Source organism: Durio zibethinus, chromosome 6, assembly GCF_047325235.1.
Source record: "Durio zibethinus cultivar Kanyao isolate XHJ-2024 chromosome 6, ASM4732523v1, whole genome shotgun sequence".
Classification (NCBI taxonomy): Eukaryota; Viridiplantae; Streptophyta; class Magnoliopsida; order Malvales; family Malvaceae; genus Durio; species Durio zibethinus.
This window is the reverse complement of record NC_143167.1, coordinates 19546035-19690213: the sequence shown is the minus strand read 5'-3', so window position 1 is coordinate 19690213 and position 144179 is coordinate 19546035. Positions and strand designations below refer to the sequence as shown.

Below are 144179 nucleotides of genomic sequence, written 5' to 3'. Positions count from 1 at the left end.
TTAAACAATTAAGGAATTATAATTTTACTTGAATTTTAATGTAACAAGGTCGACATCACTTTAAACCATTTAGGAATGCCAATTAATTAAAATTAAGCCAAATTACATGAATTGGGATTTTGCTAGTCCAACTAGGTGTTATAATGAAATAGTTTCTTGTTAATTAAAAGTTTTAAACAATTTAGAAAGTTCAATTCAATTTAGATTTTATATGAAATCTTATTTCTCAAACCCAAACTATATAGGAATCCAAATTCAACAAGAAATAACACCAATCTAGGGCTTGGTCAAAAACCTATCCAAAAAGGAAAGTAAGTTACAGTTAATGTAGTTTTTATGGAAACTAGATAGTTTTAAGGGTGAGTAAATGGTCAGTTTTGTTAATTCGATTGTAAAAACTAAATAATGGACTTAGTCTATTATAAAAACTGAACCGATTGACATATATATAAAGAAATTAAAAAAATCGAACCGAATTAAAGTGATCAGTTTTGGTCGATTTTAGTTTTTGTTTTCTGCATTAAGTATACCTATATCATATTATTGGGTATATCTATATCATATATTTTTTAAAATTATTTTTTGTATTAAGTCAGGTATTTTGGTTTATTTGATTTAGGCATTTTAAAATCGAAAATCAACTGTTTTAACCATTTAAACTAAAATAATAACAAAAATACCCATATAACCCAAATTATCCAACCTAATTTTCCCTGAAAATTTGGTTTTTTTTTTGTTTTTTCTGTTTTAACCAAATTTTGCTTAGCCCTAGATAGTTTCAGCCTTTTTTTGCTATGCCGCCCTTATAGCTACCATCAAAGAGTTCTAAACTCTTTTTCTTGCTTTCTTATGCCTTTGGTCATGATTCTTAAATCACAAGTAACAATTATTTTGACTTTTATAAAAATAATCCACTAAACTTGATGATCAAGAAAGCAAATCTTGAAATCTTAGTGAACAAGTTTCCTAAGTTACCAAAAAATGCAAATAAAAAATTCATTGAGCATGCAAATGATATTCATAAATCATAAAATTTAATCCAAATCATCATAAGACATCATGCTTTGATATTCTAAAAAATCTAATCAAATTAATGCAGAAAAAATTAATTTTCCAACATCTACATCACAATAACAAATTGCAATCAAAATAGTTTTGATATCATGAACAACCAAAGAAATTTCTAATTTGTATAATCTATATTGACAATGCTTTAATACCATTTGAAGTGAATTATGTATTATTATAAGAGTTAAAGCAGTGAAATTTTTAAAAATTTTAATTCCCTAAAGCTAAGATCAATCAATAATATTATATAAATAAATAACTTAACAAGTATGCATAGGTTTTGTCTTAAGTGCTTACCTTGGATGCTAAAATTCTTTTGGTTCAATTTGGTGATCTTCAAAATAGATTACAAGCTAAAAAGCTGCCTAAGTGTTCAGCCTATAATGGTAATCCATAATAACTTTTGTAACAGAACCTTCTTTAAGGTTTGGTAAACTCAAAGCCACATCAGAGCTAGTAAGTATTTTTAAAAACTCTTAATTTTCTTGAGTTTCACTCTAGATGCTTGATTGATTACTTTTACTTATTTTCTTGATATAAAAAAGGGTAGCTTGATTATTTTTTATAGGGGATCCATTCGGCCACATTATGTTTAATACTTGAAATACAAATGTCCACAATTAACCCTATGCTAGCCGAATGCACTAAATAAAGGAAACTCTTTCTCTTGTTTTTATTTCCTCTTATTTTAGTCATACCAAAATCAAATTAAGTCTAACTTAATTTATCCTAATTTTAATTTTTCATAATTATATTATTGTGTGTAACCCCTTAGGTTCTTTAGCATTTTGACAATAAACACAAGCATTGCAAGCCTTAGTATTCAGCTATGAATAAAACAAGCTTTTATCTTCATCACCAATTCTCTAATTAACCAATCTTATATTTATAGATCATGATCAATGCTAACTTCATTGCCATGACACCCAATTGCTAAAGAATAGTCAACATGGCTTGATAACCTATCTGTGAATGGTCTTAGCGTATAATTAATATCCTTCCATCACATAGTATCTCGGTTTGAACATTAAGTATGATTTAGTGTCTACTCAATCTTGTTAAACCATACTAAGTCTTGCCATTGACATTAACTCACAAATAAGTTTTAGAACAATTCTAAAATCTTATTTCACTTTGGCTAAACATTTCTCAAGTTAATTCAGTTAAGACTAGTTGAGATACTTTTTTGATCACACAAGGTGATGAATCCTATCTTCATTACTTCATGCATCTTCATATGCCTTATGTGATACTCAATAATACTCAATTGGAGTATTCTTGGTTAAAACCACAAGTAAAGTAAAGTTAAATTATAATATTCGTAATATAAGATCATAAGCAATATAAAGTTAAAAGATCAATTATACAAGCATCACTTGAGAGTGTAGCTATAGACACTATGTGAACTACCATATAGCATTCTCATATTGAGTCATGTTCAGTAAACTAATTCTTGTAATAAGCACCCATATGTTGGCTCAAGTTTACCCAAACTTCAACTTATTAGATTAGTTACCTGCTTCATAAGTAAGAATATAACCATATGCTAGTCTCAACAGCTTTTGTCAATGTCCTTTTATTAATAAAGCATTGGCTAGGAACAATTTTAGAACATATAGCTTTTATGCAATGATGATCTCATAATTATAATCTTATTGTAATTCTTTTGCAAACCTTTATTTATATTCCACGGACTTTACTATATAAGTATCAACATTGAAATATATGTATGCAAGCTCAATGATAAAGAAATAAGACTTTTATAAGATATCAAATATGAAAGTACTATAAAAATGACAATATCTTAATCAAAATATGATTCTACTTGAAGGGCAAATACCAACACAAAGGCTAATCAGATAAGACTTTAATCAATTCACTATCTTTACTAGTTTTATGAAAACAATCAATGTGCTATATCATAAATTTAATCTTAGACATTCTTTTAAAGAAAACATTATACTTTTGTGTGATCACACCTTAAAATAGTAAAAAAAATATAAAGACTTTCAAAAATACATCCCCTTTGGGCAGATAACTTCCCCTAGGTCTATGTATTCTTTCACTTTATAAAAATGTTTCACTATTATCTCTCAATTAAAAACATATAATCTCCTCCTTTGGGCAAGTAATCACATTTAGTAACTTAGAGACAATCCATAACAACATAAAAAATTTCATAATCATTATATTTCTATTAATTTTCTTATGTCTATTTATAAATGTGATCACTCCAAGTGAGATACTAATCTAAATATACTTCTATGGATCATTAAAAGTTAAAACTTAGAATCCCAATTGCCATTTTATGCACCTTAAAATTTTTAAGTCATGTTCTATAATTATGCTATCAATCAATATAAGCACTTAGCATGCCACACTACCAAGTAAATTGTCTTAATAATTAATAATACTTTATTATGATATTTCAATCTTTCAAGCATGACTACAAGAAATTTCAAAATTAAAAATTAACCAACCAAAAGTGCAGGTACTTTATATATGAGAGTCAACAAAGTCTACAATTTTCATACTATAAATCTCATTATAACAATATAAGATGAATGTCAACAATGTATATTTTTCTAGACAATCATATACAAACATTGACTATGCTATAAACTAATCTCATGTTTATGTGAGAATATAATATTTTCAATATTACCAAACACAGAATTGTGAGAAAAAACATTAAGACTAATTAACCTAGCAAACCTTAACAACATTACATTATAGTCAAACCTTTAATACTTTGAAATTTGTAAAACTAGTTTTTTTATTCTAATAGACTAAAACTTTTACTTATATCCATTTTAATTTTTACAACTCATCATTATTTATTACCTAGAATCTTGATGGTAGTATTTATCATGCTTTATAATACCAAAGATATGCTCCAAATACTTACTAAGAAATAAAATTTTACTTGTTGCTTTTTCAAAATATCATAACTAGAAAACAATTAATATCTTATGAGAGTATACTTGATTTAGTAAGTATTTTGTAAAAGTAAAAAATTTTAAAAGCTGGTCTTACAATTTATGTGTAACAAATTTTCTTCACAATTATTTTACACATGTTATTTTCCACAACATAATTGCATAATTTTAATAGCAAAACTCTCCCATTGTTCAACAAACTAACATAAAATCTAGAGGCTTTTCATAAATTATTATAGCCAACATATATGTTTCACATGTCTATGAAAAACATGAGTTTCTAAAATATATATCACATTATACACTTTATTAGGCTTTAAACTTAATGCCTAAAATTTCAAATCATAATTATGTGATATATATATATATATAATTAAAACCTTTACAAGAAAAGTGATATTTAGCAACCATATTTTGCAATGGAAAATATCATTGTGATATATTCATATATTTACAATGACATTTTATAATTGTTGCTAAATTGAACTTTTTAATAGTTTATACAATGATAAATTTTATCTTTGTAAATTCATCTACTATTTGCAATGACAATAAAAAATTGTTGAGAAAACTTATTTTATTTGTAATAATTTTTCAATTTCATTGTTTAAATTATTTTTTACAATTTTATACAATGACAAAAAAAGTTATTACACAAGTATTTATCATGTTTGTAACTATAAAATTTTATTATTACAAAAACTTGTTTTATTTGCAACAAATTTTCAATGTCTTTGCTTAATTTATTTATTTTTAATAATTTCTACAACAACAAAAAAGTTATTTTGAAAATTTTTATCATATTTGTAACAATAAAAAATTATTATTGCGAAAACTTATTTTATTTGCAATAATTTTTAAATATCATTGCTTAATTTATTTTTTAATGTTTTATACAATGACAAAAAAGTTGTTACAAAAGTTTTTATCATATTTGTAACAATAAAAATTTATTGTTGTGAAAAATTCTTTTATTTACAATGATTTTTTTAATGTCGCTGCTTAATTTATTTTTTTTTATATTTTATATAACAACAAAAAAATTGTTATAAAAAATTTTATCATATTTATAATGATAAAAAATTATTGTTGTGAAAATTTATTTTATTCGAAACAATTTTTAAATATGGTTACTTAATTTATTTTTGTAAATATTTTATACAACGATAAAAATTTATTAATTCTAAAATTTGTTGTATTTGCAACAAATTTTCAATATCATTATTTTATTTAATTTATTTTCTTAATGTTTTATACAATGACAAAAAATTGTTACAAAATTTATTATCATATTTATAACAATAAAAAGTTATTGTTGTGAAAACTTGTTTTATTTGAAATGATTTTTAAATATTATTATTTAATTTATTTTTTTAATATTTTTGTACAACAATAAAAAAATTATTACAAAATTTTTTATAATATTTATAACAACTAAAAATTATCGTTACAAAAGCTTATTTTATTTGTAATAATTTTTAAGTGTCATTGCTTTTTTTTAAAAAAAATATTTTTATACAACAATAAAAAATTATTATGAAAATTTTTATTTTATTTGTAATGACTGAAAATTATTATTGCAAAATGGTAAAACATTTATAATGACTTTTCATAATTGTTTCTTAATTTCTGTTTTATAAAAATATTTTATATAATGATAATTTTTATTATTGTGAATTTTTATTATATTTATAATAACAAAAAAATTATTACGATATTTAATTATATGTCTAACGATTTTATGGTGTTTATGCTTAATCAAACTTTTAATATTTTATACAAAAACAAAAAGTTTGTTACAAATATACTTTTTCTCGGTCACAACCCATGCCCCTTTTTGCCTCTACCCTGTCGTTTCTTTCACTCCAAATCAAAATGAATCCCAACCTTCTCTACATCCCACCATATCCGATTTTGCCATCTTCCAAGATTCCTTGAACCCATGCCTCTTTTGCGACCACAGTAGCAAAACAACCCCGCACGGCTTCATCTTTAATGTTAAAGAGAATATTTTGCTTCCTCAATTTTCAATATCAAAGGGTGGAGTGGTCGTCGATGGGTGTTTGATTTCGAGTTTTGGAGTTTGAAGCAACATCTTTTCCTAAGTATTTGCAAAAATTTAAACGTGAAAAAGGTAATTCAAGTTTTTTGTTGTTGTTTAAAACAAAATATAGATTGAGGCTGATATTTGCTGAAATTTTATTATTTGATGAAAAAAATACTATTTTTATATATGCTTTTGGAAAGAAACGGTCAGTAGCTTGTACAGGTTAAGTGTTAAGTCGCTGTTGTAAGGTTCATTTTTCCACATTTCCAATTTCTTTAGTTTGTACAAGTCTGGAAAGTTCTAAAGAAGTGCATTAGGCATGGTAATTAAAATTATGAACAGAAAATTAGAGTAACATGAGTCAAGGGATAGGTGATGATTAGTGCATTCTCCTTGGCTCTCTTTCTCACTAAAAGCTGAGGCAAGATGATTGTGCTTTAAGCCACTGAACTCTTTTTTGGTCTACATCACTGCATTCCTCATCGACATAAATCTTAAACTTATTGAAAGTTGATTCGGATTTATTCAGCAATGAAGTAAAAAAGCATTGGCATTGCAGTAGACTTGCGTGAGGGGGAGAAAAAAGAAACATGATTAACATGGATGTGGTTAGGAGAGCTTTGTTACTAGAACAACGCGGTTTACTCCTAAAGAGTAACACATATGCTAGTGAAGATTATTGATGTGCCATGATATTCAAGTTTTGAATTTTTTCTTTGAGGGCCAGTAATAGCCAACTTTGTGCAAGAATGATATCTCATGCTCATGCAACATGCTAACACTTGGAAAATACAAGTTAAAAAGTTGCAGCAGCAGTCGCAGGAAGAGACTGATTTGCCTTTATCTCTAGCAAGCTCTTTTGAACACTCTGGTTCCCCTTCTCCTGATTCTCCCGGCAAGCTTCTAGATAAGGTCAGCCTACTTGTGCGTGGTTTGTCTTCTATTTTTATGTTCTTTTCTCAATATCCTAAGTTCTGATTTCAGGCCCAGGAGCTTTTAGATAGCATAGTTGTTCTGGAGACTAAGTATCAAAGCTTGAGCAGGAATTTGTTTCTTTATAGTATCAACGAAGTCAGGAAAGGAATCAGCGACATCTTGTTGAGTGCTGTTTAAAGCATTTTCCATGTCCCGCAATTCTGGCTTACTTAAAAGAATCGATACGATCATCTATATCTTTAAAGTTTTATGCTGGCTTTTAAGTAGTTACAATTAATTATCATATTAAGTTTACTAATTGGTTTTTCTATGCCGAGTTGTTCAGAATAATACATATCCTGTGCATTCCTCTAGCCAATTATTTCTCTTATTCTGCAGAGGTAAAGGGAAAGCTGATTAACAGTCTATTTTATTTTTCAGATTGCTAAGCCTTGCCATGAAGAGGAAGCGGAAGAAAACATGGACGATATGCTTCCATCGGGGCCTATTATTAAAACAATTATATTGTGGAGAACCTTTTGCCTCATCCCATTCAGCTATTTGAAGAAATGGTCTGACGTATGAGAGATATTTTCATCGTATTAGCAGATTCATCCAACCTTTCTTCTTCAGAGTATTTGGTGTCACCAACTTCACCTTACCGTCCATTTGCCAATTTTTTGGCATCTTTCTCAGACTCACCCGTTGCAACTTCCTTAGTAAGGAGTCCCTTAGGAGGTGCTGCATTTGATATGGAATCTCTTGTAAAGTCGATTGGACTCTGGACATGTAGTATTGGGACCTATAACAAAGCGGTTGAAATCTCATGGTTGCTGGTTGGGAAGAAAGAACTTCATTCTTGCTACAGTTTTTTTATGGACTTTCAAATGAGACATGGGAAGTTAACATACCTGTTGAGGAGGTGCCTCTTGAGCTTCCAGTGCCTGCCTTGGGCATAAACTTTGCTTGAGATGGGATGCAGGAGGACTGGCTATCATTGGTTGCAGTTCACAGTGATTCGTGGTTGCTTCCGTTGCTTTCTATTTTGGAAGCACGATTTGGATTTGGCGAGAATGAGAGGCATTTTTGCTTTTTCTTTGTCAACTATGGAACATTGAGTTTCAGTTTACATAGCTATGGAGGTAAGTGATTAGTGCTCCTAAGTTCCGGATAATAGCTCTTTCTTGCTCATGCTATTATCAATTCGGTACAAAATATTGATAAAAATGACAAGATAATTTTTGGATCACGCGTCTGCATAATTTGAGGAAAAAATTGCAATAAGTTATTCTACATTGTCTTTAAGCATTAGGCGAATGTTTTGCAAATTTTGTTTATGCTTGGTACTCGTGTTTTAAGAAATTATATTTATTGGATGTGATTTAAGATAAATATATTGTAATTCATGACAAAATGTATTCTTTTTATGTTAATATTTTTTTTTAATTTTGTGAAAAATTATCGTATTTATATAAAATGAGTAGATTAGTATTTATTGCAATAAATAATACAATATTATTTTTTATATTTGAAACATATGTTTTTTAGCACCTATATAATATTACGTTGCAAAATATTATAAGGCAACCAAAATAATATTGTTACATAAAAAGTTTTTGTAGGCAAATTTTATTATGGGTAAAATGAAATTAAAATGACATTTAATCGTTACAAACTAATTTATGTAACAAAAAATAAGATTGAAAAATAATATTGTTATGTAAGATTCTTTGTAACCAAATTTTATGGTTACTAAAATTAAGTTAAAACAATGACATTTAATCGTTATAAACTACTTTATGTAACCTAAATTATATTGTTATGTAAGTTTTTGTAATCAGATTTTATGGTTGTTAAAATTAAGTTAAAATAACGAAATTTAATCATTGCAAATTAATTTTTAGCAACTATAATCTTTTTGTCACGTAAAAAATTTGGTAACCAAAATTAAATTGTTATGAAAAATTTTTTGCAATCATAATAATAATGTTACATAAAATTTATTTTTTACAAAAATTTGTAGTTGCTAAAAATAAATTTTACACAATGACATTTTATCTTTGCTAAAAAATAGTTTGTATGGTAACAGCTAAAAGTCATTGTAATATCTTTTGTTTACAATGACATTATAAGTTTTTACATTAACTCTTAAACAATGGTGTTAATAGCAATGATCTTGTAATAACAAAAAATTATTTTTAAATCATTTTAACAAAGATAAATAGCTATTTAGTAACGATTTAGACTATTGCAATATATCAATTTTCTTGTAGTGAACATTGTAAGCATGCTAAACATATTTATCACATATAACTCATGCTTTCAAAATAATTAAACTTCATTATACAAGTCACTTTTTACATAAACATGATCATTCATAAAGTCAGTTTCTCAAATAGTGATATATTTTAATAAAGCAATATAACAAACTTACTGATAAGGCATGTGACAATTATTTTTTTGGATTCATAATAGACAATATTTTAAAATAACAAAATGTAACATTTTAACAATCAGACAATAATCAATAAAAATGTCCAAAACTTAGCGATTATGTCTAAGATAACACCTATGACTTAATTAAGCTTTAAATCACCTTTTCTCATTTTTTATTAAAGCTACTTAATCTTTATCACCAAAATTAATTGTAATATTCAAGACAAAAGAATGCAACATTCCACATATAAGCAATAATCCTTACAAGTAATAATCCTTATAAATAGTACTAGCCTATGATGTATTATTTGTAATTAAACTAAAAAGTTCAAGTGTATCATCACAAACTCCCCTTTGGGCATAGAATGTGATATGCTATTAGGTATTTTTCACATGAAGCCAATATGAAAATATCATTGTTTTCGAAAAGCTTATTCCTTTTGGGCAGACAGACCTTATAGATCAGTATACCCTCAACCATGATATTTCATGTCTACTATAAAGTATTAAATACAATAATCCCCTTTAGGTAGGCAATTGTTTAATGTAATTTGAAAATAGTCTTGTTCTTGCATGTTAAATATCTTGCAAGTCTTAATGAGTGAGACATTGTGGTAGCCAAACACCCATATTAACCAATTATATTTCTCATATCAGGAAATTTAAATTGCTCATAATTTTAGTTTGCATACTTAATTGAGTGTCTGCATTTTGACCATTTCTTGCTAGATACTTCACTATAATGTTTCTCTTTAGGCCATTAAAAATTAATTACTCTTGTATGAGATATTAATAATTAATGATTATCTCAATGGATCATTATAGGTATGATCTTTTCTTGTGAGATACTTAAACCGAATGTGTCTCACTAGATCAATAAGTAATTATTGCATTCAAACCAAATGTCTTAAATTTTATGAATAATTTAATATTTTCATTCAATACTTTATTCTTATGTATCATATATCAAAAATAAAAGTTTCACAAATTAACAATGATACATAATGTCAACATAGTCATGGGAAACATTAATTAGTGTAGGCATTATTATAAACTCCAATTATTCAAATTGAATAATTATTAAAAAATTATTTGCTCATTAAATGAAATTACCAAATAAAATTATTAATTTGATACTAACTTTATCAAAACCTTGTGGAGTTTAAACCTAACTTGCCTTTCAAAATAGTGTATATTGCATTTTAAATGGATAACCAAAAATTAGTAAAAACAAATTTTACTAAATTTATTAATTATGCACATAAAATTTAAGTTGCGAGAATGTAAATCTTAAATATCATATGGGGAGAGTACGTACCTTCATTAGACTCCAAGCATGCTAAAATAATTTATTATAAAATAAAATAGCAAAATTTTTGTACACAAAATATAATAATTATTTAATCATGAACAAATATTACATAATAAATATTTATGCCATTTAAAAATTTCATAAAAATAACAAATAAATGAGGCATAAAACTTTGAAACTAACAAAACAAATGGTGTCAAAAATGGATGCAAAATAAGTCTAAGTGGGTCAATTTATTGATTTTATCACTATTTACTAATTCGATACTATGCTGACTTAGTACTATTCACTAAGTTGATACTATTCTAACTTAGCACTATTCATTATCTCCTACCTCCAACCAAATCAATCTAATCCATTAGGAACACAATTCAAAGTGATTCAGGTTTTAGTCCAAATTTAATGGTTTTTCTTAGTTTTTACTATAATTAAACCCTTAAATATTTAATTAAAACTTTAATATACAAAGCCCAATCAACAGTATGCACCGAAAACACATAAATCACCATGAATTTGGGAACAAAATTTCATATTCACACCCATTTTTCTAACTTAATTTTCTTTCTTTAGTTTTTCATGTTTCCTTGGGTTTTAGTGCAATTAAATGCACCAAACTTTAATTAACACATATATTTACAAGAACCCAAGCTTCAAATTGCATCAAAACAACATGAATCAATATCAATTTGAGCAAAAACCTTTAGATAGACACCTATGCATAACCCATTTATAGTTTCTTCCCAATTGATCAATTAAAACCACCACAGGGGTTTAGGTCTTTGGTGGCAATTTTTTTTTTACGTTTAGCGGTGTTTATAAAAGCTACTAAAAGATTTGTGGCATTTGCCAAAAATACCACTAAGAGCATCGACTATACACAAGTCGAGAAAAATAGTAGCATTTTATAAGAAATGCCACTAATTTGACAGTGTTTGTATTAGAAAAATACGGCTAATTTAATAGTATTTGTATAAAAAAATATCGCTAATTTAGTGACATTTGTATCATAAAACATCGTTCTATTTAGCGGCGTTTGTAAAGATAATCGTTGCTAAATTAGCAGCGTTTGTATCATAAAAACGTCGCCAAATTAGTGGCATTTTTCTGTACAAACACTGCTAAATTTAGTGGCATTTTATAATACAAATGCCATTATATTTAGAATTTAGTGGCATTTTTTAATACAAACACTGTGAAATTAAGAAACTTACCTTTCTTTTAAATTTTTTTAATATTTATTATTATCATTAAATAAAAATGTTAAAAGAAATAAAAACGAACTTAAATTCATAAACTGAATATTATAAATACATAATTTGTTTAAATATACATGTAACACAAAGTTTAATAATTAGTATAATAACATTCAAATTATTTTAGTACATTAACAAAAAAATTTAAAATGTATGAAATTGATGATTGCATAGATTTGGAATACTACCATTTGATGAAGGATTTTTTCCACCTTGGTCACTAACGTGTTCAAGAACCTACTGAATAATATCATACAAGTTTTAACACTTAATAATAAGCTATTTTTTATATTAAAAAATATAAATAGTTACTAAATATAATACTTGAGTTAGTGGACCCCCTAGATTAGTTCCTGAAAATTGTTGCTCAAAATTCATAAGAGTATCAATTTGATCATGCAACTACTGAAATTTTGCACGCTCTTGGTCTATTCTAGCATGTTCTTATTCAATTTTAGCATGCTCATGATCTCTTTCTGCTTCAATTTGCTAAAAACGTTGTTGCATAGTTTGCAACTCCTCTCTCAATATGAAAATGTCTAGTGAAGACTGACTTGCTAAGAATGTAAATTGCTGAGAGTTACGTCCATAGTAGCTAGATGGTGTTGGAGCCAATCCAAGGCCTCAGACTTGTCCATGTCTTTTTTTTTCTAGTAACTTATGTGAAAATATGATTTTTCAATTCTTGCATGTTGATAGAACCATTAAATGCTACTTTAATCTCAACAACCATTTTCTCTTTCTCTTTTTCTATAAATTAATCTGATAAAATTATCTAATTTAATGATTAATTCATAATATGTTTAAAATAGTAAATATTTACTTTCTATATAAAACAAATGTAACAAATTACTATAATTTCTTGTGTTTCGACATTCAAGTAAGATTCATCTTTTTTTGTGTGGGTTAATCAAAAAAGTTTCACATGTCCAATTTTTTCACCTATCTTAATCTCCTATATAAAAATATATGTTATTGTTAAATACATATTAACCGATCTTATTCATGCATATCAAGCTTGTCAATCATGTTCAAAAGTTTAAATAAGTTTAATATCATGTATTTAATCTATCTAAATTGTTAAAATGGAAATATAACTATAAAATTATATTTTTACCCTATAATAGCACAAAAGTCTTAAACAACGTAAACAATAAAAGCATTTTAGCCTTTCACACATATCAATCATGGAAACTAAATTCAATCATTTGGTCAAGTTTAATATCATATATTGAAGCCATCCAAACTGTTAAAACTGAACAATAATAGCGACTTTGTATTTTTACCTTTTAACAACAAAAAAAGTCATAAACAGAGGTAAACAACGGCTTTTTCACATACATCAACTATGAAAACCAAGTTCAATCATTCAAAAAAGTTTAATATCATGTATTGAAGTTATCCAAACTATTAAAATAGAACAATAACAGCAAATTTGTATTTTTGCCTTTTAACAGTAAAAAAAATCCTAAACGGAGGTAACTAACAACTTTTTCACATATATCAACTGAAAAAGCCAAGTTCAATCATTCAAAAAAGTTTAATATCATGTATTGAAGCCTTCCAAATTGTTAAAATAGAATAATAACAACAAATTTGTATTTTTGCCTTTAAATGACAAAAATAGTCCTAAATAGACATAAACAACAAAATTTTCACACATATCAACATTAGAAATCAAGAAATCATTTGGACAAGTTTAATATCATGTATTGAAGCTATCCAAATTGTTAAACAGAACAATAATATCAAATTTGCATTTTGCCTTTTAATATCATAAAAAGTCCTAAATAGATGTAAATGTTAGCTTTTTCACACATATCAACTGTGGATACCAAGTTCAATTATTCCGACAAGTTTAACATCATGTATTGGAGCTATGCAAACTGTTAAAATAGAACAATAACAAAAAATTTGTATTTTTACCTATTAATGGCACAAAAAGTCCTAAATAGATGTAAACAACAACTTTCATACATATCAACCGTGGAAACTAAGTTCAATAATTTGGATAAGTTTACTATCATGTATTGAAACTATTAAAACTATTAAAACAAAATAATAACTATAAATTTGTATTTTTACCTTTTAACGGCATAAAAAGTTGTAAACAGACACAAATTGCAAATTATGACACATATATCAATAATGGAAACCAAGTTCATTCATTCGGATAAGTTTAATATCATAAACTTACTATTTCTTTTTGCTTTCTTGCAAAACTTTTTGATCTACTTGTGTGGCTATATTTCTGTTGCTTTCTGCTATCAATCCTAAACTTTTTTCTTTCCTATCATAAAAAATAATTGTGTATATGGTAAAAATACAATTTTACCAACTTAAATCATAAAACACTTTTATTATTAAAACTAATATTAAAAGTTATAAATTAGTATCTCTTTTTTTCTTGAGAACTAAAATCTAACTAATTGTTCATATTGCCACCTAATCACATTACGGGGTAGTTTTTCCATTGTGGCCTTTATAGTAGTATTTTGATCGAAATATTTTTTCTTCAAATTATGCCTATAGTCTTTCCATTTCTTTCCCAATGACTTAAGCACAAATGAAGTTGATATTTCAAGTATAAATCTTGATTGTAATAATACAAAAAGAAAAGTTTTAATCAATAAACCAAATTTAAAATAATTAATTTTTTTATATGTAATTAATTATACTAATAACTCAATAAAGTTTAAAGCATCGGCCTTAACTTCTGCTAGAACTTTATGCCATGTTTCATAATGAATAGGCAATTTCATTCCATTACAGGCAATCATGCCTAGAAATCCAGCCAACCGTTGAGACTCTTCACCAATTGGTTGCCTATCAGAGTTTGAAGACACTACAATACGCTCGTTTAGAAGTAGTGCAAATAATTCTTTCAAAGTTGTCCGACCTCAAGTCTTCTGTTGACCATTGTTATCAACTGCAAAAAATAAAAAATCAATTTGTAAATTACCAATATTTTAATCATTATAATCAAAATCTAAATATAAGATTTATGATACTTGCATTCAAATTAAAAGCAGAATCAATTAACGGGATACTATCTAAACCTGGACTTTCTGTATTGCTAGATCCAATATCAGTTGAAGGGTTGGAATGACTAAGTTAGAATCAATAGTATGTGCATTCCCCTCCAAAGGACTTAGTCCATAGCCAAGATCAACAAATACCGTAAACGATTTTGATCTAATATTTTTGATATGTATACCTTTCAATCTACTCCTCCGCATTGTAGATTAGATACATCATAAAAGTGAATATATAAAAACATATATAAAGACATTGAGAAGTTAAGAAGTCATAACCAATGATATATAAAGAACATTTCAATTTAATTAAATTAAAAGACAATGTATGATTTACAATACAATCAATATACAAAAGCAAATGTGACATAAATTACATACAACCATTTATTATATTATGTTTTAAACACTTGAATTGCAAAATATGGATGATCCATCATGGTTCATAAATGTCTTCATTAACATCTTCATGGACCCACTGAACAGAGGTACTGGAGATATTTTCATCCAAGTTTTGTTTAACAAAAAAAAAACATTTAGTTCCATGTTTAACATCATCTCTGGTATCTGACCCCATATCAAATAAATCTTTAAGTGTGTTTCAAAGAACAACAAACCAACCCAATTCTTTGGGGTCTTCAGAATAAAAAAAACATGTTTGACTCGAGACGAAAAAACATAAGGTTTATCAATGAATTGTTTCCAATGTGAATTAATCGAGAAAAATTAACAATTGTAAATCCAAACTAATCTTTCTTAATACCTCTTGCACTATTCACATCAGCCCAATCACATTGAAATAAGACAACTTTTCACTTGCCATAATAATCCAACTCAATGATGTCATTAATCATGCCATACTAGTCAACATTTCCCTCAAAAGTGTTTGTGTCCCTAGCACTAGCATAGCTAATAGTTGATGAAGTAACAAGAACTCTTGAATTTTGTGTACTTTTAAATGTCTCACGAGATTTAGTGTGAAATCTAAATTCATTGATGATGAAACTTTTGTATCATTTCACAGACCTTGTGAAAGACACTTCACCTTTTCACTAACAAGCTTTCCACCCCAAACCAATAAAGGTGGAATAAATATATATGTTATTAATTTTATTTATACCTTAAGCATTCTATGTAGATTTTTCATAATGGGAAGTATGGCATTATTTACAGTTGCTCCTAACCATTCATGAAAGTTTCGATGAATAACTTATCAAGCTCTCGAGGGTTTGATCATCAATAATGTGCATGAGCTTTTAAATTATTTCTATACTCACTACAAAGTATCATGATAAAGTATTAACAATAAGAAAAATACAATAAATTATGCTTAATGGAATGAATTATTTCATTGCAAAAAAACTTATGTGCAAAATGATTCAATTGAGTCATGATGGAAAATAACATATAGATATGCTTATGCCCAAGATTTATCATCTAACTCCATTTCAGCTTTGCCTATTGGTTGTCCAAAACTTTCAAAAAGATAACTGTAGGCAAAGTCAGTATGTTGCATACCAACATTTTTTTATGGTCTATTAAATCTCATTTCAATATCTTCCAAATAATGAGAACAAAATATCATACATTCTTTTGCTAAATATCTTTCAGCAAAAGAACTTTTCAGATAGTGTTTGTTACGACAATAAGACTTTAACCTTTCGAAAAATCTAAAGCATAAAACATTTGTCATACACCTTTTTAACTAGAGTGATATGATTAACACAAACAACCTAATCAAGCTATTAACAAATAATATCTTTTGATAGGATACATCCATCAATAGTAAATTGGTCCATCAACTTTTACTTCATATGGAAGGTGGATAACCAAATGCATCATAATAGTGAAGAAGTTTGGACGTAAAATCTTCTCTAAATGGCATAAAATAATCATGGCTCAATCTTCAAGTTTGTCGAGCTCTTCCACATTCAGAACTTTCTTACATAGAGCTTTAAATATGTTACTCAATTTAATTACCACTGAAGTGACTTGCTTTGACATTGATGAACGTAAAGTAAGAGAAAAGTAAGTCTTGCATTAAAATGTGATAATCATGTGACTTTAATGAAGAAAGTTTTCACTCTTTTAGATTCACACATCTCGATATATTTAACGCATAGCCATCCAAAACTTTCATAATTTTTCAAAACCTTGCAAAGCACATCTTTTTCAACTTTAGAAATCTTAAAATAGGTATGAGGCAATTGATATTTGCCATTAGGAAGCAACTTTGGATGAAGGTCAAGGCGAATCCCCATATCAACTAGGTCAAGACAACTCTTTAAGTCATCTTTATGATCTTTTATTCATATTGAGAATTGTCTCAATAAAATTTTCACAAACATTCTTCTATATATGCATCAAATCAAGGTTATGATGTAATAAATTATATTCCCAATAAGGTAAGTAAAAAAAGATACTTCTTTTCTTCCATAACTTAGACTCATTGGGGTCATCTTTTTCATCTTCTTTCTCATCACTTTGAACATCAGGATCACCAACTTAAGTATCGGTATCACTAATGTTAGCTCAAAGACTTGGAATAAACTAAGAGGAGGGTGAATTGATTTTAATAAAATTTTCAAAGATAATATTCAATAACCATAAATTATCAAAATAGATAAGCACAATAGATGAATATAAATAAGAGATAGGGTTAGAGAATTTAACACCAAGATTTATAGAGGTTCGGTCTTTTCTTAGGCACCTACGTTCTCTCCCGTAGCCTCTCTTGCTAAGGAGTTCAATCCACTATTTGATGAAGATTACAACTAAGCTTTCACAAAGCTTTACAAACTCAACAACATACACTCTTAAGGGTTATCCTCCCCCTTAAGCTTACACACTCACAGTACAGAGAATTCAGAAGTGTTTGGTAAACTTTAAGAACCTCACAAAGGCTAGGTGTTTGCTAAGTTGAAGTACACAAATGTATAGATAAGAAAGTAGAGAAAAACTGATATGAATTCTGTATTTTTTCTCTTTTTATAACTTTGAATACTTGAACAGATTGGTAGGTGAATAGCAATAAGTTTTTTTTTGCTCTTATTACTCTTGGTCTGTAGTGAAATGCTTGATTTATAGTTAGGAAGAAGTTGAGAGCTGTTGGATTGCATTTAATGCTTCAAACCTACAGAAATTTTGTACAGAAAATAGCCGTTGGGAGTTTCAGGCCTTCAAGGGATGGATCCCCTCTCTTAGGGGATCGATTGGTTCATGTTTGAGAAAGCCTGATTTTATGCCTATTTTGCCTTACCCGATCGATCCCTTGCTTAAGGGGATCGATCTGTTCTTTTAGGTGATCGATCCCCTATGTGAGGGGATCGATCCTTTTTCTGGGATTCCACACTTGGGGGACATTCTGTTTGTACAACTGATTGATCCCTTTAAGAGGGGATCGATCCTTTGCCTTAGGTGATCGATCCTCTATATGAGGGGATCGATCCCTTTTCTAAAAAATTGCACGAGAAAAGTATTCTGTATGAAAAAGTGATCGATCCCTTAAATGAGGGGATCAATCCATTCTGCTAACCAATCGATCCCTACAAAGAGGGGATCGATCAATTTTTGCCAAATCTTGAAAACTTTCAGTTTTGGTTGAAAACAAGATCGATCCCTTTTGCTAGGGGATCGATCTGGTAATGGAGGGGATGATCCCTTCCCTGAGGGTATCGATTGCTTCTATCAAAACTTGCATAAATCATGTTTTGTTCCGAGAATTTGAGTTGTTTTGGTTCTCAAATGAATTTTGGCAAGATAGAAGGGTGGAAAAATGTTCAATTTAAGCTTAGACAAGATTGAAATAAGATTGATAAATTTTTATTTTGTCAAATCAAAATTCTTAATCAATTCAAGGCCAACAATCTCTCCCTTTTTGATATGACAAAACCAAATGAAAATTTTGCATGAAAAACATTTTTCCTTTTGAAAAGAAGCTCCCCCTGAACTTATGAAAGGTAAACTCCCGCTAAATTTAGGCATAAGATTTAAGGCAACTAGACAAGAGTAATATCACCATAACCATCAATATATCCATCAATATCAAAGCATCATCAAATTTTCATACATCATTAAATTTTCATACCAATGTTTCTCCCCCTTTTTGTCATAGCAAAAATACTAAATGAAGTAAATCAAAATGAGGGAATAAGCAATTCAAGGCCACCCAAGGTCACTTCAAACATGAAACTACACAACAATGCCACAAGCCACAAGAGAATAAAATATGAGTTGCATTAATATAAAGATCAAAGTCTACAAGCCATAATGCAAGGTTATATTTACAAAAAAATGTGAGAAAATATAAGAGATGGTAGTAAGAAGGCTTCAGTGAGGTAGAGGTGGAGAATTAAAATATAGAGGTGGAGAATGAGAGTAATGCGAAGACTATCCCATGTGCTGAGAAGTAGACCTCATATGCTCAATATCAGCTCCAAGATGCTGGATTTGTGCCACAAGGTCATTTTGAGTTTCCTTCATGGATTCCAATTTAGTGCTCATAGTGCCAACCACCGAGTGCAGGTTGTTCATATGAAGTTAGAGCATCTCTAGGACACCTTGAGTGTTAAAAGGTGTGCGAAGGGGTTCTCCTTGAGGTGTAGGCATGTCTACAGGGTCTTGCTCTTTCTCTTTCTTTTGTGTAACACCAATATCCCCTTTTTTAACCCATTGGCCATTTGGAGTTTCAACATACCCCTACTATACAATGTGGGAGGCCCAAGAATACTAAATAGGTCATTGATGCGCATTTCTCTGTCACCTCTAGTGTTTACTTCCAAATGTCTCAAAAGATTACTTATAGCATACCCATATACCAGAGTAACATCTCTATTCTAGACAATCCTCATCATGTCACTAAAAATGAAGTCCACCAAATTTGGTTTCTGTTCATGCTTGATCTTGTACATCCATCAATAATCTTGTTTCCTAATGGTGGAGTATTGGATCCCAAAAGAGGCTAACACATGGGTTACAATAAGATGTAACAACCGATCATGCATGGGTAACCTAGAGGCTTATGTAGGAGCAACTTGTAAATTGGGATTCCTAAAGATATCTTGAGCTAGTTGCACCATATCACATCTAAGATTTGTCTCCTCTTCATCAGCTAACAGAAAGGCCTCAGCTAGCACTTGTTTTGTAACTAAAATTTTTTTTCCCATTACATATGTTCTGAACCTATCAAGATAATGCCTATTTGTTCCTTCAATTTGAACACAGCTAGCATTACTATAGAATACTCTTACTAGATTCTCGAATAAATGACTCTCTATACACAGGTAAGGCATCCATCCAAAAGACTCAAAAGTATGCAAATAGGGAAACTCTATGGATTGAAGGAAGTCTAATGAGATTACCTTTCCTGGTTTTACTTCCTGATGAGTAAAGTGTGTCTCATACCATTCCTTGACATTAGGATTGTTGAAATTTTGGTTAAAAGAAGGCTTCATAGTGGAGCTTGAAGCCTCTCTAGGAGGGTTTCGTCAACCAGTCGTGACTTTGGTTTTAGGTGCCATGGGAGATGAGTTTGATAAGTAAGAAATGGTGGGTAGCGAGTTTACAAGAGAAATTTGTAAGAGAAAGAGTCAATTTTTAGTGGAAATATCTAGGGTGTAGAGAGAATGAGTTAGAGAAGAAGATGAATAGGAGAGGAAAGATGAAAGGGTCAGCCAAACAGGTGAAGACCTAAATTTATCATGCTTAAAATTCATGAACCGATTGATCAGGTGAAGTGGGGGATCGATCGGTTTGGGGCTTTTGCATGGAACCGATCGATTGGGTTTAAAGGGGATCGATCGATTTTGTGCCTTTCCAAGTCATTTTGGCTACTAGTTGAATACCCGATCGATCCTGTCAAAGAGGGGATTGATCGGTTCTTCCTGGGTTCAATGAAAGTGGCTACTACCTTTACACCCGATTGATCCTATCCCAAAGGGGATCGATCGATTCCCTATGTTTTCCCTTTCCTTTGGCTACGGGGTGAAGAACCAATTGATCCATTCCAAAGGGGATCGATTGGTTTTTGCTGTAGCATGTTGAAAACCATGCAATATGATCATTCAAACAAGCATTTTACAATCATGCACAAACCAAAGAAAAATTCAGAAAAGCATACATTTAATTAATCAAAAATGCACTATACATCACAACATCAAGAATTTCACTTCAAGAAGCATTCATCATGCCAAGTTCACCTTTAATTGCATAAAATCTATCCTTATCAAGAGGTTTTTTGAAGATATCAGCTAGTTGATGCAAGGTGTCAACGTATTCAAGTACAATGTCACCCTTTTAAACATGATCTCTAATAAAATGATGCCTAATTTCAATATGTTTGGTTCTAAAGTGTTGAATTGGATTTTTAGTGAGGTTGATGGCACTAGTATTGTCACATTTAATAGGAATATGAACCATGGTTATTCCAAAATCTTTTAATTGTTGTTTAATCCACAAAACCTGGACACAACAATTTCCAGTCGCTACATATTCAACTTCGGTTGTAGATTGAGCAACACTATTTTATTTCTTGGAAAACCATGATATGAACATATTTTCAAATAATTGACAAGTACCAGAAGTGCTTTTTCTATCAATTTTGCACCCACCAAAATTCACATTGAAATAGGCATGTAAAGCAAAGGAAGAGCTTTTTGGATACCATAATCCTAAATTTGGGGTGTCTTTAAGGTATCTACAAATCTTTTTGACAACAAACAAATGTGTTTCTCTAGGAGATGATTGAAATCTAGCACATAGACATACACTAAACATAATATCAGGTCTACTAATAGTAAGATATAGCAATGAACCAATCATAAACCTATATAGTTTAGAGTCAACACATTTACCTCTTTCATCTTTGTCAAGCTTTGTTGAGGTGCTCATTGGTGTCAAACAACGCTTTGATTCTCCCAATTCAAACCTTATGAGTAAATCTTTAATGTATTTAGCTTGATTAATGAAGGTGCCATCTTTTATTTGCTTTACTTATAGTCCCAAGAAGAATATGAGTTCTCCCATCATGCTCATTTCAAATTCATCTTGCATAGTCTTAGCAAACTCTTGACAAAGAATTTCATTAGTAGCACCAAATATAATATCAACATAAATTTGTACTATGAGAATGTCCTTACTTTTTGTTTTAATAAAAAGTGTAGTGTCAACCTTCCCTCTATTAAAACCATTTTTAATCAAAAAAATTGACAATCTTTCATACCAAGCTCTAGGAGCTTGTTTTAAACCATATAATGCTTTTGTCAATTTATAAACATGATTTGAAAATTTTGGATTTTCAAAACCGAAAGGTTGCTCTACATACACTTCTTCATTTATAAAACCATTAAGAAAAGCACTCTTGACATCCATTTGAAAAAGCTTAAAATTTTTAAAACATACAAATGCAAGCAACATCCTTATGGCTTCTAACCTTGCTACTAGGGAATAGGTTTCATCATAATCTATTCCTTCCTCTTGCCTATACCTTTGAGCTACCAATCTAGCTTTGTTTCTAATGATATTCCCATTCTCATCCATTTTATTCCTAAAGACCCATTTGGTGCCTATGGTGGGATGATCTTTAGGCCTAGGTACAAGATTCCATACATGGCTTCTTTTAAATTGGTTCAATTCCTTTTGCATGCCAAAATCCAATGATCATCTCTTAATGCTTCATCTATATTTTTGGGTTCTATATGGGATAAGAAAGCAACATAATTACACACATTAAAAGAAAATCTAGTTCTTACCCTTTGAGTTGGATTACCAATGATTTCACTATCTTTAACATACCTTCTTTCTCTAAAATGATTTGGCTCTCTCTTTATGTGTTGTGGCTCATCTAGAAACTTATCTTGTTCTTTTTGATTTTTTTTCTCAATGTCATGAGGTGCATCATTGATCCATTCTTGAAGTATACCTACATCATTATCATTAAGAAGCACCTTTATCGGAGGTGGGTTAGATTCATAAAAAAAAACATGTGTAGACTCTTCCACCACTAATGTTCTTTTATTGAAAACTCTATAAGCTTTTGAATTCAAAGAATATCCTAGGAAAATTCTTTCATCACTTTTTGCATCAATTTTCCAAGATCATCTTTTCCATTGTTCAAAATAAAACATTTGCAACCAAAAGGATGAAAATAACTTATGTTAGGCCTTTTTCCTTTAAAAAGTTCATAGGGGGTTTTCTTCAAAATTGGCCTAATCATAGCTCTATTTATAATATAGCAAGAAGTATTTATGGCTTCTGCCCAAAAATATCTAGGTAGATTGTTTTCACAAAGCATGGTTCTAGCCATTTCTTCTAAGGTTCTATTTCTCCTTTCTACTACCCCATTTTGTTGAAGAGTTCTAGGAGCAAAAAAATTGTGGCTAATACCATTTTCACTACAAAAATATATTAAAGCTGAGATTTTCAAATTCCTTTCCATGATCACTTCTGATACTAGTAATTGAATGACCTTTTTCATTTTGTATTTTTTTGCTAAAAGTGATGAATTTTTCCAAAGCCTCATTCTTTGAATGCAAAAAGAGAACCCATGTGAATCTAGTGAAATCATCAACAATAACAAACTCACATTATTTTCCACCAAGACTCATTGTTCTAATAGGGCCAAAAAGATCAATATGCAATAGTTGAAGAGGTCTAGTAGTTGAAATGCAATTCTTAGGTTTAAAAGAAATTCTTCTATATTTTTCTTAAGCACATGCATCACAAACCTTGTCATTTTCATATTCAACTTTGGCAAACCAACAACCAAATTATTTTGAGAAAGTTTTGAAATTACAAGCATACTTGCATGTCCAAGCCTTCTATGCCAAATCCAACTCTCATTTTCTTTTTGAGCCATAAAACAAATATTTTTAAAGGATAGGTCATCTAGATGCACTACATAAATGTTTCCTTGACGGTGTCCAACAAAAACAAGCTTGTTAGTTTTGATATCAATTACTTGATAGCACATGGATTCAAACACAACCCTAAATCCTTTATCACATAATTGACTAATGCTAAGTAAATTATGCTTGAGACCTTTCACAAGTAAAACGTTTTCAATAGAAGTAGAGGAATTGTTACCAATGGAGCCAATCCCTTCAATTTGGCCTTTTAAGTTGTCACCAAATGTAACATCTCCTCCACTTTTCACTTTCAAGTCTTTAAAGAGAGTTTTATCTCCGGTCATGTGTTTTGAGCATCCACTATCAAGGTACCATTGATTGTTCTTGCTAGAATTTGCTTTGTAGTGATGCTCGTCCACTTACAAAAACACAATTAAATTTTTGTTTTGGGTACCTAAATTTTCTTGGGTCCTTTAGAGTTAGTACTAATAATTTTTGGCCTTTTGGAATCCATTTCATTTTAGTAGCCTCATCTTGAGATGTGCTAACTCCTTTTGGAATCCCTACTCTCCTAATGAGCTTACCTATATAAGTGACTTTCTTTAAGGAACAATATTGTATGGAATAACCCAATTTATGACAATGTGCACACATGCTAGATGAATCATTTGGCTTAACAAGGAAATTCTTTAAGTGAGTCTCTTTGTTGTCACCATTATAACCTAGTTCATCTTTATCAAAGAAAGCTTTTTCTGTTTCTAGCATGTCATTGAGCTTTTGATGACCCATATAAAATCTAGAAAATGAATTATGTAGATTTTCATTTTTCTTAGTCAAGTCATTGACATTTACCTTCAAGAGTTCAACTTCCTTTTCTAAGTCTTCTTTTTCTTTAGTCAATGACTCATTTTCTAGTTTCAATTTACTAATCATTTTTCTATATTCCATGCTCATGTTCTCAAATTCTATAGCTAATTCATCATAGACATCTTGTACTTTATCAAATGAGTATGAATTTGAATCACATGGATTAGAGGTTACCTTGGGCTCATCAAGAGCCAAGAGACATAGGTTGTCTACTTCCCTCTCATTTGATTCATCATCGGAGAAGTCGCCATCACTCCATGTTGCTACTATAGCTTTCTTCTTTGGCTTAGTCATGTTTTGCTTTTTCCACAAAAGATAATCAAGTTTAATGTGACCCGGTTTATTGCATTCATAACAGATAATTTGATCTTTTTTCTCTTCTACTTGATTCCTTTTTAGTCATCTCCTTTTACGGTCTTCTCCTACTTGGGAACTTGTTCATCCTCATGAATTTGTTGAATCGCTTTGCAAACATGACCATCTCTTCATCTTCATCATCTTCCTTTTGGGCAAAATTTTCTTCATCCTCTTAAAAGGTATATTTGAGAGCAATGCCACATTTCTTGACTGGTTCTTGTCCCCTTTTTATCTTCATTTCATAAGTGAGGAGAGAACCCATTAGTTCATCCAAAGAAAGTGTATAAGGATCTTTGGACTCTTCAATGGTTGTCTTGGCTTCCCAACTCTTTGGTTGACTATTGAAAATTTTTTTCACCATCTCCACATTTGAATATGTCTTCCCAAGAGCCTTTAGACCATTAATGATGTCTGTGAAGCGATTTGACATCTCACTAATGGTTTCATCAGGTTTCATCTTGAACAGCTCATAATCACGAGTAAGCATGCCTATTTTTATCTCCTTAACTTAGTTTGTACCTTCATGGGTGACAGCCAGCTTATCCTAAATTTTCTTTGCATTTTCACATAAGGAGACTCTATTATACTCATTTGGTCCTAATGCACAAAAGAGTGTGTGCATTGCCTTGGCATTGAGTTGAGCCATCTTCATGTCATTGACATCCCATTCACTTTCTAACTTTATCACCTCCTTACCATCCACCACTTTATTGGAATTTATGGACCATTTACAATGACCTTTTAGACTTCATAATCATTTGCTTGAATGAACAGCCTCAGCCTAGTCTTCCAATAGGAGCAGTTGTCACCAGTAAAGAGAGAGGGTCTAACAATTGAATGCCCTTCACTTCTAAGAGATGTTGCAACTGTTTCATTTGCCATGAGACACACCTCTTGTTGCAGGTATAGTTGTTATAGCTTGAGGATGGTTTTTTCACATTGATTACCATATTTCTTTGAGCCATGTTTAGGATCGCTTTTGGGCTATTAAACCTACAAAAAGAGTACTATCTCTGATACCAATTGTTAGCTCAAAGACTTGGAATAAACCAAGAGGGAGGGTGAATTGGTAATAACAAGAAATTATCAAAATAGATAAGCACAATAGATGAATATAAACAAGAGATAGGGTTAGAGAATTTAACACCAAGATTTATAGAGGTTCGATCCTTTCTTAGGCATCTACGTCCTCTCCCTTAGCCTCTCTTGCTAAGGAGTTCAATCCACTATTTGATGAAGATTACAACTAAGCTTTCACAAAGCTTTACAAACTCAACAACATACACTCTTAAAGGTTATCCTCCCCCTTAAGCTTACACACTCACAGTACAGAGAATTCAAAACTGTTTGGCAAACTTTAAGAACCTCACAAAGGCTAGGTGTTTGCTAAGTTGAAGTACACAAATGTATAGATAAGAAAGTAGAGAAAAACTAATATGAATTCTACACTTTTTCTCTTTTTACAACTTTGAATGCTTGAGCAAATTGGTAGATGAATAGCAATAAGTTTCTTTTTACTCTTATTACTCTTGGTCTGTAATAAAATGCTTAATTGATAGTTAGGAAAAAGTTGAGAGCCGTTGGATTGCATTTAATGCTTCAAACCTGTAGAAATTTTGTACAAAAAATAACTGTTGGGAGTTTCAGGCCTTCAGGGGATCGATCCCCTCTCTTAGGGGATCGATTGGTTCATGTTTGAGAAAGCTCAATTTTATGCCTATTTTGCCTTACTCAATCGATCCCTTGCTTAAGGGGATCAATCTATTCTTTTAGGTGATTGATCCCCTATGTGGGGGGATCGATCCTTTTTTTGGGTTTCCACACTTTGGGGACATTCTGTTTAAACAACCGATCGATCTTTTTAAGAAGGGATCAATCCCTTACCTTAGGTGATCAATCCCCTATGTGAGGGGATCGATCTCTTTTCTAAAAAATTGCATGAGGAAAGCATTATGTATGAAAAAGTGATCGATCCCTTAAATAAGGGGATCGATCCGTTCTGCTAACCAATCAATCCCTACAAGGAGGGGATCGATCGATTTTTGTCAAATCTTGAGAACTTTCGATTCTGGTTGAAAATAAAATCGATCCCTTTTGCTAGGGGATTGATTTGGTAATGGAGGGGATCGATCCCTTCCCTGAGGGGATGGATCCCTTCTATCAAAACTTGCATAAATCATGTTTTGTTCCGAGAATTTGAGTTGTCTTGGTTCTCAAATGAATTTTGGCAAAATAGAAGGGTGGAAAAATGTTCAATTTAAGCTTAGACAAGATTGAAATAAGTTTGGCAAATTTTTATTTTGTCAAATCAAAATTCTTAATCAATTCAAGGCCAACAACTAACTTGAGTAATAGGAGGCCAGACACTTTCAAAGATCTCCCTCACTCTTTTCCTTGATTGAGTCATTTTTTCATAAGTGAAATTGATATTTTTTAACTTTGACAAGATATTAGATCCATTAATTAGTAAGGGCGATCTCTTCAACTCTTCAATTCCATCAAAGAGATGTTTTTGGAATTTAAATTGATGATTATCATCTAACCATCGATGATGTGCCATATAACTGAACTTCTTACCATTATGTAATTACTTCAAACATGTCTGCATAGCACAACATAGGCAAGCATAATGACCTTTTGTGCTTCAACTAGATAAATTTGCATAAGTAAGAAAATCATTGATAGTCTATAATAAAGTAGCACGGATATTGAAGTTTTTTTTTTGATGCATCGTAGGTCTTAACTCCTTCCCATAATTGCTTTAACTCTTTAATAAAAGGTTGTAAGTAGATGTCTATATTATTACTAGAACATTTTTCCCTGGGTATTATCATAGACAAGATAAATTATTGTTGCCTCATGGCAATCTATGATGGCAAATTGAACAGAATCAATACTGCTAGCCAAGTACTATAAAAAGCACTCATCATTTTGAATGGTTGAATCCATCAGATGCTAGTCCAAGCATAACATTTCGAGGATCAGAAGCAAAGTCTAAAAACTTAAAATAAAATGATTTCCATGCCAAAGAATCTGCAGGATGCCTCAAGGATCCATCATCCGTCTGCTTGTCATGATTCCACCTTATAGAATCTGTAATTTTGGAAGACATAAAGAGTTGTTGAAGTCTTGGTATTAATAAAAAATAGCATAAAACCTTTACAGGCTTTTTTTTTACATAGACCTTATCATCATCCTTATCAACCTTTCATCAAAATTTTTATCCACCTACTGAAAAATACTACACAAATGACAAGATTCTTAACTTTTTCTATCACCCCAATACAACAAGCAATCATTGGGACAATTATGAATTTTCTCATAGCTAAGACTCAAATCCTTGATCATCTTTTTTGAATCCTTACAAGATTCAAAGATTTTTGCAAAAGAAAACATTTCTTTCATAAACTCCAATAATAAAGTCAAAAAGTTTCCCGTCCATCCACATAGGCATTTCAAGTGAAAAAGACGCACAGAAAAATAACCTTGAATGCTTAGATCCATTATAAAGTTCTTCATTCATATCCTTAAGCAACCTATAAAACTTTGATGCTTCTCCACTAGGTTGTTAGTCACCTACACCTATCCATGTTCACCAAATTCATTCATTTCAACATCTGACTCATTAAATCCATCATTTTGGGGAGATGGATTATGGAAATGTTGGTTATAAATGTTAAAAGCATTTTGCAACATGCTGTCATCTGGTTTAATAGGATCATGTTGGTCTTGGGAAGCCTTTGAAGTTGAAGGAACTCTAGTCGAAGACCTTGATGATATAGACTCTCCATGAAAATACCAATTAACATATGCCGAGACAAATCCAATACAAATTAAATGTTCCAAATCAACTTCATGCATTTGCCAATTGATATTAGCACACTCAAACATGGGCATAATATCATATTATCTTTACTTGTATTCTCAAATGCAAATTAAGAAAAATTTCCACTCCATCTCGATACTCTTGACTTAATATTGACTTTTGCATCCAACTCTTATCCATTTAGTATTTGCTACATTATCAGACCAAAATTATATAAATAAATTATATGAAAACGAACATGTAAAATACTTAATTATACTATGTATTAAACAAAAATAATGACAAGACCAGTTCTTACAGAAGTCCATAACAATAAAGTAGTTATGCACACTATGACAATTGTCGTAACTCTAGATTTGTGAACCTATTGCTAAACATTAACTTAAGGAGTCGCTACAAATTTTTGTTTAGGTGTGATTGGTCACCTAACTAAATCTATCCCTTTTTAAAGAGAAATCCTAAGTTTGGCTTAGGTATCTTTAAAAGGTAAATTCAATGTCTGCGAAACTAGAACTAGGTCCAGGAGTATGGTTATATGTGAGAAAGGTTATAGCACCCCTATAACGCCTATCAAAAGATGGTATTAGCTCGATTTCGTGTTATCCATTAAGCCTTAAAAACTTTACCAAGTAATTAATTATTGGAAATTATTCTTAATTAACTCCAATACTTTTGGCAAAAAATTAAAAAAATCCCTCACCTCAAGAGTATACAAGAAAACTATTGTTTCTTTTACAGAGGCTCCATCGTTGGATTATTTAACATTAAAAAATTTTCAAGAAAAGAGAAGAAAAAAAAAAGGAATAATGCTTCGATTTTTAATATAGATATTTTTTTTATGTTATTTTATAAGAAAAAAAACTCATGCTTTTATACAAGGAAAATTAATACTTTCAACTTTTCTTTAAAGCATTTTGACGTTTCTATTTTCAAAGAAAATTGATACTTTCAACTTTTTCTTAAAAATGCTTTTTTTTTTTTTTAATTTTATTTTCAAAGAATATTGATACTTTTAACTTTTCCTCAAAAATTCCTTTTTGAAATCTTTATTTTCAAGAAAATTGATACTTTCAACTTTTCCTCAAAAATGCTTTTTTAAAATTTTATCTCAAAAATGCTTTTTTGAAAATTTTATTTTCAAGGAAATTTGATACTTTTAACTCTTCCTTAAAAACATTTTTTTTTACAATTTTATTTTCAAGGAAAATTGATACCTTCAACTTTTCCTCAAAAATGTTTTTTCTTTTAAATTTTATTTTCAAGACAAATTGATACTTTCAACTTTTCCTTAAAGATTTTTTTTTTGACAATTTTATTTTCAAGGAAGATTGATACTTTCAACTTTTTCTTAAAAATGTTTCTTTGAAAATTTTATTTTCAAGAAAAATTGATACTTTCAACTTTTCTTTAAAAAAGTTTTTTAAAGCTTTTATTTTATGGAAACTTGAAACTTTCAACTTTTCTCAAAAAATATATTTTTTAGTTTTTATTTAAAAAAATCATTGAAAATTTAAGGATATTTAATTAAATAAATAAATGATTTCAATTGCTTCAATAAATAAATAAGCAAAAAAATAATAGTAATAATAATAGTAAATAAATAAATAAATAATAAATAAATAGATAAATAGGATTTAAAAAACCTTGGCATGACTCAGTTAAGCTGGAATGATATGCAGCTCTAGAGATAGGCGTGGCTAAAATGGCTTGGTATGCGATTCGGCTCGATGGCTCAGATGACAGGGTCGGGCTTTTAGATCTGCAGCATGGGTTAGGTTAGACTAAAGAAAACACACGGATCCTGCTTCGTCGAAATAGCATCATTTTTGGTCACTATATAAGGTAAAAAATTTTCTTCTCCTTAGATGTTTTTGCCTTTCTCTGTCTTTCTTTACCTCTATTTTTTCTCACTTTAGGCAATTTTTCATCATCATTTTCTATCGAATATTACTGAAAAACTTATCGATTTTTAGGTTTTATTGCTAAAATCTGAGAATTTTCACCGAAAAGTTTTCAAAAAATTCAAGTTTTTGCCAAAAAATTCATCGGATTTTAGAATTTCTAGGAAATTTCTGGAAAATGCAAAAAAAACCTCAAAAAAATCCAATCCTCCAATCACAACACTGGCTTTCCCAGGACCTCCTTTTAAAAAACTAAAACTTCTTCATAAACTTTTTGATTTTGATTACTCCTTTTTTCTTTTTCTCTTTGTCTTGCTTTTTGTGATTGATGGGGTTTATATAGGGTTAATTCGAGATTGAATGGGAATTTGAAAATCAAAATTCCTCTACCCTCTAATATATTTTCCTTGGTTTTAAAATGGGATCCCTTTATCTAGTTTCAAAATTCAACTTTCGATAGAGTTTCACTAGAATTGAAACTCTATTTTTACTTATTATTATTTTTTATTCGATTAACTTTATCCAGAGCCCATTGAGAAAATAGATTTGGAAAGTGGTTGTCTACAGATGCCTTTTTTTGCATAATTGCTATGCAATATAGATTGTGTAAAGACATAGATACCCATCATGACCTTATTTAAGAAATATAACACTTTGGCATAGAATCAAATGAGTCCGAAATGGAATGACCTAAAAATGGATCTAACATAAGTCAAAATCCAACACAAAATGTCCCAGACTGAACTATAGTTTGAAATGAATAACTTGGACTGAGCTGAAGAAAGATTTGACATAAGTCAAAATTTAAAGATAAAATGACTTGGATTGAACTAAAGTCTGAAATGAATAACTTAGACTGAGCTAAAGAAGGATCTGACATAGGCTAAAATTCAAAAACAAAATGACCTGGATTGAATCAAAGTCTAAAATGAATAACCTAGACTGAGCTAAAAAAGGATCTGGCATAGGCTAAAATGCAAAAACAAAATGACATGGACTAAACCGAAAAAGGATCTAGTATAGGTTGAAATTTGAAAACAAAATGACATGAATTGAAACAAAGTCTGAAATGAATAACTTCAACTGAGCCAAAAAAAGACTTGACATAAGTTGAAATTCGAAAACAAAATGACCTAGACTAAACCGAAGCCTGAAATGAATAACTTGAATTAAGCCAAAAAAGATTTGTCATAGGCCAACATTTTAAAACAAAACGATTTGGATTGAATCAAGTCTGGAATGAATAACTTTGACTAAGCCGAAAAAAGAATTGACATAAGTCGAAACCTAAAAATAAAAGGACCTGAACCAAACTGAAGTATTAAATGAATAACTTAGACTAAGTCGAAAAGATATCTGGCATAGGTTAAAATCTAAAATGAAATGACCTAGATGAAATCAAAGTCTAAAAGGAATAACTTAGACTAAGCCAAAGAAGAATCCTACACAAGTCAAAATTTGAAACAAAATGACTTGGATAGAACCAAAGTTGAAATGAATAACTTGGACTAAGCCAACATACGTTAGTACGGGTTGTATCAAAAGTTTAAAACAATTGCCGCTTCATTCTTAAAAACTTCAATCATCTGTGATGTTGAAACACCTTCCTGTAAGAGCAAATCTCATGGCATGCATACACGAAATACTATGAAATGCTAATTTTCCTAGAATGCATGAAATGTTATGAGATGTCAAGCTTATTTAATTATGGTAAAAAGATTCTCAAGCTCTTTGCTGCTTTCATTTACTCACCAATTATGGATCCTTTAACTTCTGAACATATTCAATTAATGAATCAAACTATCATGGTCTTTTAGTTTCAGCCAAATCGAGATCACCATTTCACTAAGTTTCTATTGCCTTCATTTCGCTCACCCATGCCACTCTTAGCTTTCCAGAGTAATGAAAAGAGTTTTCATATCATTGTTTGTTCATTTATTATCATTTCAATATAACGACAGATGTAAAGTAAATGCACATTTCTTCTGACTCGGGTAAAGGGCAGACAAAAATAAAATGAAAATAATAAAAATCTTAATGTTGACATTAGGAAAGAAATGGATTTTATTGATTGAATGGGATTGAGTTACAAAGATAGGCTAAAATGGGTTATAAGATAATCATGATCAAACTAACCTGGAGCTTTTCTCAAAAACCATCCAACTGAAGTCCCTAATCCTTTCGAGTTCATCAAATTACACTTGCCCCTTGTGCTATGAAAATAATGTCTTGAACCTCAAGGCTGCCTTTTCGGGCTTTCATCTTAGATATCCTTTCTTGACTTAAGCTACTCTTTGTGGGTTTCCAATTTGAGGCCCCCTTTTTTTTAACTTAAACCGCCCTTTTATGGGTTTTCAATTTGAGCTCTTTTTTTTTTTTAACTCAAATTGCCCTTTATGGGTTTTCAATTTAAGCTTTTTTTTTGTTTTTGTTTTTAACTCAAATCGCCTTTTACGGGTTTTCAATTTGAGCCCTTTTTCTTTTTTTTTCTGTTAAGAAAAGTATTTCTTGACAACATTTAAATTTATTTGATTGGGCATGTCTTCTCCATCCATTTTTGTCAGGATTAATGCTCCTCTCGAGAACACTTTCTTGACAACATATGGACCTTCCCAATTTGGAGTCCATTTTCTTCTATTATCAAGTTGACTTCGGAGAATCCTTTTCAGAACCAACTCTTCTTCATGAAAAAATTAGGGTCGAATTTTCTTGTCATACGCCTGCATAATTTTTTTTTCGTATAACTGACCACGACATAGTGTTGTTAATTTTTTCTCCTTAATAAAATTCAGTTGCTCATAACTCTCTCAGATCCATTCGGTTTCTTCCAAATTGACTTCCCTTAGGATTCTCAAAGAGAGAATTTTTACTTCCACTGGTAACACGATTTCCATCCCATAAACCAAAGAAAAATGGGTTGCTTTGGTAGAGGTACATATAGATGTCCGATAAGCGTGCAAAGCAAAAGGCAACTTCTCATGCCAATCTTTATAGGTCTCGATCATTTTCTCAAGAATCTTTTTAATATTCTTATTTGCTGCTTCTATTGCCCCATTCATTTCCAGACGATAAGGTACTGAGTTATGAGGCTTGATCTTAAACCAGGCACATATCTCTTTCATCATCTTGCTATTAAGATTCTTGGCATTATCTAAGTAATTCTTTTTAGGAGCCTATATCTATATATTACCTCTTTCTTAATGAACTTACATAACATGATCGAGTCACATTGGTATACGATGCAGCTTCAACCTATTTTGTGAAATAGTCAATCATTACAAAAATGAACCTATGTCCATTTAAAGCCTTCGATGTGATGGGTCCGATAACATCCATGCCCCACATTGAAGACAACCATGGGGCTACTATATCATGTAGAGCATTTGGAGGGGCATGTATTTTATTCATGTTGATTTGGCACTTATAGCATTTTCTAGCATAATCTAGGCAGTCACTTTCCATGGTCGACCACTAATACCCCACTCTCATAATTTGTCTTGCCATTATATGGCCACTTGCATGAGTTTCACAATTCCCATCATGAACTTCTTCCATAATCTTTCGTGCCTTTGTCTCCCAATTCCTCTTATACAAAATATTCTTGTCAAGGAAGAAACCCATGGCTAATCTCCTAATGATCCTTTTTGTCATTTTTAGTAGCATGTTTTGGGTATTGTTGACTCTTTAGATACTGTAAAATGTCATTGTACCAAGGTTTCCCATCAACCTCCTTTTTAACATTTGAACAATGCACTGGAAATTCTCTCACATTAAGCTTTATGGGTTGAATTTCAATATCTGCCTTCACTTTGATCATAACTGCCAATGTGGCTAAGGCATCAGCAATTTGATTATTTTCTCTAGGTAGATGTTCAAATTGAATCTTTTTAAACTGTTTAACTAAATCAGTGACATACTTGTGGTATTTTATCAACTTTGCAATTCTTGTTTCCCATTCTTCTCTTAATTGGTAAATAACCAAGGCTGAGTCTCCATAGGCTTTTAGTACTGTGATTTTTCTTTCAATTGTAGCTTGTAAGCCCATAACACATGCTTCTTATTTAGCTACATTATTAGTACAATTGAAGTTCAATCTTGCTGTGATAGGGATATAATTTTTTTTTTTGAAGATATCAAGGTTGCCCCAATTCCATGTCCTAAAGCATTTACAACTCCATCAAAGTACATCTTCCAAGATAACTCTGTAGACTCTTCTTCATCAACTTGGGAAACAACCATTAGGTCTTCATCCGAGAAATTAAGCTTTATTGGCTCATAATTATTAGTAACCCATTCTGCCAAAAATTCAACTACGACACTTCTTTTGATTGCTTTTTGAGTTATGTAGATGATGTCATATTTAGAAAGCATTACCTACCATCGAGCGATTCTTCCAGATAAATAAGATTTTTTGAAAATGTATTTGAGAGGATCCAATTTTGCTATGAGCCATATTGTATGGTATAGCATATATTGCCTAAGCCGACGAGTCGTCCAAGCTAAGGCACAACACATTTTTTCCAATGAGGAATACTTTAACTCAAGCATAGTCAAATGAATTTCTTACTTAAATAATAGATGGCTCACTCTTTCTTGCTTGTCTCATCCTATTGCCCTAGTACACATCGTATTAAGCTTTCATTCACATTTAAATATAGAATCAACAATTTTCTTAAAATAGGTGGTACTAGTACAAGTGGATTTGACAGATACTCTTTGACCTTATCAAAAGCTTTCTGACATTCATCATCTCATTTGCCAGAGCTATGTTTATGAAAGAGTTTGAAAATAGGATCACATTTAAGAGTGAGTTAAGAAATGAATAGAGATATATAATTCAATCTTTCCAAGAATCCTCATACCTCTTTTGGTGTGCATAGAGGTGACAAGCCTTGAATAGCTCAGATCTTATCAGGATTTACCTTTATTCCTCTTTTACTGACTATAAAACCTAATAGCTTCCTTGACTTAGCCTTGAATGTGCATTTTGATGGCTTCAACTTCAGCTGAAATTTTTTTAACCTCTCAAATAATTTTTTGAGGTTGGCAACGATCCTTTTCTACACTTTGCAATCATGTCATCTACATACACTTTTATTTCTTTATGCATCATGTCATGGAAGAGAGTTACCATAACTCTTTGATAAGTAGCCCTAACATTTTTCAACCCAAAAGGTATTACTTTGTAACAGAAAGTTCCCCATATAGTGACAAATGTAGTTTTCTCTATGTTGTCCTTAGCCATCCTAATTTGATTATACCTAAAAATCCATCCATAAAAGAAAATATGGAGTGTTTGGCCGTATTGTCTACTAAAGTGTCAATATGAGGCAAGGGAAAGTTATATTTTAGGCTAGCCTTATTCAAATCTTGATAGTTGACACACATATGGACTTTTCCATCTTTTTTTTATATCGGGACTATGTTCGCTACCCATTCTGGATACTTAGCCACCTCTAAAAAACCTACATCAAACTATTTTTTCACTTCTTCTTTGATTTTCAATAACATTTTAGGCTTCATTTGTCTTAATTTTTGTTGCACTGGCTTACACTCTAGCTTTAAAGGTAGTTTATGCTTCACTAGTTTGTACTAAGTCCAAGCATGTCTTGATAAGACCACGTAAAGAGATTTACATATTCACAAAGTAACTCTTTTAGCCTTTGCCTATCATTAGGGGGTAATGATGTGCCCATTTTAACTTTTTTTTTATTATTATGATCTCTCAGGTTTATTAATTTTGTATCTTCTCAGTGAGGTTCAATTGGTTTCCTCTCTTGTTCTACCAATTTCACTAGGTTAGGAGGTAAAGTATCATCATCTAAGTCCCCTTCACAATCAAGTTCACCAGTATAGATTGGATTTTCAAAGTCAAACCTTGGGTTACTATTATGATTATCTTTATATTTATTATTTGTGTACCTGAGAGTAAGTGAGAAAGGAGAAATGTTGGCAAGATGTATGGAATGAAATTCAAAGAATGGAAAGAAAATATGAAAATGCAACACATCAATCTTTTATTGAAATGAATGAATGGCCCATACATAAAAATATCGTAGTACTTTTGGGTAGAAGCACAAGGACTACATTACTTTTGGAAAGATTTAAGGACAATAAGTAGCTCTATGATCTCCCAATTCTTCAACTCTGAACCTTATAGGGTAGGGTACACCAATAGCTCTTTATCTTGACTATCAAATGGCTCCCTTTCTACCATTTGAATGGTAAGTTAAAAAAAGGGTTCTTCTAGCCCCACATCTCGGTTATCATCTCTAGGATAAATACATCCCTTTAATTGGAAGGTTTCATAAAGATAGGGAATAATCATTTTTTTTATTCTAGCTCTTATCCTTTAAATTTGGCCATCTTCTTTTTTTTCTTGCTTTCAATCAGCTTCTCCTTATCCTCCTTTGTAGGCTTATATCCCAAGCTAAACCTATCTTGGTTGTTGATCATAACCGGTAGCTTCCAAATTCCTTGTTTTTTTTTTCCTAGTCCTCTTATGAGATGCCATTCTTTCCTAATCGTCTGCTTAACAACCATTTTGGTAGTGGCTGATAATTGTGGTGTATACAGCCTAGATTTTTCATCGACATAAGTTGCATTAATAAGTTTAAAGGATTTATAAGAACATTTTATAGCTTCATTTACGACTTTCACATATGAGGTATTTATTGACTGGGTAACAAGTAGATCTTCTTCTCTTGACACACACACCAGCTTCTGCTCAACAATGAACTTTATTTTTTTGGTGTAGCAAAGATGGGATAGCACCCACCATGTGTATCCATGCATAAACAACTATATGATGGTGAGATATCCATCACTTGAAACTTGACGTTGAAATTGCATGGCCCAATCTGTAATTGTATTTTGATATCTCCTACCACTTCTTGCCTAGCTCTATCAAAAGCTCTAACAACCATATGGCTAGTTCTCATATGGGACATATCAATGGGTAACCTAGCCAGGGTAGACATAGCCATCATGTTAATCGTGGAGCCATTTTCAATAAGAACCTTCACCATTGTATAGCTCTTACATCTAACCGTAATATAAAGAGCCTTAGAGCTTCCTCTCCCCTTTAGAGGAATCTTATCATCATTGAAAATAATATAGTTTGAGGCTACCAGATTTTTTACAAGGTTATTTACGTATTCCACAAATACATTATGGGATACTTATACCTGATTCAAAACTTTTAATAAAGCATTATGATGAGGCTTTGAATAGTAATAGTGATGAAGTGAGATCTTAGCTAGCATTTTATTTAGCTATTCCACCACACTATACTCATTGTGTTTGATTAACCTTAGGAACTCACAAGCCTTATTTTTGGAAATAGGTTTTTAGTATTCTTGATTTGGTGCTGCCATAGAATCTTTCCTATTCATAGAATCTTTCTTATTCCTCTCTTCTTCTCTAACTTTTGCTTTCTCCTTTTGGCCTTCTCTAACATTTCTGAAGAGTAACATCATTCGTTTCTAGTCATGCCACCCACCCCGATTATGTTTGTAATATCAAAATTGCTTGTCATATCTCCTTCATTTGATCCTGTCATTACAACATCATAGTTGTATTTCCATGGTATCACCTTATTACTCTGGTACAGGAAAAGACTAGGAATTTTGAAAGTTATAACTAGTTTAGAGGTGGGTTGACTCTCCACTGGCTTTGACTTCTTATAATATACGGTCATTGGTTTTAGGATAAGCTTTGAAACCTACTCGGTAGCAGATATCTCTACATTCTTTGAACCCCTTCATCTTCGTAGAATTTAACTTGGAACGAGTTCATCAATTGTTGTAGAATTTGGTGAAATTGATCAAAATGTTTGATTAAATGCCCCATAGCTCCTTTTATGGTATTTACACATTTGGGTCAGATTATATTTTCCCAATAAGTACATGGGTCCACTAGATATAGCATTTTTGCCTCCAACAAAGCATTAAAGACTTAGCCATAGAATTTGAAAACATTTAATGAACTACAAGACGCCTATGATGAATTAGCCATAGAATTTGAAAACATGAGCACGAAATATAAGAAAATGGTCTCTAAATTGAAACTAGAAAATGAATCATTGACTAAACCAAAAGAAGATTTAGAAAAGTAAGTTGAGCTTTTAAAGTTGAATGTAAATGACTTGACTAAGAAAAATGAAATTTTGCATAATTCATTTTCTAGATTTTATATAGGACATCAAAAGCTCAATGACATGCTTGAAACACAAAGAGCTTTCTTTGATAAAGATGGACTAGGTTATAGTGGTGGCAACAAAGAAACTCATTTAAAGAATTTCCTTATTAAGCCAAATGATTCATCTAACATGTGTGCACATTGTCATAAATTGGGTCATTTTATACAATTTTGTTCCTTGAAGAAAGTCACTTATAGAGGTAAGCTCATTAAGAGAGTGTGGATTCCAAAAAGAGTTAGCACATCTCAAGATGAGGTTACTAAAATGAAGTGGATTCCAAAAGGCATAAAAATTGTTAGTACTAACACTTAAGGACCCAAGAAAATTTGGGTACCCAAAATAAAAATTTAATTGTGTTTTTGTAGGTGGATGAGCATTGCTACAAAGCCAATTCAAGCAAGAACAATCCATGGTACCTTGATAATGAATGCTTAAAACACATGACCAAAGGCAAAACTCTCTTTAAGGACTTGAAAGTTAAAAGTGGAGGAGATGTTACATTTGGTGACAACTCAAAAGGCCAAATTGAAGGGATTGGCTCCATTTGGTAACAATTCCTCTACTACTATTGAAAATGTTTTACTTGTAAAAGGTCTCAAGCATAATTTACTTAGCATTAGTCAATTGTGAGATAAAGGATTTATGGTTGCGTTTGAATCCATGTGCTATCAAGTAATTGATATCAAAACTAACAAACTTGTTTTTGCTAGACATCATCAAGGAAATATTTATGTAGTGCATCTAGATTACCTATCCTTTAAAAATGTTTATTTTATGGCTCAAAAAGAAAATGAGAGTTGGATTTGGCATAGAAGGCTTGGACATGCAAGTATGCATGTAATTTCAGAACTTTCTCAAAATCATTTGGTTGTTGATTTGCCAAAGTTGAAATATAAAAATGACAAGGTTTGTGATGCATGTGCTCAAGGAAAACAAAGAAGAATTTCTTTCAAACCTAATAATTGCATTTCAACTACTAGACCTCTTCAACTACTTCATATTGATCTTTTTGGCCCTACTAGAATAATGAGTTTTCTTTGAAAACAATATGGGTTTGTTATTGTTGATGATTTTACTACATTCATATGGGTTCTCTTTTTACATTCAAAGAATGAGGCTTTGGAAAAATTCATCACTTTTAGCAAACAAATGCAAAATGAAAAAAGTTATTCAATTACTAGTATTAGAAGTGATGATGGAAAGGAATTTGAAAATCTTGGCTTTAATGTATTTTGTAGTGAAAATGGTATTAGCCACAATTTTTCTGCTCATAAAACTCTTCAACAAAATGGGGTAGTAGAAAGGAGAAATAGAACCTTAGAAGAAATGGCTAGAACCATGCTTTGTGAAAATAATTTACCTAGATATTTTTGGGCGAAAGCCATAAATACTTCTTGTTATATTATAAATAGAGCTATGATTAGGCCAATTTTGAAGAAAACTCCCTATCAACTTGTTATAGGAAAAAGGCCTAACATAAGTTGTTTTCATTCTTTTGGTTGCAAGTGTTTTATTTTGAATAATGAAAAAAAATGATCTTGGTAAATTTGATGCAAAAAGTGATGAATGGATTTTCCTAGGATATTTTTTGAAATCAAAAGCTTATAGAGTTTTTAATAAAAGAACATTAGTGGTTGAAAAATCTATACATGTTATTTTTGATGAGTCTAACCCATCTCCGAGAAAGGTGCTTCTTGATGATAATGATGTAGGCATACTTCAAGAATGGATCAATGATGCACCTCATGACATTGAGGAGAACAATAAAAAAGAAGATGATTAGTTTATAGAGGAGCCACAACACATAGAGAGAGAGCTAAATCACCCTAGAGAAAGGAAGTATGTCAAAGATAATGAAATTATTGGTGATCCAACTCAAAGGGTAAGAACTAGATCCTCTTATAATGTATGGAATTATGTTGCTTTCCTATCTCATATTGAACCCAAAAATATAGATGAAGCCTTAGGAAATGATCATTGGGTTTTGGCCAAGCAAGAAGAACTGAACTAATTTGAAAGAAGCCAAGGATGGAATCTTGTACCTAGGCCTAGTAATCATCCTACTATAGGCACAAAATGGGTTTTTAGGAATAAAATGGACGAGCATGGGAATGTTATTAGGAACAATTGGTAGGTCAAGTGTATAGTCAAGAAGAGGCAATTGATTATGATGAAACTTATGCCCCAGTTGCAAGGTTAGAGGCCATAAGAATGTTGCTTGTATTTGCATGTTTTAAAATTTTCAAGCTTTTTCAAATGGATGTCAAGAGTGCATTCTTAATGGTTTTATAAATGAAGAAGTGTATGTAGAGCAACCTCCTGATTTTGAAAATCCAATATTTCCATTATATGGTTTAAAACAAGCTCCTAAAGCTTGGTATTAAAAATATGGTTTTAATAGAGGTAAGGTTGATACTACGTTTTTTATTAAAACAAAAGGAAAAGACATTCTCATAGTGCAAATTTATATCGATAATATTATATTCGGTGCTACTAATGAAATTCTTTGTCAAGAATTTGCTAAGATTATGTAAAGTGAATTTGACATAAGCATGATGGGAGAACTCACATTCTTTTTAGGACTACAAGTAAAGCAAACAAAAGATGGCACCTTCATTAATCAAGCCAAATACATTAAGGATTTGCTCATAAGGTTTGGATTGAAAGAATCAAAGCCTTGCTTAACACCAATGAGCACTTCAACAAAACTTGACAAGGATGAAGGAGGTAAATGTGTTGACTCTAAACTTTATAGGTCTATGATTAGTTCATTACAATATCTTACTACTAGTAGATCCAATATTATGTTTAATGTATATTTATGTGCTAGATTTCAATCGTCACCTAGAGAATCACATTTATCTGCTGTCAAAAGAATTTTTAGGTACCTTAAGGCACCCCTAATTTAAAAAGGTGATATTGTGATTGAATATGTTGATACCTTGCATCAACTAGCTGATATCTTCACAAAACCTATTGATAAGGATAGATTTTATGTAATTAGAGGTGAACTTGGTATGATGAATGTTCCTTGAAGTGAATTTCTTGATGTTATGATGAATAGTGCACTCTTGATTAATCAAATGTGTGTTTTCTAAATTTTTCTTTGGTTTGTGGATGATTGTAGAATGCATGTTTGAATGATCATATTGCATGGTTTTTAAATCTTTTATTTTTAAAAAAATGCTACAGCAAAAACCAATCGATCCCCTTTGGAATGGATCGATTGGTTCTTCACCCCGTAGCCAAATTAAAAGGAAAACATAGGGAACCGATCGATCTCTTTGGGACAAGATTGATCAGATGTGTAGACAGTAGCCAATTTTAGTTGAACCCATGCAAAATTGATTGATCCCCTTTGGACAGGATCGATCCCCTTGGTTCTTCACCTCGTAGCCAAATTAAAAGGAAAACATAGGGAACCGATCGATCTCTTTGGGACAAGATCGATCATATGTGTAGACAGTAGCCAATTTTAGTTGAACCCATGCAAAATTGATCGATCCCCTTTGGACAGGATCGATCGGGTATTCAACTAGTAGCTAAAAGGAGTTGGAGACTTGCAAAACCAATCAATACCCTTCAAACCCAATCGATCCATTCCAGCAAGAATCATAACCGATCAATCCCCTACTTTAGCCAATCGATCAGGTCATGTTTCTTTGGCGTGATAAAGTTGGGTCTTCTCCTAGTTGACCAATCATTTAAGCTTTCTTCTCCTGTTAATCTTTTTTCCAAACTCAACCTCTCCAAACCCTACACACTCTCATTCATTTCTCACCCAAAATTAATCTTTCTTAGCTACATCTCTTGTAAATTTCTTCACTCCAACTTGATCTCTTACCGAAATTTCTCTTTAAAACCCATCAAATCACACAAAAATTCAAACCCATCTTTTCTCACTCTAGAAGGTTGATCTACCACACTCACTCACTTTTCTTACATCACACAAACATATCTTGCTCCCCATCATCTACTATCATAAATTCACTCGTCAATTTCACCTCAACATGGCCCCAAAAACCAAAGTCACTACTGGAATAAGAAAATCTCCTAAGGGAGGCTTCAAGCTCAATGATGAAACCCTCTTTCAATTAAAATTTCAACAATCCAGATGCAAAAGATCGGTATGAGACTCATTTTGCACACTAGGAAGCAAAGCCTGGGAGGGTAATCTCATTAGATTTCCTTTAATCCATAGAGTTTCCCTATTTGCATGCAATTTGGACGATTATATTATTTATACATGGATGGTCTACTATTTGAGAATCTAGTAAGAGTTTTCTATAGTAATGCTAGCTATGTCCAAATTGAAGGATCAAATAGGCATTACCTTGATAGATTCAGAACTTATGTGATGGGGAAAGAAATATTAGTTACCAAACAAGTGCTAGCTAAAGCTTTTAAGTTAGATGATAAGGGGGAAACAAACACTAGATGTGACATGGTATAACTTGCTAACACATCATTAGCAATCACAATCTACAAGTTGCTCCCACTCAAGCCTCTAGGTTATCCATGCATGATAGGTTGCTCCACCTCATTGTTACTCATGTATTAGCACCTTTCGGGACACAATACTCCACCATTGGAAGCAAGATTATTGGTGGATGTATAAGATCAAGCATAAACATAAACAAAATTTGGTGCACTTTATTTTTCATGATATGATGAGGATAATTCATAATAACGATTATACCTTGATATATAGGTATGCCATAAGTAATCTTTTGAGGCATTTGGAGGTGAATACTAGAGGAGATAAGCAGATGGTATTCAATGACCCATTTAGTATTCTAGGGGCTCCTACACTACATAGCATGGTGTATGTTAAAAATACAGCTAGACTATAGGTTAAAAAAGGTGATATTGGGGCTGCACAAGTAGAAGGGGAAGAGCAAGAACTTTTAGATATGCCTGAACCTCAAGATGAACCCTCTACCCCACCATTCAATACTCAAGAAGCCTTAGAGATGCTCCTGCTTCAAATGAATAGCTTGCATTCCGTGGTTGGCAATATGAACACCATACTGGAAATTATGGAAGAAACTTAGAATGAGCTGGTAGCATAAGTTCACCATCTTCAAGATGACATTAAGGAAATGAGGTCTACAAATCTGCACCTGAGGCAGCCTTTCTCTCACTCTCCTCATCCTCATGAATCTCCTCATTCTCCACCTCTACCTCAATGAGCTTTACTAGTGCCATTTTCTTATGTTTTCCCACATCTTTGTATTTTGTAAATCTATCTTTGCATTATGGTTTGTAAACTTTGATTTTCTATTAATGAACTTTATCTTTCATTATCATATTTCTTATACTTTATGGCATGTGATATTATTGTGTTAAGTGGCCTTGAATTGATTATACTCATTTTGATATACTTCATCCTTTTTGCTATGACAAAAAAAAAGAGAAATATTGGTATGAAAAATTGCTTTGATGATGCTTTGGTGATCCAAATGATATTGATGGTTTTGGTGATGTTGGTTTTGCCTAGTTGCCTTAAAACTTATGCTTAAATTCATGAGGAGTTATATTGTTATTCATGGGGAGTTTGCTTTTCACAAATTTAGGGGGAGCTTGTTTTTCAAAAGAAAAAAAATTTTTCATGCAAATTTTTCATTTGGTTTTGTCATATCAAAAAGGGAGAGATTGTTAGCCTTGAATTGATCAAGAGTTTTGATTTGACAAAACAAAAATTTGCCTAACTTGAATTAATCTTTTCTAAGCTTAAATTGAACATTTTTCCACCCTTCTATCTTGCCAAAATCCATTTGAGAACCAAAACAAGTCAAATTTTTGGAACAAAACCTGATTAGTGCAAGTTTTGATAGAAGAGATCGATCCCCTAAGGGAAGGGATCGATCCCCTCCTTACCAGATCGATCCCCTAGCAGAAGGGATCGATCATGTTTTCTTTCAGAACAGAAATTCTTCATGTTTTGGCAAAAACCAATTGATCCCCTCCCTATAGGGATCGATTGGTTGAGGTTTTAAACTGATTAAATCAATCCCCTCATTCAAAAGATCGATCATTTTTTCATACAAAAAGTTTTCATCGTGCAATTTTCCAAAAAAGAGATTGATACCCCCCCACATAGGGGATCGATCACCTAAGGCAATGATCGATCCCCTCTTCAAGGGATCAATGGGTTGCTCAAACAGAATGCTCTTCAAGTCTGAAAATCCAAAAAAGGGATCAATCCCCCCACATAAGGGATCAATCACCTAAAGAATGGATCGATCCATTGAATGAAGGGATCGATCGGGTAAAGCTTTTCAAGCACAAAATCATGCTTCTTTCAACCTGAACCAATCGATCCCATCCTTTAGGGGATCAATTCTCTGAAGGTCAGAAATTTTCAACGATTATTTTTTGTCTAAAATTTTTATAGGTTTGAAGCATTAAATGCATTCCAATGGCTCTCAACTTCTTCCTACCTATAAATCAAGCATTCCACTGCAGACCAAGAGTAACAAAAGCCAAGAGAACTTATTGCTATTCACCTACCAATTTGTTCAAGCATTTAAAGCTGAAAATTGCAAAATTCATATCAATCTTTCTCTATTTTCTTATCTATACTATTGTGTACTTCAACTTAGCAAACACCTAATCTTTGAGAAGTTCTTAAAGTTTGCAAAACACTTCAAAAAATCTATATTGTGAGTTTGCAAGCGTAAAGGGGAGGATAACCCTTAAGAGTGTGTAGTATTTAGTTTGTAAAGCTTTGTGAAGCTTAGTTGTAATCTTTAACTTATAGTGGATTAAACTCCTTAGCAAGAGGTTAAGAGAGAGGACATAGGTGCCTAAGAAAAGACCGAACCTCTATAGATCTTGGTGTTAAATTCTCTAACCCTATCTCCTATTTACTTTCAGTTATTGTGCTTATTTGCTTAGATAATTTGTTTAGTTAAATTTGTGCTTATTGAATATTGTTTTTGAAGATTTTATTAAAACCAATTCACTCTTCCTCTTGATTTATTCTAAGTCTTTGAGCTAACAATTGGTATCAGAGCTAGTATTCTTTTTTGTAGGTTTAATAACCCAAGAGTGATCCTAAAAATGGCTTAAAGAAATATGGCAATTAGAGTGGAAGAATAATCTTCAAGCTACAACAACTATAGTGGCCAACAAAAGGTGCATCTCATGGCAAATGAAACAATTGCAACATCTTTTAGAAATAAAAGGCATTCAATTGTAAGACCCCCTCTCTTTGTTGGTGACAACTACTCCTATTAGAAGATTAGGATGAGGTTGTTCATTCAAGCTAATGATTATGAAGTTTGGAGGGTCATTGTAAATGGTCTTCAAATTCCAATAAAGATGGTGGATAGTAGGAAATGATCAAGCTAGAGAATGAATGAGATGTCAATGACATGAAGATGGCTCAACTCAATGCCAAAGCAATGCATACACTCTTTTGTGCAATATGGCCAAGTGAGTACAATAGAGTCTTCTTGTGCGAAAATACAAAGGAAATTTGGGATAAGTTAACTATTACTCATGAAGGTACAAATCAAGTCAAGGAGACAAAAATTGGCATGCTCACTCATGATTATGAGCTATTCAAGATGAAACCAGATGAAACCATTAGTGAGATGTCAAACCGCTTCACTGACATAATTAATGGTTTAAAAGCTCTTGGAAAAACTTACTCAAATATGGAGATAGTGAAGAAAATTCTCAATAGTCTACCAAAGAGCTGGAAAGCCAAAGTGACAGCCATTGAAGAGTTCAAAGATCCTCACAAACTCTTTTTGGATGAACTAACGGGCTCTCTCTTCACCTATGAAATAAAGATCAGAAGAGGACAAGAACCAATCAAGAAAGGTGGCATTGCTCTCAAATCTACCTTTCAAGAAGATGAGGAAAATTTTACACAAGAGGAGGATGATAAAGATGAAGAGATGGCCATGTTTGTAAAGAGATTCAAAAAGTTCATAAAGATGAACAAATTCTCAAGTAGAACAAAACCACAAAGGGAGATGACTAAAGGGGCATCAAGTAGAATAGAAAGGGATCAAATTATTTGCTATGAATGCAACAAATCGGGTTGCATTAAACTTGATTGTCCTTTGTGGAAGAAGCAAAACATGACCAAGCCAAAAAAGAAAGCTATGGTAGTAACATGGAGTGATAGTGACTTCTTCGATGATGAATCAAACAAAGGGGAAGTAGCCAATCTATGTCTCATGGGTCTTGATGAGCCCAAGGTAACCTCTAATCCATGTGATTCAAATTCATACACATTTGATGAATTACAAGATGCCTATGATGAATTAGCCATAGAATTTGAAAACATGAGCATGAAATATAGGAAAATGGTCTCTAAATTGAAACTAGAAAATGAATCATTGACTAAAGCAAAAGAAGATTTAGAAAAGAAAATTGAGCTCTTAAAGTTGAATGTAAATGACTTGACTAAGAAAAATGAAAATTTGCATAATTCATTTTCTAGATTTTATATGGGACATCAAAAGCTCAATGACTTGCTTGAAACACAAAGAGCTTTTTTTGATAAAGATGGACTAGGTTATAATAGTGGCAACAAAGAAACTCATTTAAATAATTTCCTTGTTAAGCCAAATGATTCATCTAACATGTGTGCACATTGTCATAAATTGGATCATTCTATATAATATTGTTCCTTGAAGAAAGTCACTTATAGAGGTAAGCTCATTAGGAGAGTGTGGATTTCAAAAGGAGTTAACACATCTCAAGAAGAGGTTACTAAAATGAAGCGGATTCTAAAAGGCACAAAAATTGTTAGTACTAACACTCAAGGACCTAAGAAAATTTGGGTGCCCAAAACAAAAATTTAATTGTGTTTTTGTAGATGGATGAGCATTGCTACAAAGCCAATTCAAACAAGAACAATCCATGGTACGTTGATAATGGATGCTCAAAACACATGACTGGAGACAAAACTCTCTTTAAGGACTTGAAAGCTAAAAGTGGAGGAGATGTTACATTTGGTGACAACTCTAAAGACCAAATTGAAGGGATTGGCTCCATTGGTAACAATTCCTCTACTACTATTGAAAATGTTTTACTTGTAAAAGGTCTCAAGCATAATTTACCTAGCATTAGTCAATTGTGTGATAAAATATTTAGGGATGTGTTTGAATCCATGTGCTGTCAAATAATTAATGTCAAAACTAACAAACTTATTTTTGTTGGACATCATTAAAGAAATATTTATGTAGTGCATCTAGATGACCTATCCTCTAAAAATGTTTATTTTATGGCTTAAAAAGAAAATGAGAGTTAGATTTGGCATAGAAGGCTTTGACATGCAAGTATGCATGTAATTTCAAAACTTTCTCAAAATGATTTGGTTGCTGGTTTGCCAAAGTTGAAATATGAAAATGATAAGGTTTGTGATGCAAGTGCTCAAGGAAAACATAGAAGAATTTCTTTCAAACCTAAGAATTGCATTTCAACTACTAGACCTCTTCAACTACTTCATATTGATCTTTTTAACCCTACTAGAACAATGAGTTTTGGTGGAAAACAATATGGGTTTGTTATTGTTGATGATTTTACTAGATTCACATGGGTTCTCTTTTTGCATTCAAAGAATGAGGCTTTGGAAAAATTCATCACTTTTAGCAAACAAATACAAAATGAAAAAGGTTATCCAATTAATAGTATTAGAAGTGATGATGGAAAGGAATTTAAAAATCTTGGCTTTAATGTATTTTGTAGGGAAAATGGTATTAGCCACAATTTTTCTGCTCCTAGAACTCCTTAACAAAATGGGCTAGTAGAAAGGAGAAATAGAACCTTGGAAGAAATGGCTAGAACCATGCTTTGTGAAAATAATTTACCTAGATATTTTTGGGTAAAAGTCATAAATACTTCTTGTTATATTATAAATAGAGCTATGATTAGGCCAATTTTCAAGAAAACTCCTTATGAGCTTTTTAAAGGAAAAAGGCCTAACATAAGTTATTTTCATTTTTTTGGTTGCAAGTGTTTTATTTTGAATAATGGAAAAGAAGATCTTGGTAAATTTGATGCAAAAAGTGATGAAGGGATTTTCGTAGGATATTCTTTGAATTCAAAAGCTTATAGAGTTTTTAATAAAAGAACATTAGTGGTTGAAGAATCTATACATGTTATTTTTTATGAGTCTAACCCACATTCGAGAAAGGTGTTTCTTGATGATGATGATATAGGTATACTTCAAGAATGGATTAATGATGCACCTCATGACATTGAGGAGAACAATCTAAAGGAAGATGATGAGTTTATAGAGAAGTTACAACACATAGAGAGAGAGCCAAATCACCCTAAAGAAAGGAGGTATGTCAAAGATAATGAAATTATTGGTGATCTTACTCAAACGGTAAGAACTAGATCCTCTTATAAATGTATGTAATTATGCTGCTTTCCTATCTCATATTGAACCCAAAAATATAGATGAAGCCTTAGGCGATGATCATTGGATTTTGGCCTTGCAAGAGGAATTGAACCAATTTGAACGAAACCAAGTATGGAATCTTATACCTAGGCCTAGTGATCATCCTACTATAGGCACAAAATGGGTTTTTAGGAATAAAATGGATGAGCATAGAAATGTTATTAGGAACAAAGCTAGATTGGTAGCTCAAGGGTATAGTCAAGAAGAGGGAATTGATTATGATGAAACCTATGCCCCGGTTGCAAGGTTAGAGGCCATAAGAAAGTTTCTTGCATTTGCTTGTTTTAAAAATTTCAAGCTTTTTCAAATGGATGTCAAGAGTGCATTTCTTAATGGTTTTTATAAATGAAGAAGTGTATGTAAAGTAACCTCTTGGTTTTGAAAGTCTAAAATTTCCAAAATCATTTTTATAAATTGACAAAAACATTATATGGTTTAAAACAAGCTCCTAGAGCTTGGTATGAAAGATTGTCAAATTTTTTAATAAAAAATGGTTTTAATAGAGGTAAGGTTGATACTACACTTTTTATTAAAATAAAAGGAAAGGGCATTCTCATTGTGCAAATTTATGTTGATGATATTATATTCGGTGCTACTAATGAAATTCTTTGTCAAGAATTTGCTAAGATTATGCAAGGTGAATTTGAAATGAGCATGCTGGGAGAACTGACATTCTTCTTGGGACTACAAGTAAAGCAAACAAAAGATGGCACCTTCATCAATCAAGTCAAATACATCAAGGATTTGCTCATAAGGTTTGGATTGAAAGAATTAAAGACTTGCTTAACACCAATGAGCACTTCAACAAAACTTGACAAGGATAAAGGAGGTAAATGTGTTGACTCTAAACTTTATAGGTCTATGGTTGGTTCATTACTATATCTTACTGCTAGTAGACTTGATATTATGTTTAGTGTATGTTTACGTGCTAGATTTCAATCTTCACCTAGAGAATCACATTTATTTGCTATCGAAAGAATTTTTAGGTACCTTAAAGACACCTCTAATTTAGGATTATAGTATCCAAAAGGCTCATCTTTTGCTTTACATGCCTATTCCGATGCAAATTTTGGTGGATGCAAAATTGATAGAAAAAGCACATTTGGTACTTGTCAATTGTTTGGAAATATACTCATATCATGGTTTTTCAAAAAACAAAATAGTGTTGTTCAATCTACAACTGAAATCGAATATGTGGCGGTCGGAAGTTGTTATGCCTAAGTGTTATGGATTAAGAAACAATTGGAGGATTTTGGAATAACCATGGATCATATTCCCATTAAATATGATAACACTAGTGCCATCAATCTCACTAAAAATTCAATTCAATAGTCTAGAACCAAACATATTGAAATTAGGCATCATTTTATTAGAGATCATGTTCAAAAAGGTGATACTGTGATTGAATATGTTGATACCTTTCATCAACTAGCTAATATCTTTACAAAACCTCTCGATAAGGATAGATTTTATGCAATTAGTGGTGAACTTGGTATGATGAATGTTCCTTTAAGTGAATTTCTTGATGTTATGATGAATAGTGCACTCTTGATTGATCAAATGTGTGTTTTCTAAATTTTTCTTTGATTTGTACATGATTGTAAAATACATGTTTGAATGATCATATTGCATGGTTTTTAAATCTTTTATCTAAAAAAAATGCTATAGTGTAAACCAATCAATCCCCTTTGGAATGGATTGATTGGTTCTTTGCCCCGTAGCCAAATTAAAGGGAAAACATAGGGAACTGATCGATCCCCTTGGGATAGGATCGATCAAATGTGTAGGCAGTAGCCAATTTTAGTTGAACCCATGCAGAATCGATTGATCCTCTTTGGATAGAATTGATCGGGTATTCAACCAATAGCTAAAATAGAGTTGGAAACATGCAAAATCGATCGATCCCTTTCAAAACCAATTGATCGGTTCCATGCAAGAACCATAACCGATTGATCCCCTACTTCAGTCGATCGATCGGGTTAATTTTTTGGTGTGATAAAGTTGGTTCTTCTCCTAGTTGATAGATCATTTTAGCTTTCTTCTCCTGTTCATCTTCTTCCCAAACTCATATTCTCCAAACCCTACACACTTCCACTCATTTATCACCCAAAATTGATCATTCTTAGCTACATCTCTTGTAAATTTCTTCACTCCAACTTGATCTCTTGCCGAAATTCCTCCTTGAAACCTATCAAATCCCTTAAAAATTCATACGTATCTTTTCTCACTCTAAAAGGTTGATCTACCACACTCACTTACCTTTCTTGCATCACATAAACATATCTTGCTCCTCATCATCTACTATCATAAATTCACTCATCAATTTCACCTCAACATGGCCCCAAAAACCAAAGTCACTACCAGAACAAGAAATCCCCCAAGGGAGGCTTCAAGCTCAATGATAAAACCCTCCTTCAATCAAGATTTCAATGATCCAGATGCAAAGGACCGATATGAGACCCATTTTGCACATCGGGAAGTAAAGCCTAGGAAGGTAATCTTATTAGAATTCCTTCAATCCATAGAGTTTCCTTATTTGCATGCTTTTGAGCAATTTGAATGGTTGCATTATTTGTGTATGGATGGTCTACTATTTGAGAATCTAGTAAGAGTTTTCTATAGTAATGCTAACTGTGTCCAAATTAAAGGATCAAATAGGCATTACCTTGATAGATTCAAAACTTATGTGATGGGGAAAGAAATATTAGTTACCAAATGAGTGCTAGCTAAAGCTTTTAAGTTAGATGATGAGGGGGAAACAAACACTAGATGTGACATGGTGCAACTTGCTTAAGACATCTTTAGCAATGACAATCTATAAGTTGCTCCTACTCAAACCTCTAGGTTATCCATGCATGATAGGTTACTCCACCTCATTGTTACTTATGTATTAGCACCTTTTGGGGCATAATACTCCACCATTAGGAAGCAAGATTATTGGTGGATGTATAAGATCAAGCATGAATAGAAGCTAAATTTGGTGCACTTCATTTTTCATGATATGACGAGGATAGTTCAAAATAGTGATTATACCTTGGTATATGGGTATGCCATAAGTAATCTTTTAAGGCATTTGGAGATGAATACTAGAGGAGACAAGCAGATGGTATTCAATGAACCATTTAGTGTTTTAGGGGCTCTTACACTGCATAGCATGGGGTATGTTAAAAATACAACTGGACTATGGGTTAAAAAGGGTGATATTAGGGCTACACAAGTAGAAGGTAAAGAGCAAGAACCTTTAGATATGCCTGAACCTTAAGATGAACCCTCTACCCCACCATTTAATACTCAAGGGGCCTTAGAGATGCTCCTACTTCAAAGGAATAGTTTGTATTCTGTGGTTATGAACACCAGATTGGATACTACAGAGGAAACTTAAAATGAGCTGGTAGCACAAGTTCGCCATCTTCAAGTTGACATTGAACAAATGAGGTCTACATATTCGTACATTAGGCAGCCTTCCTCTCACTTTCCCCATCTTCATCAATCTCCTCATTCTCCACCTCCACTTCAATGAGCTTTACTAGTGCCATTTTCTTATGTTTTCCCACATCTTTGTATTTGTAAATCTATCTTTGCATCATGGTTTGTAAACTTTGATCATTATATTAATAAACCTTATCTTTCATTCTCATATGGCTTATGACTCTGTGGCATGTGATATTGTTGTGTTAAGTGGCCTTAAATTGATTGTACCTTCATTTTGATATACTTCATCCTTTTTGCTATGGCAAAAAGGGGGAGAAATATTGGTATGAAAAATTACTTTCATGATGCTTTGATGATCCAAATGATATTGATGGTTTTGGTGATATTGGTTTTGCCTAGTTGCCTTAAAACTTATGCTTAAATTCAGAGGGAGTTTTCTTTTCAAAAATTCAAGGGGAGCTTGTTTTTTAAAAGGGAAAATGTTTTTCATGCAAATTTTTCATTTGGTTTTGTCATATTAAAAAGGGGAAGATTGTTGGCCTTAAATTGATCAAGAGTTTTGATTTAACAAAACAAAAATTTGCCTAACTTGAATTAATCTTTTCTAAGCTTAATTGAACATTTTTTCATCCTTTTATCTTGCCAAAATCCATTTAAGAACCAAAACAAGTCAAATTCTCAGAATAAAACTTGATTAGTGCAAGTTTTGATAAAAGGGATCGATCCCCTCCTTACTAGATCGATCCCCTAGCAAAAGGGATCGATCTTGTTTTCTTCTAGAACCAAAATTCTTCATGTTTTGGTAAAAACCAATCGATCCCCTCTTTGTAGGGATTGATTGGTTGGGGTTTCAAACTGACCAGATTGATCCCCTTATTAAAGGATCGATCACCCTTTTATACAGAAAGTTTTCATCGTGCAATTTTCCAAAAAAAAGATTGATCCCCCTACATAGGGGATCGATCACCTAAGGCAAGAGATCGATCCCCTCTTCAAGGGATTGATCGGTTGCTCAAATAGAATGCTCCTCAAGTCTGAAAATCCAGAAAAAGGATCGATCCCCCCACATAGGGGATTAATCACCTAAAGAATGGATGATCCCTTAAATGAAGGGATCGATCGGGTAAAGCTTTTCAAGCACAAAATTGTGCTTCCTCCAACCTGAACCAATCGATCCCCTATTTTAAGGGATCGATCCTCTGAAGGTCAGAAACTCCCAACGATTATTTTTTGTCTAAAATTTTTGTAGGTTTAAAGCATTAAATGCATTCCAACGACTCTCAACTTCTTTCTACCTATAAATCAAGCATTTCACTGCAGACCAAGAGTAACAAAAGCCAAGAGAACTTATTGCTATTCACCTACCAATTTGCTCAAGCATTCAAAGCTGAAAAGTGCAAAATTCATATTAGTCTTTTTTTATTTTCTTGTCTATACGATTGTGTACTTCAACTTAGCAAACACCCAATCTTTGAGAGGTTCTTAGAGTTTGCAAAGCACTTCAAAAATTCTATATTGTGAGTTTGTAAGCTTAAGGGGGGATAACCCTTAAGAGTGTGTAGTGTTCAGTTTGTAAAGCTTTGTAAAGCTTGGTTGTAATCTTCAACTTATAATGGATTAAACTCCTTGGTAAGAGAGGCTAAAGGAGAGGACGTAGGTGCCTAAGAAGGACCAAACCTCTATAAATTTTGGTGTCAGATTCTCTAACCCTATCTCTTATTTACTTTCAATTATTGTGCTTATTTACTTAGATAATTTGTTTAGCTAAATTTGTGCTTACTGAATATTATTTTTGAAGATTTTATTAAAACCAATTTACCCCCCTTTTGGTTTATTCCAAGTCTTTGAGTTAACAACATTAATTGTTGCCCTAGTATGGGTTGGTAAAAGATTGCCATTAACATTAGGTGCCCCTTCTTCTTCAAAACTTATCAAGCCTTTCTTTATCAAGTTTTGCACCTTATGTTTCAAAAAAATGCTATTTTCAGTGGAATGGCTTGTGACCCCATAGTGGTAATCATAATAAGCATTTGGGTCATACCATTTAAAGAAAGGTGGTTTCACGAGATCTACAAGGCCACCACTTGCTTCAGTGTTTCTACCTCTTCGACCATTTCTCTTGCTTTACACACCTTTTTGTAAATTTGGGTTGTTAAGTGCTTAATATACCTCTATCTCCCCAAGTTTTCCCTTTTACCACACCATACTTGGTACAATAATTCTCTATGCTCTCTGGCCAATGTAACGATATATTCTTCTTGTTCATTCAACTTTTGTTGCAACCTACTTATGTAACTATTTAGCATATTATTTTTTGTTTGCACTTGGGTACCTTTTTCCTTTAATTTAGCATATTTTTGCTTCAATCGCTCATTTTCATCAGTCAGCTCAGCGATTGTTATCTCATTGGCTTTGACCTTCACTCATAACCTCTTATGTTCATGGTGTAGCTCCTTTAGGTCTTTAATAGCTATATCATGTTCTTTAGCAATCTTACAAACTTTGACTTCATGTTTTTCAGCTTTATCTTTCCATTGATCCTTTTCCTCTTAAATTTTTTAGATTTCTTGCTTTAGCTTATATTTTTTGATCTCAAACTCTCTTTTCGCAAGCTCCACTTCTAATGGTATTTTTTCAAGCTTCTCTTCTGTTGGTTGTTGAAAACCTTCAAGAGTGAATACCACTTCCTTTCCTTGTCTTGCTCTCCAAACCAAGTACCCATGAGTGACCTTATCAATGAACAGTCTAAGACTTACCCTGTGGGGATTTTTTCCATGCTTTAATCACATCATTCATCCTCTGAAATGCTTTTGGCTTATTGTAAGAAAAATTTGACTGATAAAGTTTATATGTCATAGGAATGAACTGTTCTACCCCAACTATCTTCTCACTAGAAGTGGTGCATAACTTATTGCTTCTCATAAACCTAAAAGTGGAACCTCGGTGTTATCTTTACACTGATATAGCATGGGTTCACGATTCATCCATGGGACCAACCATCTCACTTCGATGCTTGTTAGCTTTGTTAAGAAAGCTATCCACTCTTTTTTAGACTTTTGTTCTGGCCACTCACTTTCTAGAATTTTTTATTAGAGCTTGATTGTAAAAATAAAGCTTTGAGAAAGCACTCTTTTACACTCGAAGTGGCTTTTCATTTATAGATACAATAGTTGTATACAGCCTATGAAACACCCTCCATTCTGGTAATAATAACTCAACGATCTAATGGTTTTTGTCAATATCACCATTGAAGGGTTGCAGCCATTGATCACACTTTTGAAGAAGTCAACCACTGTAATTTCAATAAAACCCAAAACCTTCAAAAAAATCACCATTTCATAATGGTGAAGGCAAACACATCTAACCCCTACTTCTCATCGGCATGTTGTACTAAGAAATCATAAAAGAACTTCCAAGGTAAGTACACTTATTCATGTTTTTTCTTTGTATGAGAATCCACAATCTCCTTGTTTATCCCTATAAGATGGGCCAAATTCTTACGAAATCCTGATTTATGTTTCTTTACATATATCTTGTTAGGAGCCTTGAGGTGTAGACCCAACAAAGTTAAATATTCTTTAATGGTTGGTGTTATATCAATTTCATTGAAGATGAAACACTTGTATGAAGGATCCTAGAATTGCACTGCAGCTCTAATAGTTGATTCTCAACATTCACTACAAGGAGGTGTGCTATATGTCTATGTCTCTGGCAAAACTCCTCTTGTCTTAATGGATTCATCTTCTTCCATATATTGACCAAATCCTCCAGATTATTTTGTTTGAGGAGGATGGATGTTTCTTAAGACAAGGTAGAAGCATGACCAATGGATAGACAATCCCTCTTTTTTTGTTGAATCTTTTCTGACTGAACCTTTACCTTATTTGGTGATTTGTATGGAGCTAATACAGATGAAGAGCAGACCAGTCATTCTATGGAGTCGATGAAAAATTTTTGTTGAAGACTATCATTTTAGGTAAAATTCTTTATGCAACTTCATGATATGAGTATGAATCATGCAAAAATGAATAAGAAAGATGGTTGGTACACTAGATAAGAAAAAAAAACAAATAAATAAATAAATTAGAACATCATACGCAATAAAAGAATGAATTCTAAGCTTTTGGTTAATTCTAAAATGAAGGAGATGGCTTTATCTATACGTTAGGCACTTCTAAGGTTCAATGTATGTGGTTCGAGGTTGAAATCTAAAGGTTCCCAAATTGCTCCTTACATGATTGTCCATCACAGACTAGTAAGGCACACCAATCCTCAGCCATTACAGGCTATAAGCAAAAAAGGTTCAATTTGAGTGAGAGTATTTCACTAGCCACTGCAAAGGCATTAAAACCTCATGAAAGCATAAGTATTTTACTCCCTTTTAGAGGGACAGAGCTCAGATGTAGAGCTTATGTTATTGTCATGTATATGAATGACATAGTTAGCAAAATAAATAAATAGAATGAATGAATAAAAAAATCTTTACAAAAAACCAATTTTATCAAGCTTTTGGATAACACAAATTTATTTGCTAGTCTAACTTTCAGCTTTTCCCTAGTGGAGTCACCAAACTGTCATAATATTTAGATTCATGGACCTATCACTAGACATTGGCTTGAGGAGTCACCATCAATTTTTGTTTAGGCACAATTGGCCACCTGACTGAATCTATCCATTTTTAAAAAAAAATCCTAAGTTTGACTTAAGTATCTTCAATGTCTGTGACACCAGAACTAGGTTTGAGAGTACAGTTACGTGTAAGAAAGGTTATAGCACCCCCACAATGCTCATCAAAAGATGGTACCAGCTCGATTACATGTTATCCATTAAGCCTTATAAACTTTACTAAGTAATTAATTATTGAAAATTATTCTTAATTGACTCCAATACTGTTGGCAAAAAGTTAAGAAAATCCCCTCACCTCAAAAGTATATAAGAAAACTATTGTTTTTCTTGCAGAGGCACCATCGTCAGATTATTTAATATTAAAAAATTTTCAAGAAAAATAAATGAATAATGCTTTGACTTTTGATATAGATCCTTTTTTTTATGTTGTTTTATATGAAAAAAAAAAACTCATGCTTTTATACAAGGAAAATTGATACTTCAACTTTTCTTTAAAAATGTTTTTCTTGAGAATTTTACTTTCAAAGAAAATTGATACTTTCAACTTTTCCTTAAAAATGCTCTTTTTTGAAAATTTTATTTTCAAGGAAAATTGATACTTTCAACTTTTTCTCAAAAATCACTTTTCGAAATCCTTTTTTTCAAGGAAAATTGATACTTTCAACTTTTTTTTAAAAATGGTGTTTGAAGTTTTTATTTTAAGGAAAGTTGATACTTTCAACTTTTCCTCAAAAAAGCTTTTTTTTGAAAATTTTATTTTCAAGGAAGATTGGTACTTTCAACTTTTCCTTAAAAAATTTTTTTTTTGAAAATTTTATTTTCAAGGAAAATTAATACTTTCAACTTTTCCTTAAAAATGTTTTTTTGACAATTTTATTTTCAAGGAAAATTGATACTTTCAACTATTCCTTAAAAATGTTTTTTTTGACAATTTTATTTTCAAGGATAATTGATACTTTCAACTTTTCCTTAAAAATGTTTTTTGAAGTTTTTATTTTAAGGAAAGTTGAAACTTTCAACTTTCCTAAAAAATATATATATTTTTTAGTTTTTATTTTAAAAAATCATTGAAAATTTAAGGATGTTTAATTAAATAAATAAATGATTTCAATTGCATCAATAAATAAATAAGCAAAAAAATAATAGTAATAATAATAATAGTAAATAAATAAATAAATAATAAATAAATAGATAAATAGAATTTAAAAAACCTTGGCGTAACTCAGCTAAGCTGGAATGAGATGTGATTCCAAAGATAGGCATGGTTGAAATGGCTTGGTATGCGGCTCAGCTCGATGGCTCAGATGACAGGGTCGGGCTTTTGGATTAGCGATAATGGTCGGGTCTGACCAAAAAAAACACGCGGATCCTGCTTCATCAAAACGATGTCATTTTCGATCACTATATAAGGCAAAAAATTTTCTTTTCCTCAGATGTTTCCGCCTCTCTCTCTACCTCTGCTCTTTCTTATTCTAGGTAATTTCGGTCACCATTTTCCATCGAATATTACCAAAAACTCATCACTTTATAGGTTTTATTGCCAAAAATTAGGAATTCTCATCAAAAAATTGCTAAAAAATTCAAGTTTTCATCGAAAAATTCATCGGATTCTGGAATTTCTAGGAAATTTCCAAAAAACATAGCAAACCCTCCATAAAAAAATCCAATCCTCTAATCACAACACTAGCTTTCCCATGAACCTTCTTTTAAAAAACTAAAACTTCTTCACAAACTTTTTGATTCTGATTACTCCTTTTCTCCTTTTCTCTCTATTTTGTTCTATGTCATTGATGGGGTTTATATAAAGTTAATTCGAGATTGAATGGGAGTGTGAAAATCAAAATCCCTTTACCCTCTAATTTGTTTTCCTTGGTTTTAAAACGGGATCCCTTTATCCAGTCTCAAAATTCAACTTTCGATAGAGTTTCACTAGAACTGAAACTCTATTTTTACTTATTATTATTTTTTATTCTATTAACTTTAACCAAAGCCCACTGAGAAAATAGATTTGGAAAGTGGGTGTCTATAACAAATCAGTCGAAGGATCTTCCCATAATACTTGAATGATTTTTTAGTTTCTTCAACCATAGGTATGAAGCACCATAAAAAGTTACCTTGGCAACTTTATTCAGCTTATCCCTAACAATTTTTAAGAGATAGGAAAGGTCACCATCCCATTTATAAAATTCCAACTCCTTATTGTGAAGTATTTTCTCAACTACCAAATATAAACATTTATAACTCTACTGCTAACCCTGACATTAGGCTAGAGTATTTGTATTTAGGGTTGAAATAAAGTAAATCTTGTTCAGAGGAAACCCAAAAAAAGAAAAAAAAAAGGGGAAAAGGAAGGGGATAATGGGTTCCAAATGGGTGTTTGAGGAAGATGGGTTTTGGAGAAAAATTTTAAACAAAAAATTATAACGAAAATTGCAAAAGCTGAAAGAATAGTAAAAATAGGGTTTCGAAAGAAAAGCTCAAATAGTAAAAGCTGAAGAAAGGGGAAAGTAAATTGTAGTTGGTCTGGAAGGAGAAATAGTAGATTAATAAAGCTGAAGCTTGAAGTTGGGGATTTGATACGCTAAGTTTGGGGACAAATTTAGTGGAGTTTGTAAGACAAACACCCATAAATTTGACAAATAGAGGCATTTTCAACTAACAAATGTCCCTAAATTTTAATGTTATAAGTTGGAGGGAGTTTTAAAAAATTACATTTAGCATTATTAAAATTTACAAAATTATTTATAGGGCATTTGATTCCAATTTCTATGCGGGTATTATTCAAGACATTTTTGGCAAAAATGCCTTTAATAATCTCCTTCAAATTTTTAAAGGAAATTATTGGATGTGTTTTTTGTAGAAAACGTTTTCAATAATCCCTATAAATTTTGATGAGGAGATCATTAAAGGTGTTTTTGACAAAAAAATGCTTTCAATAATCCCTCTAATTTTTTAAAGAAAATTATTGAAGGTATTTTTTTTGCAGAAAATGCCTTCAATAATCTCCTTCATTTTTATCAGGGGATTATTGGAGGGGATTATTGAAGTCTTTTTTAGTCAAGACAAGGGAATGAATATAAAAAATGATTAGTGAAGGTGTTTTACCAAAAAATGCCTTCAATTTGTTATAAAAAATGCCTTGAATAATCTTCTCTAAAAAATTGGATAGGATTATTGAAGGCATTTGTAGCAAAAACGCCTCTAATAATCCCCTGATAAAAATGGAAGGGATTATTGAAAGTGTTTTTTGCAAAAATGACTTCAATAATCTCTTCGTCAAAATTTAAGAGGATTATTGAAGGCATTTTTGGCAAAAAAATACCTTCACTGATCATTTTTTATATTCATTCTCATGTCTTAAACTTCGAAATCCCAAATTGCTATTATAGAGAACGATTAAAAGCTACATTGCAACCAAACCAAAACCTCTAAACCCATTTAGTTTGCCTTTTGGTTTCTTTATCTCTCTCGTCAACACTGACTTCAACAAGTCAACACTGTGCAGCTCTCTAGTTATCGGTATGTCCTTATTTTATTTTATTTTTTTGTATTATTTATATTATTCGATATAGGTATTTTTTTTCATTCCTTACTATATATATATTTTTTTATTCATTCCACCATAACCTTAGTAGTCCAAGTGCCTTTCAATTTGATTTAAATATTGTGGTTTGCTAAATGGTATTGTGGAAATTGTGTGTATTTTTTTACTCATCATTTGTTTGCATGGAACTTTTATTTAAGGTGGGAATCATAGTATGGCTTGTACTTGTAAAATATTATGGGTCTGAGGATGATTTATGTATATTTCTATAGTAAATGTAGTATGATATTGGTTGCATTTTATTACATACTATGTGAAATTTAGAGAGACAATTTGGTGTATTTCGTATAATTATGATCAAAATCACAGGTATTATGTAATCCAAACAACATACTTCTCCTACTACTGAACATGAAAAAGACACACTTGTAGGCCAAAAAAGAAAATGAAGGGGAAGAAATAAAAACATTCAAGTGATTGACACAAAAATTCACATTGACTTCAATCAAAGTGGGCAGCCTATGTCTGATGGAGCTGCCAAGTTGGCTACTCATATTGGAACGGTCATTCATGGTAGCATTTCAATTACATACCATATTTGGTGACAAGTTCCTGATGATCTAAAGGATCATATATGGGAGTTGATTGTGGTATATTTATTCAACTATTTCATAAAATTTGTTAAATGATCATTTAATTGAAATTCAATGTGTTCATACTAATTATGTTAAATTTTTTAAGAATAGTTCGACGTCCCAATTGAATGTAAAAAGCTTGTGTTACAATCGGCTGGAAAAGCATTCAGAGACTTTAAAAGCATATTGACAACCCAATATATTTTACCGCTCATTGATCATGGTGATGTGTTGTTTGTTCCACCTATGTCATATGCAGATGTTATAAGTTATGATGATTGAACGATTTTTGTCCAAGATCGACTATCAAAAGATTTCTCAGTACATATACTTATTACCAAATATTGTTTATAAGGTTTATATAATATATTCAATATCTTAATATATGATTGACGTAATTGCTTTCTTTTCTAGAAAATCAAAGAACAAAAAAAGAACATTCGGGCTAAAGAAGTATATCACCATCGGACATAGAGAAAGGGTTATGCAAATGTCAAGTATGAGCTTGTAAGTATTGACAGACTTGTTTTATACTCATAAATGAATATTTATGAACATTCATTTACTAGATTCTAATTCTTATATTACGGTAATTTATTAGGAATCTGCTAGCTCTGGCACCAAAGTTTCTAAATGGGATGTGTGAAAACAAAGACATTTGCGAAAAGATGGATCATTTGCAAATGAAGTAACCCAAGAAATGGCTAAAAAGATTATATGTATAACTGCTCATTATATCACATATGATTAGCTTTGTGCTTGTATGTATGACTCTATACTTGTATAAATTTGTTGTTACGACCCATCTTATTAAAACGATACATTTAGCAAAAGATATGCCAAGGGTTGTTCGTAGAAGGTAGACTTATGCCTAAAATCATGTCATCTTTGGATAAGATAGTGTTGAAGACAGAACAATATGGACTTGCACCTGTAATATGTGGCAATTAATTGTTTTGCCTAGTGCCTATGTGGTTGAATGTATTCACTTCAAAAGAGCAAAAGTTTAAGATTATTGTCATTGGTGTTAGCAAGGTAAAGTATTTGAAAGCTTACAAACAATTTATTCCATCCCTACCTCAGAAGGACTTGACCCCATATGACAATCGGAATGCCATTTAACCTCCAACCATTAAGAAGACGCTAAGAGGCCCTAAACAAATAGATGAAAAGAACCTGGGAAAGATCCTCCTAAAAAGAGAGCAAGTACAGTAATATGCAAAAAATGTACACAACCTAGATACAATAGAAGGACATGCAAGGCTACTAGAAGTTATTCACAAGTGAAGGTTCTTATAAAAATTGTAGATCTACTAGTTTTCATATGATGTAAACATATGAATTCTAGAGTGTTTTATGAAACATGTTATATTTATATTTAGGGAATTGAAAATTCAAATAGAGAAGGAGCTAGTGATGAATATATCATTGGACACTTTAGTATTGGATTTTTTCATCTATGTTGCATCTATAGATGGTAATTCTATTTTTAATTTTAATGCAGCTCCAATATTTTGTTATTTAGCTAGAAACTTTATTGTTGCTATGTTCCATTATGAGTAGTGAATTTTTTGCAGGTAACAAAAAAAGGAAAGGTGGAACTATGGACAAAGATGTGGTTGAGAAAAGATCAGCATTTCAAGCACAAAGTTCTTCAATGGAAGGCCTTCAAGGAACTCGACAAAGCTCCAATAAAGATTTGAGTTGAAATTAATTGAGTAATTGGAGTAATTTTATGATAGAGGTATTTTAGATATTTAGCCATAAATGTCATTTTTTAATGTTAAAAAGTATTGAAATTTTTTTAAAGGTTATCAAAAGCTACCATTCTTAATGATAGTAAGTCATTAGAACTTTAAAGCATTTCGCTATTTAATTTTTTCAATATTGAATTATAATACTCACATTGTATGAGATGATAAGATTTTAGATATAATATATTTTAAAACAATACAATGTGGTTTATTGAACACCAATTAAACAATATTTAGAGACGTTATGTTTTGTCCATTTGGCAATTCTCATTAGAGACATTTAGTAAAAAGTGCAAGTTGTAGAAAAATGATTAAAAAATTCCACCAAACATGCTCCTAAGACTTTTTTTTTTGTTTAAATTTTGTTTCAAAATATGGTCCAAAAATGTCACTATGAAAATGATCCAAAAATTCCAGTAAACTAGTTTAAAAGGTCATTCCTGCATAAAAATACATCCAATGGCACAATTCACAATAATGCCAAATGCCACGAATGCTTAACTTGAAAGGTGTAAATTCATAAGAATACAAAATATAAAAAATGCTTAACTTGAAAGGCGTCATTCACATAAAGCTTAATAAATGTCAATATAATTAAAAAATCAATGTATTTGTCACCTACAGCCTAAACTTATGTCTAATATTTGAACTTATTGCATAATCGGTTCCAAGATAACACGTAATTAGAAGCATATAAAGAAACTTGTGACAAGAACTAGTATCTTTCAGTATATTCAAATGCTTAATATTGCTCCCAAATGCTTCATTAATCTTCAATAAAATTTTAATTTTCTACTTCAATTCTTCAATATCTATTCTCAAATTTGGTTGCTTCTTCGCAAAAAAAAAAAAAAAATTAATGACTATTATAAACATAAAGCAAGGACAAACAAATACATGTTCTAGTACATGACACAAATAAGTTATGTTCTAAAACAATGATTTTCATCAATAAACAAGTCAAGTAGACAACTTAAAAATTAAAACAGAACAAGAGATAATAAAAATCTTTGTATAGAAAAAGAAGTAGAAAAGGCTTTTAAGGTAAGTGTTTCTCCTTTTTGGTTAATATTTAAGGTTCTCTGTTGTTCTATGGATTATTTGTCAGTACTCTTCTTACCTTTCAAGCATTCTAATAGCATTAACCATGTTGTTTTTTCTCACAGATTCTGAAGGAAAACAAATCAGGGATGATACTATTCCTCCCAAAATATAAAAAACTGAAGAGGTTGCAAACTATTGAGAAAGAACACAAAGATGCATTAGAAAGAGCTATACCTCATGATCTGTATCCACAGTGGATGAACCAACAGAGAACGGGCAAATAAAACCTATCCAAGCCAAGAAAGAAAGAGAAAAAAATTTACAATATAAACTAAAACTAACTAATAACAAGTGCATTTTCTAAAGTTTACACTATATGTAAATTACAAAGAATATACACATTAATTAATTAATAGGAAAACAACATATAATCAATAAATAGCCAATAAACTAACCAAAAATAGGGAAGTCAAAGATAAATGGGATAGTATTGAAAAAAGTTTAGGGTAAAAGTCTGTTAGTCTTGAATTGATCCTTATTTTGAAATGACAAAACATTAAACTAAATAAGCTTGATTAAGATTTTAAAAAAGGTTTATTTAGTACATGTTCTTAAGTTTTATATTTTGGTACTAAATAAATAATATATTTTTCATAGTGTAAATAAACCTTTCTTTTATTTTCATATTTCTCAAACCACATCTATCTTTAAAGATTATGTATTTGAGCTTAAATAAAAGTCCAATTGTTGTTTTTAAAGTGAAATTATTCATTTTGGACTTAATACAATTTTAATAATATTGGTTTTGAGAAATAGATTAACTTATGAAAGTTGTTTTACAAGAACAAAATTTTCCAACATTGAACTTGTTTTATTTTTTGTATTAATTTACAAAGCTTTAATATTTGTATTTTATATGGTTAGAAAGCTCTTTGAGTCTACTTTCTAATGGATTAAACAAAATTAAAATCCAAATTTTTTAAGAAAGATTTTGAATTTTTACTAAACATTTTGCAGTTATCTAAAAACTACACGAGGTGTAGTTTTGAAAATTCATTATAATTCATACACAATGTCTAGTTTAAGTCTAGTTTCTAAATCTTCAAACGGTGTTTGATTTGGACTTGTATAACTCAAGATATGATGAAATTAGTGACTAGAGTGCAAAATAAAAGACAACCACCCAGCTTGGACAGGATCAATCCCCTCAGGGAAGAGATCGATTAATTATTTACTTAGAAACAAACTTTGTTTTGAAAATGGAAAGAAGGGATCGATCACCTTATAGAGGGGATCAATCACCCCCTTGAACTAATTGATCCCCTTAAGGAAGGGATCAATTGGGTAGGCATTTTCAAAGGCATAAATGGCACCTAAACATGAACCAATCGATCCCCTCATGGAAGGAATCGATTGGGTCTAGGCAAAATCACTCCAACAGCTATTTTTTAATGCTTCCAACATGCATTTTCTTCTTCCAAGCTTCCCTAATGGCTAGGTCTTCAATTTTCCTACATATTGGCCATTTTAACACACTAAGAAGATTGATGAAGCAAGAGAGCAAGAGCCAATAAGGTATATTTACATTTTCTCATAAAATCAAGAGTTGTTAGAGGTTAAAATCCATATCTTTTGTATTTGTTGTATCCAAGCAATATTGTGTTCTTCATTCATCATATTTTTTTGTACTTCATTAGGCAAACACTTAGCTTTTGAGAGGTGTTTCAAGTTTGTATTTCTATTAAGTGATTTTGTAATCAATAGGCGAGGTATCCTTTTGAATTTGTAGGATTGAAAGGTTACTACTTAGCCTAGAAAGTAAAGAGTGTAAGGTTTTTATCTTACGTCTTAGAGAGAAAAAAATAGGCTTGTAATTTTAATTCAAGAATAGTGGATTAAAACCTTGGTGTGGATAACCAAGAGAGAGGACATAGGAGTCTTATGGAGAAGGACTGAACCTCTATAAATCTTTTTGTTTGATTTTTCTATTCCTATCTGTTTATTTTGATTATAGTTTATATTTGCTTATAGTTCATAATTTATTGTTATTTACTTCATATTTTGATATTGATTTTAATTTTTCATTCAATTATTTTGAAATCATTGTTTGGGAAGAACTTGGAGAAATCCAATTCACCCCTTCTTGGATCACCATCTCACCTAAAAAGCTAACAAAGTCTACAATCAAATAGCTATTTCACATACTTGAATTTTCAAATTTGATTGTCATTAAAATCCTTAGGAAGCGTTTGGTTCATATTCTGAGAGAAAAAGTAATATCTGGAGAAGTGTGGAATAATTACTGTGTTAAGTTCATGTAAAAGACATAGGAAATAATCCACAATTATTGTGTTTCAAAGCCTAGAAACTTAGTACCTGAATGGTTTATAAAAAAAAAGTTTAGAATAAATTGTTGTGTTTTTTGGAATTGAAATGCAGTAAATAGGACAATTATTGCATTTCAAATCCTACAAACACACTATTCAAGTGACCAATTATAAAAAAACAAATTAGTAAGCAATTAGTGAGTTAAATTCATCCAAAATTTGAGTGGGAAATACTCCATAATTATTGCATTTCAAAGCCTAGAAATGCAGTATTTAAGTGAGAAATAAAAAAAAATTCAAAATCAATTATTACGTTTCTATTAAAAAAACACAATAAATAAACAAAATTATTGCATATTAAAGCCTCCAAATGCAGTATTCAAGTGGAAAAATATTAAGAAAATGTTGGAGTTGTTAAATACTACATTTCTGTTCAAAGAAATGCAAAAATAATTGCAATTATTTCATTTCACTGCCTACAAACATGTTGTTCGAGTGAGCAAATATAAAGAAAATTTACAAGTTAACAAATACTAAGTTTTTCGTTCAAAGAAACACAGTAAATAATCACAATTACTACATTTCAAAACCTACAAACATAGTGTTTAAGTGGAAATACAAAGAAAACTTATGAGTTGTCAAATATTGCATTTCTATTCAAAAAAACACTAAATAATCATAATTAATGCATTTTAAAACCTACAAATGCAGTATTCTAGTTGGAAAATATATAAAACAAAGAGTACTCAATGAAAAAAAAATCCAGAACAAAAGTAACCCACAATTACTTATTTTCAAAAGGGTAAAATATAAAGAAAGCATTTTTTATTTAGGTCAAATGCGAGAAAAAAGTAACTTTCCTCCTAGAATCTTAAAAACTAGAAAGAGAGGTAGGTTTTTTATTCCATGACTTTTGGATATTGTTGAGAATTTAATATTACCCCCAGAAATCAGATACTTGTGAAGCAAACATGGCACATTCTCACAAGTAAGATTTCGGGAAAAAATCTCAGATTCCCTAAAACCAAATCCCCCTTAAAATAAAAAACAATAAATTACAGTGTTAAACAACCCTACTCAAAATCTTATAAGAAAACTTGAAACCTAAAATACAAACCCTAAATTGCAACATCAAATAACCCAATTCAAAATCCTATAAGAAAATTGAAACCCTTAAAATACAAACCCTAAATCACAAAATCAAACAACCTAATTTAAAATATTATAAAAAATTCAAAACCCCTAAATTACAACTTCAAATTGCCCGATATGAAACCTCGAAATCAAAATCCAATCCCTAAATGTAATAAACTTTCAAATATCTTACCTTGCTATTGGAAATACAAACAAAAACTTTGATACCATTGTTGTTACTTAATATAAAATCCATGTACCTTTAATCCCGAACATGAGGTGTAAATCAGCTTAGGAAATTTTCCCCTTTAATCTCAAACTACCAAGAGTAAAAGTTGGTTTTTTGGATTTTTTCATGACTTTTGAAAGAATGAATGAATTTTATCACTAAGGAGAGAAAGTGATAGTTGGTTTGTCACAGAATTAGTGTAAATAAGAATTCATTTTCGCTAAATGATTGTTGAATCCTTGCATTATAATATATGGAATAAAACATATTTTTATTGGTAAGAAAATTTTAAAAATAAAAAAGAAAAATCATGTTGATGTGGCAATTTTAGCTGACATGGCATCGAGTCTAGTTTAATTAATTCTAGACTTACTTACTCTATTTAATGATCAAAAGGGGTAAAATAATATTTTGAAGCAACAGGAAGTTTAGGGGAATTCTAAACACGACCACGTTTTTGCTTTGTACATCACTTGTTTTTTTCAAAATTTTTTGTAAGTGAAATTAATAAAATATTCATCTCACAAATTTTATAAATTTTAGAAATCCATTTTTGAAAAGTCATAACACATCTAAAAAATGCATTTCTGAGAGTACTGGAATTGAAATTTTATGAAAAATTATAAAAAAGAAAATTTGCTAAATTATTTGTAAATAAGTGCAATAAAAAGTTATTATTAAAAAATTATAAATTTTAAAATTAAAAAAAATCATAAATTTTAAAATTAAAAGAGTTACTATTCTTAAAGAAAGAATAATATATATCAAGACCCTAATTAAATTAAAGATAAACTAGCAATTATAATTTTTTATAAATTTAAAATTTATCATTTTTTTAATAAATATTTTTGTATCAATTATTAAATTTTATAATACTTTTAATTAAACTAAACTCTTTAAAGAAGTCTCTTTATTTATTTATTATGATAGGTTTCTCCAATTACCATATCAGATTTTGAAAAAATTGTATAGTATTCAGTAATATTACTTATACTGTCTTTTTATTCATAAGCATGCAATGTTATCAAGAAAATTCAACTTCTAGTTAGTTCTAATTCTTCCAACACCCTTACTATTAGTTCTTGAATTTGTATGTGGCCGAGGATATGGCAATGGTAATTTTGTAGTATTTTGACAAAATTGTGTAGTATTCAATAATATTACTTAGACAGTTTTAAGGAGTTCCAACTCTTATATGTTGATTAAACTTGATAATACTTTCATCACCCTTCGTAACATCAAAAGATAAACTATTTAATTAAAACATCATAAGATTTTATTTTTTCTCTAAAATGAAAATAGTAAAAGTACTTTTTTATTAATTTTAAAATGTATGCCTTTTTCTAATAATAACTTTTTTCATTATACTAATTTATAAATAAATTGAACAAAATTCTTTTTTTGTAATTTTTTTGTACATTTTCACTTTTCCATTTTCGAAAATGCATTTTTAAGAAGTGTTATAACTTTTCAAAAATGCATTTTTTATAAGTATTATGACTTTTCGAAAATGATGAATATCCAAAAACATATAAGAGTATTTAAGAAATTTCACTTATGAAAAATTTTCAAAAAAAAAAGTAGGGTGCATTTAGAACTCATCAAAAATTTATGTCCTTTTTTAGTTTATTCAGGGAGTTTGTGTATTTCACCCACGAAATAAATTACATAAACCATTTAATCTCTAATTGTGAAAAAAGATTTTTGCCTTTACACTTTAAAATATGGAAGAATTTCTTTGAGGGTGAATCTCAGCAAATGGCCTTTAAAGAAATAAATTACTTGGCTAATCCACATGTATTGATACTAGTAGACCTACTAATTTAAAATATGATATAATAATATGAAATGAAAATGATATAAAATAAAAACACAAAGGTGACACGGTTTAAAATTTTAATAAAAATTATATATGAGTTTAATAAGACTAAAAAAAATATATTTCGTATTTTTGTATCGAGACAAATTGTCATATGCAATTATCGTATAAAATATAATATGAATATATGAATTATCAATATTTTAAAAAATATAAATACACAAATTTTTAAATTTAATTGATAGCTCCAATGGAAAGGAAAAACTTTGAAGTTGTACGTAGTAGCCACATCACATATTTAGGTAGCCTTTTGGCCCTTGATGAAGAGAATGGCAAAGAAAAAGCAATGTGTTTTCTAAGTAGAACCTTAATGATGTTGAGAGGAGATATTCTTCTATGGAAAAACTTTGTTTAACATTATATTTTGCTTGTCCGAAGCTTAGTTATTATATTATTTCTGTAAGACTTGTATTAAATACATGTTGAGTAGTACTACTTATGCAAATTAACTTTCTTTTTGGTGATAATGATGAATTTTTATTTTATTTTACTAATTATATTGTTAGTTTAAAATTTAAATTAATTTTCTTTGTAGTTTACATATTTGAGGTATTAATTAATTACCATTTTTGTTTTTTTTGAAATGACAAAAACATAGATTTTTGTTCATAAATTTTTAAATTACCATATTAAATTAATTTTTATATATTACAATTTCATATTCAATAATTAGATTTTTTTTTGTTTGAATCGGGTTGCACTAAGAAGTTAATGAAATATATGTTTACATTTGTTTTATATGGCAAGTAAGAGTTCTTTAATCAATTTATACAAAAAACAATGATAAATTTTTCAAAACAAAAATCATTTTTTCATTTTTGTTTTTAGTTGTCATGATTTATTGGTTTTGAAGTTCAACAGGGTATTTGAGTTTAAAATATTACCAATTAATCTCTCTAATTGGTTCGCATGTTTTCAATTAACAATATGCCTTTATATTGACATGCTCAATAAATTGTTTTTCCATACTTTTTCCTACTTTAAATTTTTAGCGAAAATTTTTACTTTATACCTAAGAATTTTTTTAATATGAAATTTCTCAATTTCATGTAAATTGAATCTCTTTAGTATTAAAGGGCATAAAACTCCATTATTAAATAAATTATTAATTAAAATTTAACTTAATTATGTTATATAATTATAATTTAAAATTATATTAATAGTACATATTTAACTATATATGTTCACATACAACATATTGGAATATGTGTCGAATTAAATGAACTCAAACCTATTAGTACATCTATATTCATATTATCTAATTCTTAATATGAGTTGAGTTAAAATTCTATTATTGATATAATTTCACAAAAGTGATATTAAAGACCTATTCTGAGAGTTTATTTGATGTTTTTTTATAAGAATGTTGTTGGAGTAAAACTATTCTAAAAGTGTTGTAAAGAGAAGCTAAAATAGCATTGGTAATTTTAATACAGAATGCCGTAGAATGTTGAAAAAACTATTTAATAGTATTTATGTATGCTTTTAATAAAAATAAAATAATCAACTTTATTAACAAATTAAATTACAAGTTTTTAGATAAAAAAACAAATAAATAGATATTTTTATTAATTATAATAAAAACAAATGAATTCAATAGAAAAATTAACAAATTACAAAATAATGTGGAATAATATAATCTACTTATAATTTTGTGAATTGAGAATATAAAAATTTTTTATTTGCACTTCATGAAGAAGTTTCAAATTATAACTTCATCTAAAAAGTTCAAATTTGTCTCTTGCTTAAGCTAAAATTCTTAAAATTTTAAGAGCCAAATGCTTGGCTTTTATTTTTGGAGTAGATATACTCTTTTATAAGTTGGGCCAAATACTCACTAAATAGAATTGAGATATGTGCCACATAAATTGGCACATATATACTTGTCAAATTTAATAGCAAGGATTAATCTTAGTTACTCTAATAAAAAATTTTCTTTTCTAAACCCTCTTTTGCCTATTCCTTGATAACTTCTACCTATATACTTGTCAAATTTAATAACAAGGATTAATCCTAATTACTCTAATAAAAAGTTTTCTTTTCCAAACTCTCTCTTGCCTATTCCTTGATAACTTCTACCTAAAACTCTAAGAATTGGAGTGTAAAAATTTGTGAACTTTAGTAGCTTGAAGGTTTATAAAACAAGTATTGATAAATTGATCTTAACAATTCATATTAGTATTGCAATAGATAATCCTATATCATACTTATATTCATATAGCACATGGCAAAAAATAATAGTTAGTACAAAAGTATTATTATTTATTAAAACTTAATAACTCCAAATCCAAAGATAGCTTGGGTATTAATTTCAATTGCTAATTCTATCAATTTAAAATTTTATTTATACTTTGAATTATTGTTCTAATCACATAGAGATTGAATTTAATAATAACAAGCATTTAGGTGGAAGATTTTTAATTCAGTAACCAAATCATAAATTTCAAGTCAATCCATTTCATTTCAACCAAATGCTAAATCACTAAAACAAGTTCTTTTCTGGGATAAAAGAATTTTTAACTTAAAATAAAGAAAATGATTATAGATGTTGAGATTCGATTGTATATCTATTAAATGCTACCTCTTAAAAGTGATTATATTAATCAATCATCTTCAACTCTAGATTTAACTACTTAAACAAGTTAGAAACTCATTCTTATTGTCTCAAGCTTAAGAACAAAGTGCAAAGAAAGCCCAAGCCTGGCTCGAACTTGAAATGCAACCCAATCAACAACTTTCACTTAACCCATGATTGCTTCTTTTTATGATACTGCAAGTGCACGGGTCATTATTAAGTAATAAAGTGGAAGCAAAGTTGTCAATCCCACAAGGATTGTATAATCGTGCTAGATCAAGTACTGAAAATATGCCTTTCAACTATATATCTAGATGGTCAAACGTTTGAGTGTGGAAAAGAACAAAACTAGACTTAATAATGTAAAAGCCGAAAGGACCAAGCTAAACAAAATAAGGATCTTGCTAGCTATAGTATGGCTGAATGCAGCCAAAATAAAAGAGAAACGATTTGCAATAAATTAAATTTCAAAGTTAATAAAATTGAAAACTTTGGAAGGGAAATTTGGAATAGTCAAATGTTCTTAACAGAAAGTGAAATGATTGCAAAGTTTCGAAGTAAAACCAAATGCTTAAGATGAAGAATGGTGATGGTCGAATGTGCTTAAAAAGAAATAAGAGTGCTTGCAAGATTTAAAAAGTAAATAAAACAAATTGCTTTTGAAAGAGTTAAAAGTGAACCAAAACCAGACCAATAAACAAGCCATAAGAAAATGAATGGCAAAACTAAAGAAAATAGTTTGTTTGGATTAAAAAAATAAAAGAGAGTTGTTGTAAATATAAAAGAAACTTAACATTAGATTAAAATAAGAGAACAAAAGAAAAGGCTAAGCTATCACCTTAGCCAAATGAAAAAAAAAATAACTAAAATAAAACTAAACTAAGAGAAACTAAAAGGTGGATTCGGTGATGGAAGATTGGAAGAGGAAAGAAGCATTAGGTCTCTTTTCAATAAGGAATACATGGCCTATTTATAGTATGAGTTTTGGCCAATGGGAGATGAATCTAGACACTATTGTCTTTGACAGGTAATCAATTGCAATTCCACTGATTAAAGAATTATCCTGGATGTGATTGATCCCAATTCTACTCTTGCCTTCAATACCTTTGCCATCCAAAATTTGAATTCCAAAAAAGGCTTTCAATTAACCATTAGTAAATTAGCATTCATGACCTAATTTCCTTGATTTACATAAGTCATAAGATTCTTAAGGAAATCTAATAATTCACTCATTGCGTTTAATCTATTGTTGTCCATAATTTCCAATCCAAGAAAGCATTTGGTCAACTATTAAAATTCATGATTTGTGTGATTTAGCAAATCATCATTAAAATGCCATATCTCTTTAATTTTGCTTAAATCATAGAATTCATTAGGAGATCACATAAATCACTCTTGCATTCATTCTAGCAAATTGCTGAATATCCTTTGCATCTTCTAGTGCTCTTGGTTTGGCTTCTTGATGGGCTAGACTTGCGTGCCAACTTTGGATCACATATTTGCAAGCTTTTCTTCACTTTGCCACTTTTGCATGGTTATATGGGACTTAGTGTTGATGTTCAAAGTACTCAATTTCTTCATGCAAACCTAAAAATTAACAAGTTACTTCATTATTAACCAAAAATCATGAAAAATTTTAAAATTTTAACTCTCAAACAATATATAAATATTTATAAATCCTAAGGTTATCACACCTTTACACTTATCTTTTTAGTTATCTTCAAGCAAAATCCTCAAGTTATTAGTGCCAACAATCATATAGATGCACTCATAATCAAAATTTCATAAGTTATCACTTATGTACAATGATTTAATATCAAGATAGCTATGAACATGGTTAGACACAAAATTTAATCATAAGTACTTACTACTTTCAAACATGTGAAATCAAACTATCTCTAATCCATGCTTGTAATCTATGCAAATATATATATATGTAAACCATGCCATCATAAAATGATCAGAGATAAAGCATACTTCACATGTTTTCTTTCCCCAATCCATCTCCACTAATGTAGGCTTATGTACTTGACTCAAAATTAATAGGTCTTTGTTGGCTTGTAATGTAAGGCTTGGGTTAAGGTAGGAAAAAAGAAATTTTAAGCTTAGAACCCTTTGTTTACTCAAACTTGGACTTGAGAATTTTGACAAGACTTGAGGCATTTATTCTTTTTTTTTTCTTTCACATAGCCATCTTCAACTTTGTCATTTTTTTTCTTTTTCATTACCCATTTTGGCTTTTTTTTTTTCTTCCTTGTACATTCCTACCTCCCTAATGTAGCTTGTTCTCTTTTCTTATCTCTAACATACATAAGCAATGTGGTTTAGGTAAGAAAAAGGAGGTAATTCATGAAAAAAAGGCTTGAACTTATTTGATATGGGTAAATAAACAAGAAAAAGAATTTATTAGGCTTAAATTAAAAGTACTAAGGATGATTTTTTTCATAGGTGGGCTTGAAAAAGGCTCAAACAATCCAAGAATGGCCTAAATCATATCTTGAATCATGTATAGCCTTAGATTTCACCACAAGGGTGAGTAGGTAAATTTTAAAGTTATACCTATACCTTAATTATTTATGTAATTTTATAATAACATGACTTTTTACAAAGATTCATGCATGTCAAAGATTAAGATGACAATTCGTAATCTCACAAATAGCATACTCATGATTTCACTTCGTGTTTTCACTATATTCATACTTGTCTCAAGATCATACATAAGTCATATATGATAATTTTGAAAGATTAACTACGATTGCAACATGATGATTAAAGGCATATCAACTTGGTTTGAAAACAAATATTTTAAAATAACATTTTTTCCATGCAAAAGACTTTAGCACACAAGTTTCCTTCCCTCACACTTGAATTGCATAATAGATCAAAACAATCAAAAGTTTAAGATCAAGGAAAACTCCCCTATCTTTGTTTCATTAAGGCTGAATAGGTTGGGCTCCATTATTCATCCTTTTTCCATATTTATTCTTAAAACAAAACAAAATAAACAAAGCAAACAAAGTAAGCTCAAGGTAAACATTTTCTAACAAAATAACTAAACCATCAACACTTAAAATAAAATTTGGATTGCCTTTCAAGCAGCACTAGCTTTGGTCAAGCTAGATCAAACCTAAAGATTTAGAGACTATTATCCTTTTGGTGGGATCTTTCAATTGTTGTTTCCTTCTTATAGGTATCACATAAATATAACTGGATTTGGTTAGGTTTTTCCTTCTCATACGTATCACATAGACAAAATAAGTTTTTTGGACTTGGGCTTTTTATGCATGCCATATGAGGTTTTGGAGTTTTATTGGTTGGACTAGTGAGCTTCCTATAAGTTGATTTTTCCTTCTCCTCTATGCTATACATTCCTTACAGTGCTAATTCTTTCCTAAATGCATTGTCAACAATTCTTAAAAGTTATCCTTTTATATCTAAATCTTAATGTTACTTTAAAGTTGTGATCATCTATTAAAACTCTTATAGTTAATAAAGAGGGTCTATCTAGTAGAATGGGAGTTTCATTGTCAACCATGTCAAGTACTACAAAATCAACTGGGAAAGCAAACTTACCCATTTTTAAGAAAACATTTTCTAACATTTTTTAAAGTTGCTTTGTGGACCGATCAGTAAATCTAATGCCAAAAGTTAGAGGTATCAACGCCCCACCTTCTAGCAATACAAAAATGGTCATAAGCATTAGATTTGCACTTGATCCTAAATCACATAAAGCTTCATTAAATTTTGAAAGACCAATTGAACAAGGAATGCAAAAACTCCCTGGATCATTAACTTGGTTGGCAAAATTTATTGAAATGGTGGATTACATTCACGATAAAAAGTGGCTCCTTTTAACTCTTTGAATGGCTCATTTCATTTAGGATTTGGGGTCAATTGAGCTACTTTCATTGTCCTTTTGATTGTGGACAACCTTAGAGTTAAGTCATTCTTTTTGCTTTTTGACTTTCTTTTTATTCTTCCATTGTAGGATCCAAACTTTTTAAAATAATTTTTCCCACTTATAATAACTCTTTTATGTTAGCTTTTTCCTCCTTATCTCTTTTTCATGTAACTCTTTTCCTTGCAAGTCTTCCTCTTTAAGGCCCTTTTCAAACTTTTTTTTAGGATCTTCTTCAAAACTCTTCTTTAATAAATAACTCTTCTTAGGTTTTCATAAATTCAGACCAGTTTACCTCTATTAGGTCCTCTTTTAAGTCATCATCCGATAAATAAATAGGTTCCCCACTCAACAATATTGCATTGCACACTTACTTTTCTTTACTTTTTGGGGTTCAACTCAATGTTGCTTGTTAGAATTCCTACTGGCTGATTTGCTAAGGCATTTGTTAATTCGCCTATTTTGGATATCTAAAATTTTTATGGAGGCTGCTTGACTTTGAATGGTGTTTTGTTGGGCTTGTAACATATGTGAAAATATTTCTTCAAGGTTGATCATTTTCTTTTAGGATGAATTATAGGTGGGTTGTTTTTGGCAAAATTTTGGGTGTTGGTTATTGGGGTGGCTATTTTGGGTATGGCTCCAAGAAAAATTTAGGTGATTCTTCCATTTGGGATTCTAGGTGTTGTTGTAAAGGTTATGAGAGGGTTTTGTTTGGTTTACAAATTGCATAGTCTCAACCTTAAATGGACACCTATCAAAAGAGTGAAGGCCTTCATAAATTTTGCATATCAAGAATGGATTGTGCATGGCTTAGACAAAGGCAATATATGATTAGGTTTTTAAGGCTTCTTACTTTTTGGTCAATATAGCAAGTTGGGCTATGATAATGCATAGGGTATCTACCTCAAATGCATCGACTGCTTTCTTATGGACTTTTCTTTTAGCTCTTCATTGCTAGTTGTTGGTTGCCATTTCCTTAGTTAGCTCATGAGCCTCTTCGATATTTATTCATAATGGCACCTTCAACTACAAAATCAATGGTGGTTCTTGTGGAATAAGTAAGTCCATTATAGAAGATCTAGACTTGCAACCGCTATGGTAGTCTATGGTGCAAGCATTTGCAAAGCATTTTTTTATACCTTTCCTAAGCATCATATAAAGTTTCACCATCATATTGCTGGAATATAGTGATCTTGCTTCTCAGTTTTATGGTTTTTACTAGTGGAGAAAACTTTGTAGGGAACTTCTAAACTAGATTCTCTTACATTTTGGTGGAGCTAAAAGGTAATGATGATAGCCAACTTTTGGCTTTGTCCTTCAAAGAGAAAATAAATAGTCTTAGTCTAATTGCATCACCTGATACTCCATTGTACTTAAAAGTATCACATAATTCTAAAAAACTAAAAAGATCAAGGTTAGGGTCATCGTAGGGTAATCTTCTAAATTGCACTGGTCTTTAGACCATTTGGGTGATAGATAGCTTCATCTCAAAATTATTGGCTTGAATTGCAGACCACCTAATTGATGGTTAGAAACCTTCAGGGTCAGGGATGGCATAGTCCCTTAGTGTCATTTATCCTTCATTTGTTGTATTGGCCATGGGAATGGTTGCTTGTTTATGCCTAAATCTTTTAAATGTTCTTTCAATCTCATTTTCTAATGGAGCTAATTCACCACTTCTTGCACTATGCATGCAAAAAAAGAAACGATAAATAAATTAAAGCAAATACAAATAAAAAGAAATCTATATTACAAATTTGAAAGGAAAGTTATCAATATTGGTTTTTAGCATTGTGATAGTCCCTGGCATTGGTGTAAAAACTTGATTTCCCCTTTTAATAAGGTTGTAAGTGCATAGGCTGCTATCAAGTAATAAAGAGAAATTAAAGTTGTCAATCCTACGAAGACTATATAATGGTGCTAGATCAAGTACTGAAAGTATGTCTGCCTTTTAACTCTATATCTAGATGGCTGAATGTTTGGAGTTAGAAAAAGACCAAATAAGACTTAAAAATGTAAAGGCTGATAGGATGCAGTAAACAAAATAAGGATCTTGCTAGCTATAGTATGGCTGAATGCAACCAAAATAAAAGAGAAAAGATTTGCAATAAATTAAATTTAGAAGTTAATAAAACTAAAAACTTTGGAAGGGAAATTTGGAATAGCCAAATGTTCTTAATAGAAAGTGAAATGATTGCAAAGTTTGGAAGTAAAATCGAACACTTAAGATGAAGAATGGTGATGGTCAAATGTGCTTGAAAAGAAATACGACGGCTTGCAAGATTCAAAATGTAAATAAAACATATTGCTTTTAAAAGAGTTGAAAGTGAACCAAAACTAGACCGATCAACAAGCCATAAGAAAGTGAACAACAATACTAAAGAAAATAGTTTGCTTGCATTAAACAAATAAAAGGGAGCTATCGTAAATGTAAAAGAAACTTAACATTAAAAAAAAAATAAGAAAACAAAAGAAAAGGCTAAGTTGTCACCTTAGCCAAATAAAAAAAAAAACTAACTAAAAGAAAACTAAACTCATAGAAATTAAAAAGGGGATTTGGTGATGGAAGATTTGATGAGGAAGAGGGGTTAGGTCCTTTTTACAAGAAGAGTACATAACCTATTTATAGTGTGAGTTTTGGCCAATGGGTGATGAATCTGGACACTATTGTCTTTAGTAGGTAATCAATTGCAATTCCATTGATTAAGGGATTATCAATGAATGTGATTGATCCTAATTCTACTACTGCCTTCAATACCTAAAGGTTTTTGATCAACCATTAGCAAATCAACATTCAAGACCTAATTTTCTTTATTTGCATAAATCATGAGATTCTTAAGGAAATCTAATAATTCACTCTTTGTATTTAATCCATTGTTAGCCATAATTTGCAATCCAAGAAAGCATTCAATCAACTATTAAAATCCATGATTTGTGTGATTTAGCAAATCATCATTACAATGCCATATCTTCTTGATTTTACATAAATCATGGATTTTATTAAGAGATCACACAAATCGCTCCTACATTTATTCTAGCAAATGGCCAAATATCATTTGCAACTTCAAGTGCTCTTGATTTGGCTTCTAGATGGGCTAGACTTCATGTTAACTTTGGATCACATCATTGCATGCTTCGCCTCACTTTGCCACCTTTGCATGATTTGCTAGGAACTTGGTGTTGGTATTCAAAGTACTCCATTTCTTCATGCAAACCTAAAAATCAACAATTTATTTCATTATTGAGCAAAAATCATGAAAATTTTCAAAATTTTAACTCTCAAATGAAATGTAAATATCTATAAATCTTAAAGTTATCAACCCACTTTCAAAGCAAATTTACATTTTTTTTCTCACGATTTGTTTATTTCTTAAGAAAGTACGAATTGTTTTGTTCACAATTTTATATTTTATTATTTGCTATTGTAAATTACTCTGATGCCATGCATGATAATTTTTTTTCCAAAAGGATGATTAGGAGGATATTAATAATAGGATGAAAAACAATTCAAAAATTTCTTTCTCATTTATGTTATCTTTTTTGCGCTTAAAATAATTTTAGGCCATGTTTGAAAGTAATTGCACCTCCTGTTAAAAGGCAATTGTTATAAAAAAAATGTATGAACTACAATAACCACCCATTTGGGTGTCTATGGTGTTGCATGGTTGGTGGCTTTTAGTTACCGGCCTATTTTGGTGCACTGGGTCAATTTTTTTGTCATTTTTGCCTTTAAAATAATATTTTAATTGTAAAAATATTCCTTCAAAATAATTTCACATTTTCATTTTTTTTATTTTAAATTTTTATTTAAAAATAATAAAATCATTTTATTAACTTAATACAATAAAAATATTACTTAATATATTATGATTTTTATTAACATTTAATGTTTTTAATTATTTATTACCAAAATTATTATTTGATATAAAAATAATTTAATAATTTTTAATTATTAATTAATTTTATAATTTTTAAATAATTTTAATTTTTTATTACATATAATTTTTAATCTAATCTCTTTAATGACTATTTACTATTCTCACCATAACTCACCTTACTTTTATTACTGCTTTTGTATATAAACATATATCTCATTAATTTTAATCTTACCACTACAATAATTAATCTCACATCTATTTTTGTTTTCAATCTCATTTGAACTAATGTCATTGCTCATCTAAATTGACACTCAATCAAAATGTTACTATTTAATTTATAATTTTATTTTACTCTTTTAAATTATAGCATAATTATTTAAAAGGATACCCTCTAAATAAACATTGACAATGATTCAATGATAAATATTATATAATAATAGGTAATTTTTTGTGCTTCATCTTGGGAGCATAATATAATTAATAAATAATTAAAGTTAACATAAAGATAATTATTTCATTTACTTAAAATAATTAATTTAAATTACTAGTTTTTTTATTTTTATCTATAAGTTTTAATGAGAGTAAAATTTTTTATTTAAATTTTTATTTTTGGAAATATTTAATTTTTATATCTTAATATATAATCATATATTTACTAATTATAAATATATATATATATATATTAATACAATCATATATCATTCCCTTATAAATTCTTTTATTATTTTTATTTTTACCCACTTCTTTTAATATTTTTTATTTCTTCCAATTTTATTTTTTCTAAGTTCATGTTTTTTTTTATTTTTGTTCATTTTTTAATTTGAAAATAAATGTAAATCTTTGATATTGAAATTTTTATCTAAATTCTAACATTCTAACAAAATTTAGAAAAAAAATGTTGTTAGCCTATAATTGATTTTTATTTTGTAATGTCCAAAATATTAAACTAAATAAGCTTCATTAAGATTTTGAAAATGATTTATTTAGCATATATTCTTAAATTATATTATTTTTAGTATTAGATAAATACTAGTGATATTTTAAAAGAAAAAGATTTTGGGAAAAAGTTTTAGATTTTGAAAAGATTTATTTAGTATAAGATTTCTATGATTTATTATTTATACTAAATAGGGGTGTAAACAAATAGTTTTCAACAAATTATTTGTGAACATGTTCTAGTTTTGTTTGTTAATTAAGTTTAACAAACAATCCTGAATAGTATTTTTATATTATTTTATTAAACAAACTAAATACAAACAAATGTTTGTTTGGTTTGTTTATATTCATAAATAAGTTTGTTTAAAACATGTTTATTTATTGTTTGTTTATAATAATATTAACAAAATTATATTTTTATCCTTTTCCCAAATATTATTTTAAAGTTTGTTTATATTCATTTAGGTTTGTTTATGTTTGTTCAAGGTTTGTTTATTTAAATTTGTTTGGTTATAGTTTGTTTATTGTTTATGAACATATTCATTTATATATATGTTCATGAACATATTTGTTTAATATTCATGAACGAGCTCATTTAACTTAATTGAATCAAACACGAACCGAATGCAAAAATCCTACCATTTAAATGAACTGAGCTTGAACGAATAAAGTAATTTTTTTACCAAACACAAACCGAACTTGGGCACATCTAAAAATAAATGAACAATCATAGATATATGTTCATTCGTTCATGTTCAGTTCATTTATAACCCTAGTACTAAATAAAAATTATGTTTTCCAAAATATTATTTGATTTGAAAAATGTTTTTATAATGCTTAAAACATTTATTTATATTATGTATTTCTCAAACCAAAAATACATTTTAAAATTACCTTTTTAAGCTTAAATGAAAGTTCAATTTGGTGTTTTTAATGTGAACTTATTTATCTTGGACTCTATAAAATTTTAATAATATTGATTTTGAGAAATAAATTAACTAGAGAAAGTTGTTTTGTAAGAACAAAGTTGTTCGTTGATTTTGTTTCATTTTTCTATATTAATTCATAAAGTTTAATATTCAAAATTTACATAGTTGAAAAGGTTTTTTAAGTCTACTTTCTAATTGGCCAAACAATATTAAAAATCTAAATTTTTTAAGAAAAAATTTTGAGTTTTTACTAGACACTATACAGGTTATTTAACAACTACATAATGGGTAGTTCTAAAAATTCATTATAATTTTTATACATTGAATCAAATGTTGAGTTTTATATGTATAGAAAGCTCCTTAAGCCTAGTTTCTAAATATTCAAACAAAATATGCTTTGGATTTGTATAAATCAAGATATTATCAAATTCATAAGTAAAGTGCGGAACAAGATTTATTTAAGGACAATTGATGCACTATTTATATAAAATGTCTCTTAAACAAATTTTGTAAAAATTGATTGCCTATGAAAATGGATTCATCCATTTTGTCAAATGATTGATCTTCTATGCAAATGGATTAATCCATTCTAAAAATGATAGATCCCTATAATAATAAATTGATCCATTATCTTGCAACAGTCAAAATTTAAATTAAATTTTAGACCTAATCGCTCCCTTTGTACCTAACAGCTTTTAATGGATATTTTGGAAGGAGAAAAATATGCATTTTCATTTGACAATCTTCCTTAATGGTTGCAAACTCGTTTCTTCTATAAATTGGGTATTTCAGCACACTTGTGAAGTAAGAGAGCAAGCCCCAACAAGGCTTATCTTCATTCTCTTAAGAATTCTAGAGCGTTATAAAGATTAGAGTTTTAATTCTTCCTATTCTTGTAATCAAATTATATTTGTTCTTCATTTATTATTCTTTGTATTTAATTAGGCAAACACTTAACTTGAGTAAGGATATTTAGTTTGCAAAACCACTTGTTTCACATTTGTGACTGTGGGTGCAAGGGGAGCAAAACCTTTAAGTGTATTTGTAAGATTTTAGGAAAAACCATTAAGGGGACATTTGGTTCATGAAATTTGAGATTCCAATAGGCAAAGTGAACCTTGGGAAATTGTCGATTCTTGGTAAAGGGTGATTTTACTTGTTATGGAAATGTTAGATTCTTGTGCTTGGTTTGAGAAATCTCATATTATGTAATAAAGGCTTTTTACTATAATGTCCTTTATTACATGTGAATAATATGTGACAAAACTTAGAACTCGGAATTGTTAATTGTCATGTTTATAGTTACACATTCATTATAATTTTTTATTTTTTATTAATTAATTTATTAAACAAAAAAATAAAGAAGGTTTCATTTTTTTTTCATTATGTTAAAAATAAAGTCGTATATTATGAACAAAAAATAAAAAATATAATAAAGAACTTATAATGACAATGTTTAACAAGTAAAAAATGACCTAATATTGGACAATCATGATGTTTTGGTCAACACAAATGTAGTGTTTGAATATTTCTTAAACCAATCACAATGTTTCAGTCATTATAAATGCAGTCTTTGACAAAGCATAAAGAAACTTGATTTTAACAAACACGACATTTTTGATTTATAAATGTCATAATATTAAACATGCATGACATTTTTTCCATTATAATCGTAGTGTTTGACAAACAATCAAAATATTCTATTTAACAAGCATGATATTTTGGTTTAATAAACAAGTACGACATTTTAGGCATTATAAACACAATATTTGATAAATCATAAAAAATTTTATATAACAAATACGGTGTTTTGGACATTATAAACATAGTGTTTGACAAACCATAAAAATATTTTTATTTAACAAGCATGATGTTTTGGCTGTTATAAACGTAGTGTTTGATAAATCGTAAAAAAAATTTATTTAACAAGGATGACATTTTTTTTATAAACGTTGTAACCTTAGACAAGCATGATGCTTTTGCTATTATAAACACAATGTTTGATAATCTTCATATACTTATTTTCCCCAAATCTATAAACACTCTTGGGTTTGCATTAGTGCATTGTTCTTACATCTAAATGAACCCTAAGTCATTGAATCGCTATCAAATCATGATCGTTGCCACCATTTTATTGTTTTAGGTTACAAATCCTTTTTCGTTGTTTTATAATATGAAAAAAAAAATAGGTCTATTGACTCTAATTTTAATAAACTTAAAACATATATGCATTTAAAAATAAAGAAAATGTAATAATGAATAAAAAACTTAAAGAAAGTTTTATCATTAATGTTAGATTAACATGTAATATAGGCAAGAAGTCCAATGTTAATAGGCTTGGCTTCAGAATTGGCTAAGGTTGTCTTTAGAATGGTTTGCACAAAGCTTATAAACCAAGCCCAAATCAAAGGTCTAAAAGTCTTGAGCCCCCTATTCAAGTGTAGGTTAACAACCATTTTTTTTTTATCTTTTTACGATAACAATGTAGTTTTGGTTAACCTATAAAATACCTAAAAGTTTCCCTTCCTTTAATTTCTATCATTCCCTTTCTCTCTTTAAATTACCCCTCTCTAACTTTCTCAAAACAAAATAGCAACCTCTAAGAAACCCAAAATTTGACAATCGATCATCACACTAGCCACTATTGGCTGTCGCTCACCAGTGTTGATTTGTTCTCGAAATTTACCCCAAAATTCTTTTTTTGCTTTTAAACACTTCTAATAAATTAGATGCAAAATTAAAAATTAAAATTTGGGCTACCTCTAAAGTAGTGCTAGTTGTAGTCAAGCTTGACTAATTCTAAACGTTCATGTAATTTTTAAATTGATCACACCCTTCTTTATAGAAGCATCCATCCACTTGACCTTATTTTTTTCCTCATATTCTCTTTTTATACTTCTAAATTAGTAGGTGTGTACATCTTCATAACAAAATTCATCTTTTCTTTTCTTTGTTAGACTTAAATCAAGAGACTTTGATTGCATCTTCAAATTAGCCTTATCATTAACTGATTTCATATCCTTTATCTTGTGTTTCTTCCTTACTAGACTTAGTCAAATTAGCTTTGGTTTTAGCCCTAAAGCTTCTCTCTTAATCAACTTTGCATTCTTATTCAAACCATTTTTAACAACACCAAGGTTGCCATTTTTAAAACAATCTCTTTATCTTAGAACCTCATAATCAACTCTTCATTATAAACATCAATTAAGGACCTTAATGTTGCTGAAAATGGCCTCCTTAAAATAATAGGGATTTCCTTATCATTACTATGTCAAGAACCATAAAATCAATTAGGAAGGCATACTAGTCAACTTTCACTAAAAAATTCTCCACCATTCTTGTAAGATGCTTAATTGATTGATCAACCAATTGCAAATAAGGTCTTGAAGGCTCAAGTCTCCATTCCCAAGTTCCCTAAAAATAGACAAAGGCGTTAGATTAATACTTACAGCAAGATCACATAAAACTTTATCAAAGAAAGACTACCAATTGAATAAGGAATAGAAAAACATATTGGATCGTTAAGCTTTTATGGCAAATTTCTTTGAAACATGATGCTACACTCATTAGTAAGTGTAACTTTGTCCAATTCAGTAAGTAACTCATCAAGGTAGGCTTTTTGACCTGTTTAGTAAGAATGACTATTGGCCTATATGGATTGGACATCCTTGGAGTAAGCTTCAGTTGATTTTTATTTTTCTTAACCTTGTTTTGAATTTCAAATTCTTTCAACCTAGCCTCCTTATCAACAACCTTTTCAACCACTTCAATAGTTACCTTGTCCTTCACTAATGGCTCTTGTTTAATAGATTTTCTTTTCACCATGGCATTATGAACCATCTCATCATCCAAAAGATACTTCTTTGTCAAATCTATTTCTATGGGATCTTCTTCTAAAACCACACATTCTTTTTCAAGCTACTATTTATAGAGGTCCTCCTCAATATCCATTACCTCTTCTTTAACAAGCTTAGCAAAACTAGGCATTATCTCTATAATTGGCTCTTTCATATCAAACTCATTATCAAATTCATCATCCTCTTGAGTGAAGATGGAATTACATTGTTTCTTACCTAACCTCATTGGATTTTTTTTGGTAGTGCTATGTAAGATTCTTTGGGGTCAATTTGTGAAGGTACTAGCAACTTGACCCATTTTTACTTCAAGGTTTTGATAAGGGCTTCTTGGTTTTGCAAGATTTAAGTGAACATCTATTCCAAATAGGCTTCTTTTCTTAAGGTGAAAGAGGTGGATGGTATTGGATTGATGGTTGATGGAAGTCAAAATGGTTCATTAATTTAAAATTAAAGTTTGAAAGTTACCCTTGATTATTTCCTTAAAAAACTTTAAGGTGATTTCTCCAACCTTAGTTATAGGTGTTAGTGTATGGATAAAATTATTGCTTGTGTCAAGTAACATACTAGACAAGTTTTACTTTAATTAGGCACCTATCTTACAAATGGTTCCCCTTTACATGTATCATAAAAGGTAAAAGGATTTTGGATGGTATTAACATGGTTAAGGGTAGGGATGTTTCTTAAAGAATCAAATTTTTTAGCCAAGGTAGCAACTTGGAAAGTAAGGGCAATTAAAGCATAAAGTTCATATACCTAAGCTATTTTCTTAAAAATTAAGCTCTCGTTGGATGATTGGTAGTTGTTCAGTGCCATTTCTTCTCTCAAATCATTAGCCCCTTTTATGGACTTATTAAAGTTCCCTTAATAGCAACATCTATGGTGGTTTTTGCATGCCCTATTAGCCCATTGTAGAAAATTTAGACTTTCAACCATTTGGGCAAACCATGATAGGGGCATTTCCTTAATAACTCTTTGTATCCCTCATATACATCATAAAAGTATTCGACTTTTGACCTCAAACTATTAGAATGAGGTGATGTCATTTCTTTCTTAGTGATTTTGGCCAAAAGAAAAAATCTAGCAAGAAACTTTTGAACAAGATTGTCCCATGTAGTGATAGAGCCCAATGAAAGATAAGCCAACTAGCTCTTTGCCTTATCCTTAAGAAAAAAAAAAAGTCAATGTAATTAAATCATCAATAATACCATTACGTTTAAAAGTATCACAAATCTATAAGAAATTAGACAAGTGAGCATTAGGGTCATCATTAGGCAACCCCCTAAATTGAACAAATATTTGTATCATCTGAATTATAAATGGCTTTATTTCAAATTTATTAGCTAGAATGGCAGGCTTCCTAATACTAGGTTGAAAGCCATCTATCTAATTGTAGGACAACAGAGTTTCTAAATGTTCTTTGATTCTCTTGTTCTTCGGCCATGGGTTGATTAAGAGCCCCTTGCTTTACCCTTTTTTAATCTTTTTAAAAATTTTCTCAATTTTCTTATCTAAGGGCAATAAACTAGAATTCTTAACACTATGCATGCAACACAGCAAGACTCTAACAAATTAAAACAAGAAAAATAAACTCTAAACTACTAAAAAATGATTAGTATCAATATTGAATCAGCTACACCCATCCTTGTCAACTAATGCAAAATTTTGAAATTGTCTCACTTTTAGTTATATTTAGAGAAATCAAACATAATGCAAATAACTAATTAACTACTTAAACTAATCAAAATAGAAGCTAATGAAACTAATGCAGTTAACCTTAAAACATGCAAGAATAGTAAACTAAAATTAAAAAAAAAATACCCAATCTAATGCAAATGTCAACTTAATTATGCTAACTATAAGCTTTATTTAAAATTAATAATCTAAATTAATGAATAACTAGTACAACAATCTAAATGAATAATTAAACATGCAAAGATGATTATTAGTTTAAGAACCAAAATAAATTAACTGATTTAGACTGAAACATGATGCAACTTAACTTGTTTAACCAAATCACATGCAAATTTAACTAACTATCCAACAAAAACTTAAATAACTTAAATTAAACTTAAATAGTAGCAAACAAAATTCAAATTAAACCAATTAACCTTAAGAACATGCAATTACTAAGAATCAATCTTAAACTTAACTCAATTAAGCTAAATTGAACTTTAGAACCTTAAATAGAAACTCATTAGCCTTAATAGCATGCAAACTAACCAAATTAAGATGAATTAAGCTTAAAAACAACCAATTAAATTAAAATCAAACTTAATATAAACTTAATTGCATGAAACAGAGTTAAACTTAACCAATCTAAACCTTAAATAGCAAATTAATGCAAGAACAATAAGTAAAGAGCATGGATTGCATGAATTCAACATAAATGTAAGTTGAAAATGCAAATTAAACTAGAAAAGAACAAGAACAAAATTTAAGAAAGCTATTGAATTGAATTGAAACAAAACCAAACTTAAATTAAGCTTGAAAACAACTTAAAGAAAGATTAATAACATGAAAACTAAAGAAAACTTAGAAGAAAAGAACTAAAGAAAGCTTAAGAATATAATAGGTTGATTTGTCATCCCTAGCCTTAAACCAAAAAAGAACTTAGAAGAACAAGAAAAAAATTTTAAAAAAAAAAACCTTAGAAAGCTATACGATGGTATTTCACCCCAACTATGCTTTTTTCAAAATCTAAGGCTAGTTATTTATAGAAAATGATTTCAAATAACCCTAGACTAATGGTCAATAGACTTGATCTTGGTCTCTTAAAAATATATGGTTTGGTCGTGCTTGATATCTTGCATGAGAGATTCTTTTTGGAATGGATCTTTAATGATAAGCTAACTCATCTTCAAATGAATGCATGTAGATTGAATCTTGACTTTTTTTAGTGTTGACTTATCTTCAATCTTGTTGACTTGGCTTCTCCTTTTATGCTGATGTGGCACTTTAAGAAAATAAAAGAATGTAAGAAATCAATTTCTTGAGAAAAGGAATGGTTCGACTAACCTACTTGAACAAATAAGAGGTACGGTTTGATTGTCCCTCTAGTGGAAACTTTGATGCATGTAGTTTTGGATACTTCTTGAAGAGTTTCTCTTTTAAGAATGCAAGAAAGAGCGACGGCTAAGGCTTTTCAAGACTAAATAATAAATTCTAACTTATTTGAAACCTCAGGCAACCTTATAGAATCAAATTTACTAGTTGAAATAAGTCTTGTTCTTCGTGGAGACTTCTTGGAGTTGGCCTTTGAATTAAACTTTTCTTGGAGAATAAAAAAGTAAAACTTTAACTTTTAATCTCCTATTGTGTTGCCCTTCTTAAAAGTGTCTTTTATCTACATGTAAATCCTATCCTAGGTAGAAATACCAATTCAAACTAGGATTTCCTAATCAATGTAGAAAAACCTTCTCCAAGTATGATAACAAAGTACATTCCTAATCAAGGTAGGAATTCCAAGTCAAGATAAAATTTCCTAGTCAAAATGAGAAAACCAATTTAAAATATGAAAACCTTCTTGAACTTGTAATACCAAAGGCGGTTTGGACTTGTCCAAATGAGGATAAAATTACCAAGTTATCATGCCATATAAGCCTTTAAATCATCTCTCTTGGTCAATGAGAAAAGACTTGCTGCCATGTCATCTATTGTAATCTCATGCACTATGCACTATATAACTTACCATGGACTTGCATTCAACTTGAAGTTACACTTGTATCCCTTATAATGGGTGAATACCCCTTTCATAATTCTTGCATGAATTTTCTAAATTTTTATCAAGATTGAACAATTCTTAATCCAATAGGTATGTCAACACTAGTTTTGCATAAATTCATCATTTTATCTTTAAAATTTCCAAAAATCATCAAGAACATATCAAAAACCATCCAAGATTCATCAAAGATACAAATAATTTATCAAGATTGATTAAGAACTTCCAATATTCTCCAAAATTCGTCAAGATTCAATTTTGCTTCCAAGATTTCCTACAAAATAGTAAATTAAGCACATTATGAGTAAAAAGATCATTATTTAGCTAAGAACTAAGCAAAATTTACTTATTAAAGCACTAAAAATAACTTTATTTTATAGAGATATCAATAATTAGAATTAAAAACCTTAAATTACCGCTTATATAAATTGAAATCTTAGATTGCATAAACATAAAATCAAAAGAAATTGCATATACTTAATGCAAATTGCAATGAACTTAAATAAAAAGTGTATTTAAAGTGCAATAAAAATAAATTGAAACTTAAATTTGCAAAAAAAAAACTTAAAAATTGAATTTAAAGAAAACTTTTAAAATGAACTTTGAAAAGTAAATATGCATTGAAATTAAAGAATAAGAACAAAGTAAATAGATTGGTTTGTCACTCCAATCCCTAAATTAACTAAAGAAAGCCTAAAAGAACATAAAGAACTTAAAAAGATAAAAGATCAAGAATAAAAAAGCAAGTAACTAGTGGTTGGTTTGTCACCTTGACCAAATACAAATACTAGAATTAAGAATTGAATTTCTTTTCCTAAAGCCTAAAGCCAGCCTATTTATATAAAAAGAATCCCCAAAAGAGGTGTGGCAACCTTGGTTTTATGATGTGGTAAACTTTTTTGGTTGGATCTTGAAACGGTTCTTGAATAGGAGAAGTCTTCTCAAAGTGAATCTTGATTTGATTGAAGTGAATCCTTTTAAAAGAAAACATCTAGACTGAATCTTAGTTTAGAAAAGTTAAGCAACTATTGTCTTGTGTTTTCTTGATGAGTTGTACTTCACATGAAGAGGAAAAGATAGTGTGATTTGTACTTCTCAAGTAGAAGAGTGGATGTGCAATTTTGAACTTCTTTATAGGAAGAAGAAACTGTTGTAACTTAAGCTTTCTTGATAAACTTCTAGAAGCTACTCTAGTTTGGTACGTTATAATTTCTCTCTTAGAAACTTCTTAGATGATTCAAAGTCTTGAGATAATAACTTTTCTATTTTTAAATCCTTTATGTCAACTCTAGAACTCTTTTCTTCTTTTGAATTTCATGCAAATTCCTGCTATATATTAGAGTAAAGGAATGCCAAGTCAAAGTAGGAATTCCTCTTTTGACAAGGAATCAATAGTGATTTTGACTTTTGTCATTTAAATAGATTTTAAATTTTTTTTGCCACTAATCACTGCACATCAGCATCCAAGTAATTTCTTTTGGCCAATGGGATTTAACTTCTTGCCATGTCACTCCACAATGATCCCATGCTGTGTGCTTACATAGAACACTATGAACTTGCACTATTATCTTGAAATTCTAATTTGACTCTGAACTTTACATTAAGATTCAACACATTCTTGAACCTTAGGTGTGGCATAGCAAATTTTGAACCAATTTAGCACTTTCATTCCAAGATTCATTAAGAACTTGCCAAGAATCCATGAAGATTGCTCTTAATGTATCAAGAACTTATCAAGATTGATTGAGATTCTTCAAGATTCATTAAGATTTACCAAGATTCAATTTTTTCTTTAAGATTTCCTACAAAAAGACAAATTAAGCAAATTTAGGGTAAAAAGTACTTTTTTTACCAACAATAAAGAAAAATTCATGCATTTAAGTACTGAAAATAACTTTATTTTATAGAGTTATTGCACCCCTAAACTTGAATTTTTACTTGTCGTCAAGAAAAACATAACCTTGTTAGGATTAAAAAAAAAACATGCTAGAAATCATCATATTAACTTCCAATATCAAATTCTCATAAGTTCCTAAAAAATTGCATAATTAGCATAACTTAAAGAAAATCATAAACATTGATTAAGCACAAAAATCATTCAAGAATAAGCTTCCATTTAATTGGAATTTTTATGTGTGTATAGTTTATCTCATCTCAATGCAAGAAATTCAGTTGAGATTTCGCAAACATGAAATGAAACATAGAATCTCAAACATTGGCAAAAAAAAAAAAAGAATCTCAAAGCATGATCAAATTTCATAAGTTTGTTTTTCACATATTCTTTCCACTAATGTAGATTTACACATTTAACCAAATATCAATAAGTCTTTATTAAGCTTGTAATGTAAGGCTAATGCTAAGATAAGATAAAGGAAAATTTATGATTCAATGCCCTTAAATATGTATTACTTAAGACATCTTTCAAGGAAAACATGCACCCCAAAATTAAAATCTTCTTTCTTTTTTCATAACTTTCTTTCTTTTATTTCTTTAAACATTTTTCAAACAAATTTTCATTTTTGAACTTTCTTTTTAAATTTTTGAATTCTATTCTTCAAACATATTTTCTTTTATCGATTTTAAACATAATTAAAAAAAAATTCTACTTTTTTTTCTTCTTCAAATTATTTTCAAACTTTCATTTCTTTTCAAGCTCCACTGTACTTTCCAATGTAACATAGCTCCTACATTTAACTTTGAATGATCCATATGCACATAGGTTAAGGTAAAAAGATAGAGAAAATAAATTCAAAGGGCTAGGCTTAAACATATAGGTGAAAAACAAAAGAAAAAAAATATTTATAAGGTTTAAATGGAGTGATTAAGGATAAATATATCTAGGTTTGGCTTGAAAGGCTCAAACAATCTAAAGATTGCCTAAAATATCTCCCTAGTTAAATGTAGTATAGGATTTCACTTGAAGAGATGATGAAACAAATTCTAAAAATATGATCACAACTTCAAAGATCAATGTCATTCCATATTCACCTAAGCTTTCACTAAAAATCATGCAAATAAATAATTAGGACTAAGTGCTTAAAAAGTGAAAATATCACAATTAAAAATAAACTAACCCAAGAAATCATCTCATGCTTTCACTACATTCATTTTTTTAAAAAAACTATAGTCAAAGTCAATTATGTTCTTACCACTGGATTATAAGAAAATAATTAAAGGAAACATATCAATGACTCTAAGCAAAACATTTAAAAGCATAAAAGCAAAAAATTCAAAAAATTTTGAAAAAGTTTTATACAAATTTTCTCCTACTAAACTTAAACTTAGATGGCACATTTGTCTTCAATGTGTAAAAAATAAAGAAAATAAACACATAAGGAAAAGAGAAACTTCCCTGTCCAAAAACCAAATAAAGCTTTAAAGAACTCCAAAAATTGAATATTATAGCTCCAGATTTCCTAGCTTTTTAGCTTCTAACTTCCTCAAGTTCCTTTAACTTCTTCCTACCTAAAAAATAAAACAAAAATAAGGCATCAGCTAGTCAACAGAAAAACAGAAAAACTTACTTAAAACAATAAAAACTAAAAATTAAAACTTGGGTTGCCTCTTAAAAAGTGCTAAGTTGTAGTAAATAGCTCGATTATTTCCAAAACTTCAACCATTTAAATTTACCACATCTTTTTTGTAACAGCATTCATGTATTTCATAACTTTCTTTTTCATCACATTTTCCTTAGAATGGTGCTCTAAAACAATGGGTGTGCACATCTTCACAAACCAAATTTCTTTTTTTTTCCTAGTTGAAATGATGTAAGGTTGCTTGGATTGCTTTTTCAATTGGCTAGTCCATCCTTATTCATGATTTCGATTTCTTCTTGTGCTTCTTCATAGTTGGACTTATAAGTTGGCTTAGGTTTCAACTTTACAAACTCATCCTTAACCAACTTTAAATCCCTATTCTTCTTCTTAATAACTTCTTTAAAAACATCCTCTTTGAAAAATCAAGACTACCTAACTTAAAACTATCTCTTGATCCTAAAACCTTATGATAAGCCCTGCATAACATCAATCCACTACAAGAAAACAAGTTTTCAACAACAAAAAATTACTAACAAAAAATTTTCATCGCTAAAAATGGTCATTATCAATGGATTTTTAAAATATTATCAATAGATTTTTGTGAATTGGATGTCTATCTGTACCGAGCAATTACATTGGTAATTTCATTTATAACAACAAAATATTATAGATGGAAATAAATTCCATCAGTGATTTCATCGCTAATGGTTCGTGCCATAAGAATTGGAATGGCACCAATATTATCGACAAAATTTCATCATTAATTCCATTAATAATGTTGCTAATTTTGACGAATATTCTATTAGATATTTTTATATTTTCAATTGGTTTAAAATTAAAAAAATTAATTTTACTTTGAATTTTGAAATTCCCCTTATTCTTTTTCTCTTTCCTAGACACTCTTTTGTCAAAAGCTAGGGGTGAGAAAAAAAATAAAAAAATAAAAAATTGACTCAAAACTATAGTGTTTAGTTCAAGTTTCAAATCAGTTAGTGTTTTTATTCGATTTAGATTATATTTGGATATTAAATGTATATATTAGGTTCGAACCGAATTTTAAATAAAAAAAAAACTGAACCAAACTCTATATTTTTATTAACTTATATATATTTTAATTTTTATAAAATAAAATAGTTATTTTATATTTAAATATATTTAAACGTATTAAAAATTATATTAAAATATTATATTAAAAATCATATTAAAATAATATATTAAAAATAAAAAATAAATTTAAAAAACTAATGAATTAATGCAATTTGATTTGGATTGAATTAATTTTAAAAAAATAACGACTTAAATTTAAACTAAATTTTAAAAATTCATAATATTATTCGTTATCAAAATAAATCCACTTAAATCCGATTCCATCCTAATTGAAACATTATCACCTCTACCCAAGTTTAGCCCACACCCCCTATATCGCTTTCTCTCCCTTTAGCACGATCCATCCTCCCACCTGTATTAGATTGGCGTTTTAACCCTTTCTTGTCGCTGACACCACCATATTTTTCTCATTTATATATATTTTTCTCTTTCTTTTCTTTTTTTTTTATGCTTCATTCTCAACGTAATTTGGTTTATTAAACTTCCCTTCAATGAAACCCCAAACCCACAATTCGCAACCCATCCTCTACAAAACCCTAACCCCAAATTCCCTCCTTTCTTATGAGCCAAATCTATTGATTATAACTTGGACTTAAAAGTACAGGATCATTCTTTATATTTTGGATTGCTATTTTAATTTTGTTGCTTGTATGGCCCGCCGGCCAGTGTTCAAAAAGTGTTATTGTTATTATAGGAAAGAGTGCGAGAGCTGCTGACGCTAACATTTTCGAGATTCTAAAAATGCAGCTATTATGGTATATTCAGCATAAAAAAAAGAAGCGATCGTATTGTATGGGGCATTTTATTATGAAAATAGAAACAGATTTTCCTCTTTAAATTTCTTCTCTCTTTCTCTCTCTAGTTCTTCTTTTTCTTCTTCATTCTCAATCCTCTGTTTTATGCTTCTATGCTGTCAATTTCTAGTAATAATATTAGTGTTGCTTCATTGGTTTAGAGCTTCGATCTTGACCATGGATGAATGGGTGAAGACTAGATTCTAGTTTGATGATACTTTGCTACAAAAACTGATGGAGCGCTTTGAATCCAAGTTGGAACAGTTGCGTAAAGATATTCAATTTGACTTTAAAAGTATTGTTTCAACATAACCAAATATCTGCTAGATTACACAATATTAGTGAAATGGTTGGTGATAATGAGGTGATTACGGAAGAGAATCAACAAGCTAAATAGGACACTTTAATGGTTCACTAATTCTTCCCAAACTAAACTCTGGAAACTTTCCTTTTATCTTTAATGAGGCTAAGGTTGATAAATTAGACAGTGAAATAGTTATAGGACTTGTTAAATACTCAATTATTAGTTCCAAGAATGTGCAGTCTTTTGTTGTTAGGAGTACATTTAAGTTTATTGGGATTGTTGATGCTTTGGAGAAAAATTGACTCATAAAAGCTTAATAGGAGCCCTTCGATAATATTTGTGATTGAAAATCGGTTTGTTGTTCTCTACGATGCATATAGGTTTAGGCCGTTAGTATAGGAAAGAGGAGAAATGGTGTTTGTAACTTGTGTTGTTGTTATTGTCTCTATTTACTTTTATGATTTTCAAAGGACATAAAACAAAGGATGTTGGTCGAATTGTGGGGTTAGAAGTTCTCCGAAATATCAATGAACCTACATTTGCCTCTTTAGCATATGGGTTTGAGGAGAACAACAAAAACATCGTTTTGTTTGATCATGGATGTGGTAAGCATTTGGGTGGTGGAGACTTAGATAAAAGAATTGTTGATTAGCTTGTTGACAATTTTAAGGGTGTCCACCTTATTATGGCTGAATAGGTTGAAGATATATTTGAAAAGATGCTTGGACAGATACTTGTTATCGAACAAATTGGGCCTCAAGGCAAGGCTATGAACGAGATATACCTTACTATCACTCTTGATTATAAAACTATCGATGTGCTTATAATTGCTTATAAAAAAGAATGAACCAGCATTGAAGACCTCATATAGAATACCTTGACATGGTTATTAAGGTGCCTGTTAATATTTTCAAAAGGATAATTAATGAAGATGCTGCCAAACCTGATTTGAATTACACTGGCTTAGATGGAGAAATTGGTTGCATGGTGAATGGTACAAGGTTAGCAAAGCTGCAATGGATATGATTAAATTGCATGGGGAAACTCCAGCCAATTCTCTAGATGTAAGGGAAAATGCTTCTGAAGACCAGATGGTTGAGACATTTAAAGGGGAAATGCTTCTAAAGACCAGATGGATGAGACATTTAAAATTTTGATTTCTGATGGCAAAGTGAAGGCAATTGTGGTGAACATGTGTGAAGTAATAATGAAATGTGACATAATTGCACGTGGGATCGTTAAGTTTGCCGAACAAGTTTCCTTAAAAGTTCCTTTGATGGCTTGTTTTGAAGGAACCGATGTTTATCAAGGGAAGAAAAATTTGAAGGAAAGTCGAATGACACTCATAACAGTAGAAAAATTGGATGGTGCTGCAATTCCAATCGATATCTTACTTGGAAGCTTTTGGATGTGACAGCTTTGTTACTTGGTCTAGAAACTCTAAGTGGTGTTACGACCAAAATCGTTATGAGTAACACTGCATTTCCAACCTCTAAATTAGAAGTGTTTTCAACAATTGTGGAGGGTTAGGCAAGTGTTGATATTGATGTACTCCAAGTTCGAAGACAGTTTGTTAAGGATAACAGTTCTCTTAATAGCTTTGTTTGTGTTCTAGAAATTGAAGTCAAAATTGACATTGATGTTTTAGTGCATCGAGAGTTCAAGAGTTCAAGAGAAATAACATGGTTGGTTTGGATCAGTTTATTCCCAAGAATGCTACTCAATAATGAGAAAGAAATTGTTGCCCACCCAATTCTTACCGTAAAGTTTTTTGTTTTTCCCGTTCTCAGTGTTGCTATTTAAAGCAAGATTGCATCTAATCTTCCTAAATTTTTTGAAGTTCTAAAGTGTTTGGCTAAGTTTCCTTCTAGGGCTATTTGTACCATTGAAGAATTGGGAGAGAACATTGTTGTTAGTGCTAAAGAACTCTACCTTGACTACTGTCTCAATGATTTACAAAAAGATTTTAGAAGTGGCAATCAAATCATTCCAGCTGAAGTCACTGCTACTTTCGTATATGCTTGTCACCCAAGTGTGGAGAAATTTGTTCACCTAGTAATGCTAATAGAGATTGAGCTTACTGATTCTGTTACCATCTTCTAATAGTCCCTTGTTAGAAATGATGAGTTTTCATCTCATAAAAAATTGTCATTGTGAAAATTCTGAACTTAAATGTAGGTTCCTAAAGTCTTAATGAAGAAGCTAGGCAATGACACTCCAATAGCTTCCATTTTTACCATTAGAGGGAAGAATTTATTTTTAAAAAATTTAACTTGGGAGTGCTAAGCTTTGATCCCTGGAGAATTGATACAAATCCAAGGATATTCAATTGGATCATCACTTGTAAAGGAAAAAAAAACTAGATCAAGCAGAGTCACTCCTTGAGAAGACCAAGGTAAAAGGGTTGTCCCTTAACAAGTTTGTTGCTGATGCTAACAGCCTAGTGGTGCCAGCATCTAAGATTATAGAAGGGTGGACGAGGTTGGATGTAAAACTTGACTTTATCAAAACCTTTAGTGAGGCTTTGAACACTAACAGCATAGACATGCTTGATGACAATGTTATTATGATACAAAAATGATCTAAAGTTTTGGGAAGAATGTGTTGCGCCTGAAGCAATAATTACAACAATACAGAAGCAATAGACAACAATCAATAATCAAATGCGCAGGAAAAATAAAGCACACCAAGATTTACGTGAAAAACCCTCCAGTGTAGAGGGAAAAACCACGGGCCACCAGAAAAATCTTCACTATCAAATAATAGTTATACAAAGTTCTTCTCTAGCTAAAACTAGAGCTAATCAACAACTAGAGAAACAATTGGAGAAATCTCACCAAATAAGTGACTCAACAAATACACCCTGGATTTGTTCCTAGAGAGCTTCAAACCCGATCTTCACCGTTCAGAATGTATAACTCTGAATCATAAACCTCCTGACAAGGTTTCAACTCAATCGGACCATGGATCAACTTCCGTTTAACCAACTCTCCCTTCTTCTTTTTCTCTCTCTGCTTTTCCTAGCTTTTCTTCTTTCTCTGCTTGGTTTTCGACACACACATAAAACAACCCCACCTATTTTTTATTAAGTAGCTAGGGCTCTGTGTAAAATAAAAGATCAAGGCCCATGGCCTTTACTTGGTCCAAAACCACTTACATGGGACTGGACCCCATTTTCCTAACAATCCCCCCCTCCAGCCCCATTAAGAGGAGATTCATCACCATAGCAGTTTTATTTGGAACTTACCTTGGCCAGGGAACTCATTCCGACCAAGTTACTGCAAAGCTCGAGCTTTTCCCTGAGAAATTTAACAAGATCATAAGTATCATTCTTTCACAATGACTCCATCTCTTTTTTCATTGCTTTTAACCAGTACTCTCTATCCGGAGTAGCCTGCACATCTTGAAAGCTTTCTGGCTCCCATTCACTGGTAACTAAAATAAAATCTGAACTTGGATACTTGGTAGATGGCCTGCGCTCTCTAATAGATCTCCTGGGCTGAGACTCTATATCACTTAATGTCGAAGGTAGCTCCCCCTACTCAACACTCTCAGCTAGAGAAGATTGCTCCCCCTGCTCAAAACTAATAGCATCTGACTCATCACCAACTGTGGCTAGCTCATTTATATCCCCAAGTTTTGTTTCTTGCTCATTTTCACCATCTGTGGCTCTTTCCTGTGAAATCCCTATCGGTGTTGAAACATCACACTCAACAGTAACTCGTGTAGTCTTTTCATTTTTCTCAAGGTCTGCTATAGTTTCTTTTTCATGAAAGACCACATCTCTGCTTCTGACTGTTTTTCTCTTTACTGGATCCTATACCCTATAACCAAATTCTTCATCACCATATCCTACAAACACACACTGTGTAGCTTTACTGTCAAGCTTTGACCTCTGCTCTTTTGGCACATGCATGAATGTTTTACACCAAAAAACTTTCAAGTGAGAGTATGAAGTATCTTTTCCTGTCCACACTCTTTCTGGAATGTCAAAGCCCAAAGGAACTGATGGTGACCTGTTAAGTAAATAACAAGCTGTGTTGACTGCTTCACCCTAAAATGGCTTTGATAATTTTGCCATCCTCAACATACATCTGACTTTTTTCATAATGGTGCGATTCATTCTTTCAGCTATACCATTATGCTACGGTGTTCCAGGTTCTGTCCTCTCATGCCTGATCCCATGCTTTGAGCAATACTCTTCAAAGCCTTTAGATGTGTATTCCCCACCATTATCAGTTCAAATACACTTCAAGGGTAACCCTGTCATCCTTTCAACCATGGCATGAAATTTTTGAAAATACTGCAGTACCTGACTTTTGTATTTCAACATATACACCCAAGTCTTACGTGAAGCATCATCAATAAAAATAACAAAATATCTGCTACCACCTAATGACTCAACCTCAATGGGACCACATACGTCAGAATAAATTAATTCCAATCTATTTTCTTTTCTCTGAGAACTTTTACGAAAAGAAACTCTATGATGCTTACCAAACAAACAATAATCACATGAATCGAGAGACATACCTTTGGTCAAGGGAATGAGAGAGTGCCTTGCCAAAACCTATAACCCCTTTTCACTCATGTGTGCCAGCCTCCTGTGCCACAAGTTTACTGAAGCATCATTTTCAACGGTAATTACCTGGTTACCATTCAATTGCATCCATGTCTTATACATTGTGCAGCATAGCTTTCCCCTTGCAACTACCATAGATCATTTGAGAAGCTTCCACTGTCCATTCTTTTGTCGGCTTTCATATCCCTCCTTATCAAGGATATTAATAGCAAGCAAGTTCATTCTCATATCTGGAATGTGTCTGACATCCCTCAAAGTCAACATGCAGCCTGTACTAGTTTGTACAACAATATCACTAATCCCAACAATCTGTGACACACTCTTGTTTCCCATCTTGGTACAACCAAAGTCTCCAGCTTTGTAAGTTGTAAACAACTCTCTCTTAGGAACACAATGATATGTCGCTCTTGTGTCAACTATCCACTCAATGCCAGGATCACTAACATGATTACAATCACCATGTGTACAAATCAAAGTAACTGAATCACTATTTGAATTCACTGCTGCAACATTGCCATCATCTGAACTCTTGCCTTTCTCATCTTTTCGCTCTTGCTTTAAAATTCTACAGTTTCATTTTATATGACCCGTCTTACCATAATGGAAACACTTCACTTTACCTCTAGACTTGGATCTATGTTTAGACTTACCATGGCCTTTTGAGTCCTGACCTCTGTCGATGTTTCTACCCCTGTTCTCTGTGACTAGAGCTTGATTCCCAGGGTCTACATCTTTTCGCCTTGCTTTTTCATTAAGCATACTGTCCTTTACCATCTCCAATGTCACCTTATAATCAGGAGCTGAATTAAGAACAGTCACAACTAGAGTATTCCAGCTGTCTGACAATGAACCTAAAAGAAATAACGCCTTCATTTCATCATCCATCTTAAGCTCCATAGTAGTCATCCGATTAAATATATCTTAAAAATCACTCAAGTGCTCTGTAACAGATCGTCCATCCCTGTACTGTAAAGTTGCAATCTTTTTAACAAGCATAACTTTATTCATACCTATTTTTCTCTCATACAATGCTGCTAATTTTTCCCAAACAATGTGAGCATCTGACTCCTGCGTTACATGATGGAACACGCTGATATCAACCCATTTTCTGATTGTAGCCAGCGTATTTCTACCTAGCTTCTTCCATCTTTCATCTTTCATATCTGTTGGTTTAGTCGAATCACCCAATACTGGCTCATATAAATCTTTGCAGTATAGATGATCCTCCATCATAGGCTTCCAAATTGAATAATTTGATGCTGTCAATTTTATCATGGAACCTGTATCACCCTCCATGATCTCAAACAAAATTTACTTCTATCCTAGGTTGCTTCTGTATCGATGTCTCAAAATAACCCTCGCTCTGATACCACTTGTTGTGCCTGAAGCAATAATCATAACAATACAGAAGCAATAGACAACAATCAATAATCAAATACGTAGGAAAAATAAAGCACACCAAGATTTACATGGAAAACCCTCCAGTGTAGAGGGAAAAACCACGGGCCACCAAAAAAATCTTCACTATCAAATAATAGTTATACAAAGTTCTTCTCTAACTAAAACTAGAGCTAATCAACAACTAGAGAAACAATTGGAGAAATCTCACCAAATAAGTGACTCAACAAATACACCCTGGATTTGTTCCTAGAGAGCTTCAAACCCGATCTTCATCGTTCAAAATGTATAACTCTGAATCATAAACCTCCTGACAAGGTTTCAACTCAATCGGACCACGGATTAACTTCCGTTTAACCAACTCTCACTTCTCCTTTTTCTCTCTCTGCTTTTCCTGGCTTTTTTTCTTTCTCTGCTTGGTTTTCGACACACACATAAAACAACCCCACCTATTTTTTATTAAGTAGCTAGGGCTCTGTGTAAAATAAAAGATCAAGGCCCATGGCCTTTACTTGGTCCAAAACCACTTACATGGGACTGGACCCCATTTTTCTAACAGAATGATGGTTACAAGAGGAAACAAGGTTGTCGTAGAAGTCTTGCTATAATGGACCAACTTCATTTCAAAAAATGATACATAGAAAATCCTATTTGCATTGAAGAAGTATCTGCAAATGATCCCATGAGGACAAGGATATTTCCCATGGAAAGAGCATTAGTACATGCCAAATCTATTGGTCATAACTTGGGTTAAAGTACTGCATCTTTTTTATATGTTGGATTGCTATTTTAACTTTCCTGCTTGTAAGGCCTACAAACCATTGTTCAAAAGAATGTTTTTACTATTAGAGGAGAGAGTGCAAGAGCAGCTGATGCTAATATTTTTGAGATTCTTGGAATGCAGCTGTAATTGTAAGTCCAACATAAAAAGAGGAACAATGATATTGTATGGGGCATTCTATAATGAAAATAGAAACATGTTTTCCTTTCAAAATTTTTTTCTCTCTTTCTTTCTCTGCTTCTTCTTTTTCTTCTTCAATCTTAATCCTATATTTTCTACTTCTATGCTTTCAATTTCTACTAAAAAATATTAGTGTTGCATCAACTTCTTTCCCAATTGTCAATTTTTTTAGGGTGAAAAAATCCAAAGCTTTAGTTCCTTTAAGGTTTGGTGACAATTTAAGCTTCTTTATTTTTATGAGAAATTTTGAATTTTTTGAATTAATTTTTACCAAGTATTGGTTATTTTATGAAAAATTGAACTTTTTATGATTAATTTTAGTTTGGATTGTTTATTTCTAAAAAATTTAGACATTTTTTAGGATTAGGATTTTAGTTTGGATCCTTTGCCTTTCTAGGATTATCTGTTTCTGAATTGTTATGTTTTCTAGGAAAGTTGTTCTTTTTAAGGTAAGGTTTGTGCTAGATTGCTTCACTAACATACTTTGGTGCATGTTTGATATTTAGCTTGAGACTGTTAAATAGATCCTCACTTTCCAAATACAAACCAAACAAGGCATTGCTTCACACAATATATAGAGTACCATTAGTGAGTTAAAGTTTGTTTATGGTTTATTTTGTATCTTATAAAGGTATAAAAGGTTTGTTTCTTCTAGCAATGTTTCTTTATCCTTTCGTTTTATATAGTTGTGTAGCTATAAAAGGAGAAGGTGCTCCAAAGTGTGATAAGTTTGCCAAGTAGTATCACGCCATATGTCCTGGAGAATGGATGTGTATTTGGAGGAAAGAGAATATTTTAAGGTTTAATGGGCAAAACAAGGGGTTTTAAGTCGTAAAAATTTTGGTTTGGAAATTGTGAAAGGATTAGGTTAAGAGGATATGATGAAAGGATTTAGTTTTGGACTTTGGATTGCATCCATGCCTTAGGAACATAATCAATTTTCAGTGTTGTCCAGTTCTACTAAGATACAATGATTACACAAGAAGCTAAGTTAAAAAAAATGCTTAGTTTCCCATGGATGTAAGTTTTTTTGTTTTCCTCTTGCTATGAAGCTGTGGAAGCATGGATTATTTCTTTAAGATTTAGAGTATCTATTTGGTTCTTTTTTTTTTTGAATATTGTACTAAGGTTTCTGATATTAGAGTTGCATCCAAGCAGGATGCTAGTGCTTTTGGGGGTTTCTATACAAGCGATATGTAAAACGTTAGTTTAAACTGATTGAGTTTATGATTGTTTGAAAGGAATTATGGCACGTTTTGGTTCGTAGTTGGTTGTAATAACTTTATGAAGAAAGGGATAAAAAACAAGATAAAACTTAAATGAAATTTTTTAGGTGAAGTTTGTGAAGTTTCTTTATAAAAATGAATTAATAAAAACTTAAATAAAAAATCCAAACCAATAGATAGATAAGGTTCAATGTGAAGATCAATAATATGTAAAAAAATAATTATTAAAAATATTGTTTATAATTCAAATTTGATTGATACTTATTCAATGATAAAAATTTTATCAATATTTTTACTAACAATGTCTATCTAAAAATATATACCAAAATTTATTAATTTTTTTTTTAATTTTCCGCACTTAATCTATGTAGCAAGATCCTTCAATCTATCAGTTTTGATTTTTGATTTTAGTTTTTACTTAGTCTTTTCTAATAGAAAACTTCACAAACATCACCTAAGAAACTTCATCTAAGTCTTACCCTAAAAAACATAGAGAGTTTTGTGTCAAGTGCAACACTTTTAACTCATACACTCTTCACATTGTTTAAAATTATAATGGGACTACGGAAGCTAATAATTTGAACGTAGAAAAATTTTTTTCCTTTTGAACGTATTTGAGATCAATAATTCTTACCTTAAGACAACAAGGGATATAATAGGTTGAGTCATTTGTATGTTAATGGAAAAAAATGCTAATAGGAGGCAACAAAGGAATAAGGGAGTAAGTGCTTAAAGCTATGTTTGATGCATAGACAATGGATAGATTAAGATGATAGTCATTCTATATTATATATGTTTGTTTTGTATTTAAAGAAAAGATAAGATTATAAGTACGATTAGTCATCTTTTTGGTATAAGATGATTTAATTCTTTGAAGATAGAGAAGATTATTTTTAATCTATGGGATTGAACTTATATGTCCTATTATACCCTTGATAATTACATCAATAATTTAAATTTATAAACTTTGAATAAGGATAATATTGATAAATAAATAAATTATTCTATCATAATCTTTGTACATATCGAACATAAGATAAGATAACATTATTTAAATTAAAGAAAGAGATGAGATTATAAAAAGGATTAGTCATCTTTTTTATTTAGGATGATTCAATTCTCTCAAGATGGAAAAGATTATTTTTAATCAATGGGATTGAACTTATATGTCCTATTATATCCTTAAAAATTACATTAATAATATAAATTGTGTAAACTTTGAGTAAGGATAATATTGATCAATAAATAAATTATGCTATCATAATCTTTGCACACATCAAACACAAGATATGATAACATTATTTAATCTAATCATATTCATAATATCATTTTATCTTATCCTATCATAATCTTATACACCAAACACATCCTAAAATTACAAGATTTGTCATGTGTCTATATCTAACATATTAATTTCGTAGATAAAGAAGAAAGGTGGGAGTGTCCACTTGGCACCCCATTCTTCTTTCATTCTCTATTTTTTGTTTTTATAATTTTATTTGGTTTTTTAATTTTATTTTTTATTAGTTAGATTTTGTAAAAAAAAGTATCAATAAAGGTAGAGATGATAAAATAATTTGTATTGGATTGGTTTGGATTAATATTGATCTAACATATGTACATTTTTTTAAAAAAAAATTGAGATCAAGTTGCAGCTCTATTTTTGAAAATAGAATTAGGTTGAAGATAGAATTAAGGTGTTTCGTTCCGTTTAGGTGTCCATGTGGCACCTCTATCTTGTTTTTTTTTATTTTCTTTGTTTTTTAAAACTTTTTCTTTTATTTGGTTTCCTTTTTTAATTTTTTACTTCTGTTTTTTATTAGATAAATCTTGTAAAAAAAATTCAATAGGAATAAAGATAATAAAATAATTTGTATCAAATTGGTTTCAATTCATCCCAATCCAATTGGTTCATTTTCTTTTAATTAGGGAAATTTGGGTTGAGTTTTTTTTTTTAAAAAAAATTGAACTCAAGTAAAACTAAGGTTTTAAAGGTTGCATCTTGACCTTGGTATATATAAAAATATATATTTTATTATTTATTTAATTCTATATTTATATATGTATTTTACTAAAAAAATTTTTTGATACTTTAATTTAATAAATTCACGTGTAGCTTCTTTTTTGTTATTTCTTTTTTTTTTAAATTATATTTATTAGATAAATTTTGTTAAAAAAAATCAATGGATGTAAGAACAACAAAATAACTTATATCTAATGAGTTTTGATTTGTTTTGATCCAATCGATGCAATTTTTTAAATAAAAATTAAATTAAGTTTTGCATTTTTAAACAATTAGGGTCAAATCAAAATCAAGTTTATGGCATTCTATCTTGATCTTCTTCAAGATATATAAAAAAATATATTTTATTATTTATTTAATTTATATTTATATATGTGTTATATTAATAAAATATTATTTAATACTTTAATTTAATAAAAAACTATCTTTATATATAATGAGATTATAATTTATATTAAAAAATATATTTATAGTTGTTTATATGTTATCACTATTTAAAACTTGACATAAAATTCTATCATATTTAAAATATAACTTTAAAAAATAATAAATAATTCCCTAATGAAGCGTAAGTCTAATTCTAGTGCATATAATTTTTGTAGTAATTAATGCTATATTGTTCAATGTACGGGTCTTTAGAACTTCATTTGTCGATGTATTTATTGACATAGCTTATTTGTTGGTTTATGTTGGGTGAATGCCAGTAGTTACTACTGCCATATGGTGCATTTGTTTAATCCATATTAATAAAAATATGATTTAGCAAAAAAACAAAAAAACAAAAAACGAAAATGACGAAAGATCCGATAGTGCAGAACATGGATTTTTTTTTTTTTTTTATGTCAAAGCCAATCTCGAAAGCAGACTCCCACATTACCATTTCGAATTACACCTGTTGACTAATCCTCTCTCTATTGCTACGGCTGCTGCTCTCTAACTACAAACGAACGAATACAGATAGAAAAAGAGATCGAAAGTTTTGCAATTCAACCTTGTAGGGTTTGTCTTTTTGGGTTTTTATTTTTTTTTAAATTGTTTTTATGATGGCTGAGACTGATCAGGCTTTCGAGGGGGAACAAGGGACTACAAGAAATATTAGTTTTCCCCAGTTATTATTTGTTGGTGATGATAATGTTGTGGGTATTGATCTGGGCCAGAGTTTTAACTACACTTTCTCTTCTTTTCCTGCTCATAAGAAGACTGCCGAAATGCTTTGCTTTGGGGGCCATCAAACTGATGCTAAAATAGTGTTTGGTGAATCTGCTCTTAATACTACAAAAGCTGCTACCACTCCTCAGAGATCCAGGGTCACATGCAGTCATTCCTCCTCAGCTTCTTCTGGCAACAACAACAAATCTGTCAAGGTTCCCTCCAAATCTAATGTGAATATGATAAGTTATTAAGTACAAATCCGTAAATGGCTTTTTATCCTCAAATCCTCAAAAATATTTTGCTGATCTTTTTTTTATTGATATCATCTTGGTGTGCCCCGAGGGGCGGTGGAAGTTTATGCTTATGTGTCAACGTGCAGTATATCATTTTTATTCTTTGGAATAGTGACAAATACTACAGCAAAATAATGTATTAGCGACAGTTTTGTAACGGCCTTTCACTTACAAACATCGTTACCTTTCATGTTTTTATCAAACTTTAGGTGTTTATTATCCAAATACCACTAAATATTCAAATAGCGCCGTTGTTATCTATAAACGACATCCAATACTTGATATTAGAGACGTTTTTCGACTAAAACACCTTAAATATTTTTTATTAAAAGTTTCAGTGAATAGTTAAGGTTTTTTTTGACAGACAACGTCTTCATTAATCACGTCATAAAAAATTGTATGAGATTAATGAAGGCATTGTCTATAAGAAACGCCTTTAATATTTAGATTAACAATTTTTCTAAGCTTATTAAATTTATTTTTTGCAAAAATTCTTTTAATATTAAGCTTATCAAATTGTTTAGATCGTACGAATGTTTACCATAAGGTTGTTAGTTCGATCCATCTTTTAGCCTTTTTTTGGGTTTATGCACAGATTATTTGTTATTGATTATTCTAGCCGTTTTCTTGACAAAACGCCTTCACCAATTGCTTTAAAAAAATTTTCATAGAATATTGAAGGTGTTTTTTGTAGAGAGACGCCCTTAATAATCGATAGGAAAAATATGGAATCGATTCTTGAAGGCGTTTTTGGCCGAACACGCCTTCTATAATCCAATCAGTAAATTTTTTCTTTCGAATTTTTAAAGGCAGTTTTGTAAGAAATGCCTTCAATATTCCATAGACAAAACTTAGATGGGATGGTTGAAGGCGTTTTTGGCTCGAAATGCCTTTAATATTCCCAACGATAAATTTTAATGGTTGGATTATTGAAGGCAGCTATATTTAAAAACGCCTTCATAAACATTTTGTTGGGATTATTGACGGCGTATCCCGTAGGAAAACGCCCTTCATAGTACATTTGATTAATTTTTAGTTGGTATTATTGAAGGCATTTTGTTGCCCAAAATGCCTTTAATATTCTAGACAATAATTTTCTGGGAGGATTATTGAAGGCAATTTTGGTAAAAATCGCCTTCAATGTTTTCTGTTAGGGGTGATTGAATGTGTTTTCTTGCTAAAAACGATTTCATTAATTGTATCGAAAAAACATAATTGATACTTTATATATGAAGTCAGTTGTAGGTTTATGCCCAGAAAAACATTTGTTATTAGTTGTATATTTATACCCAGAAAATATTTGGTTTATATATATATGATACAATGAATTACATTTTGGAATTTGCATAATGAACATTGTTGTATTTCAAAAAATTAACCACACATCCAAAATTAAAATTGATAACGTTGCCATATTAATATACTTTTCTGAAATAATTGTACTCAATAATTTAATAAGTACACATAGTGCATTCATATTAAGTATAACAATAATATTAAACCAATACCCCCAATGTACAAACTTAAAGTTTCCATTCAACAAGGCATGTTAAAAACATTATAACAATTTGTTCCATATATATTTACATTCAACCAACAATGTCTAACCTGAAGGTTTATCAACATTGATAAATGACAATACATAATCACACCATTCTTTATGGACTTCATCCAGCTCCTCTTCCATGAAGCTTTCCTTACCCTTCCACTAAAAAAAAAATCATAAGTAGATGTTAAGAAATGAGAACATAAAGTACCATTTTATTTTTTTGAATATATAACGAGTTTATCAAATTTATACTAACCTTGAATGGTGTGGTTACAAAATCATGTAACACTATCTCCAACATAAAATGAAGAACCTAATATCCATATTAAATATTACCGGGTTGACGAGATATCTGAAAATTAAATTGAGTTGGTTTAGAAAATATTTATCTATACAAACTCAGCATTAAAAGAATAACTTTGACATTTACCGGTAATAACACCCATTTCAATTTTTTTATCTTCTTATTGAATGCAGATATTACCTTAACTTGAAAAGAAAAAAATTAGTAGGAACATAAATAAAATTTCTTATAAAGAAATAGAACATATAATATAATAAAGTACTATAATACCTCTTTATAAAATTTTGAATATCGGGGTTAGGCATCATCATTGGATTAACTAAATTAAGAAAATATGGCGTTAAGGATTTGGTGTCAATCACAATAAGCACCCAATGACGACTGCAAAATAATAACAGTGATATACTCAGAATATGCATCCGATCATAAAATGGAGCATGTTGGAGTAATTAAGGTTGGAATATAGCTTACTGCACATTATATGAGAGTAAATAATAATCAACTAGTCTTTTCATGCATAGGATCACATGATTAGCACAATACATGACTGTGCCACTCTGCTCACTAATGAAGTTAGGGTCAATGAAGCTAAATCTGTTCATCAAATGTCTCCCCTTCAACTCTCTATACAGGAAGCTACACGATAACAATCAACACTGCTGGTTAGTATTACACCCTAATACTAACTTACTACATATTGAATGTGCATATTTGTATTTATAAGCTAACCTCATATAAATAACGATTTCAGCAGCTGATAATTCATCCATTTCACAAAATTCTTTCACCTCATCCACACCAATGAAAGAAAATGATTGTTTATCAAATAAGTCTTCCTCAGACTCAATTGATGTGAAGTTTCTATTGGTATAATTCTCTAACGAATATTTTATTAACTCATCCATGGAGGCCTGGGCAAGGGTCAGACTTTGAGTTTGAACATCCTCGTACAATATTTAATGAAATATAAGTATTAAAACCAAATCAATCAATATAATAAACAAATTAATATTCAAATTATAAACAATATCATACTCTTAGGTGGTAGCAAATGATGGGATAGCTTCCTTACTTGCAACGAAAGCTTCTCGTATGGGGACAATGCTATCAAGCTGGGGTAATTGCATAACTTGTTGCATTGCTACCAACATGGACTCCAAAGCAGCGAGTCTTTGTTGTTGGTCATTGAGGCATTGCTCCTAGTCATTAATTTGTTGCTGTTGTTGCTCAATTATTGCTTCATATTGTGCATTTCTCATTCGTGAGGTTTTTGGTTGTTTGCCAAAATACGTTGATGGCAAAACAAATTTTCCAACCCCACGAACCCAACCAGGCCTTTCTTTAGCGCCTAATGCTAAAGACAAAGGATCTTCACCATACTGGGTTGCCAATTCACTAGATTTTACTTTGGCAGTATAATCATCTTAAAAGAAAATAATAAGTTGGGCTGTTAGAACAAATCTACACAAGCTAGTATACACTCATGCATACAACTACATTGCCAATCATACATTATATCAAAAAAGTAGTTATACATAAAATCTTTTTTGCCATTTCCTCGATTGCTTCATCTGCGAAGGATCAATCTTTTCGTAGATGTCCTTGTTTCCAGACATCCCATTTGAAAACTTTTGTGTTTGAGCTCACTGATTCCCATTAAATTACTGTAATAAAAGAATCAAAATGTATGAAATGAATGTTCATAAATATTCATTAATGAGTATAAAATAAGTGTGCGAATACATACAAGCTCATACTTCACAGTTCTATATCCTTTTCTTGCTGTCTGATGGTGATATTGCTGTTTCGGCTGAATGTCTCGATGTTGTTCTTTGATTTTCTACAAAATCAAGAAATTATGTCAATCACATCTGAAGATCAAAGGCTATATTGCATAAAGACTTATAAACTTGGACTAATTTGGTAATGGGTTTGCGTACCAAGAAATCTTCTAAAAGCTGATGTTCCATAAAATTTGTCCAATCCTCAACACTTATGACATCTGCATATGTCGCAGGTGGAACAGCCAAAACATCACCTTCACCAGTCAGTAGTAAAATATATTAGGTTGTCAATCTGCTTTTAAAGTCTCTAAAAGCTTTTCCAATAGATTGACACACAATTTTTTTACACTCAATTAGGACATCGAACCGTTCCTAAATAAGTTAACACAAATAGTATCAACACATTGAATTTCAATTAAATGATCATATAACAAAATTTACGAAATAGTTGAATAAACATACCACAACGGACTGTCTTATCTCATCCTTTAGATCATCAAAAACTCATCGCCAATCGGTGTAGTAATTGAAATCCTCCAACGGACAATGGCTCCAATATGAGTAGCCATCTTAGCAGCTCCTTCCAACACAGGCTGCCCACTTTGATTGAAGTCAACATGAAATTTATGTCAGTCACTTTGATTTGTTTATTTGGGCCCCTTCCCTTTCTTTTTTGGCTTACACTTTTTTCTTCTGCATGTTTATTAGAGGAGAATGATGTTGTTCGGAGTCCATATTACCTGCAATATTGATCATAATTATACGAATTACACAATATGACCCTCTATGTACCATACTATGTACACCATTCAGTAATGTGCTCATACACACCCTTCAGCAAACCACTCAGAAACACCATTCAGCCTCAATTCAAACCCATTTAGCAAAACAATATCAGACAATAAGGTTTAGCAAACCATTCAGCATGAAATATTATTCAGACCCCTAATATCATACAATACCATTCAACAATACAATATCAGTCAACAAGGTTCAGCAAACCACAATATTTAATGCGTACTACATAAAAACAACATACTTGCAATATGAATAGAATCTTGGATGACTATGCTGATGATGATGTTAATGAAAATATATAAATGCATATGTCAATATTAAGGAACTGAAAAAACAAAAATTCTCTATTGAAGGCATAAATAATATGGTAAACTAAAAAAAAAAAGACTTACTAGTTAAAATAGATGTTCACAGCAGTGATTTGTTACAGGTCGATGGTGAGGAATGGGAGAAAAAAAGCAATGGTCTACTAGAAATGTGTTTAAGGGTTTGGTTTGTTTGGTTGAATAATGCAGCTTTTAATCATTCTGTCTACCAGCGCTCTATAAATTCCTATGTTCAAGGCAGGAAAATGAATATAAAATTAATTATTAAAGGCTTTTTCATGGAACAACGCCTTCAATAATCACCTAAAAATTTTATTGGAGATTATTGAAGGCATTTTTTACAAAAAAGATGCCTTTAATTATAATCCTTTAAAATTGTCCAACCAACTTATTAAAGGCGTTTCTTGTAAAAAAATACATTTTCTAATTCTTAAAAATTATAAAAGGCATTTTTAGTAAAAAATTGCCTTCAATAATTATGGATTTCCAAAGTTTATAACAAATTATTGAAGGTAATTTATAATAAAAGACGCCTTTAACAATAAGAAAAAATTTTTTTAGGGAAATTATTAAAGGCATTATTTTCTGTAATCGCCTTCAGTAATTATCTACAAACTATAATAGGAATTATTAAAGGCATCTTTCTTGGATATACGCCTTTAATAACAGTGTTAGAATTTGTGTGGCGATATATAAAAGGTATTTTTTACAGTAGAAGACGCCTTTAATAATTTCTAAAATATTAAGTGAAAAAATTTTGAAGGCGTCTATTATTAACAAACGCCTTTAGTAATGGATTACTTAGTTTAAAGGTATATTGAAGGCACCTTTTCTAATAAATGCCTTCCATTACCATCGTGGTATATTGTTGTGGTATATTGAAGGCATGGCATAATAAAAGACGCCTTTAATAATCCACAAAAACTCTTTTCGGGAAATTATTGAAGGCGTTATTTTCTGCAACCACCTTCAGTAATTATCTACAAATTATGATAGAAATTATTAAAGGCATCTTTCTTAGATATACGCCTTTAATAACAGTGTTAGAATTTGTGTGGTGGTATATACAAGGCATTTAACAATAGAAGACACCTTTAATAATTTCTAAAATTTTCAGTGAGAAAATTTTATTGGAGATTATTAAAGGCATTTTTTACAAAAAAAAGATGTCTTTAATTATAAGCCTTTAAAATTGTCCAACCAACTTATTAAAATCGTATTTTATAACAAAATGCCTTTTCTAATTCTAAAAAATTATAAAAGGCATTTTCCCAAAAAAATCGCCTTCAATAATTATGGATTTTCAAAGTTTATAACAAATTATTGAAGGTGTTTTATAATTAAAGACGCCTTTAATAATCAAGGAAAATTTTTTTGGAAAATTATTGAAGGCATTGTTATCTGCAATCGCCTTCAGTAATTATATACAAACTGTGATAGAAATTGTTAAAGGCGTCTATCTTAAATATATGCCTTCAATAATAGTGTTACAATTTATGTGCGGTATATAGAAGGTATTTTACAGTGAAGATGCCTTTAATAATTCCCAAACATTTAGTGAGAAAATTTTGAAGGCATCTGTTATTAACAAACACCTTCAGTAATGGATTACTAAGTTTAAAGGTATATTGAATGCACATTTTCTAATAAACGCCTTCCATTACCATCGTGGTATATTGAAGGCGTTTTATAATAAAAGACACCTTTAATAATCCGAAAAATTTTTTTTAGGAAAATTATTGAAGGCGTTGTTTTCTGAAATCGCCTTCAGTAATTATATACAAACTGTGATAGGAATTATTAAAGCTATCTATCTTAAATATACACTTTCAATAACAGTGTTACAATTTGTGTGGCGATATGTTCAATGCGCCTATAATATATTCAAAAAATATTTATGAGGGAATTATTGTTGGCATTTTTTGTTAGTAAACGTCTTCCATAATCTTGTCCAATTAAAATCTTCCCAAACTTAGCATATCCAATCACCAACTTCAAGCTTCATCTTCATTATTATACTATTTCTCTTTCCAGATCAAGTACAATTTACTTTTCTTTTCCTTTCGCTTTTAGTATTTGAGCATTGTCTTTTAGAACCCTATTTTGACTATTCATAACTTATTGACTTTAGGTTTTGCTTCATTCAACTATTCCTTCAGCTTTTGCAATTCGTGATTTTTTTTGGTGAAAAAAAATATCTACAAAACCCACCTTATTTCACCTTATGTCAACCCCAAGTACAAATACTCTTGAGAACTGTCTACGTTAGCAGCAGAGTTTTTAACAATCATAATATTCGGTAGCTGATAAATTACTTCACAATAAGGAGCTCTCATTTTCTGTTAGTACTAGTCTTGTTATTATCTTTTATTTAAAACATAGTAAACTATGCAATTGTACATGTTCATTTTCATATTAATTTTTTATATACATTTAGTCTGATAATGTAGCAACTAATAAATGGATAAGAGTTGGATGCAAAAGTTAAGATTAAGTCAAGAGTACAGAGATGTAGTGGAAAATTTTTTTAATTTTGCATTTGAGAATACAAGTGAAGATAATATGATATTATGCCCATGTGTGAAATGTGCTAATATCGAGTGACAAATGCATAAAGTTGTTTATGAGCATTTAATTTGTATTGGATTTCTATTGGGATATGTTAATTGATATTTTCATGGAGAGTCTGTACCATCAAGATCTTTCACTACAGTTTTTTCAACATCAAAAGCTTCTCATCACTAACATGATCCCTTTATAGAAGATGACATTGAAGACATGTTACAATATGCTTTTAACATTCATAACCAAAATTTTCGTAATCTTTCTCCCCAAAATGAAGGATTTAATCAGTCCAATGTTGAAATGCATGAATTTGGTGAACCTGGGATAGGTGTACGTGACCAACAACCTAGAGAAGAAGCATCAAAGTTTTATAGGTTGTTTGAAGAAATGAATGAATAACTTTTTGAGGGATCAAAGCATTCAAGGTTGTCTTTCTGTGTTCATCTTTTTCACTTGAAATGCTTATGTGGATGGACGGGAAACTTTTTGACTTTATTATTACAATTTATGAAAGAAATGTTTCATTTTCCAAAAATCCCTGAATCTTTTATAGAATCAAAGAAGATGATCAAGGATTTAGGTCTCGGATATGAAAAAATTCATAGTTGTCCTAATGATAGCATGTTGTATTAGGGGGATAGAAAAAATAAAAAATCTTGTCATTTGTGTGGTATTTCTTGTTGGGTCGACAAAAACCTCGATGAAAGGTTGAATGATGATGGTGATGAGGTATGTGTCAAAAAGAAGCCTATTAAGGTTTTATTTTATTTTCCATTAATACCAAGACTTCAATGACTCTACGTGTCTTCCAAAACTACAGATTCAATGAGGTGGCATCATAAGAAGCGGATGGATGATGGATCATTGAGACATCCTGTAGATTTTTTGGCATGGAAGTCATTTCATTCTAGGTTTTCAGACTTTGCTCTGATCCTCGAAATGTTATGCTTGGACTGGCATCTGATGGATTCAACCCATTCTAAATGATGAGTACTTCTTACAGTACTTGGTCAGTTGTATTGATTCGTTACAATTTGCCACCATGGATTGTTATGAAGCAATAGTCATTTATATTGTCTATGATAATTCCTGGGAAAAAGGATCCGGGTAATGATATAGACATATACTTACAACCTCTTATTAAAGAGTTAAAGTAATTATGGGAAGGAGTTGAGACTTATAATACATCAAAAGTAGAGAACTTCAATATACATGCCGCTTTATTATGGACTATCAATGATTTTTTTGCTTATACAAATTTATCTGGTTGGAGTACAAAAGGTCATTATGCTTGTCCATGTTGTACTGCACAAACATGTTCGACGTGGTTACGTAATGGTAGGAAGTTCTATTATATGGGACATCGTCGATGGTTAAAAGATAATCATCGATTTAGATTTCCAAAACATCTCTTTGATGGAACTGAAGAGTTGAGGAAATTGCCTTTACCCATTAGTAGGTTTAATATCTTGTCAAAGTTAAAAGATATCAATTTCACATATGAAAAAATGACTCAATCAAGGAAAAAAATGAGGGACATCTTTAAAGGTGGCTGGCCTCATATTACGTAAGTTGGTGATAGTCATACAGAAGTTGGTGATCTTGATGTTCAAAGTGATGAAGAGGATGATGAAGTAGATGACCCCAATAAGTATGAGTTGTGGAAAAAAAGTATATTTTTTGAGTTACTTTATTGGGAATATAATTTATTACGTCATAACCTTGATTTGATGCACATATAGAAGAATATTTGTGAAAATTTTATCAAGACAATTCTCAATGTGAATAGAAATCCAGGGATGACTTAAAAAGTTGGCTTGACCTAGTTGATATGGGGATTCACCTAGACCTTCATCCCATGTTGCTTCCTAATGGCAAATATCGATTGCCTGCTGCTTGTTTTGGGATTTCTAAAGTCGAAAAAGATGTGTTTTGCAAGGTTTTAAAAAATGTCAAAGTTCTTGATGGCTATGCGTCAAATATATCAAGATGTGTGAATATGAAGGAGCGAAAACTTTCTTCATTGAAGTCACATGATTATCACATTTTGATGCAAGACTTACTTTCAATTGCTTTATGCTCATCAATGTCAAAGCAAGTGACTTCTATGGTAATTGAATTGAGTAACATATTTAAATCTCTATGTCAAAAATGTATGAATGTGGAAGAGCTTGACAAAGTTTCAGATCGAGCCGTGATTACTTTATGCCATTTAGATAAAATCTTCCCTCCAAACTTCTTCACTATTATGATGCATTTCGTTATCCACCTTTCATATGAAGCAAAGGTTAGTGGGCCGGTTTATTATCGATAGATGTATCCTATTGAAAGGTATTATTTGTTAATAGATTGATTATGTTTTTATTAATTATCAAGCCAATCTACTTAAAATAATATATGACTAATGTTTTATGCTATAGGTTTTTATGGAGGTTAAAGTCTTATTGTTGTAACAAACGCTATCCGAAAGGTTCTATTCCTTAAGGATATTTAGCAAAAGAGTGTATGACATTTTGTTCTCATTATTTGAAAGATGTTGAAATGAGATTTAATAGACCTTCGAGAAATGTTGGTATGCAGCATACAGACTCAGCCTACAATTATCTTTTTCAAAGTTTTGGACAACCCATAGGCAAAGTTGAATTGATGGAGTTAGATGATAAATCTTGGGCATAAGCACATCGATATGTTTTTTTTCATCATGACTTAATTGAATTGTTTCCCACGTAAGTTGTTTAGCAAGGAAATTATAAATTACATTAGGCATAATTTATTGTGTTTTTTTTTAGTGTAAATACTTTATCATGATGCTTTATAGTGAGTACAAAAATAATTTGAGAGATCTTGCACATTATCGATGATCAAACCCTCGAGAGGTTGATAAGTTGTTCACTGAAAACTTTCATGAATGGTTAGGAGCAACTGTAAGTAATGCCATACTTTCCATTATTTTTTATCTACATAGAATGCTTACAGTAAAAATAACATTAATAACATATATATATATATTTATTTCACTTTTATAGGTTTGGAGTGGAAAGCTTGTTAGTGAAGAGGTGAAGTGTCTTTAACACGATCCGAACCAGATTGTGAAATGATACAAAGGTTTCATCATCAATGGATTTAGATTTTACACAAAATCTCATGGAAGATTTAGAAGTACACAAAATTCAAGAGTTGTTGTGACTTTATCAACTACTAGCTATGCTAGTGCTAGGTACACAAACCTTATAGAGGGAAATGTTGACTATTATGGCATGATTAATGACATCATTCAGTTGGATTATTCTGGCAAGTGAAAAGTTATCTTATTTCGGTGTGATTAGGCAGATGTGAATAGTGTGAGAGGTCTTAAGAAAGATCAGTACGGATTTACACATGTGAATTTTTTTTGATTAATTCACACTAGACAACAACTCATCGATGAACCTTATGTATTTTCATCTCAAGTCAAACAAGTATTTTACTCTAAAGATTTGAAAGAATTGGGTTAGTTTGTTGTTTTTCAAAACACACCTAGAGACTTATTTGATATGGGTTTAGATACCAAAGATGATGTTGAACATGGAACTGAATGTTATCCTTTTGCTGAACAAAACTTGGATGAGAATATCTCTAGTACCTACATTCAGTGGGTCTACATAGATGTTACTGAAGATATTTACGAACCATGATTCTGTGCACCTATAATTTGTAATTCGAGTGTTTAAGACATAATGTAGTAAATAATAATATGTAAATAATGTCACATTCGCTATTGTATAATTATTGTCTTCTAAATCATACATTATATTTTGATTTAATTAAATCGATATATTCTTTATATATCGTAGGTTTTGATTTCTTAAATTGAAAATGCCTTTATATATCTTCTGAACTAACATTTTTTCTATATTCGCTTTTATGATGTAGGTAAGCTATGATATGGAGAAGTAGGTTGAAAGAAAAATATATTAGAGATATTAGTTCAGAACCGTCTGTGGCACCTATAGATATTGGCTATGGATTAAATCTTTTGGAGGCAAATGAACGTACTATCGGATGTAACTTTGTCACTTTTAACCCTTCAATTGATATTGGATCTGGCAATACGGGAGGTCCAGGTTTAGATAGTACCCTATCAATTGATTATGCTTTAAATTTGAATGCAGGTATGATATACTCTAATTTTAGAATTCGAGTATAATGACAAAAGTATTACAATTTTACAAATATATTTTATATTTGTTACAGTTGATAACAATGGTTAACGGAGGACTAGAGCCCAGACAACTTTGAAGGATTTGTTTACACTACCTCCTAAAGAGCGTATTATAGTATTTGCAAACTATGATAGGCAACCAATTGGTGAAGAGGCTCAACTATTGATTGGATTTCTAGGCATGTGAGCCCTTAACGGAATGAAATTGTCTATTCATTATGAAACATGGCATAATATTCCAGAAGAAGTTAAGGCCGATGTGTTAAACTTTATTGAGGTATTAGTATAATTAATTAGATATATTCAAAATTTTTATTTTACATTTTGTTTACTTATTCAAACTTTTCTTATTGTATTATTACAATCAAGATTTGTACTTGAAATACCAACTTCATTTGTGCTTAAGTTATTGAGAAAAAAATGGAAAGATTATAAGCATAGTTTGAAGAATAAGTATTTTGATCGAAATACTACTGTAGAGGCAATGATGCAAAATCTATCCCGTAATGTGATTAGGTGGCAATATGAACAACTGGTTAGATTTGGGTTCTTAAGAAAAGGAGAGGTACTAGTTTATAACTTTGTATAATATAATTAAATGATGAAAGTGTTTGATGGTTTTAGTTGGTAATATTTATATTTCTATCATATATGTAATTTTTTTTTATGATAGGAAAGAGAATATATTGGGATTGGTAACAGAAAGCAATAGAAATATAGCCATACAAGTGGATCAAAAAGTTTTGCAAGAAAGCAAAAAGAAATTGTAAGTTTATGATAATTAACTTATTCCAATGAATGAACTTTTTCTGTCGTTAAAAGGTAAATATGGAAATTAACATTTATTGTTCTGTTTTAATAGATTTGATTGTTTCAATAAATGATATTAAACTTATCGAAAGTTTTAAACTTAGTTACACAGATGATATGTATGAAAAGTTACTGTTTACGTATATTTACATCTTTATTATCTGGTTGTTGTTATTGTTGTATTTTTAACACTTTCGATAGCTTCAATACTTGATATTAAGCAAGTTCGATTGATTGAACATGGTTTCTATGGTTGATATAGGAGAAAAAGTTGTCAGTTATGTCTGTTTAGGAATATTTTTGCATATAAAAGGCAAATATACAAATAAATTTTGGATGCCTTTCAACATATTGAATGGCTTCAATCCTTTATATTAAACCGGGAAAAAATAATTGAATTTGGTTTCCATGATCAATATGTGTGAAAGCCCAAAATGCTTTTATTCTTTGCATATATTTAAGACTATTATGTTGTTACAAGGCCAAAATATAAATAAAGGAGATTAAAGTTATTTGAAATTTTAATACTTGATTGATAGGATTGATATGCATAAATAAGTTGCGGTTGATATGTATCCTATCACATAACATATGGTTTTGTATAGGAGAATAAGATGGGTGGTACAATTGGACGTGTGGAACTTTTTCGCGTAACACAAAAAAAAAAGATGGATCTCACATGAATGTTAAAACACAAGAAATTGTGGTAATTTGTATCATTTATTTTAACATAAAGTAAATATTAACTCTTTTTAACATATAATCAATTAATCATTAAACTTAATAGTTGTATATGACAAATTCACAAGAGAAAGCAAAAGAAAAAATGGCTACTGAAATTGAAGTAGCATCTGAAGGTTCTCTCAACATGCAAGAAATGGAAAATCAAATATTCATAGAAGTTGCTGGAAAAGAAAGGCATGGATGGATCCGAGGCCTTGGATTGGGTCCAACACCATCTGCCTACTATGGACATAACTCTTCGTAATTTACACTCTCAGCAAGTCAGTGTTCGCGAGACATTTTAATATTGAGAAGGGAGTTACAAACTATACAACAACGTTTTTAGCAAATGGAAGCAAAAAGAGAATATGAGCGTGCCAAAATTGAAAAAGAACATGCTATAATGGAGCTAGAGCATGCAAAATTTCAGCAATTGCATGATCGATTCAGTCATCTTATGAATTTTGTGCAACAACAATTTCTAGGAAATGATCTTGGTGCTCCATCAACTCAGGTATTATATTTAGTAAATATTAAATTTTTTAAATAAAAAATAAGCATACAATGAAGTGTTAAAAATTGTATGGTATTATTCAGTAGGTTGTTGAGCATGCTAGTGACCAAGGTGAAAAATTTTCTTCATCAATTGGTAGCCAGCAAAATGTATATAGTCATCCATTTCATACATTTTAATTTTTTATTTAGTTAATGTATTTACAATATTTTAATGTTATTATACTAATTATTAAACTTTGTATTAATTAGATGGATATTTAAACGTGAATGAAGTTAATATTAATTTTAGTTTCTGAATTTAAGCTCTTTACTGAAAATAAATTTATTATAAGAAATTTTAAAAAAAATACATTTTTACATAATGGTGGTATTTGCGTTAGGCAATGCCGCTAAATAAATAATTTAGTGGCGTTTGTAGTATTTTTCAGCAAACGTCACTAGTTAGGTAGCATTTTTTTATAGAAACGCCACTAAAGCAACGGTGTTTTTGTCATAACAATGCCACTGAATTAGTGACGTCTAAAAGATACAAACGTCGTAAATATTGAGGCATTTTCATATTCAAACGCCTCTAAAGTAGCGACATTTTCTGTTACAAACGCCGTCAATGCAATGTCATTTTTCTCATAAAAATGCCAATGAGATAATGGCAACTAAAAGATACAAACACTATTGATATTGAGCCATTTTCATATTCAAATGCCTTTAAAATAGCGGCATTTCAAAGATATAAATGCCGCTAATATTGAGGCATTTTTTCGAAAACGTCGCTATTTACTGCGACGCGTGTATAGGCGGCACTTTGCATGGCATTTTTTTGCAAACGCCGCAACCTTATAATGGCATTAATAAACGTCGCTAAATGGTAAAAAAAAACACCGCTAAAAACCAAATTGTAGTGAAAACACAAGGTCTATCAAATTATAAAAGTTTCTGGTATATCTCTCCACATAGAAAACGTATGATGCATCTAATTTTTTTTAATGAATGAACATGGACTTATATTACAACTTTTATTATCATTTTAGTGAATGAATCCTAATCTTACGTCCTTGCAAGTACTCTATTAAAATTTGACGAACTTTGATATATGTGCCTTAATTATCTTTATACCTATTTATACCAATTTCTTAATCCTACAATACTAAAATGTGTTCGACATTTTAAAATTTCATAAGCACTGAAATTAAATTTTTGACTAGACTACAAAGGCATTTAGTGCAAAAAGTTTCTTTTTCTTTTCTTTTCCTACTAGTTAAATACTATGGACTTATTTATCATCCTTTACTTTTGTAATTACTAGATGTTTGTTATCTCTCACATAATAGCATATGAAGTTGCATATGTCACATACTGGTATGTCATTTAGATAAAATTACTAAGTGCATGCTCACTCATGTCTAGATGTTATTAGATAGAATTACTAAGCGCTAAATACTTAATTTAAGATTAAATATTTGGAAGGTTGCTTAATTCAAGACTAAATGTTTTATTTTATGTGAATAAAAATTAAACATTATCGACTTGTAATAATTTAAAATCTTTTTAAATAGAAATAAAGCTATGAATGACACACCTTGTTAAATTGTACAACTGGAAAAATAATCAAATTTATTATTGAGTAGGCCAGAAAAAGGTCAAACTTGGTTGCTAAACTCATAAAAAAATTTTAAAATAAAATTAATGAAAATTTTAACTTTCAACTTGAACTTTCTTTTCTTTTCTTTTTATCGGTTCTTCTTTCATCAAAATTTTCTCACACCCATCTTTCCCTAATTTTTCAAATTCTTCATAGCCACCATCCTTGCAACTCGAACAAATCACAGTTGAGCAATAACCTCCTTAAATCCAAACAAATCCAAACACATCCTGAAAGACTAATCTTTCTTCTTTCATCTAATGAAACCTTTTTCCTCTCCAAATCTCCACCCATTCGCAAGATCACTGCTACCCAAACTAACTTCATGTGCATCATCATCCAACTAGAATAGAAAACCTCATGGAAAATAACTTACTAGCCTTGAAGAGGAAGATTCCAACACTAAGTTTAAGATGGAGTTATCATGCAATGTGAAGGCAGTTTTAAAAAAGACAAAAATAAAGGTTCTAATAGGGGACAAGGTGGTGGAAAGTTTCATTAATTATGTAAAACAAATTGGCATGAACAAGAATTTCTTTCTATAAACCTCCATGTTTAATGTTGATTTTTAGGTTTTCAATCTTTTGTTAGATTTTTTTTGGGGTTTTGGTTGGTTTTCATGAATTAATATTTTCAAAGAATTAATTTCATTTCATTGATCCAATAAACAAAGAATGAACTAAAAAATAAAAATGTCTGGGACTTAAAAATGTCATGACCAAAGTCACCAAAAAAGCCTTTAAGATGCTAACTTGAGCCATTAATGAAAGAGAAAAAATGAGAATTTTTTTCAAACAAAAATCAAAGTTGGTACAGCTTGTGTTCAAAAACAATAATAGAACTCTCACTATCTCTAACTAAAACCGAATACCCAATTGTAAGAAAGCTCTTAATTTTCAAAATCACCCCATAAGAAAAAAATAAGGGAAAATGTTGTTATATTAGTATGCAATAAGGCAGTGAAACCACCTTCTATAGTAAAAAAGTACATAAAATTTTCAAAACCAAGAAAACCAATTAGCAAGAAAGCAGTAAGAGAAAGAATATAGAAAGTTGGGTGTTTGCATGGAGAGGATATCAATGAGAATAAGTATAACAATAAGGGTTAAATGGTAGTGAGAATTTTGGTTCATTTGGTGTTTTTGGTTTACAACCATTAGATTTTCAATTGCCCATTATTACTCTAAACTAAAAAATATGATAAACCTAGACTATAAAATACATGATATCCAAAAACACACAATTAATTGAATATCTATGAACATATCTATGAAATGGTGGGAAGGGGAGCTCCATAATTGAAGGGACATTATGCTGAAGGGAGAAAAATCTAAAGCTATAAAAAAAAAAAAAGAATCTAAATGAAAAGAAAGAAATTTGAAAAGTTTGTGTTTTTATGAAATTAACTTTTTAATTATTATTTTGACTTTTTTCTTAGGTTTTGGGTGACATATCAACATAAAAATGTTAAGTCAGCTTGTATTTACCTTTTTTAAGCATTATTATGGTGCTTGTTTTTCACAGTAACATTTCTATCAATAAAAATCCTACATTATTATAAGTCAATAACGTTTAATCTTTATTCGTAAAAAATAAAAAATTTAGTCCTAAATTAAGTAACCACCCAAATGTTTAATTCCAAATTGAGCATTTGGCCATTGCGAAATGCATGCTCACTCGTGTCTAGATGTTATTAGATAGAATTCCTAAATGCATGCACACTCGTGCAGGATTTTCAAGGCTAGAAAATTGGGATTATGACAATGAGAGATGGCTCTTGTAAGTAAATAGAGAAAGACTATGATCTCCCTAAAAGACAGTTTGTAATATTATTTTGTTGTTACATATATAATTAAAATTCATGAATAATTTTGTAAAATATTTTACATTTTTTATCAATCAAATGTACAATTTATTTTATTTTATATCTATTTTGTATATTTTAATTTTAATTTAATTACTTAAAAAAATAAAAATAGAGAAAAATAAAATGAGATGCAAAATAACAAAATAAAAAAATTATCTATTGATAATTATTATGAATTTTTGATGGAATTTTATCATTAGCAATGGATTTTAACTGTTAATTTTTAAAAAATAATAAAACCAACATCATCAACGTAACTGTCATCACTAATAAGAATTAGTGACGGAATTTAGGTCATTACCATAGAACTTTTTGTCACAAATGTCATTGGAATATATCTTTACCAATGGAAGAGTATTAATGACTTCAAGTTTTTCAATGGATTTTTAATGATGAAAATTTCATTGCTAAAAATGTTTTTCAATAGAATAGAAGGCATTATGGACGGAATATTCTATCAATAAAACCTTGTTTTCTTGTAGTGATTAAAGACCTTAAAATTACTAAAAATGACCTCCTAAATATAATAGGGATATTTTCATCACTACTTATATTTAACATCTTAAAGTCAACAACGAATGCATATTTATTTATTTTTGCAAGAATATTCTCAATAATCCTTTTAAGGTTATTTTATGAATATATCAATGAATAGCAAGAAAGGTTTTGTAGATTTCAAATCACAAAGTATAAGCTTCCTTAAATCATAAAAAGTTATTTGATTAATGCTAGCTCCTAGATCACATAATATTTTTTCAAAAGAATATTACCAATAGAATAAGGAATAAAAAAACTTTTTAAACCTTTAAGCTTAGTAGGTAAATTCCTTTAAAGCATTATACTCACTATTCAGTGAGTGTAACTTTTTCCAATTCAGCAAGTAAATCATCCAAAGTAGGCTTTTTAATGTTTTAAACATGAATGAATGGTGGCTTTTATAGGATATAAATTCTAAAAGTAAGCTTTATTTGAATTTTGAAATCTTTATCCATAACTTTCTTCTTAACATGCTTTTCTTTCCATATTCATCATCTTTTGCTTCCTCTTTTATCTTGCCATCTTCATTCTATAATTCCTTCATCTTGACATGATCTCTTCCATGCCCATTGTACCCGTTGGCTTTTCTTCTCCCAATGGATCTTTTTGAACAAGATCATCATGAACCAAACTATCTTTAAGCTTTCCTTTTTAGGTCTTGACATCCTCTTTCATAGGGTTTTCTTTAATTTCCCTTCCCTAATCTTCAAAATTATCTTTGCTAGAACCTTCTTCTATTTCCACCACTTTTTCTTCCATATGCTTAACACACTTTGGCATGTCCAACATAATAGACTGTTCTATATCATCTTCATCAAAATCGAAATCTACCCATCTCTTCTTAACTCATCATCCTTATAGGTGATAATAGAATTGTGTTCCTTTTTACCCATCATTTTTAGAGTTGTTTCTATATTACTTGACAAGATTCTTTAAGGGCGGTTACTTGTGGCATTTGTAATTTGACATATTTGAACCTCAAGGCTTTTAATGGAGGTAACTTAGTTTTGGATGGTGGTTGGTTGATTTTGGAATCATTGTGGTGAACATCTCCTCTAAAGATGGTTTCTTTTCTTGTAGAGGGGGAAGTTGGTGTTAGATAGGTGGTGGTTGTGTTTGAAAACAAGAGGAATACATGGATTTAGGATTGGAAGATTGGTTTTGGATATTGCCTGTTGAAAATTTTAGGTTTTTTTCCTTCACTGGTTGTAAGTGTTTAAGTAAGGATGTGATAACACCTAATTATAAAGTGATTTTGTATATCAAAATCGATGCAAAATTCAAAATTGGTTAATTTTTGGTGCCTTAATGCTAATTTTATAATTTTTAGAAAGCCTATGGTTGAGGAAAATATGCAACCCATGCATACAAAGGCATAATCCACCATACAAGATCAAAGGTTAGTTGAACCTTATTAGTTCAAGGCATGTAGCCAAAGAGGAATTTTAAATTCACATAGACTCTACACTATTCGACCAAATAAGGTTGAACTCCATCATAACTATTTTACTTAGCCTTGAAAAAATTCAAAAGCACAAGGACTCTTATCTCGCATATCCATTTGGCTAAGCAAAATCCAAGAGGACTTCAAGCAATTTCAAGCTCACATGGACATTACCCTATTTGGCCAAAAGTGTTTTCATGTAAGGAGGACTCTTTTGTATATCTATTAAAGAATTATGATAAAGAAAAGACTCTTGTTATTTGAATTAAAGGAATTTAGATGGAATTCAACTACTTTATCTTATAATCTTACCTTAGCCAAACCTATGATGAAGATGTGATCAAGATGGACTTCAAGAATTATCAATTGTCAAGATTGCTTCTTAAATACTCAATTCAACTAAGGCAATTCCACCATGAAGAGTCCACATTTGGCCAAGCTCTTTAAAGATGAAGATTAGCTTGATATTTAGTATTAACTCTTGTATACTTATCCCCTTGTGGCCAATCCTATGCCTATAAATAGGCAGGGCCATTCACTTGTTTCATCATCCCTCACTTCTTCTTTCTTCTCCCTTTTTCTTTTCTTAGTTTTTCTTTAGTTTAGTTATTGGCTTAGGTGACAGATTTGCCGATAACAAAAGTTTTGTTTCATTAAATTCAAGAAGTATTTTTTTCAAGATTTCTTTTCCTTCAAATCAATATTACTTTTGATTTTAGATCTTTTTCTTTACTTTCTTATTTTTGACAAGCATTTTTTTTACAAGTTTGATTCAAGTATTCCTACTTTAATGCAATATAAGTTTTGACCATCATCATTCTTCCACAATCAAGTTCATTAGTTTCATGTTCGAATATCTCAATTTTTTTTTTTGTTTTCAATTTCTATTCTACTTCTTTTTAGATCTTGTTTTGGCTTTTGTCTCTAACATACCAAGTGATAGTTGGATAAGTGAGATTTAAGTCTACATTACACTTTCATTTTCTTATTTTGGAACTCAACCCTAAAGTTTCATTTGTTTAGATATAAGATTTTATGATTTCAACTTTGATACTTGAAAGCTACCCAACAATTACAATCTATAATCCATTGGGAAACGATACTAGAATACTTCTATTTTATTACTTGATTTATGCACTTGCAAGCTATACGAAAAGTAGGAATCAAGTTTTTGGCACCATTGTTGGCGATTATAACAGTGTTTTCAATATCAATAAGGATTTCTTAAACTTTTGTAATCTAAACTCTTTTACTTTTATTTGCTTTTATCTTTCTTTGATATTTTCTTTTTTACATGCAAGTGTTGATTTAGCTCTAATTGATTACGAAATTGAAAGAATTTTTAAAAAAAGTAGAAAAGAGCAATCAACACCACCTACTACAACACCAATGGCCAATGCAAATAATAAAGCTTAAAGAACTTTAAGGGATTATGTAGTTCTTAATTCTAATGGTTTTCAACCATCAATTTGAAGACCAGTAAATAATTTTGAGATCAAGCTTTCAATAACCAAATGGTCCAAATTTTTGTGCAATTTGGAATGCTACCAATCAATGATCCTAACCTTTTTAAAATTTTCTTGAATTATGTGATACTTTTTGTTATAATTGTGTTTCTGACAATGCTATTTGACTAAGACTTTTTCTCTTTTCTCTTAGGGATAAAGTGAAAATTACTTAACATCACTACCACTTGGCTCTATCACAACATGGGATAACTTGGTATAAAAATTTTTGATAAAATTTTCTGCACTAGCTAAGAAAGCCAAGTTAAGGAATGAGATCACCATATTCATGCAAATAGATGGTGAAACCTTGTATGAGGTATGGAAAAGATTGAAAGAGTTACTAAGGAAGTGCCCACACTATGGTTTACCCCAATAGTTGCAAATTCAAATTTTCTACAATGGTTTCATGCCATTTATGAGAACAACCTTAGACTTAGCCGCTAGAGGGGCCATTATTAGCAAGACTGCTAAAAAGGTCAATGAGTTGATTAAGGAAATGGAATGGCCGCTAATAACTACCAATGGGGCATGGAGAGAAAGGTAAGTAGGAAATATGCTAGTTTATTTGAAATTGATGCAAGCACCTCCATAAACTCCTAATTAGTTGCCCTAACCAAAAAGGTAGAAGCCTTAGGAGCCCACTTCCAATCCAACCATACGAATGTAATCCAAAGTCCTTTTGTTTTATGTGAAATCTTTAAAAGACCCTAATAAAGTGAAAATTGTTATTTTAGAATAGAACCTATCCAATTTATCCAATAATCCAAGCCCAACTACAATTCATATAGCAACACCTACAACCCTAGATGGTGAAACCACCTCAATTTCTCTTAGAATTAGCCCAACCACCAATCCGCCAACAACCAAAATAATAGCTTCCTTACCAATCCACCAATTTACAATCCATCCCAAGAAAAGAAAACAAGTTTTAAGGATATGTTGACCTAATTGATGCAAGCTAACAATGCCAATATTTCAAGCCAAGCTAGATCAATAAAAAAATTTTAAAACCAAGTAGGTCAACTAACCCAAGCTATAGCCAACCACCCTATAGGTACTTTGCTTAGCAATATTGAATCCAACCCTTAAAGACAAGGTAAGAAAGCTTTGTAATGCTATCTATTCATTAGAATATGTTAGGATGGATGAATCTAATGAGAGGGATGATTTCATGGATGAACCAATAGTGGTAAATCTCTAAAGCTTTGTAAAACAACATGAAGTAGACTTTGTAGGGAAAGAATACATTGGAAGATAAAAAACTATTGAGATTTGGAAGAGAAATTCTAAAAGGTTTTAACCTCATGGCATTGGAGGCTATTAAGAGTATTGACCCTATGAGGAAGATCTTCAAAAAAAATGTTGAGATAGAATATGAAGAGGATCCTAAAGAATACATTGAAAGGTATGCTAAAGAAGGATAAATGCTATTACAAGTAGGAAGAGCATTCTTAGAAAGCATTTAACTCGAGCCTGAGGAAGCAATTCAAGAAGAGGCAGAAATGGAGAAAAAAATATAAGAGAAAGTTTAAGCAAAGCTAAGGATGACTATAAGAATGTATAAGTAATATTTTAATATAACACCACTTTCCCCAAGGCATATTTAAAAGGAGCTACTTAAAGAATTAAAAGAGGTCACATTTGTCGAAGATTGCAGTCTTGAACTTCAACAAACTCTTGTTTAAAAAGTAAAAAGATCTAGGGAGTTTTACTATTTCTTATAAAGTTAGACTTTTAAATTTTGATGAAGATCTTTATGATCTTAGATCTAGTATAAGCCTAATGCCTTCAAATGTTTTTATGTAGTTAGGATGTGGAGAGTTAAAGCTTGCTAGATTCAATTTGAAATTTATTAATCAGTCTATCAGGTTATGACAAGGGATGTTGGAAAATGTGCTTGTGAAAGTTACTAAGTATGCATTTCTTATAGATTTTGCTATGTTAGACATGAAGGATGATAAAACTTCATTACTATTGGAAGACTTTTCCTATTGATTGCCAAAGCCTTAATTGATGTATATAACTCTAACATTACCCTTACATTAAAAAACAAGAAATTGTAGTTTGTAACTAAAGGGTATGGCATCCTTAGAGATGAAGATGATGTGAATGCAATAAAGGTAAAGGAAAATCTTAGGGAATCTGACTTAGTAACTAAACCTCCTGATCCCCTAATGAAAAACCACTTGGCAACACTAAGCTCTAGTAGTGCCAAACCCATGATGACCTCAAGCTCAATTTATGTTTTTCTAGCTAAGAGAATTAGTACACCTTTTAAGCCTAGTTCTGTTTATGTCATTCCTTAGAGAAGGATGTAAGAAGGCAAATTGCCTCCTAAAGGGATAAGATGATTTTGATAGATTTAGGGATGGTTAAGCTTGACCAAAACTAGTGTTGTTTAGGAGGTAACCCAAATTTTTACTTTAATGGTTTATGTTTTCTGTATTTTTATTAGACAAGTATGTTTTGATGTTTTTGTTTGAGTTTCTTTTTGTAGCAGTAAAGTGAAGCAAAAAGAGATCTCATACAAGTGAAGATTCAACCTTAAGCAAAAATTTTAAGGAGTATTTATTTTTTCCATACTTTTTGTTTTAATACATTGTTTAATTTAAGTAAGGGAGGGAAAGAATACTTTATGAACTTAAAATAATTTTTGAAACGTGCTTTCAAGCCAAATGAATTGGATAGATTTTATTAATATGTACACTTAGTTTATTTTACATAAAGTTTCAAAAATTATCTTGAGTAAGATATTAAGTTTGAGTATGAGTATGGTGGAACTTAAAAGGAATTCTTAGGCATGTTTCTCTTTGGATATGATTTTTGTACATATGTTTTTATTCTCTCTTAATGAAAATCCTTTGATTCTTGTGAAAGTTTGTAAGATGTGGATTTGTATGAAATTTGAGCATTTGAATAAGTACTATAAAATTCACCTACTCAACCCTCAAGGCGAAATCTTAGACTCTATTTGACTCAAGAGATGATCTAGGCAGTTTTTTAGACCATTTGAGCCTTTTTCAAGCCCACCCTATTATAATGCATCCCTAGTGCCTACATTTTGAGCCTATTATATTATTCCATTTTCTTTATTTATTTAGTCACATAATAAGCCCAATAAACCTTTTTTCTTTGATTATTACCCATTCTTTTGTTTTTACATAACCCAATTGTGCTTACTTATGTATTATGAACATTTCTATATATTTGTGAGGAAAGAAAGAGCAAGAAATGAAAAAAAAAAAGGCAAAGCCTAATGAAGCCCAATGGTTAAAGTTTAAAAAAAAGGAAGAAAAAGAATAAAGTGATCCCTTAAAAGTTAAAGTTTCGAAAGCTCTTAATTGTTCAAACTCTAAAAAATTTTTTAAAAAGTAAGCTAATGATTTTGAGGCTAAATTTTCCTTTTCCTATCTTGACCCAAACCTTACATTATAAGTGGAAAAGACTTTGATCTTAAGTGAAGTATATAAGTCTAACATTAGTGAAGAAGGAAAGGAAAGTGAACATATGAAATCTATTTTATCTTTGAATTGAAATGTAATGAAATGTTTTGCATTCTTTTTACTTGAGTTATATGTATGATTTAAGGTTTAAGTAAATTCATATGTGTAAAGAGCATAACATATTGGGAGCTTGTTTTTTAAGGACTTTCTTGTAACTCTATGTTTATATTTAGCTTTGTATTATGCTATAGTGCATAAAAGGAATTTTATGTAAATTTTGACTTTATGAGTATGTATGATGATTTATAGTTTTGTTAATTTGAAGATTCTGTTTCAGGACAAGCAAAGATTTAAGTGTGGGGCTATATGATAGCACTTAATTATATAGTGATTTTGCACATCAAGATGGGTGCAAAATTTTAAATTTTGGTTGATTTTTAGTGTCTTAATGCTAATTTTGTAATTTTTAGGGTTTAAAGCCTACGGATGAGGAAAACATGCAATCCATGCATACAAAGCTATATTCAAACATAGAAGATCAATGGTTAGGCGAACCTCATTAGTTTAAAGCTATTCAACCATGCAGCCAAAGAGAAATTTTACATTCACGTGGACTTTACACCATTAATTTTTCACGCATATAGATTTACACCATTCAGCCAAAACAGGTTGAATTCCACCATGACTCTTTTGCTCAATCTTATAGAAATTCAAAAGTGCAAAAACTCTCATCTCCCAGATTCATTCAGCTAAGACCAAATCCAATAGGTGTTTGCTAAGTTTAAGTACAAAGAAATGATAAATGAACTACAAATATAATTTGGATACAATAAATATAAAGATAATGACTTTAAATCTCTAAAACTTTTGATTTCTTTGAAAGAATGAATACATGGCTTGTTTGATCTTGCTCTCCTGATTTATCAACCTCCTTGGTGTGTTGGAATGCCCAATATATAGAGGAAATGGGGAACTAGCCGTTTAAGGATCGTTTAGAGTTGAATATACCCGTTAAAGCTTGAAAAACTAGTGGTTAGATCATTTTAGGCAAGAGGGGATCGATCCCCTATTAGGGGGGATCAATTAGGTTAGTTAAAAATCAAGCAATTTTATATATGAAAATGCACAACCAATTGATCCATGTCAAGAACCAATCGATCCCTTTTTTAGGTGATCAATCCCTTCTCAAATCCTAGAATAATCTTTTTATATTGTGTAAAAATCCAATTGATCTCTTCATGACGCAATCCTATCTTTAAAACCCTTGAACCATTCTATCCATACAAGAAGGGGATCGATTGGTTTAGCCAAGGGATCAATCTTGTCAAGCTAGGTAGTTATCTCTTATTTTGCACTCCACTCACTAATTTGATCATATCTTGAGTTCTACAATTCCAAATCAAAAGCCATTTGAAGATTTAGAAACTAGACTTGAAGGGCTTTCTATCTGTATAAATTTCATGCCTAATTCATTGTATACGAGTTGTAGTGAATTTTCAAAACTAGCTTTTGTACAATTTTTAAACAACTATAAAATGTTTAGTAAAATTCAAAATGTTTTCTTAGAAAATTTGGATTTCGATTTTGTTTGATCCATTTGAAAGTAGACTCAAAGAGCTTTCCAACCATATAAAATTCAAATATTAAAACTTTATGAATTAATACAGAAAAATAAAACAAGTTCAATGTTGGAAAACTTTGTTTTTGTAAAACTACTTTCTTAAGTTAAGCTATTTCTCAAATCCAATATTATCAAAATAGTATTGAGTCCAAAATGAGTAAGTTGACTTTAAAAACAAAAATTGGACTTCAATTTAAACTCAAATAAATAATGTTTAAAGATACTTTTGATTTGAGAAATAAGAAAACATAAAGAAAGGTTTGTTTAGACTTTGAAAATCATATTATTTATTTAGTACCAAAATAAATAAATAAAAACTTAAGAACTTGTACTAAATAAATATTTTTCAAAATCTTGATCAAGCTTATTTAGTTTAATGTTTTGTCATTTCAAAATAAAGATAAATTCAAGGCTAACAATCTTCCATTTTTTGATATGACAAAACTTAAAGATAAATTTACTTGATGAAAAACTTTTTTTAAGACATTTAAGATTTTTGAAAAACATTTTGAAAAACTCCTGTATCGCAAAACTCAATTTATACATCCTAATCCAACACAACTCAACTAACATATGTTAAAGCATATATAACAATTAAGCACACACAAGCATATGTGTATCAAGCACAAGCAAATTTGTCCACCAAATATTCTTCCTCCTTTTTGGCATAGCAAAAAGGCATAACCAAATAAATATAAAAAGATATTAATAAATATAGTCATAAAACATTTCTTTTCCATTTTGTATAAACTCTTTATACCAAATGTTTAAGCTCTTATATCAATTGCTATAAGCATATAAAAAGAAAAGGACTAAACTCACCATTTTGTTATAGTAAAAGAAAGAGAGATCAATTCAAGGCATGGGACAACTGCGTGATACCAATAATATCAAAAGTTTTTTTGACTACACGTAATCAAGTGATGTTCATAATCAAGTTCAAGTACATGTATTCAAACACAAAAGCATAAAAGTATTCTAATGTATCCAATTTTAGCATTTTAGCACAAGTCATCAAATTTGCTACATGAAATTTATAAGCAAAGGATAATGAATGATATGCAACCTACTCATAAATCATGCTAGCATAAGATGTGGTTTGAACCTAAAACATCAATAGCAATTAAGCATAAATTTAAGCACATGCATACAAGCTCATACCAATTGTTAAAGATATATTATCACAAACCCTACAAATTGTTATCTCAAAACAAATCAAGCAAAATTGTATTCTAAGATTTCTCCTCCTTTTCAAAATAAAGATTGATCAATTTAAGGCACACATAATTTTACATGAAAGGTACAAGCTATAACAAGGATAGGCACATAAACAAGTGTCCATAAAAGTTAAAAATTGTTACCAATTGTTAGCTATTTTGTTCACAAACTTTCAAGGATCACAATATATTTCAAGCATATGAAAAGTTCAATCAACACATGCATAATAGCATTCTTTCATAAGCATATCGTATCCAAAACAAATATTCAATCATCATGTTATAGTGAAAAATTATACAAGCATGATGAACACATACACTATAGCAAATAAATAATAAAAGTATAATTATTCAAATATATTCCTATTTATTTCAATGCATAGCAATGAACTTAATCTAAATATTTGCAAGTATCTAAATATATATTTCAATCAAAATCATACAAGCATATGTAAAAACATTTCAAATCACATATAGCAATATACCAAAAAAATGCAAACCTTTAGACACAATATTTCTCAATAAACTCAATTAATGAACATGTATATAAAATTTCAAAATTATAAGTTCATAATCCATGAGTTAAGGCAATTGAAAGATCAAAAAGTCAATATATTCAACTTATGTCCATGTTCAAAGATTAATCTTACACAAATATTCATGCATTAAACTATCAATCTCATTAAAGCAATTAGGAACTAGGCATGAGTACTAATCGAAGTGAATTAATCAATCCAAGCTTTCAAGAATATTGAGACAATATCTACTAAGTGACTTGGTGATTAATTTGTACAATGTGTTCATATATTCAACCACAAAATCATATATTTGCACATATCAAAGCAAGCATGTATATGTATTCAAACTCATGCATCATATCATAAAGTCGACACATTTACCTCCATCCATGTCAAACTTTGTTGTTGTACTCATTTGGCTTTGAATTCTCCATTCCACTTCATTTGAGCAAAACTAGGCTTGATCGATGAGGATGACATGCTTTGCTTGCTATACTTGAAATTCTAAAAATGTAGGCTAATTCATGCTCATTTCAAGTTCTTTTAGCATTGACTTAGAAAATATTCTTGACAAAGAAATGTTCATTAATAGCATCAAGAATATCAATCAATGAAAATTATACTACTTGTTATAGGTAAAAGAAAATTTTGCTCATTAAGCACAAGTTGCCAATTGGCTAGCAAATCATTCAATATTAACTAACGCTATAGATTGTTCATCATAATAAACATCATATAGCACAATAGTGGTACTAAAGCAAAAGTTCTTAAGTAATGTGCAAAATATCAAACTTTCTAGATCATTTATGAACACAAAGAAGACATATTCAATAATCATGTACATTCAAGAAATCACCAAAGAATAGGTTAAAATAAATTTTAGGCCATATAAAAACTAAAAACTCAAGGAAGACATATTTATTATCAAAAACATATTCAAGAAAATTTTAGCACAAAAGCATAAATATGTCTACACAAATTATAAGCCACAATCAACAATGACTTAGCTAAAAATAAGCATCATAAGAAAATCATTCACTTAAGTCATATTGCAGGCATGTCAAGTAAAGCTCAATCATATTCACAGAAGACACACTTGACAAGAATAATAGATAAACTAAGAACACATATCATTTTAAAAAAACAACTAGTTCATCAATTTAAAAACACAAATCAAGAGATAAAACATTTAAGCACAAAAGCAAGCATATCACAAAGATATTTCACAAATTAAGAAATAAACAATTTAAGCACTTTCAAATCACAAGTATTAAGATCAAGTTGAACCAATCATCGTATGAGCACATATCTTGACAAAAAACATAGATGAACAAAGAATCAATATATATCTTTTAAGCACATCAAGTTCATCAATTCGTCAATACAAGAGAAGAAATAAATCTTGAATTAATAAGGATAAAGAATTAAAGCATATTTAAAGGCTATTTCATAAGAAATCAAGAGATGAACAATCAAACATTGATATATATGATTTAGGCATAAGATGATCATCAATTTCTAAAATAACAAATCAAAAGTTAAAACAATTGAGAATAAAATAATCAAGTTTAAATAATATTTCACAAGATCCAAGCATTACCAACAAGTGGAGCAATTTCAAACATCATGGTTATACAAGCATGTTCAACAGTCATAAATCAATATGCATAAAAATCACAAAAATCATTTTCAACATGCCAAAATCATTCAAACAAATATATTTATGCAAAATACTATAAAATAGTCCATTCAAAGCTTAATATGTCTAGGATTTTGATTTTTGCACCTTAAAACTCATTTTTGCTTGAAAAATACCTTAATAAATCTCAAAACTAGTCAAGCTCATTTTTAACCAACTTGAACCATTCCAACAAATTTCAAATATAAACAAAGTTGTTCAAGTGGTGATTAGGCATTTGAAGCAAGGAACTCAAAAAGTATACTTTTAAACCACATATTTTCTTGAAAAAGGCTACTATGAGCAAAAATATTAAAAATATATTTTAAAATCTTTAAACTATTTAGAAAAGTTTTATATCTCAATTTCAAATTATTCAAATGATTTTTATGCCAAAAAAAACTCAAAAATAAGATTTGATCATTTGCTCCAAAAAACTTTGAAACTTGCATGTAATACTATGGAAAATTAAAATCAATGTAAATTATCAAGTTTCTTTGTTTGAGCAAGTTTAAAACATTGAACACAAGATATTCAAATTTGTTTTGTAATTAAAGATTTGCTAAAATAAAATTTCATATTTTAAAGCTTGAATCTAGCAAAAATCATTGAAACATAACATTTCAAATTCATTAAGCTTTGATTGGTCCGCCTAAGTTTGTGCATAAATATAAAAGCAATTTAGCGCACATTTAATCACATCAAGCATATATAAGATATATCTCAAGCATTAAACACAATATCAGCAAGCATATGTGGGCATGTATTTCTTTCAAAACAATTTAGAATTAATCAAGATATATCAATAAAGCATATAACAATTTAGCACTCAAAATTCATCAAGAATAGGTAACCAAATTCAAATTTATAAAAGTTTAGAGGTTACACATCTCCATTGTGTGTTTAGAGTTCCAATCTTAAATATCACATTGTAGCTTCTTGCTCTAGTACACCTACAAGAGACTATCTCAATTGATTTTTGGAACCCAAATTACTTTGAGTCCTTGAGAGTTAGTCACTAAGTCTTTTGTGCCTTTAGGAACCTATACTTATCTAATTCTAAATGGGACTTTTCTTCTAATAGGATAAGTAGGTGAAGTATGACCAAGAAAATGACAAAAATTGCATTTAATCATTTTAGTACTTAATGAACTTTTTAAAAGCTTTTGTTTTTCATTCATCAATTCATCTAATTTCTTTTTCAAAACAATATTTTCTTTTTCTAAAAATTCATTTCTACTTTGAGAGGTTTTAAAATCTATTTTCATTTTTTCATTTTTTTCCAAATATTTTTTGCATTCATAAAAAAAATCACTTTCAACATTCAATTTTGAAATCATTTTCCTATATTTCCTCTTCATTGATTCACATTCAACATTTAGCTTATTATAAGCATCTTGCAATTCATCAAAAGTATGAATTTGAATAAATAGAATTATAGGTTACCTCTGGATCTTCAAGAGCCATGAGACATGATGTATTACGGTTGGGTTGTTGTCTTTTATGTATTTCATCCAACTTCTCTTATATCTTAGTAGAGGTTGAACACTTTGATACTAAGTTAAAGTTATGGGAGTCAAGAGCTCCACATAGTAAACACTTGGCCTTGACATCATCCATCACTTGCCTCATGTAGTTTGCATCATTAAAAGGAATTTCAAGCCCTTTCTTTATCACATTCCTAGCTCTAAAATCTTGAGCCATTATGAACACCTTCATCCTCATTCATTCACAAAATTTAAATTTATCAAACATAGGAGCTTTGAGGACTTCCTCACCATTTTGAATCTTAAATTGAGCCATAGGATCTTTACTCACAGTGGTTAAACCTACAAAAAAAAAACCACAGCTCTAATACCAATTGTTAGTTTTTTAGTTGAGATGGTGATCCAAAAAGGAGTGAATTGGATCTCTCCAAATTCTTCGCAAATAATGATTTTAATATAATTGAATGGAAAATTAAAATCAATATCAAAATATGATACAAATAAAAATAAATTGATAATTTTAAAGCAAATGCAAAGTAAAGAGATAGGGATAGAGAAATCAAACACAAAGATTTATAGAGGTTTGATCCTTCTCTACAAGGTACCTATGTCTTCTCTTCTTGGTTATCTACACCAAAGCTTCAATCCACTAATCTTGAATTGAAAAAACAATCCTGCCTTTTTCTCTCTAAGGCTTTTTCTCTCTAAGGCTTGAGATAGAAACCTCTACGCTTTGTAGTACTTTACCCAATCTCACTACAAAGCTCGTAAAAAGATACCTTACCTTTTATTCTTTTCCACTTTTATAGATCAAAACTAATTTTGCAAATAATAGAACAACTTCTCTAAGGCTGGGTGTTTGATAAGTTTAAGTATAAGGAAATGATAAATGAACAACAAATATGATTTGGATACAATAACTATAAAGATATAGACTTTAAAGCTCGAAAACTCTTAATTTATTTAAAAGAATAAATATATGGCTTGTTTGATCTTTCTCTCGGGATTCATTAACCTCCTTAGTGTGTTGGAATGCCTAACATATAGAGGAAATGAGTAACTAGCCATTTAGGGATGGTTTGGAGTTGAAAATACTTGTTGAAGCTTGAAAAACTAGCCATTCTAGCATTCTAGGCAAGTAGGGATTAATTGGATCAGTTAAAAATCAAGCAATTTTACTCATGAAAATGCACAACCAATTGATCCATATCAAGAACCAATCGATCCTTTTTTCAGGTGATCGATTCTCTAGTCTGGGTAATCAATCCTTTTTTCAAATCCTAAAACACTTTTTTAATACTATGTAAAAAACCAGTAGATTCTTTCGTGAGGGGATTGATCTTGTCTTTAAAACCCTTGAACCAATTGATCCATACAAGAAAGGGATTAATTAGTTTAGCCAGGGGATCCATCTGGTCAAGCTGGGTGGTTGTATCCTATTTTGCACTCCACTCACTAGTTTGATCATACCTTGAGTTATACAATTCCAAATCAAAAACCATTAGAAGATTTAGAAACTAGACTTAAATGGCTTTCTATCCATATAAAATTCATCACCTAATTCATTGTATATGAATTCCAGTGAATTTTCAAAACTACCTTTTGTGTAGCTTTTAGACACTTGCAAAATGTCTAGTAAAATTCAAAATCTTTTCTTAAAAAATTTAGATTTAGATTTTGTTTGATCCATTAGAAAGTAGACTCAAAGAGCTTTCCAACGATATAAAATTCAAATATTAAAACTTTGTAAATTAATACAGAAAAATAAACAAGTTCAATGTTGAAAAACTTTGTTTTTTATAAAAACAACTTTCTTAAGTTAAGCTATTTCTCAAAACCAATATTATCAAAATTGTATTGAGTCTAAAATGAATAAGTTCAGTTAACAATAATTGGACTTCCATTTAAACTCAAATAAATAATATTTAAAGATACTTTTGATTTGAGAAATAAGAAAACATAAAGAAATGTTTCTTTAAACTTTGAAAATCATATTATTTATTTAGTACCAAAATATTAAAACTCAAGAACTGGTACTAAATAAATCTTTTTCAAAATCCTGATCAAGCTTATTTAGCTTAATATTTTGTCATTTCAAAATAAAAGATCAATTCAAGGCTAACAATTTCTTTTAGGACCTCAGGTGGTACCAACTATTTCTAAAGTAATTATTATTAGGAAGGTGCATACTCTAGCCTTATAGCACATTCAGCACACATAAGCGCCCATAACATTCGAGCACATGGAGTTGATGGATGCAACCAACATCCAATCTGCCAATAATTTCCCCCTAGCAACACCATTAGAAGGTAAACACGTGACCTTGGCTCTAATATCACTTTTAGGACCTTAAGCACTACCAACTCTCCCAAAAGCAAATGCTGTTAAAAAGCTACATACCCTAGCCTTATAGTGCATTCAGCACACACAAGCACCCACAGTATTTGAGCACATAGAGTTGATGGATGCAATCAATCTCTGATTTGCTAATAATTACCTTTAACCACAAAGTCACTATAAGGTAACACCATTACCTTCATTACTTTCAAATATATACTTACATTTAAGTAGCAACATTGAACAGAAGCAAAATATTAACTTAATACCTTTTAGCTATTAGTAACTCAATTAGACAAGGTTCCTAGCGATAACTTTGTAAGCATATCTACCATTTCAAAAGCTTTAATAGCATAAACATGCTTCATAATATCCTAATTAGGTGAAGAGAATGACTTGAACATCAATCTACAAATCATAAGAAAAATAATAACAAATATGCATAGACAAAATAGACCAAAAGCTTAAAATACTTGTGTAACAAATAATGAAAAAATACCACTTTCAACATCAACATCAACATCAACCAGCACATGACCTATAAAATTTGCATGGTTTTCTATTACAGTAATAGTAGAATAGGTTCCTAGAGAAAAAGTAGTTAATCAATGATCAACATCTAAGATATATAATCGGTAGTTAAAGTTACTTATTTGGTAAATTTTTTTGTACTTTGATCGTACACAATGGTATACTATGTTATAGTAGTGGGCATTGTTAGCATTATCTATAAAAATTCAAATTTAATGTGTAGCACAAAATCAAGGGAAACAATGAAACACAACTATGTAATATAACCTATCTTCACATAATCCTATAACATATTTTGTTAATGTAACAATTGTTTTGTAGTAATGGAAATGTATTTTAGTAGAAGATGGCTCAATTTTATTATCAAACTTGCTCTTAAAAACATAAATGACTCTAATTGGCAAATTGTTCCTGGATGAGAAATGAAAAAAATACAAATAAACAAAAGCCTATATAGCAGTCAAATTTTTAGCATGATCATAAGTGGGTTTCAAAAGTAGCAACTTGAATAACATTTTCCTGCTGCTATTACTCAAATGTAGAATAAAAGTCCCTGGTATCCTCTTCATTTCTAAATTGAATGGTGACTTCTTGTGAATATGATTTTTTATTCAAAAGTACTACTGTAAAAAAATGTAACGTTTGACAATGTTTGAAATCATAAAGTAACATCATTCTAATCAACAGCAACAATTATGCAAAAAATTTTTTAAAAAAAGAACATTTTGGCATGACATACACTTTGAATTGCAACAATCCAAATAATAAATAGGAACAAGTAGCAAAGTGTAACCATTAATTAGCATTTTACCATGAACATAGAAAGGCATTACATGTATCCAAACAAAAAAAAATACAAAAAAAGTTCAAGAAAATAAAAGAATGAAATACATATGCGTTCTTTCCATTGCTAACATTTCCATATATACTAGACAAATGTTGAAATGATGTTAATACCTATTTATTAATAGCAAAACTTTTAAAAACATAAAGCAATTGAACAGGTCCCAACTTGAAAGCTACAAATAATAAAAATACAAACCTCAACCATGGTACACTCTTTATAACTATTAGTAACTCAAATATTTTACTGTAAAAGTAAATTTCAATAATCCAATCTGATTTCACTTAACTGCATTTCTTTAATAACTAAACTATAGTGAAAAATAGCAATTCTAAAACGTACCTAAAGAATAAAAAAGAAATGCGAACCTTGTGCACCTGTTCAATGCCAAAAGAGAAAACACCTCTCTAATGCCAAAAGAAAAAACGTAGTCCTTCATTAACCCTAAATAAAGCTTTTTTTATTAAAAAAAAAAAACAAAAGTCTACCCAATATTACCCATTTTTTAAACCTTTGAATCACATTCATATTTTATCAAGAACCAAACAACACTTTCTTTTCTCACCTAAAAGGTTCCAAGATCAACATTGAAGCCATCAATAAGTTTCAAATTTTAGAGAAATCGAAGCTCTACTACTCCATCGCTAGCACTAAATTAAGCAATCACCGGAGTAGAAGAAGAAGAAGAAGACAACAAAGAAAATAGTTTAAAAATTACGACCAAAGTGAACTCCAAGTGTTTGTGTTATAGCATAGCAGACTTCAAAATGTTACATTTTACAAAAGAAAAAAAAAGCAATTCAAGGAAATAAAGAGTACCAAAATGGCTTTATGAGTAGGCATAAAAATATGGGGCAAGCTAGGAGACCTATAATAAAAAATGACTAAAATGACATTAAGGTAGAAGAGCCCAGACGAGGTGGAGGCATTGTGGGTATGATTAAGTAGAGATCAAAAGCATAAAAATGTGACTTTGGTTTTGATATCTTAGATCTTTCACTTTAACTCTTCCTCAATCTTGCTTGTTTATTTGTCGCACTCTTTACATGTGCTGACATCACATGTTTTGTTCTCTTCTTTACATGATATGCACCTTAAGGTCTCGATGTCAATCTCACACTCTGTTTCAAACATAGATTTGGTCGCTTAGTGCTGCATAATCAGAGAACCTAGACATGAGCTACTCCACCTAGTGGCACATTATTAGAAAAACATGGACATGAACTACTCATTATCTAGCAATCAAACATATTGGCATTTGTATAATTTTTTTCTTACATATTCCCTTACCCTTTTTTGCTCTCTCATTTTTCTTTTTCCACGCCCTCCGTGTTGCTCCTTTTTTCTTTTCTTAACAAATCTCTAGAAACTTCCTCTCTCGAATAAGTAAAACAAATGAAAAATACCTTTTGTGTCTTTCCAAAAAATCCTTCACATCATTTTTTTTACATTGATAAGTTGTACTATAAAAGAGAGGTATAGGATTACTTTAATATATTGTCATAGATACTCAAACATTTTGACTCTATTATGAATAATTTGGTTTGATTAAGTGCTAACTTGGACTTAACATTGTTGACTTGGATAAAATATTGATGACTTGTCTCTCTTGAGTTAAAAAAGTAAGGCTCAGCTACTTTTTTAGGAGAGAAAAAGTTGATTCCCTGTTAAACTTTCTTAAACAGCTCTCAAAGTCCCAACTTTAAGCTATTTAAAACCTTTTTTTTTTTTGCAAAGAATCTTGCATAGTTTTAAACTTTTTAGCAACTTAATGTCTTAAGGTTTTCAACTACTAAATTCTTCTTGAACTTTAAATCTCTTAAAATTGAAGAATAGTGCAACTAGGGCTATTCAAGAGAAAAAAATGTTGCAATTACTTTTGCATCTTTGGCAGCCTTCTTGAAACAAATCTTCAACTTTGAGTAGTTTTATGTTTCTTGAAGACTTCTTGGAATTAGAATAGCATTTATTGGGTAAAATAAAACTTTAAGTAGTATTCTCCTACTACTAAGCCAACCTTTTATTCTAATAGTCTTTTATCTTCATGCAAATCTTACACTTGGTCGGAATACCAATTAAAACTATGATTTTTTAGTCAATTTAGAAAAACCAACTCTAAATAGGATAACCAAGCACATTTCCTAATCAAGGTAGGAATTCAAAGTCAAAGTGGGATTTCCAAATTAAAGTAAGAAAACCTTCTTGAAATAGGTGATGACTATTAAATTTATAGCTTTTCTTAAGTCATATTTGCTTCAAAATTTTGAAAAAATTCATGAATTTGGTGCTTTTATGTGTTGAAATCTTGATTTTTAGATTTTGGTCAATATGGACATAAAATGCATGAACTGTGAAAAGATGATAGAAGTTATTTGGCCAAGACCAAGATTCAATAAGCTCAAGCCTAATTCAGCAATGCACAAGAAAGGCTAAAACCCATGCAAAGTAAGGAAAAATATAGCCCATGATGTAGCTGAACCCAAAAGCCCATTGAATGATCGTGTATTGTTTGACCAAAGAAGAAGTTTATTTGCAAAAAGACTCTTTTTAATCTTAAAAGAGTTTTAAGCCAAGTGAAATAAATCAAGAAGGCTAAGGTTAAAGTTATTGTGTAATAAGGACTCTTTGAATTTTAATCCAAAAGAGTTTGAAATCTAGTAAAACAAATCAAGATGAGTTGGTCTTGGAATTACCTTAGCCAAAACTATTGGGATGACAAGATAATGCTGA

General features: G+C 30.4%; 1 protein-coding gene, 1 long non-coding RNA gene and 2 other non-coding genes across 5 annotated transcripts; 3 read left to right on the top strand and 1 right to left on the bottom strand.

Moving 5' to 3' along the window:
- The first annotated feature begins 5777 nt into the window (after positions 1–5777).
- LOC149518478 (uncharacterized) lies at positions 5778–8427 on the top strand. 2 transcript variants are annotated; one of them, XR_016342884.1, is made up of 2 exons: positions 5778–6966; positions 7411–8427. It is a non-coding gene; the product is annotated as an uncharacterized LOC149518478 (long non-coding RNA). The 2 variants fall into 2 exon arrangements; XR_016342883.1 differs by having other exon boundaries at positions 7039–8427.
- A 37957-nt stretch (positions 8428–46384) lies between these two features.
- On the top strand, positions 46385–96219 carry LOC111284351 (uncharacterized). The gene is made up of 3 exons (XM_089761573.1): positions 46385–47326; positions 47839–47977; positions 96038–96219. Exons 1-3 carry the CDS (start codon positions 46385–46387, stop codon positions 96217–96219), a joined length of 1263 nt encoding a protein of 420 aa, XP_089617699.1.
- On the top strand, positions 77609–77715 carry LOC149518477 (small nucleolar RNA R71). Its single transcript, XR_016343398.1, has one exon. It is a non-coding gene; the product is annotated as a small nucleolar RNA R71 (small nucleolar RNA).
- A 31813-nt stretch (positions 96220–128032) lies between the features above and the next one.
- LOC149518476 (small nucleolar RNA R71) lies at positions 128033–128139 on the bottom strand. Its single transcript, XR_016343396.1, has one exon. It is a non-coding gene; the product is annotated as a small nucleolar RNA R71 (small nucleolar RNA).
- Positions 128140–144179: the final 16040 nt, after the last annotated feature.

What these genes read in the sequence shown, in the direction of transcription:
- LOC111284351 (XM_089761573.1), top strand. Translation starts at nt 46,385, where the DNA reads ATGGCTCAACTCAATGCCAAAGCAATGCATACACTCTTTTGTGCAATA. An exon ending in GCATGAAATATAGGAAAATG is followed by an intron (nt 47,327 to 47,838) that starts GTCTCTAAATTG and finishes GTGTTTTTGTAG; the next exon opens with ATGGATGAGCATTGCTACAA. An exon ending in TGGAGGAGATGTTACATTTG is followed by an intron (nt 47,978 to 96,037) that starts GTGACAACTCTA and finishes TGATTTTCAAAG; the next exon opens with GACATAAAACAAAGGATGTT.